General features: G+C 43.3%; 2 protein-coding genes across 2 annotated transcripts; both read right to left on the reverse strand.

Annotated features, from left to right (window-relative positions):
* Window positions 1-4,028: 4,028 nt before the first annotated feature.
* On the reverse strand, window positions 4,029-79,887 carry LOC120913337 (cytochrome P450 2G1-like). Its single transcript, XM_040323207.1, has 9 exons — window positions 79,702-79,887; window positions 73,969-74,131; window positions 44,410-44,559; window positions 28,525-28,685; window positions 21,588-21,764; window positions 15,807-15,948; window positions 5,947-6,134; window positions 5,480-5,621; window positions 4,029-4,650 (listed from the first exon to the last, which is right to left on the reverse strand). The coding sequence occupies exons 1-9, from the start codon at window positions 79,879-79,881 to the stop codon at window positions 4,469-4,471; spliced, it is 1,485 nt and encodes a 494-aa protein (XP_040179141.1). The 5' UTR covers window positions 79,882-79,887; the 3' UTR covers window positions 4,029-4,468.
* Window positions 79,888-101,325: 21,438 nt separating this feature from the next.
* On the reverse strand, window positions 101,326-129,393 carry LOC120913338 (cytochrome P450 2G1-like). The gene is made up of 9 exons (XM_040323208.1): window positions 129,151-129,393; window positions 128,845-129,007; window positions 127,873-128,022; window positions 123,399-123,559; window positions 113,800-113,976; window positions 111,485-111,626; window positions 107,085-107,272; window positions 103,500-103,641; window positions 101,326-101,875 (listed from the first exon to the last, which is right to left on the reverse strand). Exons 1-9 carry the CDS (start codon window positions 129,325-129,327, stop codon window positions 101,694-101,696), a joined length of 1,482 nt encoding a protein of 493 aa, XP_040179142.1. The 5' UTR covers window positions 129,328-129,393; the 3' UTR covers window positions 101,326-101,693.
* Window positions 129,394-144,179: the final 14,786 nt, after the last annotated feature.

A 144,179-nucleotide genomic window follows, 5' to 3' on the forward strand; every position in this document is an offset into this window, starting at 1 on the left:
CGGGCTTAAAACAGGTGGTAAAGAGGCAACACAATGCCTCTTTACCGCCTGTCAAATGCCTCTGAAAAGCGATCTGTGCATGGATTGCTTTTCAGAGGAGCAGCAGTCCTTGCTGCCATCAAACCAGCCCTACAAAGCCATTCTGATGGTACAGGAATGGGGGGGGGTCAGGATTAAAAGTAACATACACACATACATACAGACACATGCTTACACACACATGCACACATGCATGCACACACATACTTGCATACATACATACACATGCACACACACTCACTCACATGTGCACACACAGACACATGTATAAAGCCATTTTAAAATGAATCTAGCTTCTAGCTCAGTAGCTTTCCAGATTTCTCATTCAGCCGGGTAGTGCACTCTAGGGGAAAGCAGATAGCACAGCACACTCCTCTGCACTTTACTTTCACTTTTGAAGCCGACAGAGCTTCTTAGGCCCCATACTCACGAGCAAACATGTCTGCTGAAACTGGCCCGCAGGCCAGTTTCAGCAGACATGTTTGGTCGTGTGTGGGCGCGAGCGGGCCGAATTCCAGCAAACATTTGCCCGCCGGGCCTTTTCCCAGCAGACAAATATTCCTGGACTTGTTTTAAAACAGCCCGCTGGAATTCAGCCCGCTCGGACATGTACGGTCGTCAGTACAGACCTACCGTACATGTCCAGGCGCCCGCCGTCCCTCGCATGCGTCGAATGACTTCGACGCATGCGTGGAAGCATTTTAAAGGCGGGCCGCGCACGTCGCCGCGTCATTGTCGCGGCGACACCGCGTCATCGACGCGGCGACACCGCGGACACGCCCCGCGTATTGTTTACGCGCGGACTTCTGTACGATGGTGTGTACAACCATCGTACAGAAGCCCTCTGGCAGACATGTATGGTGAAAACGGTCCGACGGACCGCTTTCACCATACATGTTTGTCCGTGTGTACCCGGCCTCACAGTTTGGCGGGAGAGCAGACTCATCCGACAGCCTTCTCTCCACTGACCCTGTGGCACACCTGAGAACCTCTGACGGCACACCAGTGTGCCGCGGCACACTGGTTGAGAAAGACTGCAATATAGTACCAAAAAATGTATTAATAAACGTCTACAAGAATCTTTTCCTAACTATCTATCGAGCTTTCAGAGTCAGTCAAATAAATTACAAAGCTTGAAAATCCCTATTATTTTGGCCTAAAGATCTTTTGCAATGCGCCCTAGGCCCCACCTCCTTAAGGGACAGAATGTCTACAGCCAGCTCCTCCTGCATAACGGTCCACAGCACACAGCCTCCTGCCCTGTTCAGGATCCACGTGTGTGTAGATTGCATGCTCAGTTTGGCTCCCATGCCCCAAGGCTCTCTATGTCCCTTCCCACCCAGCTTATATGTTTGTGCTGACTCACTCCTGACATCACTGTGGTAGGACTCTACTTAAAGAGGTTTTAAAGCTTTGTGTTTTTTCACCTTAATGCATCCTATGCATTAAGATGAAAAAACACCTTGAAGTCACCGCCCCTCTGAGCCAATGTTTTACTTACCTGAGCCCTGAATCTCCTGGGCGCGATCCCGCGTTGCTTTCCCCCAGCTTGAGACAGCTCTTCATTGAATGAGTGATAGCAGTGCAGCCATTGGCTCCTGCTGCTGTCAATCAAATGAATGACGTGGCGTACTGGGGGGAGGGGCCGAGTGGACGCCGACTGTATCACATGGGATCGCGCCCGCAAAGTAACCCCCTCTGGAGAGAGCTTCCCAGAGGGGGTTAGCTCCTGCGGGGAGTAGCCGCAAGAGCCGCCATGGGACCCCACAAGAGGACATTCGGGGCCACTCTGTGCAAAACGAACTGCACAGTGGAGATAAGTATGTGATGGGCTGAGTATTACCGTGCTTACCACAAGAGTGGGGGAATAGGGAAAGGGGAGGGGTACAGCTGCTGCACTGGATGGTGTATCAAACCAGGAGCAAATAAAGAATAGGGGGGTAGTGCTGCGCTGTGAATGGGGAGTGAGGTAACGTGCAGAGGAAATATGGCAAATCCTTATATATGGAAAAATATAGTCTGACTAGTAATCACAATAGTAAAGAATGATAATGGTATACCATAACAAGTGAATAACATCAAAATAAACATGCTACAGTGCAGCCAAGGCTAGCTGCCAAATGGTGAAGTAGTACAAAGTGACAGTGCAAGTGTTATAAAGTGAAATTTAATGGTACCAAATATACTGATACACAATTGGGTGTACAACATGCAAAATACAACACACAGCAGTGACTGTAATAACACTAGATTAAATGTCCATGTCCATGCAGCAGATAGCTGTAAACATAACAGCAGGAGAAAATCCAAGATAAAAGTGCTGGTGTAAATGCCAAAATGACGTGAAACAAGGTTGATTTCCGATGTTTTCTTCAGAGTAAGTGAGGATGTCCCCTTACCTTAAAAACCCAGGTACATACGGTATCATCCAAAAGGGCTGTAATTGGAAAGGTAGATCCCTCTCGGTAGTCACGTCCAACCAGTGACAGTGACTCGCACCCAGGGAGATAAAAGTGCCAATAGTGCAGTATCGTTTAAAAAAAGGGTTTATTCAAACAAGATAATACACTGGGTACTCACATTGTTGTGATAAAAAACAGGCATATAAAAACAGGGCGTTCACCTCTGGTACCTCTTAGACCTTGTACACACGACCGAACATGTCTGCTAAAACTGGTCCGCGGACCAGTTTCAGCAGACATGTTCGGTCGTGTGTACGGCCGAGCGGACAGGTTTCAACCATCAGACATAAACCCCCGGGCGGACATGTCCGCTCAAAACGGTCCGGCGGACCGTTTTGAGCGGACAGTCCGTCCGTCTGTACGAGCCCTTAGTGGGCATTTTGTTACACTCATAGGCGCATTCGTCACTTCTCGTGACTTCTTCACCTGATTGTTTCAGCAGTGGTTTCAGCAGGGATGATTAGCTAGGCACCTAAACATACAGGGATATACAGGGCTAGGCACCTAAACAAACAGGGATATACAGGGCTAGGCACCTAAACATACAGGGATATACAGGGCTAGGCACCTAAACATACAGGGATACACAGGGCTAGGCACCTAAACATACAGGGATATACAGGGCTAGGCACCTAAACATATAGGGATATACAGGGCTAGGCACCTAATTATACAGGGATATACAGGGCTAGGCACCTAAACATACAGGGATGTACAGGGCTAGGCACCTAAACATACAGGGATATACAGGGCTAGGCACCTAAACATTCAGGGATATAAAATGTAATATTGACATAAAGGCGCACACACACACAGGTTGGACATGATGGACTTGTGTCTTTTTTCAACCTTACCAACTATGCAACCCGTGTTTCCCCGAAAATAAGACCGGGTCTTATATTAATTTTGGCAACCTAAAACACACTAGGGCTTATTTTCAGGGATGTCTTATTTTTTTACGGTATGTACAATGAACTTAAAGTGGTTGTAACCCTAAAAAAAAAAAAATTGTTTTTTTCCTTTAAAGCATAATAGATTGCATAGTGCTTCTGCTGTGTCATTTATCCATCTCCTGTGTCCCCTGTCTTCTCCCCCCTCCCCCTCCCTGTCAGGTCAGGACGTGAAAAGCATCTTAAAATCCATTCTTATAGAATTATGCAATTACATTTTTAGGAATTGTGCTGATGGGGGGTGCAGTGTGTCTCCCTTTGTGATTGGTGTCGGGTGGGAGGAGAGTGGAGGAGGGGGGAGCCGGTATCTCGCTGGCATCTGTCCGCTCCGTGCGCTGAGGAGGGAGGTGTTGCGAGCATTGGGCGGGAGGAGAGCAGAGGGGGGAGCCGCTGTCTCACTGGCGTTGGCCCGCTCCGTGCACTGGGGAGGGGGGGCCGCGGGCATCGGGCGGGAGGAGAGCGGAGAAGGGGGGAACCGGTGTCCCGCTGGCATCTGTCAGCTCCGTGTGTTGAGGAGGGAGGGGCTGTGGGCATCGGGCGGGAGGAGAGCGGAGGGGGGGAGCCGCTGTCTCACTGGCGTTGGCCCACTTAGTGCACTGGGGAGGAGGGGCGGGCGTCAGCCAGGAGGAGAGTAGAAGACCTCCGGCAATCATTCTGCAAGGTGGATTAAAAAATGTTTTAACAAATTTTACTAGGGCTTATTTTTGGGGTAGGGCTTATATTGCAGCCCACCCTGAGAATCATGCTAGGTTTTATTATCGGGGTAGGTGTTATTTTCGGAGAAACACGGCATGTAATATTTATTGCAATTTTTTTTATCAGCCCTGTTGGTGGGATTTGGTGAGATATCAGGGGTCCCCTTTGAGACAGGGAAAGGGACTAAGGACACAAGTTCCCCATTCCCCTTCTCTGCAGCCTCGGCATTGAAGATGAATGAACAGGAGTTATTTAATACAGATGTTAATACAGATGCTTATGTCAGTGAGCTACTTTATCTGGTGGAAGAGTCAAGTAGATCTAGCGAGGAACAAATGACAGTTCATACTTTATGGGGGTATTTAAGAACCCTTTCAACTTAGGAGCCACATCATCTTCAGAGAATTCCGTCTTAGAAGTCAATGTGAAGTTTTGCAAGATGGTGGTAAGAAAGATAAACATTTCCATCCGGGCCAAACCTTCTCCAGGGCAGCTCCTCTTACCTACAAAGATATTTCATTTCAGTTTCCATCCCATAGTAGAATACTGTACATGACCACACCTGATTATTTCACTGCAAGATTTGTAATCCTAGGTTTTGATATGTGAATGGTGATCAATGATCAGCTATGAGTCAATTTCTGTCCATGAACAGATTGCCTTTCTACAGATTATGGGCATATATATATATATATATATATATATATATATATATATATATATATATATACACACTATATTACCAAAAGTGTTGGGACACTTGCCTTTACACACACATGAACTGTAATGACATCCCAGTCTTAGTCTGTAGGGTTCAATATTGAGTTGGCCCACCCTTTGCAGCTATAACAGCTTCAACTCTTCTGGGAAGGCTTTCCACAAGGTTTAGTAGTGTGTCTATGGGAATGTTTGACCGTTCTTCCAGAAACACACTTGTGAGGTCAGGCACTGATGTGGACAATAAGGTCTGGGTTGCAGTCTCTGCTCTACTTCCTCCCAAAGGTGTTCTATTGGGTTAAGGCAGGTGTCCCAATACTTTTGGTAATATAGTGTATATATTATTTTGAATTTAGTTAGCAAACAGTTCTTTTAGGAAGCACCTTTGGCAGCCGGATCCACCAGCATGTTGCCCAACCAAGTCTCAAAAGAGGCTTGAAAATCTCAAATTAAAATATCTGATGATTGATGGCACTATTGTGAGATATTGGAATCTGATTATTGCAAGTGATCAAATTAGTAGCATATTTGATTAATATCAAATAGTTTTTGAATTGGTTACTCACACCATATGATAAATAATCACAACATCTTATTATTTATAAGTTGACCCACCTACGGAGAAAGCCATGAAGGCATCATTTTTTTTGAATTGCCCGTTTTCATCCAGGAAGTGGTTGGGATTGAACTTGTATGGAGTAGCAAAATGCATGGTTTCACGGTGGACAGTGCAGAGCAAAGTGTAGACATCTGTGCCCTGAAGAAAGTATATTAAAAAAGTCAATCACAGGGTCAATCGAATAAAGGGCCCAGTTTGGGGACTGTATACCCTATTTGTTTGTATATAAATTTGTAAAAGGTTACATAGATCGTGGCCTGGCCCCACCCCCTGCACCCTCCTCAGTGGCTGTGATTGACAGCAGCGAGAGCCAATCTTGTTGCAGTCTCAGAGCCAACGAGGAGGGTGGGAGCCAAGAGAACCTCTGCTCTCGTGCACAGCGCAGGTTTGATATAGGCTCAGGTAAGTATGGGGGGGGGGGCTTGCTTTTAGAAACACTTTAATATATTTTAATGTTTCTTACCTTGGGGATATAATATCCTCTAAACATTGTGTCTTTTGTCACCATATGTGGCACATTGAAAGGAACGATGTCACAAAATCTCTGCACCTCATGGATTACAGCTTGTGTGTATGGCATATCAAACTTGTCGTCCATGTTTACCATTCTGTCTCGTCCAATTACCCGATCAATTTCCTCATAAAGTTTATCTGGTAGAAAAAAATGCACATAGGTAAAAAAACAAGAAAATCATTTTTATAATTTTTATTATTATTATTACTATTATTATTATAGTGGTTGTAAAGCTAGAAGGCTTGTATTCTATGCATTAAGGTAAAAAACTTAGGTGGAGCAAGCCCACGTGAGTGCCCTATTGCAGGCTGCTTGCTATGGGGGCACATTTGCCAGGGAGAGGGACCAGGACCAAAGTTAAAAAAAGCTTTATCTATAGTTCTACTTTAAAATGTTAAAGCATCCAGCACGCAGAGTGGGAACCATTCATAATGGCCACAGCAGATGTGGAGACTCAGGAAGTTAGCACATAGATCCTTATAATACACATCAAACACATAGCCTGCTGACCAAATTCGGCCTTCCGGGCCATTTCATGTGGCCCTCAAACCTCTCCTGCAGCTCTACCTCCAGTTTCTTCCCAGCAGCAGCACAGGGTATGGGGGGTTCACTGTGGTATAAGGGAGGGCGGGTGACCCTTGACATCTGATAAAGGGGGTGTCAGGGCACTAACTCTTACCTGCCTTCCAGAACGGTGCAATCGCGGCTGTTTGCGCCGCGCGTGCGTGGTGTTGGCGCGCGCGTGCGTGGTGTTGGCGCGCGCGGGCGCGTGCAGGTGCGCGCGCACGGGCGCGCAAGATCTGTAGTTCCGTCCAGCCAATCAGAGCCCTGAGTGGGCTATTTAAACCTCTCCCTTTCCTGTGGCTAGTTGCTGGTTTGTCACAGCGCTTGTTTGGAGTGTTTCCTGGATCCTGGAAAAACCTTATCTGATCTTGTTCCTGTTTACCTGACCTTGGCTATACTCTACCGGATTGCTGCCTTCTCCTACCTTGACCTCGGCTTGCCTTTTGGACTATTCTGATCTCACCTGCCCTTGACCTTTTGGCTTGAACTTTGGACTACCCTGTTTATCTGAACTTCCTTGACCGCAGCCTGTTTTCTGGATTTCCCTGTTTCCTACCAATCCTGCTTCCCGGACCTCCTGGAATTCCCTGCCATATCTTCAGCCATTCCCAAGTGGACTACTGCCTGGTTGTTCCTGTTTCACGCACTGAACCTTCACCTTCCCATCGGTACCGGTGCCTCCTGGTGCGTCTGCTCTCCTGTCCCCAATTCAGGGGGCGGACCGCGCCGGGTCGCAAAGGGAGCCACCCTCAGCATCTTGGCCTTGGTAAGTGTACTTTTGTTACTACCTGATAGTACCTGATAGTACAAACCAGCCAGATGTCCGAGGCCGACAGGGTGCGCTCGCCTTTTGAGACGCTATGCCAACAAGTCTCAGCCCTCACCGAAGCGGTACAGAAACTTCAAGAAGGCTATCTGCATATAGACGGTCGCTTACAACAGATGAATGTCACCCCCGGATCCTCGACTGCCTCCGCAGCATTAGCTACAGGCCCTACTTCTTCTCAACCCTCTTCTGCTTCTCCAGTGCTGGTAACTCATCCTGAACCACGTGTGCCTACCCCGGAGCGATTCGCTGGCGACCGAAAGAAGTTTCGGGCATTTAAGAACGCTTGCTCCCTATATCTGACTCTTCAACCTAGGACTTTTTGTTCAGAAGCTGTAAAGGTTGGTTTCGTGATCTCCCTCCTTGCAGATGAACCACAAGCTTTGGCCCATAGTTTGTTGGAACAAGGGAGCCCGATATTAGACACCATGGACACTTTCTTTGAACACTTATCTAAGTTATACGATGATCCTCTCCGTTCAGCTACCGCAGAACTTACTCTTCATCAACTAACCCAGGGGAGGAGACCCGTAGAGGACTACATCGCCGACTTCCGTAAATGGTCTGCTGACACAGGGTGGAATGAAACTGCCCTAAAATACCAGTTTCGCCAAGGATTGTCGGAATCCCTCAAGGACGAGCTAGCCAGAGGTGACCCGCCTGCCACTCTGGAAGCCTTAATCCAATCAGCCACCCAGCTTGATCGACGTCTTCGAGAACACCGGCAGGAACGCTTCCAGACATCCCGTCCTAATTGGGTTCCGCCTAGATTCTCACCGGCTCCTCCACCTGCTCCAGTTCCACCTGTTGCTTCGTCTTCAGATCCAGAACCAATGCAGCTCGGTCTACTCCGGGCACCTCTCACCCCTGAAGAGAGACAACGTAGACGGCAGTCCAACCTCTGCCTGTATTGTGGCGCTGCAGGACATTTTCTTCACACCTGTCCCATAAGACCCAGTAAGTCAAGACTACCGTCTTTTTTCAATTGCATATTTCCAACTTACCACAGACTTACGTTGTACTTTTTCTTTCCCTACAGCTCCCGCAGGGGGCGGTCCGGCTGCCAGCCATCGTTGACTCCGGGGCTTGCAGCTGCTTCCTTGATTCTGCCCTAGCCCAGAAGCTGCATGTCCCATACCGGCCAAAGAACTTTCAGTTACAGATCCATCTGGCAGACGGCTCTCTACCCCGCTCTGGATTAGTTACCATGGAAACTCTGCCCATCCACGCCATCTCTGACACCGGCCATCGAGAGTATCTGTGCCTGGATCTCATTCCTTCCCCTTTATTCCCTATTATTTTGGGCTTACCCTGGCTACAAGTGCATCAACCTTCTATAGACTGGCTCAAAAAAGACATCACATTCCCTTCTGCTTTCTGTTCTCAGCATTGTCTTCCTCCCGTTAAAGCCTCCTGCTCCACCTTGATGTCTGCACCATCGGATCTTCAACACGTTCCTGCTGCATACTCGGACTTTAAGGATGTGTTCGATAAGCAACAGGCTGACCGCCTTCCCCCACATCGGCCATACGATTGCCCCGTTGATTTACTTCCCGGTTCTAAAATCCCTTTTGGTCGAATCTTCCCACTCTCAGAGACTGAATTGGTGGCTCTAAAAGCCTATATCGATGAAAATTTAGGAAAGAAATTCATCCGCCCTTCATCTTCCCCAGCCGGGGCTGGAATCTTTTTTGTTGAGAAAAAAGATGGTTCCCTCAGGCCCTGTATCGATTACAGGGAGCTAAATAAAATCACCGTCAAAAATAGGTATCCTTTGCCCCTCATTCCGGAACTTTTTCAACGCTTCCGATCAGCCCGGATTTTCTCTAAGCTCGATCTCCGTGGGGCCTACAACCTTATCCGGATCAGGCATGGGGACGAATGGAAGACCGCTTTTAGATCAAGGTTCGGGCACTTTGAATACCTGGTAATGCCATTCGGCCTCTGCAACGCCCCTGCCACTTTCCAACATCTGGTAAATGACATTTTTCGTCAATATCTGGATGATTTTCTAGTCGTCTACTTGGACGACATCCTCATTTTTTCGGTATCACTCGAACTACATCGCACCCACGTTAAGAAGGTCCTGACAATCCTCAGAGAACACAAGCTTTATCTTAAAGCGGAAAAATGCGAATTTGAGAAGACTACAATTCAGTTTTTGGGGTTCATCATTTCAACCGACGGTATATCCATGGATCCGCAAAAGGTCAAAGCAGTTCAGGATTGGCCAGCGCCAGTTGACAAAAAAGGGGTACAGCGTTTTATTGGCTTTGCCAACTTTTACCGAAGATTCATTGTTGGTTTTTCATCCATTGTGGCCCCTATCACTCGTCTAACTCACCAAGGTCTTCGCTTTCATTGGTCCCGGGAAGCTCAAGAAGCATTCAAAAAGTTAAAAATCTTGTTTTCTTCAGCCCCTATCCTTAGGCATCCAGATCCAAGCTTGCCCTTTATCCTGGAAGTCGACGCTTCGGAGACAGCCATCGGTGCTATCCTGTCACAAAGGCAAGGACCCAAATCCTTACTGCACCCCATAGCTTACGCTTCACGAAAACTAAATCTCTCGGAAAGAAATTATGATGTTGGGGACCGGGAACTATTGGCCATTAAGTTCGCTCTAGAAGAGTGGAGGTACCTCTTGGAGGGTGCTCTTCACCCCATCTTGATCTTCACAGACCATAAAAATTTGGAATACCTGCGATCTGCCAAACGTCTGAGACCTAGGCAAGCCCGTTGGGCCTTGTTCTTTGCCCGCTTCAACTTTCACATAACCTTCAGACCAGGATCTAAGAATGGAAAAGCTGACGCCCTATCCAGAATGTTCACTGAAACCCCTGATCAGTCAGAACCCAGTACCATCTTGACGTCCCAAAATTTCTTTCTGATTTCTCAGTTGGATCTACTTTCCTCTTTAAAGACGGCTTCCACTCAAATTACCAACATACCCTCACTCTCTCTTGAAAGACGGGACGGTTTACTATGGTCTCGAGGCAAAATTTTTGTACCTGAACAAACGAGACAACTAGTACTGAGCATATTCCATGACCATAAACTAGCAGGCCATTTTGGAGCTCGAAAAACCGCGGAACTAGTTAGCCGCTCCTTCTGGTGGCCAAAGTGGAGGTCGGACTGTAAAGACTATGTAACTTCGTGCTCTCGGTGTCAGCGTTACAAAGGCCCAAACGCCAAATCCTGGGGTTTACTCAGACCTCTTCCTGTTCCTGAACGCCCCTGGGCGGACATCTCTATGGATTTTATTGTAGACTTACCACCTTCTGGAGGCTTTACTACAATCCTAGTAGTGGTCGACCGGCTGTCCAAATTTGCACATTTTGTACCCATGATTGGCACACCCTCTGCAGCAGAAACCACTAAAGTTTTCTTCAAAGAGATCGTGAAGCTCCACGGAACACCCAAAAGCATTGTTTCGGATAGAGGTGTGTGTGTGCAATTTACATCTAAGTTTTGGAAGGAACTTTGTAAATCTCTGGAGATTAAAATCTGCCTTTCATCAGCTTACCACCCGCAGTCCAATGGTCAGACAGAGAGGACCAACCAAACGTTGGAACAGTATCTCCGTTGCTTCTGCTCCTCGTCGCAAGATGACTGGTCGTCTTTGCTACCATCCGCAGAATTTGCGTATAACAATTCTCTACATTCATCCACTAACCAAACTCCATTTTGGGCTAACTATGGTTACCATCCAACTTTTCTTCCAAATTCAATTCCCGAGATTCCTGTACCTGCTGTCCAAGAACATATAGTTGCTTTACAACAAAATTTTCAAAGACTTCAAAAAAACATGCAACAGGCCCAGGAAAATTACAAGAGATCCTATGATAAGGGAAAGAAGGAGTGTCCAGTTTTTAAAGTCGGGGAGAAGGTATGGCTATCAGCCACGAACCTTAGGTTACCCATTCCTTCTCGGAAATTAGGTCCCAGATTCATAGGCCCATTCGAAATTAAAAGAGTGATCAATCCTGTGGCTTTTGAACTAACATTACCAGGGTCATACAAGATCCACCCCGTATTCCACGCATCTCTGCTCAAACCCGTTATTCCAGACTCTTTTCCAGGAAGGGAGGAACTTCCACCTCCTCCAGTGGAGATTGAAGGTGAAAAAGAATTTGAGGTCGAATCTATTTTAGGTTGCCGGAAGAGAGGGAGACAACTCCAGTACCTTGTCAAGTGGAAGGGTTACCCGCCTGAAGACACCTCATGGGAACCTTCCAGAAATTTACATGCTCCTCGCCTGATCCGAATTTTTCACCGGGACCATCCAGAACTGATGGACAGTTTAGGCGTCCGGAGTCCGCCCCTAGGGAGGGGGCACTGTCAGGGCACTAACTCTTACCTGCCTTCCAGAACGGTGCAATCGCGGCTGTTTGTGCCGCGCGTGCGTGGTGTTGGCGCGCGCGTGCGTGGTGTTGGCGCGCGCGGGCGCGTGCAGGTACGGGCGCGCAAGATCTGTAGTTCCGTCCAGCCAATCAGAGCCCTGAGTGGGCTATTTAAACCTCTCCCTTTCCTGTGGCTAGTTGCTGGTTTGTCACAGCGCTTGTTTGGAGTGTTTCCTGGATCCTGGAAAAACCTTATCTGATCTTGTTCCTGTTTACCTGACCTTGGCTATACTCTACCGTATTGCTGCCTTCTCCTACCTTGACCTCGGCTTGCCTTTTGGACTATTCTGATCTCACCTGCCCTTGACCTTTTGGCTTGAACTTTGGACTACCCTGTTTATCTGAACTTCCTTGACCGCAGCCTGTTTTCTGGATTTCCCTGTTTCCTACCAATCCTGCTTCCCGGACCTCCTGGAATTCCCTGCCATATCTTCAGCCATTCCCAAGTGGACTACTGCCCGGTTGTTCCTGTTTCACGCACTGAACCTTCACCTTCCCATCGGTACCGGTGCCTCCTGGTGCGTCTGCTCCCCTGTCCCCAATTCAGGGGGCGGACCGCGCCGGGTCGCAAAGGGAGCCACCCTCAGCATCTTGGCCTTGGTAAGTGTACTTTTGTTACTACCTGATAGTACCTGATAGGGGGGTGGTGGTGTTCTGGACATCTGCTTATTTTTATTATGAGAATAATACTATTCTATGCCAGTTGAAAAGGATGGTTCCACACTGCTGGTATCATCCTCAAGAAACATTATTGGAGACTGCTCAGATAGAACACCATGGCAGAACCATGTTCTGTCTGTGCAGTCTCCAATAAAGTTTCTTGTGGATGATAGCAGTGGTGTGCAACCCTTCTTTTCAGACTTGCATCATCTGTTACAGGTGTGCGAGTGAGCTTCATTATTCAGGGATGACATTCTTCTACTTTAACCCAAAAACGGGTAACTCTCCTTATACTTCATAAAGCCTGGGAGGTGTCTGCATCAATAAAATATTTAGTGAAGATCACCCCCACATTTGAGGCACTATAACATTCCATGTTTATGTAGCCAAGTCCTGGGCCTCTCCAGGCTTGGCACACAATATTGTTCTGCAAACGTCACCTCCACTGGCTGAGTCCCTGGCTTGACATCTGTTGAAGTTTCCCAATTCTTCACCATCCCTGGTTGGTGGGAATACTGCTCTGGTACTTGCTTCAGCTACTCACAGTGGTCCCCGGTTACAAAGTGGATGGACCCTTAGTGGCGACAGCTGCCCCTCTACCTCCGAACATGGCAGAACCGTCCCTTCTGTTGGACTGCAAGCCGCAATCCCAACCCTACACTGCTCTCTTGCTTCTGGATAGGCCCTCAGACAGCCTAGCAGCCAGCCAGATGTCCTATGGATAGGCTTCAGGCTCTGGCCTAGCAGCCCGGGGCAGCACAACACATGTCCGCATAGACAGCTGTCCATGTGGCACAGAACCCTGATCACTTGACCTTGCCCAGCAGGCAAAGTGACCTAAGAAAATCCCTGCCCATTGACTGAGATGCCCTTGTCTTATCTAATGCCACCACTTACCCAGCCATCTAGTGACAGAAGAGAGAAGTGTAGAAATTCCAGAATTAGGGCAAAATCAATTCACCTCCTACCAATTGGCCAAGGAACCTATCACTGGGCAAGTACATTTACTAGCAACCCTGCCTAAACATCAGGGTGCTACATTTGTTTAAATCCATATATACAACCTTTGTTCATTGGACAAATCATCCAATCGCCTTTTTAGGCTGTAACACTTCTATCAAAATAAACATCCTCCCCAAGGTCCTCTACCTTTTTGGAACCTTACCAATATCTATTCCCCCTGCCCATCTTAAGAAATCCCAAACAGACATTTTAGTTTTGTTTGAGATTACAAAAGGCACAGAATTTCAGAACAATGGTGGCCTAGCGCTTCTAAACTTGTTAAAATACTATCAAGCAACTCAACTACAAGCTATTGCTTCTTGGTTTACCTTATTTACTTATAATTGCTGGATGGAAATAGAAAAGCTCTGGCTCACACATGTTCATCCCAATAATTTGTTATGGAATGCTGATGCAACTGTTGACTCCTCCTATCTTCTTCACACTATGTATTTCTCTGTGGTTTGTGGAGGACACTGAAACATAGACATATTCTTATGTCACCAGTTTCTTTAATAACAGCCTTCTTCTTCAACCCCAAAGTGCCAGATAGTCTGACTTCTATACTGGAGCCAGGGGACAGAGCGGCGGCGAGGATATCACCTCTGCAGTGCCAGTTGTGGATGTCACCACGGGCAACCGAGAGTGAGAGGACATCTGTTCGGAGGAAGCTTTGTTGCTTTGTCGCTGGGATTGATGAGAGGCCCTTGTGGTCATTATCTTTGGATGTCACTAATTGCACTAATTGCAGTGTTGGCACTTTGAAAAAAATAAGTTGGTTTTGTTTTGCAGTTTGGGCACTCATGCCACGTACACACGACCGAGTTTCTCAGCGGTGAAAACACCGCCAAGAAACCCGAAGGGAAAACCAAGGACCGGCTTGGTTCCTTTTCCCCGTGTTTTCCCGACAGGTTTTCTCTTGGTCGAGAAAACTGGCCGTGTGTAGGCTCCCTAGCAGTGTTTCCCTATGGGAAAACTGCCGAGCAAAAAAACGCTGCGATGCGCGACGAGAAAAATTTGGAGCACGTTCTAAATTTTCTTGTTGTAATTCTCGTCGGTTTTCTCGTCAGGAAAAATGCTGGAAAGCCTACACATGCCCGGTTTTCTCGTCCAAGAGAAGACATGACAGTTTTCCCGATGAGAAAACTGATTGTGTGTACACGGCATTAGGCTCAAAAAGGTCACTGCCTAGTTGGACTCTAATACTATGTATCAATTTTCTTCTTAGTAGAGGGTTCAGTGGTCAAGAGAGAGGAGAGTGTGGTACTTATCCTTATACACTTTTTTCTTTCTTTTTCATCCTCCTTTGAACTTCTCATTTTTTCTGTTTACTTTGTCACATATGTATGCTCTGCTGTCCTATTTAAAGTAGAATTATAGGCACAACTTTTTTTTTTCATTTTGGATAGCATAAAGGAGGGTTTTAAAAACCTGTGTGATTTATTTTGTTCGCTATCTGTGTCCTATTGTGGAGATTTCCCTTCACTTCCTGTCCCATAGCCAAACAGAAAGTGAGAGGAAATCCCTGTTCCCATTAAAAGATTTCCCCAAAACTAAAAAAGAAACGTTTTGCCTTTAGTTATACTTTAAGCTGTACAACTGGCACAGGTATGACCTATGTTAATTCCCCCACAATTTTACCTTTATTAAGCAGAGGAATGGCTTGTTTAATGGATATATCCTAAAATGTTGTTCTCCACTGATTAATAAGTAATGTTATAAGTACCGTAGCCCTAGACATAATATTTTCTCTTACTTCTGTGCCTTTTGCTTTCTTTATGAGGTATACTGGCTACAAATTGCTTGATGTTGTAGGCTGCTTACAGTTTCTTGAAGTTTCTATATGAAGTAAATATTTTATACTGATCAAATTTTGCATTGCAGACCTGCATTGTGTATCTGACCTGCATTGTGTATCTGAATAAATCAATAAAAATTGTCATTGATTGAAAAAAAAGAAACAAATACGCAATAGATGTAAGAAACTGTTAAATGTTTTACTGGTCCAGCAACATGAGATATCACTGTATTTGAGACATGTTTGCAGCCTTTTTTTTTTTTTTACATTGTTTTTCCAAAAAAGAGGTATTAGAAAATACATTATCACTTCACATTCTATTGGATATATATACATTATTTTTCAACATCGTTACATTCAATCCCATTTGAAGTGAATCACATTCACTCTTTTACCATCACTGTAGTCCTAGGGCTTTAAAGAACTTATCACCAATATCTCCCGTTTCCCCTTCTATCTTCTCTAATCCTCCTCTTTGTTTTATTCTTTACAAAATACCCCCCACCTCCCCTAACAAAAAAAAGAAGTTTGCAGCCTTTCTATCCTTTCACTTACTTACCTCCTACTTCAGGATATTTTAGGAGGATAAGCAATGCATGCCCAAGAGTGGTTTTCAAAGACTCAGTCGCTGCAATAAATAGGTTGTGGATTGTATACAGGAGATTTTTCATATGAAACTCCGTATTGGGGTCATTCTTCTCCTATGGAGACAATAGTGACATCTTAGACCATTGGAGGGCGAATTCAGTCAAGGGCTAATCAATCTCTTTTAAGGAAGAGTCACCAGAGTTTTAAGTAATCAACAATTAATCTATTTACAATACAGAAACAGACAACATAGGAAAGGGCTGGAAATGTGACAGTTAGGCCCCGTACAGACGACCAAACATGTCTGCTGAAACTGGTCTGCGGGCCAGTTTCAGCAGACATGTTCGGTCATGTGTAGGCCCGAGCGTGCAGGATTCCAGCAAACATTTGCCCGCCGGGCCTTTTCCCAGCGGACAAATATTCCTGGACTTGTTTTAAAACAGTCCGCTGGAATCCTGCCCGCTCGGACATGTTCGGTCGTCTGTACAGACCTACCGTACATGTCCGAGCGCCCGCCATCCCTCGCATGCGTCGAATGACTTCGACACATGCGTGGAAGTATTTAACTGGCAGGCCTGCCCACGTCGCCACGTCATTGTCGCGGCGACACCGCATCATCGATGCGGCGACACCGCGGACACGCCCCGCGTATTGTTTACGCGCGGCTTTCTGTACGATGGTTAGTACAGCCATCGTACAGAAAGCCCCGGGCAGACATGTACGGTGAAAACGGTCCGGCGGACCGGTTTCATCGTACATGTTTGCTGGTGTGTACACGGCCTTAGAGTCCTTTCACACAGGCTTGCCGATCAGGTCTGCCTGTCAGTTTTTCAGGCAGACCTGATCGGACTCTCTAGTCTCCTCTATGGAGCGGCGGATGTCAGCGGACACATCCGATCTGATCCTGCCTGCAAAATCCAGACAGATGGTGGTCCTATTTTCCATCCATCTGGCGGATCAAATGAAAAAGGACAGGCACTCTAAACAGCGGAGTGGACATGACCTGTCAGCCGCCTGCTCAGCAGCGGATCAGCAGAGCGATTACCCACTGAGCAAGCGGAATCCGCAAGACGAAGGCACCTGTGTGAAAGGGGCATTAAATGTTTGTTTTTTTGCCACAGACTCTGGGGTTTATCCAGCTGTTCCTGGTCAACCACTACAAAATGTAACCAGTGGGGTTTGTCAGATTATCTAGAGAAAACTGCTGTCAAAAAGTGTTGTTTAAACACAGTTCTGTAAAATTGCAATAAAGACACTAGAAGTTTCCAAAAAAAAAATTCAGCTTCTCAAACAGACGCTATCGTCTTCTGTGTCAAGCCAGAGCCCTATAGACCAAGAGAGAGCAAATTCACTTTTAGAGCAAAGTAACAGTACCTCCTAATAGTCCATCATCCCACAATGTATACATACCCATCCATGCTCAAAACTTCTAATTTTGAAGTTTGTTGGCAAAAAGTCCGACCGTGTGTAATGGATTAGCCGCGTGTTGAAAATGATACTAAAATACGAGATTGCGAATGACCGCGCCGCAATGTATTTACGAAAGTACAAAATTACAAATCCATTCTAAATACGGTGATAGACACGAATCAACAAAAACAAAACAATGTTACGAATCAACGGAAAAGGCAATCTCACATAAGTAACAATTACTAAATTACGAATAGTGTACCGAATAAACGAACATTTTTATCTAACAAAATTACGAATTTCGAATCAGCGAAAATAAATTAGACAGAATTACGAATCATTCAGTATCAACGAAAATAAAACTGTTACGAAAATACGAACGGGTTCGAATAGGAAAACTTGCGTCTTACGGAATTACGAATCTACGGAATGAGACGAAATGAAACCAAAAAAAACGTAATTTTTTGTTGTGCACATGTCTAGTTTACCCTCGAAAAAGGCATGTCAAATGCCAGGCTCAGAGCTTACCCAAGTTGATGTCACTGCTACCCCAATGTGACATTGTTTGGGCCCTGGCATTTGCCGTGGGGGAGGTCAAGACCTAGAAGCCCATTAGAACAACAGGCTCCAATGAAGTGGGGAGGCAGCGAGTACAAACATAAAAAGTGTAGCGCATTCAACAAATAAATTAACACCAAATTAAGTGAATAATAGTGTGCATCAGTGAAAAAAACAATACCAATAATGGATAATAAGAGACACTGAATAATAAAAATCAAAGTCCCTGGTGAATGAGGATAATGATCAAAAAGTTCAATGTGAGTAAAAATGGTGGTAATCCCAATGATCTGGAATGAATAAAGTGCAATAAAGAAATCCACCACCGACCAATGAAGAAAAGGCTTACCAGAAGCAGTGAACCCTAATGAACATAAGTTCAGAGGGTCAACTGAGCAGGATGTAAACCACTGAAAACTGCATCCTCAGCTGCAGTTCTCAGGAAAACGACTCACATACAGATGATTGTTCAAATAGATAAGGTGCTGTACTGGGCAGTGAAAATGGAGATGTGTTTGGGATAGGCATGTGCATTTCGTTTCGTTCCGAATCGAAATTCGGACAAATTTTTCATTATTCGGACATTCGGATGCATACGAATTCCCGAATTGCAATATTAATGAATTTACCGAATCCGAACGAACGTTTTCGATTCCGAATCGAAAACCCGCGGACGAAATTCGATCGGAATTCAAATTTTTTTTTTTTCGAATTCCGATCGAATTTCGTCCGCGGGTTTTCGATTTGGAATTCGAAAAAAAAAAATATTTTTTTTTTTTGGAATTCCGATCGAATTTCGTCCGTGGGTTTTCGATTTGGAATTCGATTTTTTTTTTTTTTTTTTTGGAATTCCGATCGAATTTCGAAATTATATTCGAAAAGAGACTATTTGATTTTCCGAAATTCGGTCGAAAACGAACGAATTCCGAAAACGGTCTAAATATTTTCGAATTCGACCTGATTTTTCGAAATTCGGTCGAAAACGAACGAGTTCCGAAAACGAATTTAACACATGTAACGAACCTAACTTAACGAAATTAATTAAATAACGAATTAAAACGAAACGAAACTAAATTTTCCCTTTTGCACATGCCTAGTTTGGGAGGCAGTGAGTAGACATGTGCAATCTGATTTGGTCCAAATACAAACTTGGCCAAATTTTTGGTTCCTCAGAGCTTCGCATGTATCCAAGGGCCAGATTCACGTAGAATCGTGGCGGCGTAACGTATCGTAGATACGTTACACCGCCGCAAGTTTTCATCGCAAGTGCCTGATTCACCAAGCACTTGCGTGAAAACTTACACCGGCGGCCTCCGGCCTAAGCCTGCGTAATTCAAAGGGGCGTGTGCCATTTAAATTAGGCGCGCTCCCGCGCCGGACCTGCTGCACATGCCCTGTTTTGAAATTCCCACCGTGCTTTGCACGAAGTGACGTAATTTTTTCGAACGGCGACGTGCGTAGCGTACTTTCGTATTCCCGGACGTCTTACGCAAGAAGAAAAAAAATTTAAATTTCGACGCGGGATTGACGGCCATACTTTATACAGCACATACGTGTGCTATGTAAAGTTAGGGCAGGTAAAACGACGACTAAAATTGCGTCGGGAAACTAGACTAGCGACGACGTACCGAACGCGAAAAACTGCCGTGGATCGCCGTAACTGCTAATTTGCATACCCGACGCTGGAATACGACACGAACTCCACCCAGCGGCGGCCGCGGTATTGCATCCTAAGATCCGACAGTGTAAAACAATTACACCTGTCGGATCTAAGGGCTATCTATGCGTAACTGATTCTATGAATCAGTCGCATAGATTCTCTGAGAGATACGACGGAGTATCTGAGATACTCCGTCGTATCTCCGCTGTGAATCTGGCCCCAAATCTCCAAATGAAATAGTAATGAATAGTTACGAATTTCATTCAAATCCTCATTCAAAATTTCAGAGCGATTAGAATTCGGATCGGTCGAAAATGATCGACCAATCTGAATTCTGTATGAAGAAATCACCCAAAGCACCTTGTCCCCATGTTGATGGGGACAAAGGCCTCTTGCTGAAAGCCCTGGGCTGTTGTCGTCGGGGTCTGCAGGAGGGGGGCTTCCAGATCCCCCCATGTGAATGGGTATCGGAAGCGACTTCAGGCTGCGAGCTTGTTGCTTGTTTTTATGTTTTTTTGTTTGTACCCGCTTTTATGTGAGTACCGCAACTTGGCTGAGATTTAAATAAACTATTAGTGTGACCTACTTCACTATAGGAATCCCCCGTTCTTTCTTTGTAAATGATTTGGTGTGCTTATCTGTGGAGGATTTCCATTGCCACCTGATCGATATAAAGAACATACAGTATATCCCAGTGAGGAGCAAATACCAGGACACTACACCGCCATCTATAGGACACATCTAGGGTGACCTGTTACAGTACCCAAGAGTACCACTGGCTAATTTCACGCTGTAACCTTACAGCAGTGAGTTAAAGAGCCATTTCACTCTGAGGTTTGCTCACACCAAAGAAGGAACACCATCTACAGTACCTGTCGCCGAGAATGTGTTTCCAGCACGACAGCATTGCGCTGATTCTCTGCGACAGGGTGCTGACATCTCGTACTCGCTGGAATAGGAAAAGCACATTCCAGCGAGCACGACATAGAAGTGACGGGGATCCGACTTGGATTCCCGCCAACTCTAGCCGCGGCGTTTGGTATGAATCATGAGGGGAAACTCCACGCCAAATTTTAAATAAAAAAACGGCATGGGTTCCCCCCCAGGGGCATACCAGACCCGTATCCAAGCACGCCGCCCAGCTGGTCAGGAAAGGAGTGGGGACGAGCAAGTGCCCCCCTGCTGAGCCGTACCAGGCCGCATGCCCTCAACATGGGGGGTGGGTGCTCTGAGGCAGGGGGGCACCCTGCGGGCCCCCCCACCCCAAAGTACCCTGTCCCCATGTTGATAAGGACAGGGCCTCTTCCCAACAACCCTGACCATTGGTTGTCGGTGGTAGGGGGCTTATCGGAAACTGGGAGCACCCTTTAATAAGGGGGCCCCCAGATACCGTCCCCCACCCTAGGTGAATGAGTATGGGGTACATCGTACCCCTACCCATTCACCTAGTGGAAAAGTGTCAATAAAATAAACACACAACACAGGGTTTTAAAATAATTTATTAGTCAGCTCCGGGGGTCTTCTCCGCTCTCCGGGGGTCTTCTTCTGACTTCAGGGGTCTTCTTCCATCTTCTCCGCTCTCCTGCGTCGTCACAGCGCTCCCCGGTTCTTCTCCCGCTCGCTCTCCGGTGCCTTCTTTGGGGCAGGCCGCCACTATCTTCTTTGAAGCTCTCTTACTAGCGGCGGCCAGCCCGGTCTTCTTTGCCGCCTTCTGCCTTCTTCTTTTCTTCCAATGTTGACTCGACGCTCCCTCCCGCTGTAATGCCGGGTGTGCGGTGCGTGGCGATTTATATAGGCCTCTTATGACGTCACAGTCCCAGCATGCTTCGGGACCCACAGTGCGGTGCCAACTTTCTGGCGGGCTCTGCACGTGTACTGTGCAAGCACGCCGGAGCTCATCCTTAGTCTGGAGTATATAGATCAAGTATACTCTGCAGGGTTTTGCATTGAAACCAAACAGCTTCCATGTTTTTTGTCAAAGATTGATTGAACAAGCTGAAGTTAGAAGCTCATTGGTAAAAGCTGTATTCGATTTTGCACTCTTCAGTTTTAGTAAATCAACTTCATTGTGTCTTTGAAATAATAATCTTATTATTAAATTAGATTAGTGTACAAATTCAATACCTTTTCCATCTTGATCAGGAAGCAATCTACAAAATGTCTTGGCTTGCTGAGATCCAAAGTCTGCTGGCAGGATTTCACTAGTTCAGCAACAAATTCAACCATTTCTATTGAAAGTGAGACTACCTGGTGGTGAGGTCCGGGAACGTAGCTCATTAGTGTTGGGAAAGTGCTCTGAACCTGCATGAACATAAAACAAGTATTAATTAAAGGTTCACAACCTCATTCATGCAGCTAGTTGGTAGTGTGCAGTGCATTTGTTGGTAGCACAATGATCTTACAGGGCAGGGAGCCTGACCTCAATTCTTATCAGAGGCTGTGTTCTTCTTACAGGTGAAACTCCAAAAATTTGAATATCGTGCAAAAGTTCATTTCACTAATGCAACTTAAAAGGTGACACAAATATATGAGATAGTTCAAGCTGTGATTTGTCATAATTGTGATGATTATGGCTTGTAGCTCATGAAAACCCCAAATCCACAATCAGAAAATTAGAATATTACATGCAATCAATAAAACAAGGATTGTACATAGAACAATATCGGACCTCTGAAAAGTAGAAGCATGCATATGTGCTCAGTACTTCTGCATTGTTCGGTCTCATGTCTCTCAACTTGGCAATGCCCCATAGATTCTCTATGGGGTTCAGGTCAGGCAAGTTTGCTGGCCAATCCAGCACAGAAATCCCATGGTCATTGAACCAGGTTTTGCTGCTTTTGGCAGTGTGGGCAGGTGCCAAGTCCTGCTGGAAAATGAAGTCCGCATCCCCATAGAGCTCGTCTGCGGAAGGAAGCATGAAGAGCTCCCAAATCTCCTGGTAAATGGCTGTGGTGACCCCGGACTTACTGAAGCACAGTGGACCAACACCAGCAGATGACATGGCTCCCCCAAATCTGGAAACTTCACACTGGACTTCGAGCATCTTGCAGTGTGTGCCTCTCCATTCTAACATCATACTCTGGGTCCTTGGTTTCCGAATGTGATGCAAAATTTGCTTTAATCAGAAAAGAGGACTTTGGACCACTGAGCAACAGACCAGGTGTGTTTTTCTTTAGCCCAGGTAAGACGCTTCAGACGTTGTTTGTTCAGGAGTGGCTTGACAAGAGGAATACGACATTTGAAGCCCTTGTCCAGGATCCGTCTGTGTGTGGTGGCTCTTGATGCACTGACTCCAGCCTCAGTCCACTTCTTGTGAAAGTACCCAACATTTTTGAATGGCCTTTGCCTGACAATCCTCTCCAGGCTGCGGTCATCCCTGCTGCTTGTGCATCTTTTTTCTTCCACACTTTTCCCTTCCACATAACTTTATTTTAATGTGCTTTGATACAGCACTTTGGGAACATCCAACTACTTTTCAATTACCTTTTGAGGCTTACCCTCCTTATGGAGGGTGTCAACGATAGTTTTCTGCACAACTGTCAGGTCAGCAGTCTTTCCCATGATTGTGATTCCTACTGAACCAAACTGAGTGACCATTTCAAGGCTCAGGAACCCTTTGCAGGTGTTATAGCTTAATGAGCTGATTAAAGTTGGACACTTTGAGCCTAGAATATTTCACCTTTTCACAATATTCTATTTTTCTGAGATTGTGGATTTGGGGTTTTCATGTGCTGTAAGCCATAATCATCATAATTATGACAAATCACAGCTTGAAATATATTGATTTGCATGTAATAAGTCTATCTCATATATTAGTTTCACCTTTTAATTTGCATTAGTGAAAAAAAATGAACTTTTGCACGATATTCAAATTTTTTGAGATTAACCTGTATATTGAATTGATTTTCTTCTGGTCATTGTATTTTCTTTTCAAAATCAAATACATACTGTGAGATGCCCTGTCATTGTGAGAATATAGGAAAATATGACACAGGATTTGCATTTAGAGTAAATGCGACGTTCCAGACTAGTGTTTCTGGGCAGAGAAAGCTATGTATTTGGCTTTCTCTAGATTTTGTCGTTTTGGATCGGAAAATTCAATCCTGTGTCTGGGTTTTGTTAGAAGCCTGCGACCTAGCTGAGTATTCAGCTGTGCAGGGTCTTAATATACTCAGGTCTGAGGATAGCTCAGAGCTAACAGTTTGGAGAGCGCTCCCAGTGGGAGACAGAAGGTCTCACCCAGGGGTCAGGGGGCCCTCACCCCAAGGCCACAAGCTAGAGGGTCTTGCTAAGGGATCAGAGGTGTCCACCCAGAAGCCAAGTCATAAAGGGTCTCCATCTAGGAGTCAGGTTGGCTCCTAATAGGGTTTCAGGAGAACCCCAATCCATAGGCCAGAGGTGGACCATGCAGCAGAGCACTGCAACTTAAGGCTAGAGAGTCAAGGATCCAGGAGAGCTGGAAAACACAGTCAGATAGACTGGTAAGAAGTGTAGGGTGGTACTGCAGTTGAAGCTGAGTGAGCTTATGAGCCAGGTGGCTTGGCATTTTCCAGTTTTTGTATTCTGCTGAAGCTGGAGAAGATCCCCTGCATGGGAAACTTTGTTGGACTGTTTTGCTTTCTGCCATTTTTAATAAAAGTGAGCTAACCATGCCCTTACCTACCACGAGAGCTAACTATCCAATGTCACAATACATCAGTTAATTATCTTTGACCCAGATAAGTCCTAAGGCCCCATTGATCCTTGAGCGATTGGAGTCATGATTTAAAAGTGTTTTATTGCCTAAAAAAGGACCAAAGACACCCAATGCAAGTGTGAATGGGCCTAAAGTGTGCATGTGTATGCCTATAGTAGAATCTACTGTAAGCAATATTTGAGAAGGAAATTATATAAATGGTTTGGTGGCTTCTTCTAAATATTTGTAAATCAGAGGATACAGAAATTATTACAATTATTCATAAAACTAAAAAGGATTTCACCTTCAATGACCCCAGCATTTATTGTTAGTTTTATACATAATTAGAAGGAAGGCATAATCCTTTTTTAAGGGCATCATCTTGAGTCAGGATCAACTTTCTGGAGTGAGGTGCCATTATGTACATCTGTGCAGTTCTTGGTTGTGGTAACAATTTTCTGATACAGATCAGCACCCTTCTGCGGCCTCTTATTTTGTGACTGGCTACAAAGTTATAATTTTTAAAGTCAAAGAAAAATTAATGGTGCCACAACCCCCCCCCCCCTCCCAAGCAAGCCCCTCATATGCTGAAATTAGGGATGAGCTGAACACCCCCCGTTCGGTTAGCACCAGAACCTTCGAACGGACCGACCGTTCGGGCGAACATTTAGAACCCCATTGACGTCTATGGGACTCGAACGTTCGAATTCAAAAGTGCTGATTTTAAAGCCTAATATGCATTTTATTGTCGTAAAACAGGTTTGAGAACCCGGGCCTTTGCCCCAGGGAACATGTATCAATGGAAAACAAGTTTTAAAAACGGTCGTTTTTTCTGGAGCAGCGATTTTAATGATGCTTAAAGTGAACAAAAATATATATGAAAAATTCCTTTAAATATCGTACCTGCTGGGTGTCTATAGTATGCCTGTGAAGTGGCACATGTTTAGAACTGTCCCTGCACAAAATGAGATAACTATAAGAAAAATGTAATTTAAAACTGCTTGCGGCTTTGGGTGTACGTTTATCAAACAGAGAAGAGCTGAGATCCTGATTATCACGGCTAAACTCTCAGGTGTGCCAGTTTATGAAGCCGAGATGAGGAGTGGAGAACATGTTCTTCACTTCTCATCACAAGACACGCCCTTCTATCATTCACTTTTACACAGATGACCAGTTTATGAAAGTGAGATCTGAGGATCTCACTGGCTATCTCTGTAAAATATCTCCTTCCAGATTCTCCAGCCCAGAGGTGGAGAATATGGGTGAGAAGCTGCTGTGATGTGAAGAAGGAGGTTTCTTTCCTCCTAATATCAGCAAAAGCAAGATTAATAGAAATAATAACTATATATGTTTATTATATATTGTGACAGGAAGTCAGGTAAATCTGTGGGTGTTGTCACAGACATGACATACATTTCTGCCTTGTTTAGACAATACACCAATTGTTATTAGGCGTCGGCTGAAATGTAGCCAGAAATGGTCTAAGGGCGTTGGAAGACTTCAGCTGTTCAGAATGAGGCAATTAAGGCCTCTATAAGTAGTCCAGAGGATCACCACTGAGTTGCTGCATGCTGAGGCTTTCTGAGTGAAAGAGCAGTACTAAAAGTCTTCTGAGGAGGTAAGGAGAGGATTGATTTTTCTGTGTGATAAAAATCAAAAGACTATTGTTTTTCTGCTGTATGAACAGCACTGTCTGCCCAGCACTAGGCTGAGCCAGACTCCATAGATAGGTTCCTGTGTGGAAGGTAGACGCCCAAGGTGGCTAGGGTTTATTTTATGTTTGATTTTGTTTATGCTGTTTGGATGCTTGCACGATCGAAGAATAAACCAAAATCTTTGTTTTCAACCGTCTTCGACTGCCAGTCTGTATAAATTCAGTGTGTGGTGAACCCATCCAGGGGGTCACACACCCCGCTACCAGGCAAACCCCTCACAATATATATATATATATATATATATATATATATATATATATATATATATATATATATATATATATATATATTACACACACATATAGTTATGATGTATTTTCTTTTCGGACCCATTCACATCTGAGCAATGCAGAATTATGCAATTATTTCCACGATTCCAAATTGTTCTAAAATTCTGTCAAAATACGCAATGCGTTTTTGGGTGCCATTCATTCTAAATGGCACCCCAACTGCAGTTAGAAAACATGCATTTTGACACACATTTTGTCATTTGACAAATACTCTAGCAACTTGCCAAAATGCGCATTGAAAACATGCACAATGCTCCATGCCCAAAAAAAATAAAATTTGGCTTTTTGGGCCTTTTTTATGTGCATTTTGGTACTGTTTTTTTTATTTCAAATATTTTTTATTGAAATTTCAAAGTACAGTGTTACAAGTACAATAACAAAGTATAAAATACGTTATAGAAATGGCAACGTACCTACAATGAGCAGTAGACGGGTATTGAGCGCGCACCACCCAAGGTACGCCCGGTCTGATTCGGTACAACAATAGTAGCATAGAAAAGAACATAAACCAAACCAGAAGAAGGTCTCGGTATTAACATAGTGTGTGTTGTGTCAAGAGCATAAAAAAGAGGGGGGGGGGCAGGGGAGATAAGGAGTGGGTGAGTACAGGGCAAAAAAGGGTGGGGAGGAGGGGGGGAGAGCACCAGTAAGGATCTCAGCATGGAACAAAGGTGTATCACTTTGTGTATGTGTTCGTGTACCAAAGGGTCCAAGGATTCCAGAGGGCGAGCAGCTTAGAATAATTGGATTTCCCCCGAGCTAAGATAGTTTACATTTTGGTACTGTTTTGATACACTTTTTGCTGCTTTTTTCAACAAACATTTTGACTTGTTTTTTAAAATGCATTTTAGCAAATATTTATGTACATTTTGGTGCTTTTAAAAAAAAAAAATTGGGCTAATTTCTTTACCTGCGTTTTGGAGTGTGTTACAAAAACACATGCAAAATGCATGATATGCTTGCGGTGTCATCAATTGTTAATGGCATCCCAAAAGTGGCTAGCAAATGTGCGGTTTGCCAAAATAAGCATAAAAAGCAAATCAAAATGTACGTTAAAAAGGTGTCAAACTATATGCTAAAAGAAGCGCCAAAGTGTGCATTACAAACCACACCAAAATGCATCTTAAAATAACCTGTGCCAAAATGTGTACTAAAGGTCCAAAATGTGTGCTAAAGGGCCAAAATGTGTGTTTAAAAAAAGCGTCAAAATGCACAATAAAAAACCTACGGCCAGATGTGTGTTAAAAAAATACGGCATGTTAAAAAAAAATCCCCAAATATGCATAAATAATGTCAAAATTAGCAATTAAAAAAGGGCCAAAACACATATTTAAGGAATGTGCCAAAATGTGTGTAAAAAGCGCTTATTATTTTCATGTAATAGCACGGCCTTTTTAACTTTGGTTTCACTTTTAAAACTCAGCTGCTCTGTAATCACACAAGTTTCTCAGGAGATCACAGGCAGCCCCTCCCCCTTCTACTCAGATCTCAGGTGTTCTCAGAGGAAAAACTTCTCCTCTCATCTCCTTCTGAGAACAAATGTTCTCCACTTAAATAAACAGGGTGCCAGAGGAGAAGATTTTTTTCCGAGAACTGCTGAGAACTGAAATTAGATAAATTATCACCGTTTGATAAACGTACACCAGATATAGCCTGTGAGATCCTCAGATCTCACCTTCATAAACTGGTCATCTGTGTAAAAGTGAATGACAGAAGGGTGTGTCTTGTGATGAGAAGTGAAAAACATGTTCTCCACTCCTCATCTCAGCTTCATAAACTGGTACACCTGAGAGATCAGCCGTGATCATCAGGATCTCAGCTCTTCTCTGTTTGATAAACGTACACCTTAGTGCCATACTGTGCGCATACGGTAATATATATATATATATATATATATATATATATATTGTTATGTGTATCCAGCACATTAACTAACATCCATAGGATTAATACAGCATTAGATTCTTGCGCCTTCTTACTTGTATAAGCTGAAGTTTTCTCTCCAGGGCTTAGAAATGCAGCCACTGGTCTTCAGGACTACATGTCCCATGGTACACTAGTCCTGACTGCCCATTGGTCCTTTTCTGCAGCCAATGGAGAGACAAGAGGAAGAATCGATGTGTGGTAAGCAGGGATTATACAGATCCTGCTGTCTGATGTTGTTTCCCGCGCTGGTGATAGAGGAGGGGGGGAGAGGGAGAAGGAAAAGAGCCCACGGCTGCGTCCTTTACTGCAGCACAACCTCTTCTGCCCCCCACTGGAGAGAGTGGGAATACAGTTGTGTCAGGTAGCACTCGCTACATGTTTATTGTGACAAATTAGGTATATATTCATTGGATATGTAGAGTTACTGAAAGGTCCACTTTAATGACTGTGTTTACCTGACCCCAGGAAGAGCTGGTAATTCTAAATACTTCCTCCGTGATAAAAAGAAGTTTTTTGAATCTCTTGTCTGTATAGTCATAACGATCTCCAAACAAGATGGAACAGAGAATATTGGAAGAAGCTCCCATAAATGTCTTTGAAGGGTCCAAAGGGTGTCCTGAAAGAAACAAAATGTTCTTGTTACATTATCAGCCCAAAGAAGCATTGCAGTCTTAAAGGCATTGCAAACCTTCCTACCTGCACCTTGTGTTTTTCACCTGTATAAGATGCCACTCTTAAATTACTGTAAAAAAAGGTGCCACATCCCTAAATGTGTCAATACAGTATATTGAAGACAAATTAGTCTTATGCCGCGTACACACGACCGTTTTTCATGACGTGAAAAATGCAATTTTTTAAAATGGTCATTAAAAACGATCGTGTTTATGCTCCAGAGCATTTTTCTCAACGTGAAAAATGGGCATTAAAAATTAAGAACATGCTCTAATTTTTTGCGTCGTTTTTCACATCTTGAAAAACGGTCGTGTGTAGGCTTTAACGACTTGAAAAAAAAAAACACATGCTCAGAAGCAAGTTATGAGACGGGAGCGCTCGTTCTGGTAAAACTAGCATTTGTAATGGAGATAGCACATTCGTCACGCTGTAACAGACTGAAAAGCACAAAGACTGAAAAGCGCGAATCGTCTCTCGCCAAACTTTTACTAACACGAAATCAGCAAAAGCAGCCCAAAGGGTGGCGCCATTTGAATGGAACTTCCCCTTTATAGTGCCGTCGTACGTGTTGTACGTCACCGCGCTTTGCTCGAGCATTTTTTTTTTCACGATCGTATGCAAAGCAGGCTTGACAAGAATCACATAGAAAAAAACTTCGTTTTTTTCTAGGACATTAAAAATGGTCGTGTGTACGCACCTTGAGATGGGACTTTGGAGACACAACAATTCCAATAAGAACTTTACATTTTATAATCCATAATAGACAAAATACAAAGGGCCAGATTCACATAGAAGAGCGGCGGCGTAACGTATCGTAGATACGTTACACCGCCGCAATTTTTCAGTGCCTGATTCACCAAGCACTTGCGATGAAAACCTACGCCGGCGGCCTATGGCGCAAGGCGGGCCAATTCAAATGGGCGTGTGCCATTTAAATTAGGCGCGCTCCAGCGCCGGACCTACCGCGCATGCTCCGTTTCCGAACTCCCGCCGTGCTTTGCGCGAAGTGACGGAATTTTTTCGACCGGCGACGCGCGTAGCGTAATTCCGTATTCCCGGACGGCACACGCCCATTTGAATTGGCCCGCCTTGCGCCGGAGCCCGCCGGCGTAGGTTTTCATCGCAAGTGCTTGGTGAATCAGGCACTTGCGATGAAAAATTGCGGCGGTGTAACGTATCTACGATACGTTACGCCGCCGCTCTTCTATGTGAATCTGGCCCTTTGTATACGATTGCTGTGTAAAGTTAAGGCACCAAAAAAAACGACTAACTTTGCGACGGGAAACTAGACTAGCGGCGACGTAGCGATGTTGCAGAGAGCATTCCCCATGACTGAGGGCCCTCGTCTGTGTGATAACGACTGGGTTTTTCAACAGGACAACGCTACAGTACACAATGCCTGCAGGACAAGGGACTTCTTCCGGGAGAATAACATCACTCTTTTGGCCCATCCTGCGTGTTCCCCTGATCTGAATCCAATTGAGAACCTTTGGGGATGGATGGCAAGGGAAGTTTACCAAAATGCACAACAGTTCCAGACAGTAGATGGCCTTCGTGTGGCTGTCTTCACCACTTGGAGAAATGTTCCCACTCACCTCATGGAAACGCTTGCATCAAGCATGCCGAAACTAATTTTTGAAGTGATCAACAATAACGGCGGAGATACTCATTACTGAGTTCATGTTTGGAAGTTGGATTTCTGTTTTGGGGGTTTGAGTTTTTTTTTTGGAGATGTGGTCCTAAACTTTTGATCAGCTGAAAAACAGCCTGTTTCAGTTTATTCGTTATTTTCAATTAATTGAATGCTCAAAAAATGTTTTGTCTCACTCTCATTTCTTCTTGTTGCATGTTGAAGCTCTACTTGGAACCTTGTTAAGATCCAACAATGTAAAATATGATTTTTTGGGGGGGCGTGGCTTGGCACGCAGTGAAGATGGCAGCACACTAAAGGAGCTCCGAAGAAGCCGCAGCCTTGAGCCAGTTTTCTGCCTCTTAAACACCTGATAATGAGCAAACAGAGCTACCGGACACCACATACGAGATCCAGGCGTTCTTCTGCGGCACACAAGGGGAGAAATATCTCAGAATTATTCAAGCAGCAGACCCTGACGAGAAGCGGGGGGTCCGGAGGCAAGATGGCGCCGCCACATGTGCCCGGGGACTACAGCGAGGACTCGCAATCGGCTCCGGAAGATTACGGCGGGGAACCCCTAATCCCAACCTCCCTCTAACGTATGCCGGCATGTCGGTCTTTGCTGCGGACATCAAATCAACTTTCTCTGCGGCCATCACGGACCTCAAGTCAAATCTCCTGGTCCTAAATGACAAGATGGCCACCGCTGAAGCAGCGGGGAAACAGAGAGACAGAGCGATCCACAGGCTGGACAGGATAGCGGCGACACATTCGAATCATTTCATTGAAATGAATAGACATATGGAAGATTTGGACAATCGTGGAAGAAGATCCAACATCCGCGTTAGGGGGATCCCAGAATCTGTTGAGGCAGACCAAATCATACCAACCCTGCAAAGGATCTTTAATAATCTACTGGAAAACCCCGAGGACACAGTGATTGACTTTGTGCGGGCCCACAGGGCTCTGAGAGCACGCGGCCCAGACACCCAGCCGCCACGGGATATCATATGCTGCATGCAAAGTTTCGCATTGAAGGAGGAGATTATGCAGAAGGCACGCAGAAATGACAGAATTGTGTTCAACGGCGCAACAATCCTGTTGTTCCAAGATTTGTCGCAAATAACTCTGAAGAACCGCCGAGCTATGCGCCCTTTATTGGACAGGCTTAGGGAAAGAGGTATGCGATACACCTGGCGGTTCCCGTTCTCACTACTAGTGACCCATAACGGCCATCAACACTCCCTGCGCACGCCGGATGAACTAGCTGCATTCTGCGACTCTCTACAAATCGGGCCTATCGCCCTGCCAGAATGGTACCAGGAGTTCCGGCTGCATCCACTGGAAAGGAGCCCGCCGAGCTCCCCTTTTGCGTCCCCGGATGGGAAAAGCCATAAAAAGCTGAAACATGGCAGGACCGGAGGATCCTTGGCCGGCACGCCAGCGAACAAAATGGCACACGCATCAAGAATGCTGGGAGGTGAGGACATCTAACCCCCAGCGAACAAACAGCTTTGAGTTCTGAACTTTCCACCTTCATGGCTACCTTGAAGTCTGTAGCACATCCCCAACCCATTTTAAAAGAGGAGACCCGGACATAACCGTCTTCCCAGCGTGAGAGACCCTTTCTATCCCTGGGAGGACAGCACCGACCGATGGGACTGTTTCTACTTTATTTTTGTGTTTTTGTTTTTCACTTTTCTTTTACACACGTCCTTTGGGCTTTTGCACCGCCCTCCAACACCCGTGTCCTGCTACCTGGCGTGGATCGCGGGATCTCGTCAGCGACGGAGACAGGTCGTGACCAGAAGACGGGCACCGCGACGAATCACCTGCTTTCTTCGCATCGATCACGTAAGCATGAAACAGTACTGTCATCTGCACTCTTTCCCTGCTGCCCGGATTGTCACTACTGATCCATGGGCTATACGGATCCGATGTGGAACCAGATTTGTCCCACTTGGCACCATCTCCGGGATGGACTGCATCCTATGCTCTCAGGAACACTCCTACACATTCGTAGGGTCTGCGGACATTAGACAAGGGCGGGGGAGGGGGGGTCGCTTGGGCGGGCTGGGGAGGAAGGGTAGGTTTTTGGATCAGGACAATACGCTACGGACTTGGGTTCTAGCAGGCTAGGAGTCATGATGCCTGCTCCTAGAGGTAAAATGAGGTTGCTTAAATAGTGGGATATATATATGTGTTTGTTAGCAATCTGAAGCAACGGGTTTTGAACTGTCCCATCTCTACCCTTTCTATCCCTGGGAGGACAGCACCGACCGATGGGACTGTTTCTACTTTATTTTTGTGTTTTTGTTTTTCACTTTTCTTTTACACACGTCCTTTTGGCTTTTGCACCGCCCTCCAACACCCGTGTCCTGCTACCTGGCGTGGATCGCGGGATCTCGTCAGCGACGGAGACGGGTCGTGACCAGAAGACGGGCACCGCGACGAATCACCTGCTTTCTTCGCATCGATCACGTAAGCATGAAACAGTACTGTCATCTGCACTCTTTCCCTGCTGCCCGGATTGTCACTACTGATCCATGGGCTATACGGATCCGATGTGGAACCAGATTTGTCCCACTTGGCACCATCTCCGGGATGGACTGCATCCTATGCTCTCAGGAACACTCCTACACATTCGTAGGGTCTGCGGACATTAGACACGGGCGGGGGAGGGGGGGTCGCTTGGGCGGGCTGGGGAGGAAGGGTAGGTTTTTGGATCAGGACAATACGCTACGGACTTGGGTTCTAGCAGGCTAGGAGTCATGATGCCTGCTCCTAGAGGTAAAATGAGGTTGCTTAAATAGTGGGATATCTATATGTGTTTGTTAGCAATCTGAAGCAACGGGTTTTGAACTGTCCCATCTCTACCCTTCACGTCCTCTGAATAGGTGGGGGGTTGCTCACCCCCCTCCCCCTCTAGGCCCGGCTCCCTCGCTCTCCCCCCCTCGTTTGCAGGACTATACATGACATCTTTATACTGGGGTGCCTGTCTCTCCCCATCCCTTCCGCTCCTCTGCACACAGCGCGCCACACGCAGACACAGGGCTCTTGATCTGTCATTAAAACCTTGCTCCAAGTAACACACATACTGTCCCTCACGCGCGGACAGGTCTCCTCCCACGCTGCCCATGATTACAGGGACCTCCACTACAGCCACGATACTGCCCGACGGGTAGCCATGCAGTGTAATTTCTTGATGCTGATCTGTTCTTGTGCCCTGTCTTGTTTTCCTTACTTAGTTTTTGTTCAGTTAATTCATGTTCTGGTTCATCTGTTCATCCACACCATTAAGGCAGAATTACTTTAATAAGTTTGACATTAGCGAGTCTAGGCTGCGGCCACCCGCTCCTCTCTACGGAGATATCCATATATTTACTACTACCAGTTGACAGATAACTAGTGCTGTCTCTGAGGCTGTCGCCTCCCACTACCCCTTCAAGCGACACCTGTGTGCGGTTGTACACCCCGGGAGTTGCGCAATTTAACCCTGTGGATAGCATACCTATTTACAGGGTTTTTAACACGATTTCTCCCTCTCTATCTACAACTATCTTCTCCCTACTCTCCTACTCCGAGCTCCCTGGCTCACCTCCTTTCAACACTGCCCACCCTCCCTAAATTCTTATCCATACCTGAGAGTTCGCAACCTCACATTTCACTGCTGTGTATTTGTAGAATTCTGTACTAGGACTGTGTTGTGTGATACTAACTGAACTGTATTACAGACAAAAGGCGAAGGTGTTTCCACCTTTCTGATCCATGGCGTACTCAGCTCTGGGCCCAAGCCCCACCGTGATCTCACACAATGTGAGGGGACTAAACATCCCGGAGAAAAGGTCGGCACTATTACGTGAACTGAAAAAAGGTAGGCCGCACTTTGCTTTTCTCCAAGAAACGCATTTCATGACAAACAAAATACCCAGGCTCACTGACTCGTACTTCACCACTGCGTTTCATGCTACTAACGACTTAGCCAAATCCAAGGGGACTTCGATACTGATCAGTAGGGAAGCCCCCTTCGAACTAACAGACAGACTAACTGATCCCGAGGGCAGATACCTCTTTTTGAAGGGCACGTATAGAGGAGAACCCATCACATTGGCCAATGTGTACTTCCTGAACTCTTCTCACTTGCCATTCTGTAAAAAGATTGTAGGGGAACTAGAGAGTTTCAGCTCAGGATGCATAATCCTGGGTGGGGACTTCAACCTGCCTCTGAACCCACTGACCGACACCTCCACGGGAAGGACTTACATCAAATACCAGGTACTAAAAAGTATCAAAACATCCCTGAACTCCCTCCACCTCGTTTACTCATGGAGATACTCGAACCCCGACACGAAAGACTATACCTTCTATTCCATCCCCCACGACAGATACGCCAGACTGGATTATTTGTTTATCTCCCGTAGAGATCTACCACTAATTCAGAATGCGCAGATTGGGATACAGTCTCTGTCAGACCATGCCCCGATCTCCCTAACGCTAAACCTGAATAACTCTAAACGCACATTTCCCACGTGGAGACTTAACTCTTCCTTGATTACAGACCCAGAGTTTCTCCCAAAATTGAGGTCTTCACTCACTGAATATTTTGACACCAATGCCACGACAGACTCTGACCCCTTGATTGTGTGGGAAGCCCACAAATGTTTTATCAGGGGCGAACTTATACGAATGGGGGCTAAGCGCAAGAGGGAGGGCAAAAAGGCTCTGACCGATCTCTCTGACATGATCATGAAATTAGAAACCCAACACAAACAAACCCTTTCAGAAGAAGTTGCTACCAAATTATTAGACGCTAGGAAGAGGATGCACCAAATGATGACAACCACAGCTAAACGCTTTCTATATTTAAAAAAAATATATACTACGAATTTGGTGACAAAACAGGGAAATTTTTAGCCAGAGCATTAAAAAAGCCTAAATTCAACAACACCATCTTAGGGATAAGGAACAAGGGGGGCTCCCTAGATTTAGAAGATGACCTCATAGCTAAACATTTTCAAACTTATTACACGGAACTCTACAACCTCCCCAACCAACATAAACCAGCTGGGGTAAATGGCACCCGTTTGCAAATCATTCGAGAATACTTAGAATCCTCCATGCTCCCTAAGCTGACAGACATAGATGCCTCATCACTTGAACAACCCATTAGCATATCGGAGGTCACGTCAGCAATCCACGATCTTAAAGCTGGGAAGAGTCCAGGCCCGGATGGATTCACATCCATATACTTTAAAACATTTCTGGACACGTTAACAAACCCCTTAACGAAGGCCCTAAACACCCTTTCCTCGCCACGTGATATCCCGACAACCTTTCTCACAGCCCACATTGCAGTGCTGCCCAAACCAGAAAAAGACCCGACACACTGCTCCAGCTATAGGCCAATATCCCTTTTGAACCTAGATATCAAGATCATGGCCAAAATTTAAAACAGCAGCTTATGCAGACGACCTCTTGTTTTTTCTAACTGACCCTAGGACATCCATCCCCCAACTTCTGAAGAGTTTCTCTTTGTTTGGATATGTATCCAACCTGAAGATAAACTTCACAAAATCCGAGGCATTGAACATTTCAGTGCCTAACGAGGTCTTAGGCCCATTGCGAGCAGACTGTCCCTTTAGGTGGGTACCGTCTGCTCTCAAATATCTGGGGGCGTGGCTCACCCCCCAACTGTCTCAAATTTTCGACAAAAATTTTACCCCCCTTCTCAAAACAATTGACACGGACCTATCATCATGGCACCCTAAAAACTTCTCCTGGTTCGGGAGAGCGGCTATCTGTAAGATGTCCATTTTACCCAGACTCCTATATTTGCTGAGGATTTTACCGATTAAAATCCCTAGCAATTTTTTCAAAACACTACAGTCCTTCCAGCTTAAATTTGTTTGGGCACACAAACGCCCTCGTATCAAGTTCAGCTTGCTAACCAGACAGAAAGCCGATGGTGGGATGGGGCTCCCAGATTACAGGCACTATTACTATGCTTCTCACGTGACCCGGATTGTAGACTGGCACTGCCATGCTAGCACAAAAGACTGGGTCCCCCTAGAGGAAGAGCTATGCCTACACCGTTTACGATTCTCTCCCTGGATACCTTGGGAAAAGTGCCCAGCTTCCTTAAAATACCATCCCTTGGCAGGTACTACCCTCTCAATATTCCACTCGCTGACCGGACACTCAAAACCCTTCTCACACATAGGCCCCCTTACGCCTCTGAGAAACAACCCAGACTTTCAAACAGGGATGGGAAACCCACTTTTGCGAATGGGCGACACTAGCAGACCCCTCCTAGCCACCCAATGCTTTAAGAATTCACAATTTAAAGACCACCAAGCCCTGAAAGTAGACATGGACTGTCCACAACTACCACTATGGACTTACTTCCAAATTCGCAGTTATACGACCGACATCAGACGCAAGACTCAGTTTAACCGACAACTAACGGAGATGGAGTCAGTGTGCCTGGAGGAAAAACCAATTCGGAAGGTCACCTCGCTGTCGTACACATGGATACAGAACCTGTCGCAAGACGACAACAACAGATTCAAAGATAAGTGGTCGGGAGACCTTGGGATTTCTCTGACTGACAAACAATGGCACAGAGCGTGCGTATTCGCACATAAATGCTCACTTAGCACCAGAACCCAAGAAACAGCATATAAACTGCTCACGCAGTGGTATGCCACTCCTGCTAAGCTACGCAAATGGTACCCGGAGTCCTCAGACCTGTGCTGGCGGTGCAGTGCGGACGTGGGCACTTTGCTCCATATTTGGTGGCAGTGCCCACGGATACAAAAGTATTGGTCGGCAATCATTAGGTTGATAAAAACCATAACTGAAACAGAACTTTCGCTTGATGCAGTATGCTGTTTGCTCCATGTCAACAACTTCTCGTATAGAAGATATAAAAAATCTCTAACCAGACATTTGCTGAACGCGGCTAAGTCATTGATTCCGTTATACTGGAAGTCCACTTCCGTTCCAACTATTAAGGAATGGTTACAAAAAATTTCAGAGATCCATGACATGGAGGACACGGCGGCACAAGCCACAGATGAAGCCGTGAAATTCCAGGACACTTGGTCCCCTTGGGTGGCCTTTAGATACTCGGAAGAATTTGAGCGGACACTCTGTAATGCTATTGGCGTTATGTTGAGCAAAACGAGCGCAGCCTCACCTGTTACAGAGAGCTGCGCTCATCTCCCTGTCTCTGCAACGTCACTCCCTGTGCGCCGCGGCTTGCGTTCCACGCTGGAACGCGGAAGCGCGCCCCAGCGAGTTTCCTGGTTTCCCGCGTCGCACGGGCTATTTAAACGTGCAGCGATGACGGCAGGGTGTTCCGCTATTTTGTTGGACCCCTGCCGTCACCTGGGACCGTCTGCCTCACGCCACGATCTGCTGCCAAGCACCCCTGATGCCTCTGAAGCTCAGTTTATGAGCCTCATTACCGGATCCTCACCACCTTATAGGAACTGGACTTCCCCCTTGCTACAGCGCTCCCAGTAAATCCTGCAAACTTCAGGAATTCCCTGCAAACAGCATCTCCATTACTCAGAGTCCATACACCTACTCCAGGATTCAATCCAATCTTCTACAACCGCAGATTGCAACAGAACCGCAAGTATTCCTATATGAGCATAACATTACTAAGTTAATTCCTACAGTACTCATCTATAGACTGTGTGCTTATTAACCCTTATGCTGCATACTTGTGACACTAACTCTAACAACAGGATACCTTTAACATTGCTGCTGCTTTTGTGCTATTGCAAAACCATAGACATTGCTGCTGCTTCTCTTGCTATTGCAAACCATAGACATTGCTGCTGTTTCTCTTACTATTGCAGACCATAGACCTTTCTATTGCTTCCACACACACCTATGATAGCTTATGCAGTAATAAGCTTGTTATACATTGTGATTCTCATATAGAGGTTGTGATGAATAAAACCCTAAACTCTTTGATCATATAAAAGAGTGAAGTAGTGGTTATATCTGAGAAACCTCCGCATTTGAGATCCTATTTCAATCAAATTAATCGCAGGAGTGTTACATAATAGCGGAACCTTAAAATGGATCCAGCGGAGATTGCAAACCACTTAGTGGGACTGTCACAACGTGTGGACACACTTACTGTTAATCTGAATGACCTGCGCTTAGAAAATGAGGCCCTTAGGGATCAAAATTTTACTCAAGCCAGGGAACGCCCGGAACCTAAAGTCTGCCCCCCAGAATGCTTTTCTGGTGACAGGAAAAATTTTCGCCAATTTATCAGTTCATGTCGGTTAATGTTTGATTTACGTCCACGGACTTATTACTCTGACAGAGTCAGAATTTTGACTTTAATTTCATACCTAAAAGGGGAACCCAGAGTCTGGGCAGATGCCTATGTTGAAGAGCATGGCGATCTATTAGGCGCCCTCAATACTTTCATAGATGAAATGTCCTTACTTTATGAGGATCCTAACAAACAGCTTACTGCTGAAAATACCATCAGGAACTTGAAACAAGGGAAGAGACAAGTGGAGGACTATATCTCAGAGTTCAAATGCTGGTGTCGTGAAACTTTATGGACAGACATAGCTCTCAGAAATCAGTTTCGCATTGGTCTATCCGAGTCCGTCAAGGATGAGCTTGCACGTGTTGAAATTCCAGCATCCCTGGAAGATCTCATGCATCTCTCCCTATCAATTGATAGACGCATCAGAGAAAGAAAGGCTGAACAAGCTAATTACTACCAACCAGCACCAATCAGGAGGTCCAGGTCACCCCCCAAAGAGGTTCCTATGGAAGTCAGTATAGTTAGAGGTCCACTGACCCCAGCTGAGAGACAGAGACGCAGAAGCAACAATCTATGTCTCTACTGCTCCGCCCCTGACCACATGGTCTCTACCTGCCCCATTCTAAGGAATAAAACGGAAGGTAACAACTTCAATATTAGTAGTTTAAACTTGACTAAACCCAAAACTCGTACAAACATTAACCAATACATCTTTCTCACCCTTACTTTACAGTGGGACCAAGATAGTACCACCATTGACGCGATGATCGACACTGGTGCTTGTGGCAATTTTATTGATTTAAGTTTTGTTAATTTAAATAAAATTCCTTTTGAGTCAAAGCAAAACCCCTCGTCTGTCACCTTCATTGACGGATCCGAATCCTCCTTCGGTCCAGTACTGTCTCAAACTGCCCCATTATTAGTTACTTGTGATAATACACATATGGAGAATTTGGTGTTTGACATCATCCCATCACCCTTATTCCCAGTCGTTCTAGGGTTACCATGGTTACACATCCATCAACCAACCTTTCATTGGTCCAAAACTTCACTTTGTTTAGATTCCCCCTACTGTAAAAACATGTGCTATCCCACACATAACTCTCTTTTAAATAATGTAAACGCTGATGGGGTTCCGTCATATTTAATGGACTTCTCTGATGTCTTCAGCAAAATCAATGCCGAGACACTTCCACCCAATAGAATTTATGATTGTCCTATTGACCTGATTCCAGAAGCTCCTATTCCCACTGCAAGAATTTACCCACTATCACAGCCTGAACTGGGTTATCTTAAGGAATACCTGGATGATAATCTTAGAAAGGGGTTCATTAGACCCTCTACCTCCCCAGCTAGTGCTGCAATATTTTTTGTTAAAAAAAAGGACGGATCTCTTAGACCCGTAATCGACTATCGTTCACTGAATAATATTACGATAAAAAATCATTACCCATTGCCACTAATTCCAGAACTAATAGAAAGACTGCAAACTTCCAAAATTTTCACCAAGCTAGATCTCAGGGGTGCTTACAATTTAATCAGAATACGTCCAGGCGACGAGTGGAAAACTGCCTTTAAAACCCGTTACGGGTTATTCGAGTGCTTAGTGATGCCGTTTGGCTTGTCAAATGCACCTGCAACCTTTCAACGTTTTATTAATGACATTTTCCGAGATTTACTGGACGTTTGTGTTGTAGTCTATCTGGACGATATTTTGATTTATTCTGACACCTTTGAAGAACATACTAAGCATGTCAGATGGGTTTTAGGCAGGCTCAGAACACATTGCCTCTACGTTAAACTCGAAAAATGTGTCTTTAGTCAGACCAGTGTTTCTTTCCTTGGGTACCAAATCACCCCGGAAGGAATACAGATGGATGATTCAAAGGTTGATTGTATTCTCTCCTGGCCAGTTCCCCAATCTAGGAAGGCCTTGCAGCGCTTCCTTGGCTTTTCAAATTATTACCGTAAATTCATCAAAAACTTCTCGCAGATTGTGAAGCCTTTGAATACTTTAACAAGTAAAAATGCACCTTTCAAATGGACAAATGAGGCGCAAGTAGCGTTTGAGACACTCAAACAATCCTATACTACAGCTCCAATCCTCCAGCTACCTAACCCCTCATTCTTCTTCATTTTAGAAGTTGATGCATCACATTTCGCATTAGGCGCGGTACTCTCGCAACAACAAAATGTGTCTGAACCTTTACATCCAGTGGCTTTTTATTCCAGAACCTTAACCAGTGCAGAAAGGAATTACCCAATTGGAGAAAAAGAACTCCTAGCAATTAGAGATGCTCTGGCCAATTGGAGACACCTTCTTGAAGGGTCCACTCACCCAATCACCATTTTGACAGATCATCGAAATTTGCAACACCTAAAGGCCTGCAAGACCTTGTCTGCCCGTCAGGTGAGATGGAGCTTGTTCTTTGATCGATTTGATTTCCAGATCTCCTATAGACCAGGCACGCAAAACTTAAAAGCAGACTCCTTATCCCGCATGAATGAGGATCGCTTTACCGAGTTACCACCTCATTCTATCATTCCGGATAACCGATTCATAGGAATAACTACTTCTTTTAAACAGTTACTCTCTCAATCCATATCCACAGATGCTTCTGAACTTCCTAATGGTGTTACGAAACAACCAGATGGATTATACACCTATAAAGAGAAATTATATGTTCCTCCTAATTTACGGTTATTGTTACTTAAACAATTACATGATTCTCCTTTGGCTGGTCATCCCGGAATCACCAAGACAATACATCTTGTTAAAAGACACTATTGGTGGCCCCATTTAACTAAAATGGTTCAAGAATATGTCTCTTCCTGCGAGATTTGTGCTAGCAACAAACCTTCTAGGCAACCGCCTTTTGGTCTTCTTACCTCCATTCCAATACCCAACAGACCATGGGAGGTTGTATCAATGGACTTTATAGTTGAGCTTCCCCGATCGAATGGGGCTAATACCATCATGGTCACTGTAGACCTATTCACTAAAATGGCACACTTTGTTCCCTTAAAAAATCTTCCAACCTCACTAGAGACAGCAACAGCCTTCATAAACAATGTTCTAAAACTGCATGGGTTACCTGCTCAAATTATTTCTGATCGAGGATCTCAATTCGTCTCCAAGTTTTGGAAGGCTTTATGTAAGACATTAAAAATTGATCATAGGATGTCCACTGCGTATCACCCCCAAACGAATGGACAGACAGAGCGCATTAATCAGATCTTAGAGCAATATTTGCGCTGTTACTGCACTCACCTCCAGGATGACTGGTTTCAACTGCTTCCCCATGCAGAATTTGCATACAATAATTCAACCAGTTCTTCGTCACTATTCTCACCATTTTTTGCCAACTATGGGTTTCACCCAAACAGTTTACCAACTTCATTCCTTTCTAACGAAGTACCTGCAGTTGACGATTATCTCACCACTCTAAAAAACACAATTCCAATCATACGGTCGAACCTAGAAGCTGCGCAAACACGACAAAAACGTAATTATGACCTTCATAGATCAGTACCTCCTTCTTACAACGTTGGTGATCTGGTTTGGCTTTCTACCAGAAATCTACGTCTAAATTTACCATCGAAAAAGTTGGGTCGTCAGTTCATAGGTCCATATCCTATCTCTCAAGTGATTAACCCTAATGCAGTAAAACTACATTTACCCCTTGATTGGAAGATACATCCAGTTTTTCATGTCTCTCTCATTAAACCGTATGTACCCAATCCATTTCCCAATAGGACTGCACGACCTCCTCCACCAGTTGAAATTCTGGGTGAAACAGAATATGAAGTAGAAAAGATTCTGGACTCTAGAAAAAGAGGTTCTGACACCCAATATTTAATACGTTGGAAAGGGTACTCCCAACTTGAAGATTCTTGGGAAAATTCTTCTCACATTCATGCTCCTCGTCTAATAAGACAATTCCATCAGAGATACCCCACTCGTCCTTCACCTATTACTGGAACTGGTGGTGCCCCATTGAGGAGGGGAGTATGTAACGCTATTGGCGTTATGTTGAGCAAAACGAGCGCAGCCTCACCTGTTACAGAGAGCTGCGCTCATCTCCCTGTCTCTGCAACGTCACTCCCTGTGCGCCGCGGCTTGCGTTCCACGCTGGAACGTGGAAGCGCGCCCCAGCGAGTTTCCTGGTTTCCCGCGTCGCACGGGCTATTTAAACGTGCAGCGATGACGGCAGGGTGTTCCGCTATTTTGTTGGACCCCTGCCGTCACCTGGGACCGTCTGCCTCACGCCACGATCTGCTGCCAAGCACCCCTGATGCCTCTGAAGCTCAGTTTATGAGCCTCATTACCGGATCCTCACCACCTTATAGGAACTGGACTTCCCCCTTGCTACAGCGCTCCCAGCAAATCCTGCAAACTTCAGGAATTCCCTGCAAACAGCATCTCCATTACTCAGAGTCCATACACCTACTCCAGGATTCAATCCAATCTTCTACAACCGCAGATTGCAACAGAACCGCAAGTATTCCTATATGAGCATAACATTACTAAGTTAATTCCTACAGTACTCATCTATAGACTGTGTGCTTATTAACCCTTATGCTGCATACTTGTGACACTAACTCTAACAACAGGATACCTTTAACATTGCTGCTGCTTTTGTGCTATTGCAAAACCATAGACATTGCTGCTGCTTCTCTTGCTATTGCAAACCATAGACATTGCTGCTGTTTCTCTTACTATTGCAGACCATAGACCTTTCTATTGCTTCCACACACACCTATGATAGCTTATGCAGTAATAAGCTTGTTATACATTGTGATTCTCATATAGAGGTTGTGATGAATAAAACCCTAAACTCTTTGATCATATAAAAGAGTGAAGTAGTGGTTATATCTGAGAAACCTCCGCATTTGAGATCCTATTTCAATCAAATTAATCGCAGGAGTGTTACACACTCACAGTACCCATTACATGAATAGGCTAACCCGATTCGGATGGCAGTTGGGTTGACACACCCAAAATTTTCTCCTATCTATCACCTCATGTCTACCAGGCACAGCGAGAAGGGAAACATCCTTTGTCTCGCATAGATGATATATCACTTGTATGAGATTCCTATAAACAACACACGGCACTGATGAATACAATTGCAGTACACTCTCACCCCCTCTAGAACCTTTTCCAACTTTTCTTACCTTTACACTTGTCTCTTAGACCTCTATCGGCCCTTGACCGAAAAACAAGCCCACTAACAACAATAAACAAAAGAAGATTTAGCTGAAATGGCATCTGAGGAATACTATTGTCAATCACTTTAGCTCAATGTAACTGGTTAATCTTTCATGTTCTTTGATAACTGTACCTCAATCGGTTACTGATGTTTTAGTTCTCACTGTTATCGGACGAACGCAGTGTATGTATTTTTGTCATCCAAGACTTGTCTTGTCTACAATTGTACACGATTGTAATGCAACGTTTGTTTCAATAAAGCATTTGAAAGTGAAAAAAAAAATATATGATTTTTTGCCATTTTTCAAGTGGTCTTAAACTTTTGATCAGGACTGGAATTTAAGGCCTTACCTGGGTTTTAGCCTAGCCACATTTTTATGTCTCCAATGCCCAGAATTCAGAAAGTGACCCTGACACAACATCTGTGTTACTCACGCCAATCTACCCCTTTCATGTTTAATTTTACATTGGTAAATTAATAGTCTGGTTAGTAACAGCAATGTATGCGCTTTATTGCCAACCTTGACACTTCCTGAATTCTTCCACCATGCATCGGGCCTCTTCCTGAATCTTCCACTCGTTGCTTCTTTTTCCTAAACCAAAATCCCTTAAGGTCTTGAATGCGAAGGTGCGCATTTTTCTCCAGCATTCACCATTAGCGAAACTTAAACCTATGGGGTAAAAAAGACTTTCCAAATATTGGCTAATGCAAACTCTAAACCAGTGAAGAATCTGAGGCTGACCATACAAATGACAATCTGATTGTATAATCTGTATACAATATACTATAGATCAAAACTATGCAATAGGGTGCTTGCCCTAACAATCTATTAAATTAGTCTCCTGACAGATACATAGGGCCAAATCCTCAGCCAGGCGGCGTAACTTAACTTGCAGCAGTTAAGTTACACTGACTTAAAGTTTTTACCTAAGTGCCTGATCCACAAAGCACTTACGTAAAAATTTCAAGCCGTGTAAGTTAAGTGCCGCCGTCGTAAGGCGTTCCTCCTCTCCGGGGGGCGTTTACAATTTAAATGAGGCGCGCTCCCGCGCCGGCCGTACTGCGCATGCGTGTGATGTCATTTTCCCGACGTGCATCGCGCGAACGTAATTGACGCCGGGCGGCTTTGTGGATTGCGACGGGACACTAAAGTTGCGACGGGTGAAAAAAAGACGCGCCGGGAAAACAAATAATTATAAAAAAAAATGACAGCGTCGCTCGGCATGCATTCCTGAGGGAGAACTCCATGCCAATTTTCTATGAAAAAAACGGCATGGGTTCCCCCCCCAGGAGCATACCAGGCCCTTAGGTCTGTTATGGGTTGTAAGGAGACCCCCCTCCGCCGCAAAATCGACGTAGGGGGTCCCCCTACAATCCATACCAGACCCGTATCCAAAGCACGCTACCTGGCCAGCCAGGAAGGGAGTGGGGACGAGCGAGCGCCCCCCCCCTCCTGAGCCGTGCCAGGCCGCATGCCCTCAACATGGGGGGGTTGGGTGCTCTGGGGCAGGGGGGCGCACTGCGGGCCCCCCCACCCCAGAGCACCCTGTCCCCATGTTGATGAGGACAGGACCTCTTCCCGACAACCCTTGCCATTGGTTGTCGGGGTCTGCGGGCGGAGGCTTATCGGAATCTGGGAGTCCCCTTTAATAAGGGGGCCCCCAGATACCGGCCCCCCACCCTAAGTGAATGGATATGGGGTACATCGTACCCCTATCCATTCACCTGTAGGCAAAAACTAAAAGTTAATAAACACACAACACAAGGCTTTTTAAAATAATTTATTATTCTGCTCCGGAGGCCCCCCCTGTCTTCGTTATTAGCTCAATTAGCAGGGGGGGCTTCTTCCGCTCTCCGGGGGTCTTCTTCCACTCTCCGGGGGTCTTCCGCTCTCCGGGGGGGGCTTCTCCGGACTCCGGGGGGCTTCTTCCATCTTCTCCCCTCTTCCGCTCTTGACTCGGCGAACCCCGGTTCTTCTGCAGCTCTCCGGTGCCTTCTTCTTCAGCGCTGGCTGCCTGCTATCTGTGTGTTAGCTCGATTTCAAACAGGCAGCCGGCGCGGTCTTCTGTGGCGTCAGGGTCTTCTCTTCCTTTCTTCCGATGTTGCCTCGTCGCCTGTTGTCGCTGTAATGATGGAAGCGCGCCTTGCATCACATTTATATAGGCATCACCGTCCCATCATGCTCCGGCAGGTACCCACGTGGTGGGTGCCTACCCACGTGCACCCACCACGTGGGTACCTACCGGAGCATGATGGGACGGTGATGCCTATATAAATGTGATGCAAGGCGCGCTTCCATCATTACAGCGACAACAGGCGACGAGGCAACATCGGAAGAAAGGAAGAGAAGACCCTGACGCCACAGAAGACCGCGCCGGCTGCCTGTTTGAAATCGAGCTAACACACAGATAGCAGGCAGCCAGCGCTGAAGAAGAAGGCACCGGAGAGCTGCAGAAGAACCGGGGTTCGCCGAGTCAAGAGCGGAAGAGGGGAGAAGATGGAAGAAGCCCCCCGGAGTCCGGAGAAGCCCCCCCCGGAGAGCGGAAGACCCCCGGAGAGTGGAAGAAGACCCCCGGAGAGCGGAAGAAGAAGCCCCCCCTGCTAATTGAGCTAATAACGAAGACAGGGGGGGCCTCCGGAGCAGAATAATAAATTATTTTAAAAAGCCTTGTGTTGTGTGTTTATTAACTTTTACTTTTTGCCTACAGGTGAATGGATAGGGGTACGATGTACCCCATATCCATTCACTTAGGGTGGGGGGCCGGTATCTGGGGGCCCCCTTATTAAAGGGGACTCCCAGATTCCGATAAGCCTCCGCCCGCAGACCCCGACAACCAATGGCAAGGGTTGTCGGGAAGAGGTCCTGTCCTCATCAACATGGGGACAGGGTGCTCTGGGGTGGGGGGGCCCCCGCAGTGCGCCCCCCTGCCCCAGAGCACCCAACCCCCCCATGTTGAGGGCATGCGGCCTGGCACGGCTCAGGAGGGGGGGGGGCGCTCGCTCGTCCCCACTCCCTTCCTGGCTGGCCGGGTAGCGTGCTTTGGATACGGGTCTGGTATGGATTGTAGGGGGACCCCCTACGTCAATTTTTCGGCGGAGGGGGGGTCTCCTTACAACCCATAACAGACCTACGGGCCTGGTATGCTCCTTGGGGGGAACCCATGCCGGTTTGGAATTTACAAATTGCCGTGGAGTTCTCCCTCGGGAATGCATACCAAATGCCGTCGCTTGAATGGGCCTTTACAAGGTGTGACTAACTTTACACTGTGTAAAAGCAGCCCTAGTTTTACACCAGGCAAACTAACACTTACGGCGAAAAAACTAGGCACAAAAGCTTTGAGGATCGCCCTAAGTGCTAATTTGCATACTAACAGAGGCATTTCGACTCGAAATGCCCCCAGTGGCGGATGCGGTACTGCATCTTAAGATCCGGCAGTGTAAGTCCCTTACAGATGTCGGATCTTCTGCCTAACTTAGGAAAACTGCTTCTGAGGATCAGTTCCAAAGTTAGAACCAGAGATACGACGGCTTACGCCGGAGTATCTCTTTTGTGGATTTGGCCCATAGCTCCCAACTGTCCCTGATTTCGTGGGACTGTCCCTGATTTGGAGCAATGTCCCTCATTCCTCCTCATCTGTCCCTCATTGGTTTGATCTATAGAGTTGAATATAAGATGCACCTTTTATCTATCAAAAAGTGTTTTCCAGCCCGAAATCTTTTATCTGATTTCTAAATTACTGCATTTGTAAATTCCAAAAGTCAATATAAAGGAATAGTAGTGGTACAAATAAGCACTTGGGGGTTTAACCAATCTTTTTTTTTTGTACAATTCTTCCTTAAGGGGGTGAGGCAAGGGGTGTGTCCTATGCCTGCTTACTTTTGCTTATAGGTGTCCCTCATTCCCATCTCAAAAAGTTGGGAGGTATGCAGATACACCCTTGCATTACAGTTGTTGGTAGAGCCCATGTAGATAGTACTACTTGTACAGTATATGGAAACCTTAAAATTCAGATTACATTATCCTGTTGTCATCATTAGTATAATTATTTTAAAAATCCTCATCCTGGTGCAGGAAGAGGTTTGTCTTTGTAACCCACAGAGAACAAATAATTTTTAATACTATCAGTGTCCCTGTTTAAGAGATGTTTTTTTTTTTTGTCAGGGTTGAAATACCAACTGTGTTCCTTTTAAAGAGATTTCTCTCACTTGCTATTCTGCTTTTGCCTTACTTGTCACCTGGACAGGAAGTAGAGTGAACAGAAAGTGAGGAGGAGTCTCCATCCTGAAGACTCAGACATATCCATATAATTGGATATAAGACTTTGCCCTCCAGACAGATGTAGCTCCCTGGGGTTTAGTCAGGGAGCTTCTCACAAATTTACTTGCCAACAGTAGTTATCTTGGTCGATTGATAGAGATCTATTGTTTTCTCCCTAGGTTTGGCCTTGTTGCACTTTTCTCTTCTACCACTAGGTGGCCGTGAACTTGGTGGTACTAGATATGAGGAGAGCAACCCAAGGTCGGTTATGGGTATATGGGGTATTTCAGACAATGGGCAGGGGTTTTCTTTAATCCCTTGGCCTGCTGGGAGAGCCTATATATTCAGGAGAGGTCATGTGACCCTCTAATTTGTGAGAGTATGTATATAGGTTGTTGGCAGAGTAGGTACATTTAGGCAGGCTTGGCTGGCAGCCAGGTCTGTTTATTTTGATCTGAGCTGGGAGTGGCTTAGGGTAGTGCTGGGTGACTCACCGGGACCTCCTACTTCTTACCAGAAGATTCTGGTATTTTCTGGGAAGAGAGGTGGGGAGGGAAGGTGGAGCTGCCTGGGGTATTGAGAGGAGCCCTGACCAATTCCCAATCTGGGTTGGCAGGGGGTAGGCCTCCTTAAATACCCAGGGTCAGCCCAGCTGTGGGAGAAGTTGTTTGAGGGAAAGTTGGATATTGTATGGTAGGCTGTTAGTGGTCTTGGAGGGAGCTCCCCAGTCAGGGGGGGGGTGACCATGGGCCTGGGCTCAGGTGCAGACGGGACCCTCCTACAACACACAGAGAAGTCCTGGCCAAGAGGAGCAAGGAGAGGACAGCGGAAGAGAGGTCTCCAAGGAGGAACAACAGGCCACAGCTAGGGAGGGCTGGTGAGTGAAGCACAGTTAAAAGGGCTGGGGATACATGCCTGAGAGGACTGATAGAGAGCAGTCTGAGATGGGTGTAAAACCAGAGGAGAGGACTGGGGAGGCACGCCTGAGAGGACTGGGAGATTACAGTCTGAGATAGTCTGCAAGCAAGTGTTGTGCTGGAGTGGAGACTGGAGTGTATATACAGAGCATGTATATAGTTGTATCCCATATACATTTTCTTTAATCAACTGGGCATCTTATATACCCTTACCTTATCCAAGTAAATTCCCCTCAATAAAAATACAAAACAAAGTGCATGGACTGTTTTCTGTCTAATGCTGCGTAGACACGATAAGAAATTCCGACAAGAAAAACGTGAATTTTTTTCCGACTGAATTTTGGCTCAAACTTGTGTTGCATACACACGGTCACACAAAATTCCGACCGTCAAGAACGCCGGGATGTACAACACTACAACAAGCCGAGAAAAATTAAGTTCAATGATTCCGAGCATTCGTCAAATTGATTTACAAGCATGTGTGGCTTTTTTTGCACGTCGGAATCGTATACAGACGATCAGAATTTCCGACAATAACTTTTCCCGTCTGAAAATTTGAGAACCAGCTCTTAAATTTTTGCTGTCGGAAATTCCGACAGAAAAAGTCAGATGGGGCCTACACGCGGTCAGAATTTCCAACCAAAAGCTCACATCAAACTTTTCTTGTCGGAAATTCCGACCGTGTGTACGCAGCATTAGAGTGATTGAAAATCATGTGCCTGGCTGGGCAGGGTGACAGTTGGACTATGTTATATTCTAAAATCCCTTCCGGAAGGATTTTATAAAGAATATATATATTCTTGTTAATATGAATGAATGTGAGACTGTTTGAGCTATTAATTTTCTTGTGTAATTCGCTGAAATCGAGATTTGAAACTCCAAAAACGTATAAGTTTGAATATGAAATATATATATATGTTCATTTGAAATGTTTAATGTTTTAAGTAAAGAATTGTATTTGATTGGAATGTGTTCTCCTATTGAGGTAATTCATATGGCTGTTTCTCAGTGATTGATTAGCTAGGCCACATTCTGTTTAGACTGTGATTTTAGCTGTGTCTGCAGACCTTTCACCTTTTCTTACCTAAACAAGCCATTTCCTCTTGAGATCTACAGAATATTTAGACTAGGTTCTCAGGAGACATTTCCTATGTAAAGGTTGAGATAGATGTAAAACAGATGTTGTATCAGGTTTTCATTATAAGTCACACCCTTTTGGGAGGGTATTTTTCTGAGCGCGAAATTCAGACAAAGAAATGTCTTTGATATATAAACTATAGGTCTGATGGCTTCGGTAGCTTTTTTCTATTCAGTCACCAAGAAGAAGGAGCTCACAATTGACAGACATCTTGCAAGCATACAGAAAAGTCTTGAAGCACACATCTCATTCATTTGGAATTCTTATTTTTTTGAACTCTTATTTGAAGCTATTTTTATACATTGAAATTGTTTTTGTACTTATGTTAAGTGTGTACATTAAACACACGTTTTTTATTCACGAATCTGTCTCACGATCGATTTAATAGCAGTAAGTGTGCTATTTAAATACAAGCCAAGTTATCAACTTTATTTCATTGGCTAAGCCAGCCAGGCTTTGGACGATTTTCAAATATTATACCACTTTCTCAAAGTGCTATCGAAGGGCAGAGAAGTAGAGTATTGAGTAATTTTTGAAACGTCTGACGAGAACCTAGAAGTATCAACAATCGTGAAGACCTGGAGGTTCGTACGAACTTGTGGCCGAATATAAAAGGAGGATTTTTCTTATTCGGTGAGTACAATCATGGAATGTGTAGATGTTTTAGCAAATGATAGTAATTTGGAGTTTGAAGGATTAGGGATACAAACCTCTGATACTGTTCTATGGCGTTCGATGTACGCACAGTGTCAGCGAGCTAATTTACAAATAGACAGCTCGAGGTTTGCGTTATCTAAAACTAAGAAAAAATTACGGAATGTTATGAAACTTGTTACAGTTTTTAATTCAATGGTTTATGATGTACCAGAATCACATTTGATATGTGTAGTAAACAAATCAGAAGATGTAGCAGGTTCAGGAAAAATACATACACATAAGAATGTATCTACAGAACCTAGTTGTTCGAATTGCCAAACTTTTTGTACTTATATTGAACATTTAGAAAATTAATTAGAAGAAGCGCAGAATACCAAACATGTTTCAGTGATTTCTAAGGGTATTGGTAAAGGACCGACAGCGTCCGCATCTGCATCATATATACCAGATTCTCCATCTGAGCTGGATAATTCATCAACAGAGGCTGAAATTAGAAGGGCGAAATTCTGGATTATATATTGGTAGACCATGAGTTATTGGAAGAGGTAGTTAAAACTTCGATAGGGGTATCTACAATCTCAGATCACGCTCCTGTAATAGCGGAAATTAGATTCAAAGAAATAGAGCAAAGAAAAGGATCATGGAACTTGAATGAAGAACTTATAGAGGATATAGAGGTAAACAACATAGTGAGAACGGAATTGGATCAATATTTCACCCTTAATAACACACCTGAAGTAAGGGTAGCTACCGTTTGGGAGGCCCATAAGGCATACATCAGAGGGAAATTAATCTCAATAGGAGCAGGGAAAAAAAAGATAAGGAAACTAAACATGAAAAAATTAACAACTGAGTTATTTGAACTGGAGCAAATGCATAAAGAACGAGGAGAAAATGAAATATATCATGAAATTATTGTAAAGAGGACCCAGCTTAGAGATCTGATGAAGGTCGAAACAAGAGACATATTCCAAAATGTTAGAAAGGAGAGGTATAAATGGGGGAACAAACCAGGGAAACATTTAGCCAAAATATCCAGGGAAAAAAAAAAAAAAAACTACATCGAAAAAATAAAGAATCAAGACGGCCTTATGAAATATAAGACGTCTGAAATAGTGGAATCCTTTCGGACTTTTTATAGTTCATTATATTCGATAAGAACCAAGGAAACACAAGAGCAGGAAAAGATGAGAAAAAGGAAAATCAGGGAATACTTAGAAGAAGCGAAATTACCTAAAATTTCTCAAAACGACATTGAATCCCTAGAGGCCCCAATAACTCAAGAAGAGGTACATAGAGCCTTCAGGGAAACCCCGTGCGGGAAAAGTCCAGGCCCCGATGGCTTGCCGATCAAATATTATAAAACATTTAGCGAACTCCTGGTCCCAGAGATGTGTAACTATTTTAACAAAATAGGAGAGGAAGAAGAAATAAGAAAAGAATCTCTTTTGGCAAATATTTCTATTATCCCTAAAACGGGAAAAGATGGAACGTTGTGTTCCTCCTATCGTCCAATAGCACTGTTAAACGCAGATCTGAAAGTATACGCGAAAATACTAGCAACCAGGATAAAAGGTTTAATGCCGCAATTAATAAACTCGGATCAGGCGGGCTTTGTAGCAGGCAGAGAAGGAAGAGACAATAGTATAAGGACCCTGTTACTGTTACAACAAGACCCAAAAAAGAAACCCCCAGTCGTACTCATGTCTTTAGATGCCGAAAAAGCATTTGACAGAGTCGACTGGGGGTTCATGATGGAAACTTTACAAAAAATAGGCCTGGGCCCAAGGTTCATGAAATGGGTAAAGAACCTGTACAGCCACCCGACGGCAAGGGTGAAGGTCAATGGGAGTATGTCATCTGTGTTCAACATGGAAAACGGAACCAGACAGGGGTGCCCGCTCTCACCTCTCCTATATGTAATAGCCTTGGAACCGTTGTTAGCAAAAATCCGGGAAAATCCGGGGATAGGAGGGGTGAGAGTGGGAGATGAAGAACACAAGGTGGCGGCGTATGCGGATGACATACTCCTATATCTGACCAAACCTAGAGTATCTCTCCCTAATCTTATAAAGGAAATAAAAAGATATGGAGAACTTTCAAATTTTAAAATAAACCCGATAAAAACGGTAATCTTGAATCTGGGGATAGGAAAAAAAGAAGCAGAAGAACTACAGAAAGAGTTTCCATTTACATGGGAAAAAGAAGATATAACGTACTTGGGTATAAAAATTACATCTAAAGTGGAAAAACTATACTCGGCCAACTTTGTCCCCTTAATTAATGACATTAACCAAGACCTGAAAAACCTAGCAAAAAAACATATTTCCTGGATAGGCAAGATAAATGCGTTTAAAATGATGATTCTACCAAAGATAACATACAAACTTCAAATGCTCCCAATAAAAATACCGCAAAGCTTCTTTAAAGTAATTAAAACAGTAATCTTGAAATATATATGGGCAGGTAAAAAGGCTAGATTAAGCTATTCATTGTTGAGCATGAAAAAAAAAGGAGGGGGGTTGGGGCTCCCCGATATAAAAAGATACTATTTTGCTGTAAACTTAGCCAGGCTGGTAGAATGGACAAACGCACATACACAAAAAAAATGGGTACGTATGGAAGAAATATTAAGTGGGACACTATTAAAAAGAAACGTATGGATACCACCGAAAATGAGGGAAATGAGCACGAATACACACAACATAACAAGGAACGTATTTAGGATATGGGACACAATATTGAGACGGGAAAAATGGGAGTATAACTCCCCATTAATCCCATTAGCAGGCACAAATTTTTTTCCACCAGGTAACGGAACACGTTTTGGAAAACACTTAGGGGAGAAAAAATTAAAAGATATTGTTACACGGGGAAAAATTAAACTTAGACAAGAGATAAAAATAGGGGAAGGGGAACAAACCATGAGTGAATGGGAGTATATGCAGTTAAAACATTTCGTGAGCACGCTACCACAACCAATTAGGGAAGATAAGACACTATACCCAATAGAAAAAATATGCAGCATGGACAAGCCCCTGATACACGGTATATCAAAGGTATACGGGATACTAACAGAACTCGAGACCCAGGAAGCATTGCCCTTTTTGGGAAAATGGGAGAGCGACATTGGTAAAAAAATTGATAAAACACAAATGATAGGTGCAGTATATAACCATGCTTCGGACATCACCACCATAGAAGCAAACTATAAATGTATGGTGCGATGGCACATGACCCCATCAAGAATGAATAAGATCCACCCTAGAAATTCAGAGCTATGTTGGAGAAACTGTAAACAAAGAGGAACAACGATACATATATGGTGGGACTGCCCGAGAATGCAGGAATTTTGGAAAGAAATCTTGAAATATATCGTAGAAATAACAGGAGAAACAATTCTATGTAGCCCGCTGACCTGTTTGTTTCACGGAACTGAAAAAACAAAAAAACAATATGGATCAACTCTGGTCCCAGTGTTGTTAAACGCAGCTAAGGCTCTGATCCCCAAAAATTGGTTACATCCAAAGAGGCCATCAATTAAAGAGTGGATAGAAAGGGTGGAATATATAGAAGAGATGGAGTATCTTGCCTGTAGAGAGTCAGGAGAAGAGGACAAAAACAGGATGGTTTGGGAAAAGTGGAAAGTGTTCAAATCCACAGAGAAGTTCGTCCAGGGAACGATAGAAGCAGAGAGCTGAGAGACCGTGGAGAGGATTGCATGGCACACAGATCCGGGGGGGGGGGGGGAAAGGAAAAGGGGGGAGAAAAAGGGGGGGGGAAAAAAAAAAAAAAAAAAAAAAAAGGGGGGATTAATTATGATATGCTAATTACGATATGCTATCAAAGAATGTAGTTAGATTCGTCAAGCGGGAAAATACTAACCTAACAGTTTAAAAATGTTAAATCCGTAATGTCAAAAAACAAAAAACAAAAAAAAGAAAAAAAAAAACAAAACAAAAACCCACGAATGATGCAAAGCCGCAAGAGAGATGCTAAGGGCGGGCGAACCGTGAGCTAGCCTCTCGGCTACATGCGAGCAGAGTCTGACGTGTAAAAGTAAAGAAAAAAAAAAAAAAAGAAGGGCGAAATTATTAGAGCGGGCTTCTAGACTTAAGTTGCAAATACACGATCAGCTGATGAAGGTACTGAAGGATATTCCACATTATGATTTAAAGGCTGATGCCTTTCATAATGGGGATGTCTTTGAGACATTTTGTGATCGATTCAATTTGAATGATGAGCAAAGGAATAAAATTTTTTGTTTATGGGTCCCTAATTTCATGGCTAGGCGTTTAGTTAAAACACCATATCTTGATGACGATGGTGAGGAAGTTCACACTAATGCTTCTGACAGATTGCGTCAGTTATTGTTATGTATTACTGGAGACGCAACTCCTACAGCTGAAATATTGGATGCTTTAAAAGTGACAATGCATGACGATCCTTTTTGTTTTCGTGAAAAGTTTGCTAAAGCTTTCAAGATGGTTTATGCATTGGATGATGACACGCCTGCATTAATTTTAGCTTTTGTGCGAAAATTTACATATCTAGATCCAGCTTCCATGGTGTTAGCTAGTCAAAAGACAGATTTAGATGAGGCAACTTTAGTTATTGATACAGTGAGAAGACAGTTAATGCGAAGTAATATAAAAACTAAAATTGCTGTCATTGAAAATGCCAATGTAAACAAAAATTCTCAGATCCAAAAAGACAAAGCAGGGGATACTGCCATCTTGAGGACTGACAAGGTAAGGCAGTTTGATTCTAAAAAGCCAGTGACGTGCTTCTATTGTCAAAAGGTTGGCCATTATAAATCACAGTGCAGGAGATATTTGAGAGACATTGAGATGAAGAACACTGGGAAAGAAAATGGTTTGAGATCTACTCAGCCTTCTGCGCCTTCAGCTGAAGACGGCACAAATTTTTCTCCTTATGCTCCTCTGAGGAAAGAGTTAAGACAGATTAGCATGAATATGGATGCAAATTCAACCAGTGATGTCAAAGGAAGACAGCCATTGCTGGCTTCTCCATGACAGATAGAGGAAAAAGAAATATCATCTCACAGTCTAGATTATGTAGCTCCCATATTTCTAGACAAGAGCGGTCGTCCTTTTTTGAAAGCTAAACTTAACGGACAAAAAGTAAAAACCTTGTTAGATACGGGTGCCCAAATTAGTGTAACTGGTTTGAAGTTACCTGTTTCATCGGATGCAGCAATATGTACAGTTGTTGGGTTTAATGGAACAGGTGATTCTCAGGCTAAAATGTGTAAAAATGTTTCTTTTGAAGTTCCAGGTTGTTTAAACACTGAGATAGACATGTGGTTTTGTCAGGGAGCAGAGAATATAATAGGTTCAGATATCTTGTACAAAAAAGGTTGGATAATTGATTTAGGCAATGCAGTGCTTTGGAAAGGTTCAACTAATCGTAAGCCTGTGGTAATTGATCCAAAGGATTATTGTGAAATAGGCAGCATTTGTTTGACAGAGACAGATGGCTCTGATTATAAGTGGCCTGATGCAGGAGATAATTTAAAGTTAAAACAGGTAATTCGGGCACACAAAAAACTTTGGAGTCAGAAAAAGAATGAGGTTGGTTTGTTTAAAGGGATTGAGGTTTTGGTAGAAGGCAAGGATCACCCATTTATCAAACCATACAAATTACCACCTGAATCTGATGAACCTGTGTCACAAATTATTGAAGAATTTTTGGAACAGGGTATCATCAGAAAAGCAAATTCTGTGACAAATAATCCTTTATGGGTGGTGGCTAAACGAGACGACCCTAGTGCGTACAGACTTTTGATTGACCTAAGAATGCTTAACAAATACATCCCATGTAGTTCTCCTATTGTAGCGGAAACGCCAGACATCATGTCACAATTGAATGCAAATGCAAAAGTTTTTTCTGTACTTGACATTTCTAACGGATTTTTTAGTATACCTTTAGCCAAGAGTTGTCAATACAAATTTTCATTCATTCATAAAAACATTTCATATGTTTTTATGAGACTTCCGCAAGGCTATCATAGTTCACCGACTATTTTCCATCAGGCATTGGCTAATGTTTTGTCGAAATTTTCTAGACCAGATTGTTTAATCCAATATGTGGATGACATACTGACATACTTCTATCGTCGGAATCTGAACATGAACATTTAATTCTTCTGGCAGAATTGCTCACAATTCTGGAAGAGGAAGGTTTAAAGTTGAATACACGGAAAGTCCAGCTTATGAAAAGTGAAGTCAAATTTTTGGGTATTTTGGTCCTGGAAAGAAGCAGCCTTTACAGGAACGTATTGAGGCTATTGCTTCTTTACCTGTACCAACATCTATCACAGCGTTGAGACAATTTTTGGGTCTTGTAAATTTTTCTAGAGATTTTATAGAATCAATGGCGGAGAAAGCAAAACCGCTATATGATTTGTTAAAACACAAAGAGGAGAATGGTTTTGGTCCTTGGACAGAAGTTCAGCAAAGAGCTTTTGAATTGTTGAAAAAAGATTTGCAGTTGGCTCCTGCCCTAGCCACTGTGGATAAGAAGGCACCATTTGCTGTGCAAGTGCATGCTTCAGAAAGTGCCATCTCTGCTGTTCTGCTTCAGAAACAGGGAGAGGATTGGAGGATTCTTGGGTATTTTTCTCGTTTGCTCACTTCTGTTGAGAGGGGGTTTGACGAATGTGTTCGACAGTTAGTGGGTGTACATTATGCAGTGAAAGCAACAGAGCATATTGTAGGTTTTAACAAAATCATGCTACAGACCCCACACAGTACTTTAAAGTTTCTTTTTGAGAAGAATGTTCCTGGAGTTTCCAACCAAAGATTTTCTCAATGGTTGTTGGCTTTGTCACCTAAACAAATACAGGTTGAACACAATGCCAAGTATATCCTTCCTCAGTTGATGGAATACAATGGATTAGAGCATGAATGCTTATGTGACATTCATGAGACTCAGTCTCCTCTTTTTCGGAGAGAGGCAGAGGAAAATGATGAACCTGTATTTGTTGATGGCTCAAGATATTGTGTGTCAGGCAATTATCATTGTGGATATTCAATTTGGTATCCAGAACGTGATTTTGCTATTCAACACAAGTTACCAGGACATTTTTCTGCTCAAAGAGCAGAACTTGAAGCAGTGAAAACAGTACTGACAATTGACAAGGAAGAGAAAAGGAGCCCATTAGTGATCTATAGTGACAGTTCTTATGTGGTTCGTTCTCTTACAGATTACTTGCCTATCTGGAAACGGAGGGGTTTTGTAGATTCATCTAATAAGACCCTTGTACAGAAAGAGACACTTGAGTCGGTTTTTGACCTTGCAGAGGGGAATCCTCTTGCATATGCTATTGTAAAGATTCCTTCCCATCAAAAAGACAATAGTGCATTAACTGTAGGAAATTGTAAGGCAGATACTTTAGCAAAAGAAGCAGCTTTGCATGGTGAAATGGTGATTCAATCTGAATTGGTAACAATTAATGTTGTTGGGAAAACAAATACACAGATACCATCATTTGCTGAGGAACAAAGAAGAGATACGTCACTTCTGCGTTTTTCTACTGGTGATTTAAAACCTCCTTTGGTTCGTGAGAACGAGGTTTTATGTCATGAATCCGATGGGTGTTTGCGTCCTGTTATGCCTCAACATCTTCAGACGGAATTCACTAAATTCAATCATGAGAGTTTAGGTCACATTGGTAAAGAAAAACTGCTTCAGATTCTTAAAGAAAAGTTTTATTGGGACAAAATGGAAGAGACAGCAGACGTTGTAATCAAATCTTGTTTGATTTGTGCACAATTGAATCCTAGACCAAAGGGTCAGAAACCTCCTTTACAAAGAATTCCTCCAGCAGATGGACCCTGGTCTACTATACAAATAGATTATATAGGTCCTTTACCATCAGGGAAAAATGGATTCAGATATGCTTTAGTTTTGGTTGATGTTTTCTCAAAGTGGGTTGAAATTCTACCAGTTCGCAAGGATGATGCTTTGACAACTGCTAGGATGTTAGTAAATCATGTTTTTCCAGTATGGGGAATACCAGCAAATCTCAGTAGTGACAGAGGATCTCACTTTACAGGTAAAATTATGCAGGCAATGTGTAAAATCTTGGGCATAGAACAGAGATTTCATGTACCTTATCATCCACAATCTGCAGGTATTGTAGAAAGGATGAATCGTACGATTAAATCCAGAATTGCAAAAATGTTGTTGGATAAAGGAAATACTTGGGTTGATGCTGTACCATTTGTTTTGATGAGTGTCAGAGGCACAGCATCTTCTGCAACAAAGTATTCTCCTTTTGAATTAATGACAGGAAGGAAAATGCCGCTTGTGTTTCCCAATGAACCTTTCTTGTCTACGCCGCAGAGAGAGGCAATAGAGAAAACAAAGTGGTTACAGATGTTACAGGACAATCTGAACAGTATTTTGCCATATGCAGCTACTTGCATGCAAAAAATGATCCCTCCTCATACTTCTAAGTTTGAGAAAGGAGGTCAACTCATGATAAAATCTTTCAGGAAAACTGGACCGTGGCAAAGTAATTGGGAAGGTCCATTTGACATCTTAGATGTTCAAGGAGTGATGGTGCAAGTTCAAAGACCTCTCAATTCAGTGAAAAATGCGCGTAGACAACAAAAAAGTTGGATGCACACTGATCAGTGCAAATTGTATGATCCAAAATAAAAATTATATTTTGAGATAAATGATACTGCTTTTCTTTTCTTTAGGAAAAATTGTAAAAGATCTAAACAAAGAAGGAAAGATGACTACAAAAGGAATGAAAAATCTTAAAGAAAGAAAGTTGATTATCATCATCGCAGGATGCATTTTTTCATTATTGACATTTCTATCAGAGGTAAAATATATCACAAACCGTTCCAGCCATGTAGAGGTTAACAGGATTGAACATTTTCTCAACAAAGACATTATAGTAATAAGAAACAAAAGAGATGTGGACAATGATGTCACTTTAGATAACGGCGAGCCAGATATTAATACTAATACGGAGGACAAAAGCGATAAAAACCATGATATTAAGATAGATAAAAATTTGGACAAGTTCAGATATACTGATGTTAATACAGCTGACGATTTGTTTGGGTATATAGCTGTGGGACAGGGGTATGAGCATTGTATGGAATTATATTTCATTCATAGTAATGAGGTGGAAATAGAAGTTAAAATAGAGTCGAAAACCAATTTTGTTAAAATGCAAGGATTTTATAGGTCTAATAACATAACCAAGACTTTTGAATGTAATATACTGATTAGAGCTTTTTGGACATTATTTGTAAAAGGTAATGATTCAACAATTTGGTCTGGAGATGTCAATAATGATGTGATAAGCTCTGGGAAAATATTTTATCCAGTAGACCAGTATTATTATCTTTTCAAAGTTTTGTACAAATATTAAATCCAAAACATTTAAAAATAATTGGAGATAAAAAGGGAGACATTGTAAGAAAATGGGATTTTAGAGTGATAAGGAAGTTTGCTCAATTACGAGTCAAAATTAGCATTACTGTGGTAGATATTATTGTTCCAGAGATAAAAGTGTCACCACAGTCTTTAAAAGTCATTGAAGGTGAAGATGGATTGAATTTGATGTGTAGTACTCAGATATATTTACCTCAAAATTCATTGTTAACTTGGAAAAGGAATGGTGAGTTTTTGGGTAGTTTTTTCCACAGTACAACTAATATAATTCACAAAGGAATTTTTGGTAATGTGAATTGGATCAATGATAAATTTATTTATCATCAATCAGGTGTATCTTTAAATGATACTGGTATATATGAGTGCTGCATATTAATAGAAGGCTATCCCTTGAAATGTGCTAATGCAAGTATAATTGTCATGTCCCCAGGGAAAACTCCATGTGTTGGTAAAAACAGTGTTTTTGCTAATCCTTTCCAGATTAACCATTTACAATCCAGAGCTCTATTGAGAGAGGGAACATTCGTCATTATATTGTGGAACTTTAATATTTCAGAATGGAAAATTTCTACAAGGTTTCCACAATGTCAAAGACATTTGGTTAATATGGAATTGGGTATTGAAAGATGGTTTGGAATCAATAGTCATAACAGAAATAGACGTGGTATTGTTGAAGGAGCCCTAGGGGGCATAGGTATAATTGGCAGCATTGCAAATAGTATGGATATTAACACGTTAAAATCTGATCTTGAGTCAGCAGGTTTAGTGGGAAGTAAAGGTTTTAAGATCCAAAGAAACTTAAATCAGATATTAGAAGATATGGTTATTAAAACAGCCAATGTAATGGGTCCATCCATACTACATCTTCAGAATATTACTCTCAATTTAATGACTAGTGAAGAACATTCACATATTGCCAGATTATGTTTAGAAATTCAAACAGAATATTCCACTAATTTTAAAATAATTGCACAAGCTTTTCAGAGTGGAGTTACCCCTCTTGGTATATTGCAGAATTTACCCAGAGAATATGCATATGCAAGAAATCATACTGATTTATGGGTAAATAAATGGATAGGATGTAGTCAGGATATATGTTACAGTTCTTCTATGATTCCTATAGCAGGGAGAGAACAAATTTTGGTTCCAATTACTGTTTTGGGATTACCAATTAGTGATACTCAATTATTATTTTATAAATTGCAGTATACAGATTTTGCGCTTAACAAGGATAATTTGGAATTAGAACAATTAGATTTGTCATCATGTTTACAATTTCAGTCTAAAGTTCTTTGTTTACCTAATCAAGATAAAAGTATATTTCATTCTTGTTATCATAATCATACATTATGTTCTGCAAGAATAGAAACATTTGAAGCTTCTTCTGAATTAACTACTCTTGTAGATAAAAGGAAAGTTTGTTTTCAGATCATGAAAGATACAGAAAGGGTTCAGACTTTCTTTTCCTCTTGCACAAACACAGAAAACCTAAAACGGGGATTGTATTGTGCAGAAGGTGATTTAAGGGCCATAAATGTAAATGGTATAAGAACTAATTTATCTCATCTATCATTGAGAAATGTTAGTGTTAGTCCGACACTATATAATTTGTCTCAAATAGATGAGTTTCCATGGAGAGAATGGGTTAACGTAATTCAAAAGGATCAAGGTTTATTAATGGCTCTAGCTAAAGAACTCAGGAATGCAGAGATATCGTTTAAACATGAGCAAGGGAATTTGCAAGAGGTAGTTCATCAATGGTCCACTTTAACAGGTTCCAGCTGGTGGCATCAATTTAAAAATAGTATATCTATTTGGGGAAAAACTTCAATTACTTCCGCAGCAGGAAATATTTTATCACATCCTATAGTTATTATTTTTATTATTATTATGTTATGCATTATATATCAATTATTTTTAATGTTTAGAATGAAAAAACTGTATAAGCAAATCAGAAATGAAATCAAGAAAGGTGACGATATGTTGCAAAATAAGCTTAAAAGGAGATTAGGTTTTGGAGTTGCAAACTCGATGACAGGTGACAATGCATTTGGAGTTATTAGATCAAAGTCAGAGTGTTTGTGACATAAATGGGTGTATAAATGATTAGGAAATATGGTCATTATTCATATTTCAGAGGGGAATGTTATATTCTAAAATCCCTTCCGGAAGGATTTTATAAAGAATATATATATTCTTGTTAATATGAATGAATGTGAGACTGTTTGAGCTATTAATTTTCTTGTGTAATTCGCTGAAATCGAGATTTGAAACTCCAAAAACGTATAAGTTTGAATATGAAATATATATATATGTTCATTTGAAATGTTTAATGTTTTAAGTAAAGAATTGTATTTGATTGGAATGTGTTCTCCTATTGAGGTAATTCATATGGCTGTTTCTCAGTGATTGATTAGCTAGGCCACATTCTGTTTAGACTGTGATTTTAGCTGTGTCTGCAGACCTTTCACCTTTTCTTACCTAAACAAGCCATTTCCTCTTGAGATCTACAGAATATTTAGACTAGGTTCTCAGGAGACATTTCCTATGTAAAGGTTGAGATAGATGTAAAACAGATGTTGTATCAGGTTTTCATTATAAGTCACACCCTTTTGGGAGGGTATTTTTCTGAGCGCGAAATTCAGACAAAGAAATGTCTTTGATATATAAACTATAGGTCTGATGGCTTCGGTAGCTTTTTTCTATTCAGTCACCAAGAAGAAGGAGCTCACAATTGACAGACATCTTGCAAGCATACAGAAAAGTCTTGAAGCACACATCTCATTCATTTGGAATTCTTATTTTTTTGAACTCTTATTTGAAGCTATTTTTATACATTGAAATTGTTTTTGTACTTATGTTAAGTGTGTACATTAAACACACGTTTTTTATTCACGAATCTGTCTCACGATCGATTTAATAGCAGTAAGTGTGCTATTTAAATACAAGCCAAGTTATCAACTTTATTTCAGACTACTGTACTCAGCAGCCCTCACGAGGGTACCGCTACAACTGCACACAGTGTTAGATTGTTCACATGACCACAGTCTCCACCTGGTGTGCCATGTTGAGAGCAGTCATGGCAAAGGTACCCCCCTAAGCAGGGCGAATAGGTCCACAAGTTGTGCGGCCATTCACTTCTTTAAAATGGTTCTAAACTCATAACATTTTATAACTTAATGCATCCCTGCATTAATATAACAAAAGCCCCACTAATTGTCCCCCTTATTCTTAAACACTGTGTCGACTGCAGCATCGCTCTTCTATAGTTTCACAGGAGATTCTTGCTGCTGTTAGTCAACCTCCTGTGAGGAGAGAGTAGGGGCATGGCGGTCTGGCTTGGGAGCCCATTTAGCATTCGTAAGAGGAAGGAACTGGGGCAGCACTGGGGGGTGGGGGGGAAACTGCCAAAGTAGAGGAGGTAGGAGACCACTATGTGCAATAAAATTGCAAGATGTAGGTAAGAATAACATAGTGACAGACCCAAGCGGGACAGGGACTTTTTGATGAGACTGCAAGCTAGCTTCTTGCCTACTGACTATATGGGCCCTGCCATTTGAGGAAGCTATATTCTTTGATAGGTGTGTGCCTGGGGGACCTTTAGAGTAGTTTTACTTTCGATTCAAGTCCATGTCTCCTCGAAACACGCATACTCTGCAAACTGGAGAATACAGATTTTGGGCCTCTGTGTTTTGTCGGGGTATAAAATCAACAGCCCAAAGCAGCATTGGCTGCTTCAACACTCTCCAAAACCCAGGGACTCAAAACAGAAGATTATAATTGGCTCCAAAACAACCTGATGCTGGGGTCTCCTGCTGTTATGTAAAATCTGTTTATTAAGGTGTTATGTATTTATTGTTATAATGTATAACTGTGTTTGCCTATCCTGTCTACTGTAGGTGTGAAGTGTCTTTCTCCCATTGTGTAATTTCCCCATTGTGTGCCTCCCAGGTGTGAATCCCCATTGTTAATTGAGTAACCTATTGTTCCTGTCTGTTTGCTAAACCTCCTGGAGATTCCTACAGGATGTGATTAGTCTTGTATCAACTTTACCTCACCATTGTGGGATGTTTACCCCAATGTGTAATATTTGTTTTTATTGTTCATGTGGTGACTTCCCCTATTTTTGAAGTGTATAAAATCCTGTATTTCTGTTCAATAAAGTTATTCCTTTGGTTTTACCTCAACATCTTATTTGTGCATGATGCTTGGAGTAAAGAGCTGGTATTAGCTAATAGAAGGGTTTGGAGTGCAGTCGTTTAGCAGAGGCACCCAGTCGGGGTGCCAGGAGGTCCGTTACAAACATCTATTTTATTTTAATAATAATAATAATAATAATAAAAAAATTGAACCTATAAAACCACTTTAATACTGGCGGTCAGGTGTTGGATGGTAATTGTATAGGCTCTTTGATAGCTGCTTGGCTCTGCAGCGTGGACTGGGCTACTTTTGTCGCTGTATTGCTGCTGCTGCTCATCTCCTCTTTCAAACTATCAGGTAGCTGGAGCAACTGTGTGAGAAGAGAGAAAGAGGATACAGTAAGACCCACTCACCACCTGGGACTACAGAGAGGAAGAAAAACTGAACCGCTTTGCATCCTGGGAAGGAGAGAACTTGCTGGAAGGAGCTATGAATTGTAAGGGATATAGTCACCTAGGGAGACTTGGCCTGTGCTGACAGATCTGGGACAGTGCTGACCATGCTCTGGGACTACAGATCCCAGCATAACTGGAGAAAAAGGAAGAACTACTGTATTCCTGGGCTTGGTGATGCAGAGAGGCTGACTCCTGGACATCTCCTGGTGTGTGAGAACGCCACTGTCAAGTGTTGTGTCCCTGCCTGATCATGGAGAAGACCTCACTGCAGTTGACATGGAGAGCAGAAAAAGTCATCACCCTAGGAGTTGGTAAGAGGCTGCTGGCCATACCCTGCTGCACCCTATTTAAAGAAACAGTATTGTCCACTTGGGACATTGTTCCAGGCATCTATACCCAGGTTTGTAGGGACAAAAGAAGCACAATCTATATACAAAACTATTATACAGTGCCTTGAAAACTATTCACCCCCCTTGAAATTTTCCACATTTTGTCATATTACCAAAAACTTAAATGTATTTTATTTTTTTAAATGTATTTTATAAATACAGCTGTTCTCTGAAGCCCTGAGGTTTGTTAGAGGAACACACCAGACAGGTCAGGGATAAAGTTGTAGAGAAGTTTAAAGCGGGGATAGGTTATAAAAAATGTCACAAGCTTTGAACATTTTACTGTTCAATCCATCATCCGAAAATGGAAAGAGTATGGCACAACTGCAAACCTACCAAGACATGGCCGTCCACCTAAACTGACAGGCCAGGCAAGGAGAACATTAATCAGAGTAGCAGCCAAGAGGCCCATGGTAACTCTGGAGGAGCTGCAGAGATCCACAGCTCAGGTGGGAGTGGGACAACTATTAGTTGTGCTCTCCAAAAATCTGGCCTTTATGGAAGAGTGACAAGAAGAAAGCCATTGTTGAAAGAAAGCCATAAGAAGTCCCATTTGCAGTTTGCAATAAGTCATGTGGGGGACACAGCAAACATGTGGAAGAAGGTGCTCTGGTCAGATGAGACCAAAATTGTTCTTTTTGGCCTAAAAACAAAACGTTATGTGTTTGGCGGAAAACTAACACTGCACATCACCCTGAACACACCATCCCCACCGTGAAACATGGTGGTAGAAACATCTTGTTTTGGGGATGCTTTTCTTCAGCAGGGTCAGGGAAGCTGGTCAGAATTGATGGGAAGATGGATGGAGCCAAATACAGGACAATCTTAGAAGAAAACCTGTTATGCCACATACACACGATCGGTTCATCCGATTAAAACGGACCGATGGATGTTTTCATCAGATATCCGATGAAGCTGACTTTCATCAGTCTTGCCTACACACCATTAGTTAAAAATCCAATCGTGTCCAACGCGGTGACGTAAAACACAACGACGTGCAGAGAAAAATTAAGTTCAATGCTTCCAAGCATGCGTCGACTTGATTCTCAGGCGATCGTTTTTTTCTATCGTTTTTTTAATCATCAGAACATTTTAAAACAGGTTCTATTTCTCTTTCACCGGTGGGAAAAAAACTATGGGGCCCACACACGATCGGTTCGGACCTTTTCATCAGACAAACTGATTGTGTGTACAGGGCATTAGAGTCTGCAAAAGACTTTAGACTGGGGTGGAGGTTCACCTTCCAGCAGGACAACAAACCTAAACATACAGCCAGAGCTACAATGGAATAGTTTAGATCAGTGATGGCAAACCTTGGCACCCCAGATGTTTTGGAACTACATTTCCCATGATGCTCCTGCACTCTTCAGTTTGGTTGAGCATCATGGGAAATGTAGTTCCAAAACATCTGGGGTGCCACGGTTCGCCATCACTGGTTTAGATCAAAGCATATTCATGTGTTAGCATGGCCCAGTTAAAGTCCAGACCTAAATCCAATTGAAAATTCACAGAGGCTCTCCATCCAATTTGACAGAGCTTGAGTTACTTTACAAAGAAACATTTGCAAAAATTTCCCTCTCTAGATGTGCAAATCTGGTAGAGACATCCCCAAAAAGACTTGCAGCTGTAATTGCAGTGAAAGGTGGTTCTACAAAGTATTGACTCAGGGGGGCTGAATACAAATGCACACCACACTTTTCACATATTTATAAAAAAAAAAAATATTGAAAACTATTTATCGAGCCAGGAAGCGGGGTCTAGCTGCACAGTCATGCTGCACTAGAGCTCCGCTCTGTGGGGAAAGAAAACCGCAAATAATTGATTTTAATAGAGCTGCAAACGAACAGAAAACGACGGGTCGAGTTCCCAGGAGGTGAGGAGAACCATTTTATTGAAATATGGTGCTGGGGGGTGCCAGAAATAAGGGTAAATCCAACCCTAATAGCACGGCCCAGCAGATGAAGGGCTCTGTAAAAAAGGCGGCATTCTCCTCAGCCACCTCAGCTACCTCAGAGTCTAATACTGAGGGGAAAGGCAAGCAATGCTTGTTAAAGGGAATGAAATCCGCAGCTTCTCTGAGGAACATGGACACGGACAGTGAGGAGGAGGACTTGTCTAATACCCCACAAATAGCTACATTAAGTAAGACAGTCCCCTCAGAGCTCCTAAGTCAATTCGAGAAAATGCTGAATAAAGCGCTAAAGCGCACCTCAGAGCAAATCACCACTAGTCTAACTAAGGAAATAAGAGACTTGGGCTGCCGCACAGAGACTTTAGAGGCAAAAATGGACGAAATTGAAATTTATACTCAAGATTGCCAATCAGAACTAGATGCGCTTAAAGAGGAGAACTTGGTACTTCATAGCAAACTAGAAGATTTTGAGAACCGCGCCAGGAGATCGAATTTGAGATTCAGGGGAATTCCTGAGACGGTTCTGGACCTTTCAGATACCATTCTAGCACTGTGTCAGGAGCTAGTGCCGGGACTGCCTGTAGAACGCCTGGAATTTGATAGAATACATAGGGCATTAGCCCCCAAAAAATCTGAGGGACCCCCCAGGGATATTATTGCAAAATTCCACTACTGCAGAACAAAAGAGCAGGTTCTGGAAGCAGCCAGAGAGAAGAGCAGTTTAACATTCCAGGGAAACAATTTCCAGATACTCGCCGATCTATCGCAACTGACAATTACCAAACGGCGTGCAATGAAACCCCTTTTAGTGGAATTACAACAGCGAAACATAAAGTACCAATGGGGATTTCCCTTCTCCCTCAGATTTACATTCCAGGGCTCAAAGATAGTGTGCAGATCACCTGATCAATTACACCAAGCTTTAATTGATCTGAAGCTCATTGATCACAGTATCACACACAACTCCTCCCGCAGAAGATCAGCATCAACATCTTCCCGCAATGGCATCATTCAACCTGAAAAGAACAATGGAACTCATCACACAAACAAGCGAGGAAGATTTGTGTCTCAACCCAAAGACCAAGAGGATACCATGGACTGACCACCTTCCAGAGGACCTCATGAATTTCTTCTTCCCCTGGTCACAAGAACACTTCACAAGAAAAGATGTACAGATTGCATGGATTGAGAACTTGATGTTTTTTATTTTTATTTTTATTTTTTTTACTCTTATTTTTTATTTCTACTTTTAAATTTTTCTCTTTTGACCCAATTGTATTCTCATTTTCACCGCTTATTGCGATTCTTATTTTTCATTTTTTACCTTGCACTCCAACCTTTATCTCATTCTTACTTCTTTCCATTTTTTTTCCACTTTCCCCCCCACTTTTTATTTCCTCACCTCCTCCTCACCTCAGGGTGGGGAGGAGGGGGGGGGGGGGAACGACAAGGCCTGCCCCTTCATTCGCAGGGTCCCTCAGACTTATGACATCCCACACCATTTAATTACACCCCGGGGACCTAAGAGACACCTCTAAAACCCATTCTCTTATCCTCCTCTAGTTATAATATCCAAAGTTGCTTCACCACATTACACCACCTCGTGCACTAGTAGCCCAGTCAGCGTCCAGGCGCAAGGCGAGTTTTGGTGTGTAGAATCTGCATTGTTTTAATGGTCAATAGGTAGATACCCAATCTGACATATATCTGATCAATAGAAGCCTAATCTTACCCAAACTATTGGACCTACTTGAGGAATTTTTTCCTAAAATTCCAATGGAACACATGATCCAATTAAAACATCTTTGGTATAGGCTAATGAATTCTACAATCTCTTTATTTAATTAATTAAGGATAGTTAACCCCCTCTCATATCTCTCGCCTAAACAACAGAAGGCGAGTAGTTAGTGTTATCCTGTTCGAAATGTTATTAACAGCTTAGTTGAGAAAAAACACCTCAGACGGTGTTTACTTGAACATATTTACAGCGGTTTTCCACCGCACGGAACCAACCTGTGCTCCACCATGATCTCCTCAGTTCCCCGCAAGATTAAGCGGGGGATTGATGGGATCCCCTTTTCCCCTGGCGGGGGTAGTCCATCCCCGCCACGGGTAAACCTAACAAACTTTATTGGTTTATTGTTGACTGTTTATTTGCAAATTTTTTCTGTGTTTACCTTCCTTTTCAAGGTTGAATACCCCATAGACCCCTTTTCCTTTTCTTTCCCCAAGTCTGCAGGGATTGGGCTGGCCAGATGTCCTCCGGTTTATCACGGTAAGATGAACAGAGAAGTAAAGCTACCATGGCACCATTGAATATATTGTCGTTAAATGTACAGGGATTGAATGTGCCACAGAAAAGAACCAAGGCCTTCAGAACATTTCAGGCCAAAAAAGCCCATATTGTTTGCCTACAGGAAACTCACTTTACTACGAACACGACTCCTAGATTTTTTAACCCCTCCTATCCACAAGTCTATTCAGCCTCTGCTTCAGTCAAAAAAAGGGGAACCCTTATCGCTTTTCATCGCACCACACCATTCACTCTAAAAACGGAAATCAAAGATCCAGAGGGCAGATACATACTATTAACAGGCCAAGTGTTAGATACGGAGATCACGATAGTATCTTATTATGCTCCTAATCTAAACCCGTTACCCTTCTTATCGCATCTTTTCCAAATAATTAATTCACATAAAATAGGGACTCTCCTCATCTGCGGAGACTCCAACCAAGTCCTTCTTCCATTCTTAGATAAAACCCCCTATGTCACACCTAAACACCAAGCTAAATGGACCCTTCCCAACTTATTAGCCAAATACAATTTAGTAGACACGTGGAGAGAACACAATCCCACAAAACGTAACTACACATACTTTTCAAACCCACACCAATCCTTCAGCCGAATTGATCATATTTTTGTGACAATCGGTATGGTCCCTGAAATACTATATTCAAATATAATACCCATCCCTTGGTCAGATCACAATGTGGTGTACACCACAATGGCATCAACCATTCCGAAAAACCATGATCCCACTTGGTATCTTCCTGAAATTATACTCAAACACCCTGCCCATTGCCAATTGATTGAACAAGCTCTAAAAGACTATCTAGAACTCAATGCAAGCCCTGAAATATCCCCACTTACATTATGGGAAGCACATAAGCCAGTCCTCAGAGGAGCATTCCAGCGGCAAATAGGGATCTTAAAAAAGGAGCGAGCACTGATGGCAAGAAAATTGGAAACAGAATTCAACTTAGCATTTCTGGCCCTACAAAACTGCCAAACTCAAACTAATAGAACTCGGCTGGACAAAGCACGTCTGGAATACGACTTGTTCTTAACCGATTCGGCTAATAGAACACTTAATAGATCTAGACATGCTTTCTACAAGCAAGCTAATAAACCAGGGACATATTTAGCTAGAGCGCTAAACACACTCAATAAGACTTTTAAACCCATAAAGTTAAAAATTGCCAACAGGGTTCTCTCCAGCAACCCACTTAAAATAGTTCAAAAGTTTAGCTCACATCTAAAACAACTCTACTCAGAAACTACTGTATTTGACGAATCTAAAGCTGACTCCTTTTTTGCACAAATTAATCTTCCACAAATAAGTCAATCACAGAAAGAACAGTTGGAAGAACCAATTACGCAAGAGGATGTAGCTTTAGCCATTCGGGAACTCAAAATTAACAAAAGACCGGGACCTGACGGGTTCTCGGCAAACTACCTCAAAACTTTTACTGAGTTACTTTCACCCAGACTGGCAGAGGCATTTAACAACTTACTAGAGCAAAAAACCTTCAGACCTGAAACGTTGCTAGCAACGGTTTGTATGATTCCCAAACCACATTCGGATGACACACTTTGTAGCAATTATCGTCCCATATCTATGCTTAACATAGATATAAAACTATTAGGTAAAATACTAGCTACCCGCCTTAACAATTTTATCGGTACTCTAATCAATCGAGATCAAGTAGGTTTCATGCCATCCAGACAAGCGGGCGATAATATACGCAGGGCATGCCTCTTGGCCAACATAGCAAAGAAAAGGGGTATACCCACGTGTTTTCTCTCTCTGGACATCAAACAAGCTTTTGATTCTGTTTCCTGGGCGTATTTAAAATATACTCTACAGAAATGGGGCTTTGGCCCTAATTTCACTAATTGGATTATGGAACTTTATAATAACCCTAAAGCTTATGTTAAATACGCAGGATATAAGTCTGACACATTTGATATCAGAAGAGGAACACGTCAGGGCTGCCCGTTATCCCCGTTATTATTTGCCCTCCTTATCGAACCGCTTGCTCAGAAAATCAGATCAGACCCCACTATCCTAGGTATAGAATTAGGAGGTCATAAACATAAATTATGCCTATTTGCGGATGACATTCTTTTATTTCTTTCTTCCCCGCAAGTAACTGGCCCTAATCTCATCCCAATACTTGATAGATTCGCGACGTTCTCAGGTCTAGCCATTAATCCCAAGAAATGTGTAGCACTAAACATATCCCTCTCAAGACTAGAATTAAGTGCAGCCACAGTAGGTCTTCCATTTACATGGTCGGATAAGAGCATCCCGTACTTAGGAACACACGTAACGGCTGATACATCTGATTTATTCTCTTATAATTATCCCCCTCTTCTTAAACAGATAACAAACTTACTCAAATCCTGGTCCCAGCTCCCATTATCCTGGTTAGGTAGGATCAACGCAGTTAAGATGACAATATTACCAAAATTGTTGTATCTTTTTAGAGTGCTCCCGAGTCCAATACCGGCTTACTTTCTGAGGATAATACAAAACAGAATGACGACCTTTATATGGGGCACATCTAGGCCCAGAATAAAGGCGAAAATCTTGCATCTCCCCAAAACTCAAGGAGGGTTAGGATATCCGAATTTTACAAACTACTATAGGGCAGCGCAAATTTCAACCTTGGCCAAATATCATGCAAAAAAGTAAACACCTCTCTGGGTAGCGATTGAGGCAACCGAGTGTGATCCCATCCCTCCAGCTAACTTACTATGGATTCTTCCCAAGCTACGCGGGAAAATCTGCAATCCAATTATTAAACATTCTCTCTCACTATGGGATAGCTATAAATCCAAGTATTCACTGGTGTCCCCTCTCAACCCACTGCTTTCATTTTATAAAAACCCAACATTTTATCCGGCATGGATCTTCCCTAACACATTCAAGGAATGGGTAAGGAAAGACTGTATATATGTCTATACATTTTTGGATTCATCGGGTATCATGCCCTTCCCGACAGTATGTAAAAAATACGGTATACCTCAATCAGAATTGTTTCGATACCTCCAAATAAAAAATTTTGTGGAAACACATCTGACCTCTTCGGCTCTGAAAAACCAGATGTCACCTTTTGAAAGTATATGTAAAGATAATCCACATGTAAGAGGTACAATTTCGGTTCTGTATTTGCAGTCACTATCCCACAATAACACAACAAAGCTTCCTTATGTTCAGAAATGGGAGAGTGACCTGGGTATAGAACTTAATACCTCGGATTGGAATCAAATATGGCAAAACACTAAATCGGCTTCCTCGAATATAATAGCATTGGAAGCGGGCTATAAGGTATTAATGAGATGGTACCTGGTGCCAAGCAGAATAGCTAAATATGCACCAAACTGCACCGGACATTGCTATAGGGGTTGCATCACCGAAGGTACATATTTTCATACTTGGTGGACGTGTCCAATAGTACAGAAATTCTGGGATAAGATTTTCAAGATGGTAAATGCGGTGACTAAATTGAGAATACTTCCAGACCCTAAATTGGCACTACTGAATTTAAAGCCCATCAATCTAACACACACGCACTTCAAGCTACTAACACAACTCTTTACGGCAGCCAAACAAACCATAGCAAAAGCTTGGAAAACTCCAATTTTATCAACGACGGAAACAAAAAATAGAATGAATATTGCTATGACGCACGCCAAAATGGAAGCGTTAGAAATGGACACGATCGCCAACTTTGAAAAAATATGGAACCCTTGGATACAATATGCTATACCAGAAAATTTTAATAAAGGTGTAATGATGCCATGGTAGCTTTCCTATACAAAAATAACCGTTGTACATTTCATGCTTTGACGATGGTTCCTAGCCCATCCCTGCAGACTTCCTTACCTGACCCCCCCCCATTTTCCTTCCTTTTCTTCCCTTCTTCCTTTTCCTGATCTGATACTGCATAAGGTAGTACCCTCGTGTATCTACCGTTAACTTTGAAAAGGTAGCACATTTTAGAAATTTAAAGTTGATAGGTAGTAAGGTTACATTAAATAAGGACGTATTATCTTTGATATATTATCCACTAGCCACTAGGACAAGTTGTAAGGATTACATATTTGGCTATGTTAACTACTTAAACTCTTCCTGCGATAGTACACAGATCATGGCTAAAATATTCCCGTTTATTGTTGTTTAAGAAAGATGATACTGTTAGTCAATCTTATGTTATAATAACCACCTGATTACTGTAACGAATGTATGCTTCATGTACAATTTATTCTTGCATTTAATAAAGATATTCTTGACAAGGAAATCTATTTATCATTTTCCTTCCAATTCACAATTATGTGCCACTTTGTGTTGGTCTATTCCTATAAAATACATTTACATTTTTGGTTGTACCATAGCAAAACATGAAACATTTCATGGGGTATGAATACTTTTTCAAGGCAATGTATATTTAAAAGCTCTTTTGCAATGACATTTTTTTTTCTTACCATAACCTTTGGTGAATTGATCAATCGTTGCCAGTTTTCCTCGACCACCAAAGTCATCATTTTGATCGATGAGTGCTTCTGTTACAGCTTCATAGCCACATATCACAATAATAGGGCTTGAACCAAAATACAAGGTGTACACTGAGCCGTACTGTTCACTTAACTGTAACACAATTGAAATAGATTAATAAATATATACTGTTTGACAAACCCTCATTGGGAAGAATACACTGGGGAACATTGTTCTATCCAACTGGAGACCGGATGGGGGCGTGGTTATGCATTTCGAGGCATTCGCCTCTTCCTCAAGCTGTGTGGTTGAAATGCCGATTACACTTTTTACCCTGATGAACTACACATCATAAACTTTGCTATAACATTTGGTCTTGGGTTGCAGGTTTACACAGCGCTGCCTTTTTTCCTGATTGCTTGTTATGGGTATTGTTAACTTTTACATATTATTTATACTGTTTAATCACTTGACCTCAGGAAGGTTTTCCCTTCTTCATGACCAGACCATTTTGTTTGCAATTCTGCGCTGGGCTATTTTAACTGGCAATTGCGTGGTCATGCAACACTATACATAAATTACATTTTTATAAGCTCTCTTTTGGTGGTATATGATCACCACCATTTTTTTTTATTATTATATAAACAAAAAAAGATGGCAAATTTTGAAAAAAAATTATAAAACAATATCTACTACTTTCTATTATAAAACATATGCAATAAAAAAATGGCCCCGTATTCACAAAGCACTTACGCCGACGTATCTCGAGATACATCGGGTAAGTGTAAGTATGCGCCGTCGTATCTATGCGCCGTGCCCATAAACTGAGATACGCCTGAAAATAGGCTTCATCCAACTTTCCTACGCCGGCATATCGTGGGCGCATAATTACGCTCCCATTGATTTCCTATTCAAATATGGAAATGAGGGAGATACGTCGATTCACGAACTTGCGCCCGGCGCATAATATACGCCATTTGCGTAAGTCGTACGTCCGGCGTAAAGTTATTCCCCAATTATGAGGCGCAACTCATGCTAAGGTATGGACACAAAACTCTGTGCTGTGATTGGACACAGGTGATCATGAGGTTTCAGCCAAAATCATTGGCTGAAACCTGCCAACAAATTGATGCTGTGCCTGTGACCAAAGCCAGAAGAAAGCCAGCAATGTACAGTACATGTACCTGCACCTGCCGCCCGCTCACAGAATATTTACTGTAAATGGTTCGGCCAGTGGTTATAATGAGTAAGCACTGAGTATCAGTGCGAAACGTCAGCTGTGTATCCCGTTTTCACCTTTGCTGTGGATTGTAGTGTATTCCATGTAACCATTAAAGGACAATTCAGGAATCTTTTCCAGGAGTGCGACTGCCCAAATATTTTCTTTTTTGTTTTCTGTTAATATTAATAGGTTTAGTTTCTAAGGCACCTTTCAGACAGGCTGTCTGATCAGGTCCACCTGTCAGTTTTTCAGGCAGACTTGATCGGGTTTTGCAGTCTCAACTATGGAGCAGCGGATGTCAGTGGTGACATGTCCACCACTATCTAATCCGATCCTGTCCGCCAAATCCTATGCTTCAGGCTGGGCCTGCTTGTTTTGATCTGGGGGCAGGGGGTGGTTAGTGTAGCAGTGGGTGTGACCACCTGTGCTTCAGTTCTGGGGTGCCTGCCCTGCTTCCAGGGAGAATGTTCTGGAAGGGGGTAGGGCCTAGGGCTAGAGTGACAGGCAGCTTGTGTGAGGAACCCTGACCAATCCCCACTTGGTATTGGCAGGGGGAGGGCCTCCCATATAAACTGAGGTAACAGCTCACTGGGGAGGAGTTGTTGGCAGGGAGAAGTGGAAAATGGAGTACTAGGCAGTAGGGCAGTAGCAGGAGGCCATCCCCATCTGGGGGGGGGCAATCGCGGAGGAGCCCGGGAGAGCTATGAGGGAACTTCATCCTTACATGGTCATGGATGAAGTCCTCATCTTTACACGGTCATAGATGAGGAGTCCTGGAACAGAGGGGCTGGAGGCTGTTGAAACGTATGTCCAGTTAACGTTCTCCATCATAGACTCAGGGCAGGAAAAGGTCGGTGAGTGGACCACAGTGGAGTCCTGGATGAGGCATGCCAGGAGAGCTGGGAGGGAACTTAATCCTTATACGGTCATGGATGAAGTCCTCATCTTTACACGGTCATAGATGAGGAGTCCCGGATCAGAGGAGAGACTGTGGGGATTGTGTCAAATCGGTGCGGAGGACGCAGGATTTGCAAGTCGGGCTAGCTGGGATCAGTAGTCCACCAACCAGTACAAGCTGTTAAATTACTGGGCCTCTGGGGAGAGGTCCTGCAGGCCTCTGGCCTAGTAACCACACAGCAAATACAGCCAGCATCTGGGTTTATTCAGAGTGATCTCTTTTGTCATAATGAAGATGATGGGACAGAAGCTAATCATTTTAGGGACCTTTCACACATGCAGACAATATGTCCGTATTTCATCCATCCGTTTTCGGATTAAATACGGACAGATGAACATCCGCTGACACCCGATCTCATCGATTCCCGCTATTGTCCGATTCTGCAGACGGAGGAAAACCCTATTTTTCCATCCGTGTTCGGATTGGGTGAACACGGACAGACGGTCCGTGTTCGTACGATCCCCCCATAGAGGAGAGCGAAGATCTGACAGGGCTGTGCAGGGACCGCCCTTGTCATCTGCCGGCTCAGTGGAAATCAACGGAGCGATCCCTGCTGAGCAAGCGGATATTTAATAAATGCATCCTCACGGGATCCGTTAGTGTGAAGGGGCCCTTTCAGTGGAAGTCTTGTGCAGGAGGAGAGAAGTTCTGGGAGCAACAGTCTGCAGGAGTTAGTGCAGAGGAGGAGCAATAGTCTGCATGGTGTTATGCAGGGGAAGAGACTGTAAATGCTAGAAGTACATCAGTTCTTCAAGGCCAAACCAATTTACCAATGTTCACTAAATATGATGGCAAAGCAACATGTTCTATGGGCATCCCATATCCTCCTTACCCCAACCAAGTTATATCCCCCAATAACCCAAAAACAAAACAACGCAAAAGACTGTTCATTTTCTCTAAGGTGATAGATGGAGGTCTAGCAGCAGGGTGATATGGTGGATGTTAGTAACTAGTAGCAACCAACCGCTACATAGATTTTCCTTAAAACTGTTCTGTATCTGTACATTTTGAGCTAGATTCACCAAGGCTTTACGTCGGCGTATCTATTGATACGCTGCGTAAGTTAGAAGATGCGCCGTCGTATCTATGCGTGCTATTCAGGGAGCTAGATACGCCTGAATTTCAGATTCCTCCGACCAAAGTAAGTGTTAGTACGCCGTATATAGGGTGCATATTTACGCTGGCCGCTAGGGGCGCTTTCATAGATTTACACGTAGAATATGTAAATGAGCTGTATACGCCGATTCACGAATGTACTTGCGCCTGCTACGCCATTTACGTAAGGCTTACGTCCGGCGTAACATTACCCCTGCTATATAGTTACATAGTTACATAGTTAGTCAGGTTGAAAAAAGATGCAAGTCCATCCAGTTCAACACAAAAAATAAACAAACAAAATAAAAAACACAGTACAATCCCATGCACCCAACTCCATACCCACAGTTGATCCAGAGGAAGGCAAAAAACCCCAGCAGAGCATGAGATCCAATTTGCTACATACAGTATGAGGCGCTGCCAATGTTAAGGTATGGACGTCGGAACAGCCGTCAAATTTTACGTCGTTTACGTAAGTGGTATGTGAATGGGGGTGTGCGTAGGTTACGTTCACGTCGAAAGCATTGCGCCAACGTTTCTTAGGGAGTATATGCGACGTGATTCTGAGCATGCGCGAGCATACGCCGTACGAACGGCAATTCATTTACATGGGGTCACGGCTAATTTACATGAAGCATGCCCCCTACCTGCCTATTTTGAATTAGGCGGGCTTACGCCGGCCTAATTACACTACGCCGGCGCAACGTTCGGCACGGGATCTTTCAGAATACTGTTCTGGACTCCCTGATTTACGTTGCACATATGAGATGCGCTACGCCGCCCAAAAGGTACGCCGCTGTACCTGAATCTAGCTCTTTCTCTTTTTTGTCAGTAAAAAAAGCTGTGAGGGGTTTTCCAGAGAAATGCTGACGCTCAATGTGGGTTCAGCATGTTGCAATAATATGAAAACCACAATAATGCTTGGCTCTGATATCACGTTGGTGTGGCATTTGGCTATTACACCTACTTGTCATTAGTATATGAAAAGCCAAAGTAGTCATTCATTTTCACTTGCTGCATATAGCAAGCACTATAATTTGTATTTGGACTAACACCAAACGTAGTCTGAGGCGTATTTAGTCATTACTTTTTTTTTAACCTACACCATTCGAAAATAATTAGATGTCAGCTCCTGGTGAACCTATTTTTTAATTATTAACCACTTAAAGACCTCAGGTGTTTTTCAGATTTGGTGTTTGCAAGACTAAAACATTTTTTTCTGCTAGAAAATTACTTAAAACCCCCAAACATTATATATTTTTTTTTTCTAACACCCTAGAGAATAAAATGGCGGTCATTGTAATACTTTTTGTCACACCGTATTTGCGCAGCAGTCTTACAAGCGCACTTTTTTTGGAAAAAATTCACTTTTTTGAATTAAAAAATAAGACAACAATAAATTTGGCCCAATTTTTTTATATATTGTGAAAGATAATGTTACGCCGAGTAAAATGATACCCAACATGTCATGCTTTAAAATTGCGCCCGCTCGTGGCATGGCGTCAAACTTTTACCCTTAAAAATCTAGATAGGCGACGTTTAAAAAATTCTATAAGTTGCATTTTTTGAGCTACAGAGTAGCTCTAGGGCTATAATTATTGCTCTCGCTCTAACGATCGCGGCGATACCTCACTTGTGTGATTTGAACACCGTTTTCGTATGCGGGTGCTACTCGCGTATGCGTTCGCTTCTGCGCGTGAGCTCGTCAGGACGGGGCGCTTTAAAAAAAATTTTTTTTTGTTTTCTTATTTAATTTTATTGATTTTATAATTTTTTACACTAAAATATAAAAAAAAAAAAAAATGATCACTTTTATTCCTATTACAAGGAATGTAAACATCCCTTGTAATAGAAAAAAGCATGACAGGTCCTCTTAAATATGAGATCTGGGGTCAAAAAGACCTCAGATCTCATATTTAGGCTTAAATGCAAAAAAAAAAAAAAAAAAAAGGAAAATTTGTCATTTAAAAAAATGACAGAAAAAAAATTGTCTCTTTAAGAGGCTGGGCGGGACTGACGTTTTGACGTCACTTCCGCCCAGCAGAGCTATGAGGACGGGTGGGGGCCATCTTGCCCTCACTCAAGTCCTCACTCTCCAGGCGGCAGCATCGGATCTCCTCCGCCGCTACCGACGGCTCCGGTAAGCGGCGGAGGGCGCGGAAAAGCGGCGGGAGGGGGGGGGGCCCCTCTCCCGCCACCGATAACGGCGATCTCGCGGCGAATCCGCCGCGGAGACCGCCGTTATCGTTTACACGGCCGCCAGCTGAAAACATGGATATCTCAGTTGTGGCAGCAGCTGCTGCCGTTACTGAGATATCCATGTTTAAAAAGAGGACGTACATATACAGTGGGGGGTCCGTAAGTGGTTAAAAAAAAATTATGGCAAATTTAGCACCACATCTAATATTAGGCTTATAATGGTTTCAAAGAATGTCCAGATTATCTGACCTTTATGAATGAATCGACCATTGATCCCATCTTTATGTTCAGGAGGTTTCCGATCAGGGGCAGGGGGGTCGGACCCGGTGGGAGCCCCTGTTTCCTGTACATCGTCTTCCATGTTGAGAAGATGAAGTAGCAGCAGGAGAGAAGAATCAGCACTGCAGTCAACAGCACTGTCAGTTCCATGGTGGTACGTAGACTGGAACATTTGATACAACAATGGTGTGTTTTGGATTATGTAAAAAGGGTGGAACGATGCTGGATAACGTCCAGAGGATTGCAGTTTATGGCTGTCAGTGTTTTGATGAAGAACTATTAACCCCAGTTAACCTCCCTGGCAGGATGATTCTTTCAGAAAAAAGATGCTGAAAGCGGTACCATTATTTGCAAGGAAATTTGGTGTTTTATACTGTAGGTCTGTAATTTTTAGGAATAACTCACTTAAATCTGACCAAACAAGAGACTAGTAGGCATCCCGGGTATGACATTTTTTAAAAAACAAAATTCTATCGCACAATTCTGCAAGTGATTATAATTTATTATCGCTGTTTTCTAGCTGATCTAAAACCATTTTTTACATAAAGGGACACTTTTGGTTGCTATGGACAATCTACAGTTTGCAGGCAGAAAGAAAGGTTTTTATTATATAAAAGTACATGTAGGACACTGGGCAGACCACTAGGGACAAAGGGGGGTGTGTATTTTTTACATACAGTACTGTAATCTATAAGATTACAGTATACTGTATGTAATGTGTTTGTTTACGTCTTTGAATTTGGCGCCGTTCTCCGCTCCCGTGCGTCGTAACGTCGCAGGGAACGGAGATCGGCGGCACAGGAGGACGCTGTGTGAATCGAGCGAGGTCCCGCTCGCTCACACAGCGCGGTGGCATCGCTGGATCCAGGGACAAGGTAAGTAACTTTGCCTGTGGCTGCTGCAGCGAGGCAAGCCCGAGTCTGACTCGGGGTTACCGCTTTTGGTATGAAAATCTCACCCCGAGTCAGACTCGGGAATACCGCCAGGGGGGTTAAGGCAGATCATTAATCATAAGACCATCCTTGCCCAGATTCTTTTTGCAGATAAAAATATAAATGTATATTCAACACTATAACAAGTGGGTTTCATCATCAATGAACAAACAAACACTCCAACATGAAAGTAACGCAATGCAAACATTACATATTTGGATATGTATACACTATATTATCAAAAGTATTGGGACACCTGCCTTCACACACACACGGCATCCCAGTCTAAAGCCTCGTACACACGACCGAGAATCTCGTCAGGAAAAACCCGTTGTTTTCCCTGACAAGATTCTTGGCAAGAAACTCTTGCCGCCCGAGTGTACAGTCTTTCGTTTCAAAAGAACCACAGTTCTCTTGAAAGGAAAAAATGCAGTGACGTCATCACGTACGACGAGCATGCGCTCGTCACATTTGATGCCGTCACCCCCATCTTGCTTCACCCTACCTATGCCGTGGAAGCTACTGCGCATGCGTCAAAGTCATTTCGAGCTTGCATGGATTTCCACGGCGACAAGTAAGTATACACGCTCTCGGGTTTCTTGTCGGGAAACAGTCCGACAAGAATCTCAACGAGAAAAAGGAGAGCAGGTTCTCTTTTTTTCTTGTCGAGATTCTGGCCAGATTTCCTGACGAGAAAACTGAATGCCTCGTACACATGCACGGTAATCTCGGTAAGAAGCAGTTTTCTGTCTTGTGTACGAGGCTTTAGTCCGTAGGGTTCAATATTAAGTTGGCCCACCCTTTGCAGCTATTGGGGGTAAGGATTTTAACAAAACAAAGAGTTTACTGGGGAATGTTCATTTTATTGGGCTAAATGTGTTAAGCTAAAAATAAATAAAACACTGAGGGTTTATTTCTACAAATTGGTTATTTGTAATCATTCTTTACTTTAATTGCATAGAAAGAATTTCTGTTGAAGATACACTATATTGTCAAAAGTATTGGGGTGCAAGGGCCTTTACACATACATGAACTTTAATGGCATCCCAGTCTTAGTCCATAGGGTTCAATATTGAGTTGGCCCACCCTTTGCAGCTTCAACTCTTTTGGGAAGGCTGTCCACAAGGTTTAGGAGTGTGTCTATGGGAATGTTTGACCATTCTTCCAGAAGCGCATTTGTGAGGTCAGGCACTGATGTTGGACAAGAAGGCCTGGCTCGCAGTCTCCGCTCTAATTCATTTTAAAAGTGTTCTATCGGGTTGAGGTCAAGACTCTGTGCAGGTCAGTCAAGTTCCTCCACCCCAAACGCGCTCATCCATGTCTTTATCAACCTTGCTTTGTGCACTGGTGCGCATTCATGTTGGAAAAGGAAGGGGCAATTCCAAACTGTTCCCACAATGTTGGGAGCATGAAATTGTTCAAAATATCTTGGTATGCTGACGCCTTAAGAGTTCCCTTCACTGGAACTAAGGGACCAAGCCCAGCCCCTGAAAGACAACCCCACACCATAATCCCTCCTCCACCAAATGATTTGGACCATTCCTTTTCCAACATGAATGCACATCAGTGCAAAAAACAAGGTCCATAAAGACATGGATGAGTGAGTTTGGGGTAAAGTAACTTGACTGGTCTGCACAGAGTCCTGACCTCAACCCGATAGAACACCTTTGATAAGAATTAGAGTGGAGACTTGCGAGCCAGGCCTTCTCATCCACATCAGTGACTGACCTCACAAATGCGCTTCTAGAAGAATGGTCAAACATTCCCATAGACAAAATAAAACACACTATAAAAAAACGTATAAAGGTGCAACGCTAAAAAATCATCAGTTATCATTATCAGTAGCTCATTTAGAATTTCAAGGTGATGAGTCCAATAGGTGCAGAGTGTAGACAAAAAATCTTGTGAAAGATCCTCCACTGACAAAAAAGCACACAATGACTCTTACCATCAGGTGTGGATCACTATAGCAGTCAGCTATGCTTGTTACAAAACCCAATCAGAAAGAACACCTGGTTTTAGCAATCTTCACCGCTATAAATGAAGTGTAATGTCCCCGCTGCACCTCCTTGGATACATATGCCATATACTGTATCTAATAGGGACTTAGGCCTCATACACACTATATGTGCGCACACACCATCAGTTAAAAAAATGATCGTGTCAGAACGCAGTGACGTAAAACACAACGACGTGCTGAAAAAAACGAAGTTCAATGCTTCCAAGCATGCGTTGACTTGATTCTGAGCATGCGTGGATTTTTAACCGATGGTTGTGCTTACTAACGATCGGTTTTGACCTATCGGTTACCAATCCATCGGTTAAATGTTAAAGCAAGTTGCCATTTTTTTAACCTAAGTTTAAATAACCTATGGGGCCTACACGCGATCGGTTTGGGCCGATGAAAACGGTCCTTCAGACCGTTGTCCTCTGGTTAACCTATCGTGTGTACGAGGCCTTAGTGTTTCATTAAAACAGGGGGCGGCAAAGGGCCTAGTGGCGCATCATCAGGAGGCCCGCAAGTGGATCCCGGAAGAGCCGGTTCTCTTACATCACACATAAACATGGTGGTGCGGCACCCGAGGGGCAGCAGCTGAGAAAAAGATCTCCGCAGGACAATGCTGGATCCTCTGGGTGGGTAAGTATCCAAACTGTAGAGCACCTACTACAAGGTAAGCAAGGGTAAATTATAGTATTATGGTCTACTGAAAAGCAGCTACAGTGCCTTGAAAAAGTATTCATGCCCCTTGAAATTTTTCACATTTTATCATGTTACAACCAAAAACGTAAATGTATTTTATTGGGATTTTATGTGGTAGATCAACACAAAATGGCACATAATTGTGAAGTAGAAGGAAAATGATAAATGTTTTTTTACAAATAAATATCTGAAAAGTGTGGCGTGCATTTTTGTTCAGCCAAAACAAAACCAAAGAAAATTCCCAGTTCAACTCGCCAGCCAATCTGCTACCAACTGAATTATCCTGTCTAACAGTTTGCGATAAAAACGGGGGTTCACTTTTTGCAAATACATGCAAAAGCTGCAGAGCAGCTCCAAGGCACACCCATATTTCTGCAGTCCTAACTCTTGTAGATTTATGAGAGCCTTCACAGTGGAAGCACATGCATTCTAATGGACAGATAGAAGTCAGGTGAGCCGAAGGGGCACACTGGACACCCAGTACATAGCACAATGGTAGCAAAGGTGTCCAGTTTGTCCCCTCTATGGAGCACATGGAAGGGCAACGCATGCAAAACAAAGTGGCCAGTTGTTTATATTTGTATTCAGCCCCCACTACTCTGATACCCCTACTTAAAATCTAGTGAAACCAATTGCAATTAGTAAATAGAGTTCATCTGTGTGTAATTTAATCTCAGTATAAATACAGCTGTTCTGTGAAGTCCTCAGCAGTTTGTTAGAGAGCCTTAGTGAACAAACAGCATCATGAAGGCTAAGAAACACACCAACAGGCCAGGCATAAAGTTGTAGTGAAGTTTAAGCAGGGTTAGAAAAAATATCCCAAGTTTTGAACATCTCATGGAGCACTGTTCAATCCATCATCCGAAAATGGAAAGATAGAAACGCTTTTAGCACACATAACAGTGATCCCTAAAGAAGGGAAAGATCCCTCCCAGTGCTCTAGTTACCACCTGATCTCCCTGCTTAACATAGATCTAAAAATATACTCAAAGATCCTTGCTATGAGATTTATAGATCATGGGCCAGATTCACAAAGAGATACAGTACGACGGTGTATCTACAGATACACCATCGTATCTCTGACGTAAACTGGTCCTTTCTATGCGCCTGATTCATAGAATCAGTTACGCATAGATTGGGCTAGATCCGACAGTGTTACAATGTGTTACACTGTCGGATCTTTTTTTCAATTTAAAAATGGCGCCGGGGGCGTTCCCGCTGATTTACGATAAATAATATGTAAATCAGCGAGATACGCAAATTCACGAACGTACGCGGACCCGTCGCAGTGTTCTTACGTCGTTTCCGTAGCGGTTTTCCGTCGTATACTTACCCCTTCTTTTATCAGGCGCAGCCAATGTTAAGTATAGCCGGCGTTCCCGCGTCGAATTTAAATTTTTTAACGTCGTTTGCGTAAGTCGTTCTAGAATACGGATGGACGTCGTTTACGTAAGCGTCGCAACCACTGACGTCCTAGCGACGTCAGTGGGAGCAATGCACGCCGGGAAATTCCCCGGACGGCGCATGCGCATTTAAATCGGCGCAGGAACGCGCCTGATTTAAATAGTACACTCCCCTAGCCGCGGAATTTGAATTCCGCCGGGGGATTTAGGATCCGCCGTCGCAAGTTTGGAGGTAAGTGGTTTGTAAATTAGCCACTTGCCTCCTAAACTTGCGGGAGCGGATCTTGCTTCACGTAGAACGAGCGGATCTATAGATCCGCTGCGCTACGTGAATCTGGCCCCATATCCCGGGATTTACCCCTGGGAGGGAGGGAAGACAGAACACACAGCGGGTTGTGAATGCAATTTATTTAGCTCAAAAACAGCAGAGACCGATGGTGGAGGAAAAAGCATTTCATAGGGTAGACTGGCTGTTCTTGAAAGCTATTTTACAACACATAGGCCTGGGAGAGGGGATGATGAGCTGGTTTACGAAGTTATATTCGAACCCCAGAGCCAGGGTAAAGACAGAAGATAGAATCTCGGAGCCATTCTCTATTTATAATGGAACACGGCAGGGATGCCAACTCTCGCCCATTATTTTTATTTTGACAATATAGGGCCTTTTTTTGGAAAATACGGGCAAATCAGAACATAAAGGAGGAAGAACAGAAATTAGCAGTGTATGCCGATGACCTGATCTTTTTCGTGACTTCACCAATTATATCCCTACCATCATTGTTAGCAGAGCTACGTGAATACAGGGAAGTATCCAATTTCAAAGTAAATTATGGGAAATCGGAAGCAATGGGGATAGAAACAAACACGCGCTTATTACAGTTGATCTCTACACAATTTAACTTTAGATGGACGGAGTCCCATATAAGTTACTTAGGAACTAAAATACCTAAGAATCTGACTAAGATATTTGAGCTTAACTATATACCAATGGCAAGACAGATTAAATTGAACTTTCAGAGATGGGACAAAGACATTTTTACTTGGTTTGGAAGGACAAACATTATAAAGATGAATGTGATGCCAAGGCTCTTATATTTTATACAGACGCTGCCAATTAGGATTCCCCCAAGCTTTTTGAGAGACCTTAGATCAAGGTTCCTGAGATTTATCTGGGCGGGGAAACCAGCAAGAGTACGCAGAACCATCTTAAAGGCCTTAAAGACCCCAGATTCAGAGCAATACATCAAATAGGTATTAGTAGGATTGTCCATTTTCTTTTACCTTTACAACCCCTTTAAGGTGTTAACTTGCCTAACAAGTGTATGTGTGCTGATTTTACTCTGGCTGGCTGGCTGGCTTTCTCTCTGATCTCAGCTCTGGACGTTAAGTGGGATCATGGAGAAGAAATAGCCAGATCTGTGTTCTGTGTTTATTAACACACTGGGGTGGATTCAGGTAGCTATTACGGTGGCATATCTCCAGATTCGCCGCCGTAATTTCAAATCTGCGTATCGTTCCTCCGCCGACGTAACTTGAATGCGGTGGCGTATAATTGTGTGCAATATTACGCAATATTACGTTGGCCGCTAGGGGCGCTTCCGTTGTTTTCGGCGTAGAATATGCAAATTACCTAGATACGCCGATTCACAAACGTACGTACGGCCGGCGCAAATTATTTATGTCGTTTACATTAGGCTTGTTCGGCGTAAGGTTGCTCCTGCTATTAGGTGGCGCAGCCAATGTTAAGTATGGACGTCGTTCCCGCTTCGAAATTTAAATTTTTTACGTTGTTTGCGTAAGTCGTTCGCGAATAGGGCTGGACGTAATTTACGTTCACGTCGAAACCAATACGTTGTTGCGGCGTACTCGGGAGCAATGCACACTGGGATATGTACACGGACGGCGCATGCGCCGTTCGTACAAAACGGCAATCACGTCAGGTCATCATCGATTTACATAAAACACGCCCCCCTTCCAAATTTGAATTCCGCGCGCTTACGCCAGCCCCATTTACGCTACGTCGCCGCAACTTACGGAGCAAGTGCTTTGTGAATTCTGCACTTGCTCCTGTAAGTTGCGGCGGCGTAGCGTAAATACGATACGCTGCACTGCCGTAACATCAAGCGCAGCTACCTGAATCTAGCCCACTGATCTCTGTGCAGTGGTTGGCCAAAGCTGCTAGCAGGTTCACAGTCAAAATAATTGGCTGTGAGCCTGCTGACCAGCTTGTGCTGTGTCTAACCACAGAACAATCAGCAGGGGGCACTCATGTGGATGCCTATAAACCTGACAGTTCCCCCACAACGTACGGGTACATTGTGGGGGGACAACAGAGCCCCTGGCCAGCAGTAAAAGTTGGTCGGCAAGAGGTTAAGCTAAGTTTTGGAGAGCTGCCATCAGCACTGTGAATTTGGCTCTTTTAAAATTGTAAGGTAACAACTCTTTAAAATTTGGACTTTAGATCATCAGCCAAGCAGGAAGGTAAGAGCAAACAGTTTTTCTTTTCATTCCAAACAAAACAGGCAAACAGAAAATCAATTTCTCATCAGCAAACAGAAAACACAGAATAGTCCGTACTCTGGTACAGAATTGCAAAACAAGGTAAAGGCGCACCACCATCACACCAGTCCCATTCTGGGGTTGTGGGGTTTCCCATTGGTCTCCTCCCAAAAAGGAGGTTTTTACAGCTCAAGAACAGGACAAAGGGCCATATCCACAAAAGAGATACTCCGGCGTAAGCCGTCGTATCTCTGGTTCTAACTTTGGAACTGATCCTCAGAAGCAGTTTTCCTAAGTTAGGCAGAAGATCCGACATCTGTAAGGGACTTACACTGCCGGATCTTAAGATGCAGTACCGCATCCGCCACTGGGGGCATTTCGAGTCGAAATGCCTCTTCTAGTATGCAAATTAGCACTTAGGGCGATCCTCAAAGCTTTTGTGCCTAGTTTTTTCTCCGTAAGTGTTAGTTTGCCTGGTGTAAAACTAGGGCTGCTTTTACAAAGTGTAAAGTTAGTCACACCTTGTAAAGGCCCATTCAAGCGACGGCATTTGGTATGCATTCCCGAGGGAGAACTCCACGGCAATTTGTAAATTCCAAACCGGCATGGGTTCCCCCCCAGGAGCATACCAGGCCCGTAGGTCTGTTATGGGTTGTAAGGAGACCCCCCCTCCGCCGAAAAATCGACGTAGGGGGTCCCCCTACAATCCATACCAGACCCATATCCAAAGCACGCTACCCGGCCGGTCAGGAATGGGAGTGGGGACGAGCGAGCGTCCCCCCCCCTCCTGAGCCGTGCCAGGCCGCATGCCCTCAACATGGGGGGGTTGGGTGCTCTGGGGCAGGGGGGCGCACTGCGGGCCCCCCCACCCCAGAGCACCCTGTCCCCATGTTGATGAGGACAGGACCTCTTCCCGACAAAACCCTTGCCGTTGGTTGTCCAGGTATGCGGGCGGGGGCTTATCGGAATCTGGGAGTCCCCTTTAATAAGGGGGCCCCCAGATACCGGCCCCCCACCCTAAGTGAATGGATATGGGGTACATCATACCCCTATCCATTCACCTGTAGGCAAAAAGAAAAAGTTAGTAAACACACAACACAAGGCTTTTTAAAATAATTTATTATTCTGCTCCGGATTCCCCCCCTGTCTTCGTTATTAGCTCAATTACCAGGGGGGGCTTCTTCTTCCACTCTCCGGGGGTCTTCTCCGCTCTCCGGGGGGGGTTTCTTCTTCCGCTCTCCGGGGGGGGGCTTCTCCGGACTCCGGGGGGCTTCTTCCATCTTCTCCCCTCTTCCGCTGTTGACTCGGCGAACCCCGGTTCTTCTGCAGATGTACGGTGCCTTCTTCTTCAGCGCTGGCTGCCTGCTATGTTTGTGTGTTAGCTCGATTTCAAACAGGCAGCCGGCGCGGTCTTCTGTGACGTCAGGTTCTTCTCTTCCCTTCTTCCGATGTTGCCTCGTCGCCTGTTGTCGCTGTAATGATGGAAGCGCGCCTTGCATCCCATTTATATAGGCATCACCGTCCCATCATGCTCCGATAGGTACCCACGTGGTGGGTGCCTACCCACGTGCACCCACCACGTGGGTACCTGCCGGAGCATGATGGGACGGTGATGCCTATATAAATGGGATGCAAGGTGCGCTTCCATCATTACAGCGACAACAGGTGACGAGGCAACATCGGAAGAAGGGAAGAGAAGAACCTGACGTCACAGAAGACCGCGCCGGCTGCCTGTTTGAAATCGAGCTAACACACAAACATAGCAGGCAGCCAGCGCTGAAGAAGAAGGCACCGTACATCTGCAGAAGAACTGGGGTTCGCTGAGTCAACAGCGGAAGAGGGGAGAAGATGGAAGAAGCCCCCCGGAGTCCGGAGAAGCCCCCCCCCCGGAGAGCGGAAGAAGAAACCCCCCCCCGGAGAGCGGAGAAGACCCCCGGAGAGTGGAAGAAGAAGCCCCCCCTGGTAATTGAGCTAATAACGAAGACAGGGGGGGCATCCGGAGCAGAATAATAAATTATTTTAAAAAGCCTTGTGTTGTGTGTTTACTAACTTTTACTTTTTGCCTACAGGTGAATGGATAGGGGTACGATGTACCCCATATCCATTCACTTAGGGTGGGGGGCCGGTATCTGGGGGCCCCCTTATTAAAGGGGACTCCCAGATTCCGATAAGCCCCCTCCCGCATACCCCGACAACCAACATCAAGGGTTGTCGGGAAGAGGTCCTGTCCTCATCAACATGGGGACAGGGTGCTCTGGGGTGGGGGGGCCCGCAGTGCGCCCCCCTGCCCCAGAGCACCCAACCCCCCCATGTTGAGGGCATGCGGCCTGGCACGGCTCAGGAGGGGGGGGGACGCTCGCTCGTCCCCACTCCCATTCCTGACCGGCCGGGTAGCGTGCTTTGGATACGGGTCTGGTATGGATTGTAGGGGGACCCCCTACGTCGATTTTTCGGCGGAGGGGGGTCTCCTTACAACCCATAACAGACCTAAGGGCCTGGTATGCTCCTGGGGGGGGGAACCCATGCCGGTTTTTTCTTTGAAAATTGGCATGGAGTTCTCCCTCTCAGGAATGCATGCTGAGCGACGCTGTCATTTTTTTTTAAAATTATTTGTTTTCCCGGCGCGTCTTTGTTTTCACCCGTCGCAACTTTAGTGTCCCGTCGCAATCCACAAAGCCGCCCGGCGTCAATTACGTTCGCGCGATGCACGTCGGGAAAATGACGTCACACGCATGCGCAGTACGGCCGGCGCGGGAGCGCGCCTCATTTAAATTGTAAACGCCCCCCGGAGAGGAGGAACGCCTTACGACGGCGGCACTTAAGTTACACTGCTTGAAATTTTTACGTAAGTGCTTTGTGGATCAGGCACTTAGGTAAAAACTTTAAGTCAGTGTAACTTAACTGCTGAAAGTTAAGTTACGCCGCCTGGCTGAGGATTTGGCCCAAAGTCCCTCTAATTAGTGGTTGGAGGTTCTCCCGACCCAAAAATCATTAAACCTCTGAAATCCCAGGTCCCTAATAAGGATTTAGCAACCCAAAGAGTAATGAAAAACAGTCCTCTCTTCTCCAGCCACACTACCCTGGAACCCCTTACCCTGCATGGGTGAAAAACCCTGAGTACTCAACAATGCCTTCAGGCCATCTTTCTTAAAGGGTCCACAATCCAAAGAGTGGGAATTCTACCTGCCATTCAGGACCCAACCATGGCATCCTGTACAATATCCACTGTGACGGTGACAGTGACTGTGTCGCTGTGAAAATATAGAAAAATGTGACACAAGATTCTCAATTAGGGTAAATAAAATGTCCTACACTAGTGTTTCTGGGCCTCCCCACCGATAAAAGCATTTGAAACAAACATATCAGCGGCAAGCTAAAGTAGTAGGTGTGTGATGCAGAGCCCATCCAAGTGCAGAGCACATGCGTCCATGTGACGTAGTATGCCGATAAAGATATTAGCTTCACCGTGTTGACATCTGACCCGGGTCAGATGTCAACACTGTGACGCAAATATCGTCATCGGCATACTACGTCACATGGACACATGTGCTTTAATCTGTGGGAAGGCAGTCACTGAAGCGGACACTACTCGTTAGCATTACCAAACAGGAAGTCTACTCAGGACTCTAAAGCCTAGTACACATGCTAGGTTTTCTAGGTAAGAACCAGCAAGAAAACTGCCGAGTAAACCGAGCGTGTGTACGAGGCTTTCAGGTTTCTCGTCTGGAAATCTGCCCAGAATCTCGACGAGAAAAATAGAGATCCTGCTCTCTATTTTCTTGTCGAGATTCTTATCGGCCTGTTTCCCGACGAGAAACCCGAGCGTCTGTATACTTTCCTGACGCCGTGGAAACCCATAAATGCTCGAAATGACTTCAACGCATGTGCGGTAGCTTTCACGGTATAGGTAGGGTGAAACAAGATGGCAACGACGGCATCGAATGTGACGAGCGCATGCTCGTCGTATGCGATGACGTCACCGCGGTTCTTTTGAAATGAGTGTCTGTACACTCGGGCGGCAAGAGATTCTTGCCAAGAATCTCGTCAGGAAAAACTATGTTTTTTTCCTGACGAGATTCTTGCCCGTGTGTACGAGGCTTAAGCTCCTCCGAGCCAACAGTACAGCAGGATGGGGGCTAATACTTCCTCCCGGCTCCTGCAGCCGCTTTGAACATATAGCGGTCTGCTGCAAATATTCCCCTTACTTTGGGAGTGGAGGAACTTCCGGAAAAAGCATAATCCCTTTTGAGTCCAGATTTGGTGAGCGGACCGATGGTCCAATAGTCAATCATGTTTTGCTGTTAAAGCATTTTTCCTGCACTCACAGCTGCTTGCCTACGAGGCTTCCCTGTTTATGCTTTGCTGCTATTGATGCTATTTTTGCCTTCCTGCTTTTGCTGTTCTGCCCTTTTGCCTTCTACCATTGGCTCTTTAACAAAGGGGACCCCCAGATCCCGGCCCCCCCATGTGAATTGGTAACGGGGTACATTGTACCCCTACCATTTCACAAAAATGTGTCAAAAATTTTAAAAACACAGGAGACGCCTGTGTTTTTTTAACATTTTTGACACTTAATAATTGTTTTAATATTTTGTAATTCGTAATTTAAAAAAATGGGGCAGGGTTCCCCTTAATATCCATACCAGACCTGAAGGTCATGTAAGTAAAAAACATTATACATGTCTGGAAGGTGCTGTGATGCCGCGTACACACGACCGTTTTTCGGGTTGTAAAAAATTAAGTTTTTAATGGTCTAGAAAAACAAAGGCCCAGATTCACATACAGCGGCACATATATATGCCGCCGTAGTGTATCTCCTTTACGCTACGCCGACGCAGCACAGAGAGGCAAGCACTGGATTCACAAAGCCAGTGCTGCCAAAACTGCGCTGGGTTTCCTAGGCTTAAGCCGGCGTATGTGGAAGTGGGCGTGAGCCATGCAAATGAGGCGTGACCCCATGCAAATGATGGGCCGAGCGCCAGACAGATACTTATAACGAACGGCGCATGCGCCTTCCCGTGGATGCATCCCAGTGTGCATGCCCAGAATCACGTCGGAACTACTCCCTAAGATACGCCGGATCACTGCCTACGGCGTGAACGTAACCTATGCCTAGTCAAATTCACGTCCTACGTAAAATACGTTGGCTTGTGTTCCCTTTGCATGGATGCTGCTGAGTTACACCTCCTTTATGGGGCATAACTTTGCGCCGGACGTATGACTTTACGCGCACTGCGTCGGACGGATGTACGTTCGGGAATCGGCGTATCTCCCTCATTTGCATATGTGAATAGAAAATCAATGGGAGCGCCAAATACGACCAGCGTAAATATGCGCCCACTCTATGCCGGCGCAGGCAAGTTATGTCGGTCGGATGAAGCCTATTTTCAGGTGTATATTAGTTTCTGAGTCAGGCGCACAGATACGACGATGCATATTTGCACTTACGCGGCGGATCTTGAGATACGTTGGCGCAAGTGCTTTGTGAATCTGGGCCAAAGTTTTTTTCAACCCGATCGTTAAAATGGCCTTGCCTACACACAATCGTGAAAAAAAAATGCTCTAGCAAAGCGTGGTGACGTACAACACGTACGACGGCACTATAAAGGGGAAGTTCCATTCGGATGGCGCCACCCTTGGGGCTGCTTTTGCTGATTTTGTGTTAGTAAAAGACGATTCACGCTTTTCAGTCTGTTACAGCGTGAGGAATGTGCTTACTCCATTACGAACGCTAGTTTTACCAGAACGAGCACTCCCGTCTCATAACTTGCTTCTAAGCATGCACGTTTTTTTCACCATTTTTTACGACCTTAAGAACGACAACGTTAAAAACGTCGTGAAAAATTAGAGCATGTTCTAAATTTTTAATGGCCATTTTTTTACATCGTGAAAAATGTTCGGGAGCCCACACACAATCGTTTTTAATGACATTAAAAAAAAAACTTAATTTTTTTACAACCCGAAAAACGATCGTGTGTTCGCGGCATAAGGCTATACAGGAAGCACGGGCCACGTTAGCTACATTTCCCGCTACAGATCAACCAGCATTAGAGCACACACTTACAGAAATGTTTTTGTCTTTGAAAAAAGACTTGCAAGCTGAAATATGTAAGAACATCTCTAATTTACAAGCATGTGTTGATCAGCTAGAGAGGAAAGAGCTGACAGTGTGGAAAATAAACTGGGAGAATGCCTTGCTGCACATAATAACCTAGTGGATAATTATCAGGAGCACAACACTGACATCCCGTGGTTGAAAAATAAAAATACAGATTTGGAAGACAGGTCCAGGAAAAATTATTAAAAATGAATATGAATTGCAGAAACAATTTCTCCTCCAGAGCTTATCCCATGTCTTCTTCAATTACAACCATTGGAAAACTCCCACAAACTTCTTCCAGATTCAGTTCCACGAGATAAAAAAAAGGGTCACACTATAACGTTTGCGCAAACCAACCAATATATGCACTTATTTTGCGAAGAATACATAGAGGCCTAAACTGAGGTATTTATTTTTATTTATTTTTTTATTTGGGATGTTTATTGTTTAAAGCGTAAAACATTTAAACCGCAGAGGTGATCAAATACCACCAAAAGAAAGTTCTATTTGTGTGATTCTTTTTTTTTTAAGCAAAATGTAATTTGGGTACAGTGTTGCATGACCGCGCAATTGTCATATAAAATGTTACAGCACTGAAAGTTGAAAATTGGCCTGGGCAGGAAGGGGGTGAAAGTGCCCTGTATTGAAGTGGTTAATGTCTGACCCCTAACTGACCTGTCTGCCCGACTGAATTATAGTCCCCCCCCCCCAATCCTAGTTTAAATCCTCCTCCAGCCTTCCTATGAACCTCCCCCCAAGCACAACAGACCCCCTTCTATTTAGGTGAAAACCATCTTTAGCATATAGGACCCTAATGAAAAGTCAGCTCTGTGCTCTAGAAACCCAAATCCTTCCTTCTTACACCAGGTTTTTCGCCATGCATTCAGTTCTCTAAGCTTCCCCTGTCTTTCCCGTGTTGCGCATGGCACAGGCAATATTCCAGAGAATATAACCTTGCCGGTCCTTCCCTTCAACTCACAACCTAGTTCTTTAAATGTATTCTTAAGGATTCTCCATCTTCCTTGTATTCTGTTGTTGTTTCCAACATGGAACAAGACAGCTGGGTCATGCCCAGTAATTTATCAACCCATTCTCCCACATGCTGAACCTTGGCACCAGGGAGGGTTTCTGATTCCGCTTTAGACTATACCAGCCCCACAAAGAAGCTCACTGATGATTTATGTATTTTGATAAATGAGGAAGGTCTGGAGAATTGTAAATGGATCAGAAAACCTTTTATTTATCTGTTCTTTACATCTATTCTAGAATTGATATGTTTCTCATGGAGCAATCTGTCCTCTTTCAGACTTCTAAAATTAAAATTGGCATGATCATAAGGTTGGACCATGCCCTGATCTCACTGATGCTTCATCTAGACAAAAATATTATTTTCCAAATGCTACAAGGTTGACAAAACACATTCTGGCATACCAGAGGGGCCCTAAAGACATTAAAGTGGATGTAAACCCACTCTCATCCTTTCTAAACTACTGCCATGGTGCTGATCTATAAGGATATACAGTAGATGCCTCCTGCATGTATCCTTACCTGTCAAATGTCTCCCCTCTGTCTGTTATAAGAACTGAAAAAATGCAGATTCTGTGGGTGGATCTGTTGTCTGGAGCTCGGTGGGTGGAGTCGTGATGTCAGTAGCTTCCCCGCCCTCCTCTACACTCCCCTTGTCAACATGCATTTTTTCCTATGTATTCCTTACACTAAATTATGCTATGATCACTAACATCCAATCAGAATCCAGAAAAGTAACCAAATGACTTCATAAAATGAGTGGGGTGGGAATTAAAAAATAATGCCTGTCTCCAGGCTAGTGCATGAGATAGGTAAATAACCTGTCACTCACAGCAAGAGGGCAGAACAGACTAAGGTTTTTCATTGTAAGTCTGTTTTATTTATTCAGAGGATCGCTCAGAGCTGTATTAACTTTGTGTGGCAAGACTGGGCACAGATGATAGGAAATCTTATACTGTACATTGTGACACCCATTGGCACAGTGAGTTCCCTTTTGGGGTGATGGGGGGTGGGGCTCTGTGGCGGCCCTCCGGTATCGGGTTCGGGCTCCTTAAGGCTAGTGTGAGGATTCCGGCTTTAATGTTTTGGGTCGGATGCGGAGGGGGGTTGGGTGCTACCTTTTCGACTGTACAGGGTTCTTTCAAGTTTTTCATGATTATACTGTTCTGTGTCTAAGATATCCTGTCGGTCTTGTCCAATGTTTAGCCCTTGTCTTATGGTGTGGCACACCCTCTGTTCCTCCCCGTGTGCATTATCCTTCTATTTTGTTTTTTTCTGTGAATGTACAGTTTGTTGCTCTGTACCTTGACGTTTGAAAATAAAATTCTTTGAAAGTAAAAAAAAAAAATTTGAGTTTACATCCACTTTAAAAATATTATAAGGAATGAAATGATGAGGACCATAATGAAAGTATGAGTAGCTTTTCCCTCCTGAGCTGTCATTCTAGAAACACTTTTTCTGCTGCTTTTGGATCACAAAAAGTTTCTTCGCCAGCAGCATTGCGAAATTGCAAACCACGGCCTCCCAAAATATACACAATCACTTAATTTATAGATAAAATGACACCTGAAAATCAGAAGAACTCTTGCAGGAGCAATATATGCTTCTGGATCAGCATTGTCAATAACTGAAAATGCATATTGGTACTGTACAGTAGGTGCCACCGATTTTGTGTCAATCTCGCCTCTGCTAGCGGCGAGATTGACCATCCACAATCCCAGTCGTGGGAGCCAACGCTGAGCTATGTCGCTCCTCCCGCTCGCCGCCCCCAATGGATTCCTATGGATGCGCGGCATCTCGTGGGGGCAGCGAGCGCGAGAAGCACAGCCTCCAGCAGCGATATCCAGCGCGATCCCATCGCGCTGGATATACAAAATCGGAGGCACCTAATTTAGGAAGCTTTTAAAGGGTAACTCCACTTTTATGGAAAAAATAGCAAATGATAGTCATAATATAATGAAATGTTATTAAAATTATCTTTCCTTTTTAATCTGCAGTTCTGTAGTTTTCTGTAAAATGCAATATGGCTACCTGGAGGTGTTCTGTACACAGAATGTCTACAGAACGCTCCCCCCAGAAACATTATTTCCTGCTTGTGTGATTGGCTCACTTATTTTCCCAGAAGTCTGCACAAAGATACAAGTCAGATTTTTGGCATCCCCTGCAACAAAAATGTCATTTTTGGTGAGACACTCCCAATAGGAAATCATGTCTAAAGGGATGCAGACCCTGCAATTTTCCTCATTAGAGTCATGCTGCTGCAGCAGCTGGTTGACAAGTATAAAAGCATTCCCATTAACTCAGAACAGAGGCACAGAGGAACAAACAGGGATTTCTTTAGAATTGCAAAAGGTAGAAATCTGCAACAAAGTTTGTTAAAAATCCTTGCAATGTACATAGATCACCCTTAATAGAATGCTTCTGGATCCTATAAACTCTAATCCTATCTATCACCTTATTGTTATTAATCTTACCTTATTATTATTATTATTGTCGGCACTTCTCTGTTTACCACACCAAGATTCTGCACAGGTAACAGTGTATACAAACATGACACAACACAGATTGATTACACACTGCTCGATTTATTGGTCCTGGTACAGCATATTTATAGTATACATTCAAGATATAGCCCACCAATGGGATATTACCAATCCAAGCCACGGCAAGCACCTCCACCATGTACATACAGTTTATTCATAGCGTTTCTCGCCTGTCAATATTCAGACATTTTTATAACAGCTTTTATAACAATAAACAGGCTATCACATCACCTTGATCCAGGCGTTAGTTTTGTGGTTAGGACAAAACTAAACCAAGACGTCCATCTTCTCTATAGAAACATCTCTCTTACTTCTAACTTCAGAGAAACAGTATATTTAAAGGAGCAATAACCCAAAACAAGAAATATATATTGGGGGGTTCTAATCACCTATTTCTCAATGAATGATTTTTTTCTCAACAGAAGTGGAGTTAGGCTTCGTACACACGATAGGTTAACCAGAGGACAGCGGTTTGATGGACCATTTTCATCGGTCAAAACCGATCGTGTGTGGGCCCCACAGGTTATTTAACCATCGGTTAAAAAAAAAGCCAACTTGCTTTAAATTTAACCGATGGATTCCTAACCGATGGGAAAAACAACGATCGTTAGTAGGCACAACCATCGGTTAAAAATCCACGCATGCTCAGAATCAAGTCGACGCATGCTTGGAAGCATTGAACTTCGTTTTTGTTCAGCACGTCGTTGTGTTTTACGTCACCGCGTTCTGACAAGATCGTTTTTTCGGTCCATCGGTCTGTTCTCATCGGATAGACTGAGGCCTCGTACACACGGCCGAGGAACTCGACGTGCCAAACACATCGAGTTCCTCGGCCAGTTCAGCACTGAAGCCGCCGAGGAGCTCGGCGGGGCGAGAGCTCCCATAGAACAACGAGGAAATAGAGAACATGTTCTCTATTTCCTCGCCGAGCTCCTCGTCGGCTTCCTCGGCCGAAAGTGTACACACGACCAGTTTCCTCGGCAGAATTCAGCCAGAAACTCGGTCGGAAGCTGAATTCTGCCGAGGAAACTGGTCGTGTGTACGGGGCTTCATCGTGTGTACGCGGCATCACAGTATGCTTTTAATTATTATAAGGAAAGGGGGGGGGGTGTGGTTACCTGTATAGTTGAAATGTTCTTAAAAATATACAGTCCTTTTTATTCAATTTGTAATAAAAAAAATTCCATCTTACAAAGCAAGTTTAGTTTAATTTACTGAATAAGCTGTACTTTTATATCAAGCATAATACATACAAATTTAAAGACTCTGGGCCAGATTCACGTAGGTCGCCGCATCTTTAAGGCGGCGTAGCGTATCCTATTTACACTACGCCGCCTTAAGTCAGAGAGGCAAGTGCTGTATTCTCACTTGCCTCTTAAGTTACGGCGGCGTAGCGAAAATGGGGTAGGCGTAAGCATGCGTAATTCAAATGAGGATGAGGGGGCGTGTTTTATTGAAATAAATGGTGACCCGACGTGATTGACGTTTTTTACGAACGGCGCATGCGCCGTCCGTGTACATATCCCAGTGTGCATTGCGGCAAAGTACGCCGCAAGGACGTATTGGTTTCGACGTGAACGTAAATTACGTCCAGCCCCATTCACGGACGACTTACGCAAACAACGTAAAATTTAAAAATGTTGACGCGGGAACGACGGCCATACTTAACATTGGCTACGCCACCTAGTGGGCAGCTTTATCTTTACGCCGGCATACCTCTTCCGGAAACGGCGTATTTTTACTGCGACGGGCATGCGAACGTTCGTGAATCGGCGTATCTACTCATTTGCATATTCTACGCCAAACTCAATGGAAGCGCCACCTATCGGCCAGCAGAAATATTGCACCCTAAGATACGACGGCGCAGGCCGTCGTATCTTAGGTAGGTTTACGTGTATCTCAGTTTGAGCATACACTTAAACATACGACGGCTTAGATTCCGAGTTACGTCGGCGTATATACTGATACGCCGGCGTAACTCTTTGTGAATCTGGCCCATTTTGTTACACTGGGAAGCTGAAATGCATTGTATACAAACACTGCATTTCACCTTCCCAGTGTAACAAAATGACTTTAAATTTGTCAAACTACTCCACACCAATTTTTTTTAATTATTTCAAATTTTCCAGAAAAAAAACACAGGGAATTTTTTTTTTTTTCCCACGGCTTTAAAATTTCAGGACATTTTACATCTCTAGATATGGCATAGAAAGAACACCAACATTGTATTATGGCTGTAGCAGATGTATAGAACTCAAGCACAGTTCTTTGCCCATAGAGAAATGTAGAGAAATGTAAGTAACTTTCAGGTGGTTTATCTCTGCTATTTTTCACCCAGCACTCTGATTCCTTTTTCACAGGTTAAAGTGGACATGTGAGGCCAGAAATATAAGTGCTGCTATTGCTGACTTGTTTGTAAAAGTGCAAGTTTCAAAGCTGACATGCATGTCCTGGCTTTATTATTTAGTAGGTCATTGGTCTTGGGCAGCCATGTATCCATTGTGTTATGAAAAGTCTTAACTGTTTTCCATGTGTTTTCCAGTTCAGTAAAAAGAAGTCATGATAAGGATGTCATCTAGCACTTTAATAAAATTAAGTCAGAGAAGACAATTGTCATACTGTATGTTCATCTTTGCATTTTGATTTTAAAGGGCAGCTTTACATTTAGTGAAGTTGATCTTTAAATATAACCTTATCCCCCCTCAGTGTAGCTCACACGTGTGACAAAGCATGTAGGGCGGAGCGTCGTGCTGACGTCATCCCGGAAGTGCGGGTGCTGTTAATCTGACCAGCGAGGATTTGCTTTAAAGCGCTTTGATTTCAATCAAATGTAAGTGTAATTTTAATTAATAAACTTGCCCATAAATTTTCACTATCAGAGCATTCTTTCTATCTATTCACACAAGATATGTTTATGGGGCAATGCCCGGCCATAACCTAAACCAGCTACAATCATCCACCTGCTGGAGGAGTTGCCCTATGGTGATCCAGGTCTGGGTGCCTGATTGAAAGCTCTGCTTTCTTCTCTTTAATTAGGAGGTCACATTAATGCCTTGTACACACGATCAGGCTTTTGCCTGGCCAAATCACATCGGAATTCCGACAGAATTTCATCGGAGTAAAATAGAACATGTTCTATATCTAAACTCAGACGGAATTCATTGGAATATGCGATAAAAAAACTCACATGGGGCTAAACACGATCGGAATATGAAATGGAAAAAGTCAGTCAGACTTTTTCCATCGGATATTCCGATCGTGTGTACAAGGCATTAGTCAGTAAGCATGCACTCTCCCCATAAAGGTGGTGGCTTTACGATTTAACGTTCCTCTTATTGGTGATGGAGTCTTATCACATGTTTAAGAAAATTTGAACACAGAAAAGGAGGTCACTAGAAACTATTTTTTCTGTTTACATACTGTATGTCTTATATCACTTGTCATCTTTATAGAAGTGTGACTCTTTTTGAATGAATAAAGTGTCACTCACATACTAAAACACCTTCATTACTGTTTTTGACTTCTTCACTGTAGGGTCCTGCCTAAGCGCTGCACAGCCCTTATAAGAAAACACTTCCTGGCCAGTCCATATGTATAGTGCACAATCACCTTTTGTCTTATTCATTCTTATGACTGGTCCATAATCATGGTGCCCCCAGCCATTAAGAAGAGTATGAATCAGCCAGAAGAATGAAGGGCCCAAGTAGGCACATGACCTGGTCAGGATACTTCTCTTACAAAGGCTGTGCAGTGAAGGAGAAGGTTGCACACTGAAGTACTCAGAAGTTGGGCTGAAGATAATTTGTGGGAGATACTGAGGAGACAGAAGATATAGTTAAAGGAAAACTTCAATAAAAGTGAAGATGTCCCTTAAAGCGGGGGTTCACCCTAAAAAGAAATTCTAACATTACATTAAGCTCCATTCTGACATTGACTGTACGCTGATCTTCTTTTTTTTTTTTTGCCGTACATACCGTTATATCTTTATTTTCCCCCTCCGGCTTCCGGGTATGAATCCCGCGGGAGTGGGCATTCCTATGCACAGGCAAATTGATTGACGTATGACATAGGCTTCCCCCCGGCGCATGCGGCCGCGTCACGAGTTGCCGAAAGAAGCGAGCGTCGGTGAGCAGGCGCCGTATAGCCCTGTATAGAGCCCACTCGCAGTCCGGCTTCTTTTGTCAACTCGTGACGCGGCCGTATGCGCCGGGGGGAAGCTTATGCCATACGTCAATCAATTTGCCTGTGAATAGGAACGCCCACTCCCGTGGGATTCATACCCGGAAGCCGCGGGGGGAAATAAATATATAACTGTATGTACGGCAAAAAAAAAAAAAAGATCAGCGTACAGTCAATGTCAGAATGGAGCTTAATGTAATGTTAGAAACATTTTTTAGGGTGAACACCCACTTTAAGTTGTCAACAGAAGAGATATTAGCACATGCCATTTACACAGTCTGAACCCCATCAAGCTGTCAAATTACGTTCTGACTTTGGTACAGTATGTTACTTCCCACCTGGTCTGCCCCATTCAGTTTTATATGATCTATTGGCCAAAAAGTGGTGGAACCCCCAGTCCTTTGCAATTATTTATAGTTGGACGCCTTGGTGAAGGTACTTTATCCCACGTATATGTCACAAGTGGCCCCGATAAATAAGTAACCTTTTTATTATAATATTTCATGAGTAGCTTAAGATAACCTTATAGTCCACATATACTGTATACTGTATAGACTTTATCCGGCATACACTTTAGGACTAGCGTGGAATGAATGACAGTTCATAGTGGAGGGGAGAGTTTAAGAATCCAGCCATCTGTGGAGCAATGTCAGACTCTGTGAATTCAGTCTGGGAAGTCAGTGTGAACTTCTGCAGGATGGTTGTGAGGAAGATAAAAAGTTCCATTTGGACTAAGCTCTCTCCTGGGCAGATGCGTTTACCTGTGAGAAGTATAAGAACTGGATGAATAAATTAATTTTCATACAAAGCAAGCTACATACAAGCTACATACAACTTTATTGTGCTTGTGTATATTTTGCCATCCTAGGTTCCTCCTTTCCATCCTAATCTAATTAAATTTAAGTTTTCATTACATACCATGTCATCCCTGGGTATATGTGCTTCTCTATGCAATACAAGCAGATAATGGCTGATGGGAAGGGTCATAGCATCCCGAGAACATCACAGCCCCTGGCTATAGTGATGCAAGCTGTTGGTTGGCTCTTTGGAGGAAGTATGCAAATACCAAAATGCCTTGATGGTTGGATGTCATTCTGGGGGAGTGGTCATTCTTTGCAGGATGCAATAGCATAATTCAGCCGTGCCAGGTGTGTGCCTGAGCGCATGTGAGGTGGAACGGCGCTCCGGCGCATGTGCGTTTGCGGCCCGATAAATTGGCGCACACGCATTGGCACGCTAGTGTGTGCTCAATTGACGCTCTGGCTGGCCTATATAACGCTGCTCAGGCACTCTAAGGCCTCGTACACACGACCGAGAAACTCGACGGGCGAAACACATCGTTTTGCTCGTCGAGTTCCTTGTTAGGCTGTCGAGGAACTCGACAAGCCAATTTTCTCCATTCCCGTTCAGGAAATAGAGAACATGCTTTATTTTTGGCTCGTCGAGTTTCTCGACAGTTTCCTCGACGAAAATGTACACACGACCAGTTTCCTCGGCAAAACAATATCCCCCAGCAAGTTTCTTGCTGTTTTTTGCTGAGAAACTCGGTCGTGTGTACGAGGCCTGACAGGTTGCTGGTTTATCTTCAGCTTCCTGTTTGAGCTTAGTTCCTGTTTCCTGTATTTGATTTCCTGTTGTGACCCTGACTACTCTGCTCTTCTCCTGGACCTGACCTTCGGCCTGCTTAATGGACTCTGTCTTGCTTCCTGGGTTTGACCCTCTAGCCCTTGACCTTCTGCTTGTGTCCCGGATCTGCTGCTTGTCTCCAGTACTAGACCCTCTGCCTTTCAACCTGGACTTGCCTCCTGCCTCCTGGCCTTGATCCTCTACTTGTGGCCTGAACTTTTGTGTCTCAGCCAGTGATCTGGAAATAACTTCATACTCCAGTGTTTGACCCTCAGCCTGTTCTGGACTTTTGCCAGAGAATCTTCCGGTGGGCCATCCTACCCGCTTGTCACCGCACAGCTGCCCAACTCTACCAAGACCATCTCTCAAGTCTTACCCTACCTGCTGGTAGCCTGTGCCTCTTCGTGCCATCCACTCCCTGCATCACCTCAAGGGGGCGGAGTGCACCTAGTCGCAAGGGCGAACCGCTCTCGGCATCTCGGCAAGTACTTGTCTGACACATAAAGACTGCCCTATGTAATGCACACAGTACTTCCCCTTGGCGATTTCAAGGACCTAAATCCAATGAGTGAAAGGGGTGGGACAAGGACAGTCAGCTAGAAGATGCCGGATGTCCTCCAGCCAGGAATGAGGCAGGCTCTATTTGACTTGCTGCAGCTTCTAATACACTCTGTGAGCAGCTCACAGTGTGCAGGAAAATCATAATAAGCGATGACCTGTAATACATTTTTTAGATGATGCACTTATCAAAAGATATACCTGCAGAGAATGGCATCAAAGCATCGTTCTTTCGGAACTTGCCACTGTCATCCAAGAAGTGGTTGGGATTGAATTTATACGGAGTAGTGAACTGTGTGGGGTCACGATGGACAGTGCAGAGCAGAGGATAAATTTCTGTACCCTGAGAAGACAAAAAAATAAAATTAACATTTCATAGAGAAAATACAAATAAAAACAAGATATTTAAGATAATAAAATCCTTTAAGATCCTTCTCTTTCTACCGGCGGACCGTTTTTAGCGGACTGTCCGGTCGTCTGTACGAGGCCATAGAGAGAAAAGATTCGACATAGAGAGAAAAGATTCGACATTATAGAGATATGAAGATTCGACGAAGTAGCTAAAAACATACGATCGCAGCGAGTGAACATTTATGATAAAATGCTCCGGCCATAGGCTATAGAAGAATTCTAATGTTGGTTAGTAATAATAATAATTAATAAATATAGTTATTATTAGTCATAAAACATTATAATTCTACTATAGCTTGTAGGCGGAACATTCGACCGGAAATGTATGATTGCGGCATCGTATAGTTTCGCTGCTCCGTCGAACCTTCTTTTTTTTTTTTTTTAAGATTCCGTTGAATCTTTTTAGAACATTCGACAGACACCATAAGCCTTTAATGACAGATTCGACCTTAATAAATGTATTTTTCAGACGAAAGTGAAATTCCGAAACAAAATATTTCAGTGTGCACAAGTCTAGAAAGAACTGGTTAAATCAGTGGCTCCTATGAGCGTAGTGCTACATAGTATAAATGTGAAAACACACACATACAACCCAGTGAAGAATTTCCAAGTTACATTATTAGGAGTGCAATGTCTATGCTGTGTGCCAGTGAATGAGCTATTCACCCTCTGATGGATACTCAATATTTACATTGTGGCTCTGTAACCATTAATAAATCTCTGAGGCCCTGTACACACGATCAGTCCAAACTGATGAAAACGGACTGAAGTTCAGTTTCATCGGAGTCCAATGCAGTGACCTAAAACACAACGACGTGCTGAGAAAAATTAAGTTCAATGCTTCCAAGCATGCGTCGACTTTATTCTGAGCATGCCCGGGTTTGGAACCGATGCTTTTGCGTACTAACCATCGGTTTTGACCGATCGGTTAGGTGTCCATCGGTTCAATATTAAAGCAAGTTCTAAATTTTGCGACCGAAGGATAACGGACCGATGGTCCATTTTCATTGGTTTTGTCCGACCAGTGTAGGTACCAAATTTTGACCTGGTATCAGCCTCCTACAGCTTACTGAACAGCAAAGCTTAGATAAGGGTAGGAAAAAAAAGCACAAGCAGCAATTGGGTGTATTGCAGTGCAAGGAGTATTCTGATGGAAGAAGAGAGCAAAGTGACAGAGACATTAGCTTATCAATGTGCTGCTTCTCCTCTTATGCCGCGTACACACGACCATTTTTAACGTCATGGAAAAAAACGATGTTTTTCTCAACGTGATTCTTGTCAAGCCTGCCTTGCATACACACAATCGTGGAAAAAAAATGCTGGAGCAAAGTGCGATGACGTACAACACGTACGACGGCACTATAAAGGGGAAGTTCCATTCGGATGGCGCCACCCTTTGGGCTGCTTTTGCTAATTTCGTTTTAGTAAAAGTTTGGTGAGAGAAGATTCGCGCTTTTCAGTCTTCATGCTTTTCAGTCTGTTATAGCGTGACGAATGTGCTATCTCCATTACAAACGCTAGGTTTACCAGAACGAGTGCTCCCGTCTCTTAACTTGCTTCTGAGCATGCACTTTTTTTTCCCGTCGTTAAAGCCTACACGCGACCATTTTTCACAACGTGAAAAACGACGAGAAAAATTAGAGCATGTTCTAAATTTTTAATGCCCATTTTTCACGCTGAGAATAATGCTCTGGAGCCTACACACAACCGTTTTTAATGACCAATTTAAAAAATTGCATTTTTCTCGTCATGAAAAACAGTCATGTGTATTACAGTCCAATCACATGGTGTAAGCAAGGAGGAGACCTGTAAGTGAAGGTGAAACTGTAGAACATAACATCGGGTATGTTCCCCTCCAGGTAAGACTGTGCTGTGAGGAAAAGCTGTGTAAATCTCTAGACTGGATGGACAGGAGTACCAATCCTTTTGGCAGGTAAAACAGCTCCCAGATCTGTATTTCATCTGTGCATAAAGAATTTTGGATGGCTAGAGATACGCTTTAAAGCATATCTAAACCCAAGAACAAACATTTGATACATTGCAGCTTACCAGTTCTTAGATGCAGCGGTTGAATTGTGTTTTACAGGCTCTTTTTTTCTTTTTTTTCAATGGGGATCCTGCCAGTAGTACACTTCCCATCCAAGGCTGACAGCAGTCAGTCACTGCATTGCATCTATGGCTGAGCAACATTGTCACTCTAGTACCGGAAATGTGATGTGACTATAGAACACATCTACCTCTCCTCATCTCCGTAACATAGGACGAGTGTGTTCTGTCATTTTTTAGCTAGTAATGCTGATAACATTGTTTGAGATTTCAGTTCAATGCACAGTGAGCAAACAGGACACTGGATTTCTATAAAGATCGCTAGGTATGTTTGTGTACTTGCAGGAAATATAACTAGTCTAAAAAAAGAAAACTGATAGTACTGATAGGCTGCAACATACTACATTATTGTTCTTGGGTTTGTTTAACTTTAAAGCAACCCTGAAGTCTAGAGCCCCCCAATAAAAACTGTTGACTGAATCAGAGTATTGATAGTGATACTAGCCTACGGGTTATGCAAATATTGACAAGATCCTTTCCTTCTGGTTCCATGGTCTATTTTTGTCCAAAGTCCTTGACTCACCATTGGCCATGGAGGCCACCTGGCACACATGGCTGCCCATAGAGTGTTGAGAAACCAGGAAGGGACATCCATAGAGTGACCAGAAAGAGATACAGTTGCTGTTTTCTTAATAAAGTGCCACCATTTTTGGGGTAACAGACAGCTGTAAAACACGACCAGGGCCACTTGGAGGTACCTGCACTAGCCTCTCGACACTGATTTTGATAATGATTCCAGCCCATAGGTACCCTTGAATAAAATAATATAGTGCAAACCAGGGGCGGACTGACCATTTGGGCTCTCAGAGACTGCCCGAGGGCCCCATTCTACTAGGGGGCCCCATCAGGGATGCCAGCCTCAGTAAAACCAGGGACAGTATGTAAAAATATGTGTTTTTTTTTAAATCCCAAGATTATAGCTGCCCCGCCTCCAGTACCTTTTCAGTGTGTGTCTGTGTGTATGTATACTGTGTGTGTATATTGTGTGTATGTGTATGTATACTGTGTATGTATACTGTATGTATGTGTGTGTGTATACTGTGTGCCCCCCTAATCTATTGCCTGGGGGCCCCATAATCTCCTATTGACCTGGGGCCCCATGAGTTGTCAGTCCACCCCTGGTGCAAACAATAGTTATGTGCTGTTAACAGCAATAAGTCAGTTCATTTATATGCAGTCCATGGAAGAAGACCAATAAAAAATAATTTATGATTGGTGGTGATGGTGGAGGTCACCCTAGGCAAGTAACAAATGAATAAGGTTTCCTACCTTAGGTATCACATATCCTCTAAATTCTGTGTCTTTGGTCATCATGCGAGGAACATTTAGGGGTATCACATCACAGAATCTCTGCACCTCACTCAACACAGCCTGTGTAAACGGCATGTGTAATCGGTCAACAAATTTTGGGACCCGTTCCCGTCCGATCACTTGGTCAATCTCATCATGGAGTTTGGCTGTACAAATACAATATCCGTGAAATCATATTTCAGACAAATGCAGTTTTAAATGCCAATTGAATAGTATAGAATGGATTAAAGTGTGGAATGTAACATGACCATGCATAATGTAATTCAAGCTCTTCCATGCTGGTTCTGGCAATCCACAAGACTCCTGTGGTTCTCTAGCATGAAGCCCACCGACCTCACCCTTCTGTGACACCCTGCGGTCAACCCTGCCTTTCCTGACCAGAACCTAGCACCCCATCTAGCCTACTTTGCATCCAAGTCCTTTCCATGGGCACAACCCTTGATGAAGAGTAATCCCAGTTGGAAAAGACTAACTAACCTAGTCCATACTAGGTTCTTTCATTGCTACAAACAGGCTTTACTCAAGAAGGTCATATGTACAAACAGTTATACAGGACAATGGCGGCACCACACTTGAATGAGTTACAAAGTCCTTAACGTCCTAATAACACATTGAGAGAGATATTTCAAGACATAAGACCAGCACCCTAGCAACGGGTTACTCTATGTCGCAACTTATCCTTGTCAGCAATACCTCCAATATCAGGAGAAATCCTCAAGCTTCCCCTCTAAAGGGGAAGTCCAGGTAAATTAGTTATTTTTACATCCTGTTTCTGAATGGCTTCAAGCTATTTTTTTTTCAGACCAAAGGCCCAATGACTGACTCCTTATACCCCAGCCCTAGAGAACCTATCGACTAACGGGGTATGGTTACCACACAACCTGGGGCAGGATGCCAACTAAGGCCTTGTACACACGATAGGATAGCCAGAGGACAACGGTCTGAAGGACCGTTGTCTTAGGTTAACCTATGAAGCTGACTGATGGTCCGTCGTGCGTACACACCATCAGTTAAAAAAACGATCGTGTCAGAACGCGTGCTGAAAAAAACGAAGTTCAATGCTTCCAAGCATGCGTCGACTTGATTCTGAGCATGCACGGGTTTTTAACCGATGCTTTTGCATACTAATGATCGGTTTTGACCTATCGGTTACCAGTCCATAGGTTAAATTTTAAAGCAAGTTCTCATTTTTTTAACCTAAGGTTAAATAACCTATTGGGCCTACACACGATCGGTTTGGACTGATGAAAACGGTCCTTCAGACCGTTGTCCTCTGGCTATCCTATCGTGTGTACAAAGCCTTAGAGGGCTTTTCTACAATCACAGCCCAAATAATGTTCTCTGCACCCAAACTTGACCTGGTTTCAACCCCTTGCACTCCACTATACTGCACAACTAAGACTAGGAATGGCAGGAACAGCATAAAGAAGCAGTTAGGTGTGCTGCAGTGCTCATGTACTAAAAAGGGGTATGCTGATAGAAGGTAAAGGTAGTGTGACAAAGAGATGATATTATCAGTCAACTGTTTCTCCTTTTACTGGGAGAAGGACAAGACCCACAAATGTTACTTCAGGGTGAGTTAAAACAAACAGTTAAATCCACAGATAAATTACATACTGTATATGGGAGATGTTTTACTTCAAATGATTGGTATTCTATCAGGCTTTGAGATATACACAGTCCTACCACACAGTACAGCCGATTGTCTGGAAGGGCAGAAGACCTGATTTTTCTCTGTAGCAGTTAAGCAACACGTACAGGTCTTGTACCACACCCAGCCTGTTACTGGACAGTAAAAAAAAGAAATAGCCGACTGATGATCCTATCTTTCTGCCACTCTGCTCTTTTCTCCTATCGGCATTTTCCTGTAACACAACACAATGGAACACCTTGTATTCATTAAAAAATACAAGGTGCTCCTTCAATGGTCACAGTGATGAGTGTGCAACCACCAGTGGTTACTAGGCAGAAGGCAAGCAGCTTGACACAGGACCCAGAATAGTGCTGCTACTACTGTAGGAGAAACAACTTGTAGGCAGTGTCTTGTTATCGTACTGCATTGTGCATGTATTAGTGAGCTTTGTTTACAGGCTGCCCAGGGGGTTAAGAAAGTGTTAAGTCTGCTAACTCATGGGTGTTCATAGCTCTGTCTCCTTGTGTAAGGTTATAAATACAAGGGGAGGCAGGCTCTTACCCTTCCTCATGGGAACTGACAGGGAGCTGTGCTGTAAGATGTAGCTTCTCTGGGAACACGTGGCCACCCTTTTGGAGGCACCCAGTTGGGGTACTTGAACCAGAACATGAACCTTAGACAAGGACTCTCCCTTGCGTAGAGGTATGACATGGGCAGCCTGAATTTGTTAGAATGAACTAGAACTGTGTGAGCAATGAACTGTAAAAGAATGTAATCTTTTGACCCTGCAAGTAACTTTTGTAAAAGTTCTTAAAGAGGGAGTTCACCCTAAAAATAACTTCTAACCTTAGATTACTGCTCATTTTGTCTAGGGGAATCAGCTAGTATTTTTAAAATCAAAGCTGTACTTACCGTTTTAGAGAGCGATCTTCTCCGCCGCTTCCGGGTATGGGTCTTCGGGACTGGGCGTTCCTATTTTGATTGACAGTCTTCCGACAGGCTTCCGACGCTCGCATCCATTGCGTCACGAGTAGCCGAAAGAAGCCGAACGTCGGTGCGGCGCTATACTGCGCCTGTGCACCGACGTTCGGCTACTTTCGGAAAATCGTGACGCGATGGATGCGACCGTCGGAAGCCTGTCGGAAGACTGTCAATCAAAATTGGAACGCGCAGTCCCACAGCCCATACCCGGAAGCGGCGGAGAAGATCGCTCTCTAAAAAGGTAAGTACAGCTTTGATTTAAAAAAAAAAATAGCCGATTCCCCTAGACAAAATGAGCAGGAATCTAAGGGTAAAAAGTTGTATGTCCGGGTGAACCCCAGCTTTAAGCTACTAAAAACACAGTCTGAAGTTCCTTCAAAGGGGTGCTTGTATAGCAGATTTATCAAAAGAACGGGGCTTACACCAGGGCCTGTGTACTACTAAAGGTGTACAAGTGGAGAATGCCACAGGTGGAAGATCTTATTGCCATTACCAGAAGTAACCAGTAGAGTTTTTGGTGTTACAGCCCTTCTTGTGTTTATTAAAAGTCAGCAGCTACTAAAAGTGTAGCTGCTCACTTTTAATAAACACACACTCACCTGTCTCAGGATCCAGCAATGTGGCCACCCGAATCCTCAGCTCTCTCCCTCGTCTGCATTGCCAGTGTGGGCACTGGCTGTGACAGCTTGCGGCTTCACATGCGCAAGTCGTGCTGCGCCTGCTCAATGGCCAGGCAATCTTCTGAAGCCTGTAACATATTGTTAAAACTAGATACCTGCTCTCCCCTAAAAAAAAAATGATATGCCAAATGTGGCATCTCAGGGGGTAAGGAGTGCTTAAAGCTGCCAGCTGGCATGTGTACAGTGTGACTAGCAAAGATGATGTTTGCTCTGGTAGGGAGGGGGTGACTGAATGCAGTGCCCTTATGTATCCAGCACTGGACCATGTCACAAAGCCCCTTTCTATCTAGCACTATGTCATGGGAGAAATAAGTGTGAAGAGGATCCTCGAGAGTTGGCTTAATTCAGGTAGCAGGTCACTGGGAGTGAGGTGACATCAAAGATGAGCTGGAGAGTGGGATACAGGCTCCATGGTATCCCCTCAAAGGTGCTGTACCATAGAAGGAAGTCTGTGTACAGTTAGTCAAGTGTAACGTTGCTGTGAAGTGAATGAGACACGAAGAGGTAATTGTGTCATTACATGCTCACTTTTAAGTTAAAGTTCCATCTCAATGCATATTTCTCATGACTGCAGCCTCCGTCTGCTTAGTTGGGCATTAGCGAACAAAGTTTCCAGAGTTCCCCTTTGTGGTGCCTTAAGCCCATCAACAACCTTAGGTATGAGATGTACTGTTGTTGGATATTCCAGCCTTAAGAACTTTGGGCTGCCTTTAAACCACTGTGGAGTACTGAGCCTGGAGTAAAGGTTATCTCAATCGGGGGTCCCACTTGGATTACACAAGGCCCAGCTGAGTGGAGGCACTGCCAGAGAGATGTGTTTGGGACCCCTACACATGCCTTGCCTTGCTCACTACTAGTGTACTTAGCTGTTTGCTCAGAGTTCTGTATTTCATCTACCAGACATGCCATGTACGTTCATTGATTGATTTCATCATTCATTTCAGTCTGTGTGACAGCAACATGACAATCGTACATTAAAAAAAAATAGCAAAAAGTATCTGTTTCCCCATTGCAACAGATCAAATATTTATACATTCTTCATTTAGTTTACTCCTTGTAGTCACCTTGTATCTCTGGGTACTTCAGCACGATGAGAAGGCTATACCGAAAGGTGGTATTTACAGACTCAATTCCTGCTAGGAATAAGTTATGGGTGGTAACTAGGAGATTTCTTATGGTAAATTCGGTGTTGGGGTTATCCTTTTCCTGCAGAAAGATGGGAAATGTTACAGTTCATATCAATGGCAGAAGCAAAACCCTCCTTCCCCATGCCAACCACATCCAGATGTAAGACATGTTTGATAACCTTGTTCAGTTATGATTTCTTTCCCTGTGATCATAGGTGTGCTCAGTCTATTGCATAAGGGTGTGCACCCCAAAGCTCAAACACACACTACTGATCACTCACCGTGTTCATTCAGATAGGGGAGGGGATGGTCAATTAAATATTTACCGGCCCCTTCCTCCACTCACCCTAAAACATCCTTGCGGCAACAGCTGGAGGAAGAGGAGGGAAGCTGGTAGCACTGCAGAGAAAGAAGGGAGCCAGAGAAGTAGGGGGGAATCTGTGCTGTAAAGGGTGATTAGGGTGTGCCTGGGCACACCTGGCACACCCTGTGCGCACGCCTATGCCTGTGATATACCCTGAATGGGAGGGTGTTTCTGACTTCTTTCTTCTTCCATAACTAAACAAGCTTGAGTTAGTCAAGCATTCATGTTGAAACATCCAGCTACCAGACACATTTGTATGTTTAAATTGGCCTTAAAACTGACAGTTTCACTGGTAGATTTCCCCCTCCAGTGCAATTCTGTGAGAATATGATGCACACAAGGCCATTTTAGGAGTGCATTCCAGTGGAATTTCAAGCACCCAGCTTTCCCAGGAGGCAACAATGAGGAAGGCAACATCAACTGTGACTCCCTAAACTGTTGCAAGCAGGGGCAGAGGTTAGTTTTTTAAAAGTATTGTTAAGAACTTTGTGACATGATTTTTTAAATTTTATATATTAGATATTTGCATTACGGGGGGTGCAGATGTTAGTAAAGCAGATCTTACATTTTCAAGGTCCGCTGTACCTGTAGTGGGGTCAAAATAATTAGACTGTTATGTGTAAAGCAGATAGCTCCATGTGCCTGCTTGCAGTTTCAGTTGTCTTCTACATACCAGGGGCCTAGAAAGTCATCATCACTTGGTTTATTCTTCTCCTGTCTCTGGTTTATCTTGATTGGCCCATCAGTGTGATAGGTGGTATCTTTGTTGCCACAGGTTTGTAAACCAGTATAATTATCACCTTGAGCTACAGGCACAGAATTTCAATACAGGTGGCCTATGTAATCTTCCTGGTCCATGTGGAAAGGTTTTGACATTCCCCCACCCAGGGAAAAAGCTAATCGCCTCTTCAAATCACCATTTCACAATTTTACATGGTACTTACAAACTGCTTGTCACCTGAATTCCAGGCATGTCCGTTGGTCCCTGTTCTTCTCTTGGTTCGACTCTGTGATCATCTTCAAGGCTAGTTCTATCACACACAAAGCTGATGCTATCACACACTCTTTTGATTCCCAAGATACTGCAGCTCCCTTTAAACCAGATTTTTTTTTTTTACCACTTGCACCCTGGTCCTAACCTTGGCCCTGGTGCTTATCTTTATTTGCCTCTGTAACCTCAATGTCCACTGTGACTCCAGAGCACTTGTAGTATCCTGAGACCTCTGTGACTCCAGGCACCCTGAGCATATTGTGTTACCTTTGTATCCCCAGTGACTGCAGAGTACCCTGAGCATTCTGTTTCACTCCTGTGACCCTGGTGACTCTAGAGCATCCAGAACATCTCATGACCTCCGTGACACCAGAGCACCCCAAAAACTCTGTGTCACCCTATTACCCCTGGGACTCCAGAGCCCTGAGCATCCTGTATCACTCGGTGACCCCTGTGACTCCAAATCACCCTGTAGCCCCCTTTGGTCCCTGTGATTTCAGAGCATCCTCTGTCATTTTTAACCCCCATGATTCCAAAGCACCCTGAGTATTCTGTATTGCCCAATGACCCCAGAGCATTCTGTGTCAAGCAGTGAACCCAGAGCATCCCGTGTTGGCCAAGGTTTCTAGAGCACTTTGTGTCATGCAATGACTCCAATGTGCCATGAGCACCTTATGATTCTAGTCTATCCCAAGTATCCTTTATTAACCTGTGACTCCAGTGCACCTTGAGTACCTCTCAGACACCAGTATCCCCATGCAGCCTCAGGTATGCTCCTTTAATATTTTGCGCTGTCTCTCTCTCATTGTCCATGGCTCGCAATTTTGAGTATGGTACATTTTGTCACATTAGGAGGTAGGATTTGTATGAACTAAAATGATTTAATTACATAAATACCTGTTCCATTTTAATAAGGAAGCTGTCAATAAAGTGCCTCGAAATGCTGGGATCCAGAGTCTCTTGGCTGGACTTCACCTTCTCAAATATATTTTCAGCAAGTTGCTCAGATAGCAGCGTTGTCTTGTGGTGAGGTCCAGGAATGTATTGCATAAGGGTAGGAAGAATGCTATGCAGCTAGAAATATGTAAAAAGTTTTCCATCAAAACTCAGTCACTGAAAAGATGATCCAGATAGCTTTCCTATCCTAAATAATATTGGTATACTTTGTACATCAATGAAAGTAAGATTTAAGATCATTCAGATACAAGAATGTATTAAAAGTCACAATAAAATAATAAAACAATAAATCCCTCGCTACTGAAAGACCATGAAATAGTTCACCAACTATCAATACGGCTTTGTACTTATTTTGCAGAAAACCCCACTCCTAATGCCTCTCCTGTCATCCTCGATTCCTCTAGGAAGCACATAAATGTGTGATCCATGGTGAATTTTTATCACTAGCCACGAAAGCTATGAGGGAACACCAGGAGATGATCAAAGCATTTATTAAAAGAATCAAACACATTTGAAATGGAAACACAAACGGTCTCACCCACACAGGGCCACCATCAGGAATTATGGGGCCCCTTACACAGCGTCAGGCATGGGACCCCTGGAGCAGAGAACCGGAGAACTGGGGGGGGGGGGTGCTGCCGCCTGAAATTGAGAAGCGGGGGGGGCTGCCGCGAATTGAGAAGCGGGGGGGCCCTTTAAAAAAAAAGAAGTGATAAAGAAAAATATATATAAAAAAAGGGGGTTAGCCATCCGGGGCCCTGGGGACATCTGGGCCCTTTAATAAAAAGAAAAAAAAAAGAAAAATATATATAAAATATATATATAAAAATATATATATATATATATATATATTTTTTTTTTTTAAAAGGGGGGTTGCCATCTGGGGCCCTGGGGACCTCTGGGCCCTTTAATTAAAAAAAAATAAGTCCTTTCCCTTTTGGACAGATAGACAACCTTGACATTTTTTTATCCCAAGATTGGGGCAAAAATGTGGGCATCACAACTTATGCTGTTTGCATCTTTATGAGCACAGAAACCAATGCAAAAAACACACAGGAGGGCATGAACACCTCATGCATTACCATAAATAAATGTATTGAATCCAAGATCTGGTTGGCTTGGTGTCAGAGAGAGATTATGGATGACGAATGGGATACCATTCATGAATACAGACATAAAGGTTCCATTAATGTAGCTATTCAGGAAAACTATTATATAATTGGTATAGAACCCCATCTCACCTACAGAAATTTTCCCTTTCTATACCGAATACTTTTTGGAGATGTGGAAGGGCAGAAGGCACCATGTTCCACATTTGGTGGTCTTGTGAGATGCTCCATCCATTCTGGAGAGAGGTCCACAATCTCATTGCACAAGTGACCACATTCACTCTGGACTTTACCCCAGCGCAATTTCTCTTACACCACACGACTTTATCCAAAAATGACGAAATGATGAAGTAGCAGTGTTGTCACTGTTACTTGATTACATTGTTGTTCTTGGCTTTAGAGATCCTTTAACCTTTTGGGTTCCAGACGTTTCTGTGTTTTTTGCCCACTTATAAAAAATCTTTTTCGGCCTGGAGATTACACAAATCCCCCAAACATTATGGGCCAGATTCATGTACATCCGCGGCGGCGTAACGTATCGTCTTTACATTACACCGCCGCAAGTTTTCCTCGTAAGTGCTTGATTCACAAAGCACTTGAGTGTAAACTTGCGGTGGAGTAACGTAAAGACGTCCGGCGCAAGCCCTCCTAATTTAAATGGGGCGGGGACCATTTAAATTAGGCGCGCTCCCGCGCTGAACGTTCTGCGCATGCTCCATTTGGAAATTTCCCACTGCGCTTTGCGCAAAATTACGGTGCCCCGACGTGTTTTTTGAACGGCGACGTGCGTAACATATTCCCGGACGTCATAGGAAAAAAAATTATTGAAATTCGACACGGGAACGACGGCCATACTTTAACATGGCTGGTTAAGTTAAGCCATGAAAAAGCAGGCTTAATTTTGCGATGGGAAAAAACGACTTGCGACGGCGTAACGCACGCGAGTACCTTCGTGGATCGCCGTAAAAGCTAATTTGCATACCCGACCCTGGAAAACGAGGCAAACTCCACCCAGCGGCGGCCAAAGTATTGCAGCCTAAGATCCGAAGGCGTACGAAGCCGTAAGCCTGTCGGATCTTAGCCAAATGCCGTTGTATCTTGTTTGTGAATCGCAAATTAAGATACGATGCAGCAAATTTGAAAATACGCCGGAGTATCTACTCTGTGAATCTGTCCCTATATATTTTCTGAAAGCAGACACCCTAGAGCATGGGTGCTCAACCTGTGGCTCTCCAGCTGTTGCAAAACTACAATTCCCATAATGCCTCTGCCTTTGTCAGACATGCTTGTACCTGTCAGTGGCTTGCAATGCCTCATGGGAATTGTAGTTCCGCAACAGCTGGAGAGCCACAGGTTGAGCACCCATGCCCTAGAGCAGTGATGGCGAACCTTGGCACCCCAGATGTTTTGGAACTACATTTCCCATGATGCTCATGCACTCTGCAGTGTAGTTGAGCATCATGGGAAATGTAGTTCCAAAACATCTGGGGTGCCAAGGTTCGCCATCACTGCCCTAGAGACTAAAATAGTGGTAGTTCCAATTTTTTATGTCGCATGTTATTTCAATCTAGGGAACACAACATTTCTGTAAAAAGCACACCAAAGTGAAGCTTAGGGCACACAAATACGCAATAAACTACCCACATTTTTGGTAAAATATAAAAGACACTGAATAAATAGACACCCAAAATGTCCAACATTAAATTTGTGTGCACCCATGAAATGGCAACAAACGTCAGTACCCTATATTTTCTATATGCAAAAATACGAAGGAAACTTGGACAGCCGCACTCCAAAAATGTTCTTTTAATTAAAATCGATCACAAAGTAAACATGCCACAGCTAAAAAATTGGAACAAAAGCTAACGTTTCGCACTGTAGCTTCAGTGCTTAGTCATAGCTAGTACACACATCAAATGAGTGTTGAAAATATATATGCTTCACCTCACTGGTCACATGATCAGCGAGATGATGATTGGAGGCCTAGTGAACAAACAATAAACTGGTAAACTAGTGTCTCCTGTGAACCCAGGTGAATCCAGACATGTGATTGAAAAACCTTTTCCCCTCCACACACCCATGCACTATCTACAAATCTATATGTATTGTTTGTTTGGATGTTGTGATAATACAAGAAAAAAAAAAAAAAGGAAAATTGTGACAATGAATGTAAAATGATATAGTGATGAATGCTAAACATAATGTGTAATGCGGTGAGGTGTGAATGTATGTATTGTGGTATCCATAAACCACTGTTTATAGGTGTTGTTTGTGGATTGGGTGACGAATATCAAAACAAACCAAAACAAGACAAAACAAACAAAAAAATATATAGTGAGAGCCAAGATGTGAACATCATGCATAGGGTGACCAGAAAATGTGTGTTTTCATGTATGGAAAACATATTTTTAAACAAGATCCCTAATCTCCGGATCATATGTATTGTAGTGCTAAAAAATATGTTAAATATTAGTAAATAATAATAAAAATACTAATAATAAATGAGAATGAAGATTAATTAAAATTAATTTACACTTTAATCTTGGTTTCTTGTGTTTTGCTATTATTTGTTATTATTATTTTTCACTTTTTGTTTTTTCATTATTAATTATTGTTATTTATTTTTAGTTCTTATTCTTCTGACTTATTGTAATCTGAGCTTCAGATTTCAAACATTACGCATGAACTTCGAACTTATTGGTTTGTGAAAGGACTAGAATGATCTGTAGCAAATCTGCATGATTATAAACCCACATTAAAACTAAAAATAGAATAAATCTCAACAAAACTGTGGGGCGTCTCGTCATGGATCCAGGTAATCAATCATGACTGATACACCGGGACATATTCAGACAAGAACCACACCACATTCCTGTTAAAATTGCATGTGATTCTTTGCAGTGCAATTTGCGCCCATTCATTTTGTATAGACGCAAATCGCACCACATAGTATCGGTTTCAGTATCGGTAGCATTTGTGTGAGTTTTGATACTCGCGCAAATGCTTGGTATCGGCACTGATACCAGTATCGCTATTGGTGCATCCCTAATGCGGGATATCCAGAGTATTATTATTATACAGGATTTATATAGCACCAACAGTTTACGCAGCTTTTTAGTATATAACAATATACTTTGGAAAAATCAGCAGAACAGAGTGAGCAGACTGCAAAGTTCAGTGACGTAGGGTAGACATTTCAGGGACATTAATCTTCTTCTTCTAATATAGTTGCAGCTCAACTCAAGCTTTAATTTTAGTTTTGGAAAGGCAAATAACCTCTTTTGTGTTTTTGTATCTCCATCTTTTAATTATATTAAAATACCTTCAATAAAACATTTATACAAAGGCTCTGTAATCGTACCACTTTTTTTAAACACATTTTTTTCTTTGCCTTTGAACATCATCACTACCTAAACCAGGACAAACCAGGGGTACCCAAACAAGTCAAGCAAATACAGATAGCTGTTAGGCCTCGTACACACGATAGGTTAAACAGAGGACAACGGTCTGATGGAGCGTTTTCATCAATCAAAACCGATCGTGTGTGGGCCCCATAGATTATTTAACCATCGGTTAAAAAAAAAGCCAACTTGCTTTAAATTTAACCGATAGATTCCTAACCGAAAAAACGACCGTTAGTAGGCACAACCATCGGTTAAAAATCCACGCATGCTCAGAATCAAGTCGACGCATGCTTGGAAGCATTGAACTTTGTTTTTTTTCAGCACGTCGTTGTGTTTTACGTCACCGCGTTCTGACACGATCGTTTTTTTAACCGATGGTGTGTAGGCACGACAGACCATCAGTCAGCTTCATCGGTTAACCAATGAAAACGGTCCATCAGTCCGTTCTCATCGGATGGACTGATCGTGTGTACGCGGCATAAGGGAAAGGCTGTCTCAGGTTCATGTTGGTTATTATAAAAAACTGGGATAAAAAAAACACGCTAAGAAATATTCTGAATGAAAAGTGTAAGCAGCAAACTTTCTGTGAGACATATACACAGTGCGTAAACATAAAATAGATAAAGATCGAGCTATTCAATCATGTAGATACAATTGTAAAAAGTAGATGTGAAAATACATCCTGATGTCAATCTCCACCATCCACCACTGTAGTGATCTTAAATATCCAACCCTGACATTAAGTTACTAGCGAAAGTCTTAGCGACCCACTTAAATAGTGTGATAGGTTTTTTAATAAATATCTTAATCTTTATGTCATCCTCACGTATTCCTGCTCCTAATCTTATAGGTAAACTTGATCACTTTGCCAACATATCTTGTCTAATTAATAACTCTCAAAAATCTATAGACTGAAATATATCTTTACCTCCTCATATTTTACAAAAAGCACAAACATCCCTCTCTTTCTCATGGTCCATTTCATGCCTTCTTTACCTAGGGATTACTCTCACTCCCAATCCTTCTGTCATTTTCACTGCCAATTATCCTCCAATAATGCATCAAATATCCAATCTTCTGACACAATGGTCCTCTCTACTTGGATAGGTAAATTGAATGTAATAAAGATGGCAATACTGCCGAAAATTCTTTATCTTTTTCGAGTTTTACCAGAATACTTTCTCAGAATACTACAGCGTAAGTCATTACTTTTGTTTGGAGTTTCTTGAAACCTCATCTGCCCAAACACACTCTTTACCTTCCAAATCCCAAAGGGGGACTAGGGTTTCCTACTTTTACCACTTATTACCATGCAGCTCAGTTAGCCCATATCCGTAAATATCATGCAAAATGCTTTGGGTTGCGCTGGAATGAATAGTTGGTGACCCACTTTCAATAACCAACCTCGCATGGTCTAATTCCTCCGACCGTAAAAAAAACTCATTAATCCTATAACTAAACATACACTAGCCATTTGGGATACATTTAAATTAGTAAATGGACTACAATCTTCCCATATACTTTTTTTATAATTTCTTAAAATTCCACTTTTCTATCCTATATGGTCTTCCCCTAAATCTTTTAAAGCATGGACCTCCACTAATCTAACTCAACTCTGTGAACTAGCATCCTCTACATCATTGAAAACTTCCCCTGACTTATGTGAAAGTCACAAACTTCCGAATTCAGAGCTCTTTCGATATCTTCAGATTAAAAATAGTTTTATGCCCTATATACAAGGAAAAATGTATTTAGATAAATTAACGCGCTTTGAAAATATATATATATGTAAACGTGACCCACACACTAAGGGACTTATTTTAACTCTTTACACTCATCCTATTACTAAACCCACCATTTTTTGTGGCTTAGGCCTCGTACACACAACCGAGGAACTCGTCGTAAATTAAACATCGTTTTCCTCGACGAGTTCCTTGTTAAGCCCCGTACACACGGTAGGACATCCAACAAAATTTCCCTTGGATTTTTGACTTAATTGATTTGTCCTGCCACACCCATAGCATACACACAGTCAGACTTTTCTGCAAACTTTTCTAAAAGTTTCCTAACATCACATGTTTTTTTTTGCTCTTTTCTGCTCTTTACCGCCACCCTTTGGTTAACTTCTGCTATTGTTTGTTGCTTTTAACATTGGTTTTCAGCATTTGTATTTGCACTTTGTCCAAAAGTTGGTTGGATTGCTGTACACACAGTCACACAAAGCACCATCGGACTTTTGTTGCCGAAAAGTTGGTCCGTTCGCAGACCCAACTTTTTGTTGGATGAAACCAGAAAAAGTTGGTCTGATGGAGCGTACACACGGTCGGACAAATTTGAAAAGTTGCAGATTTTGAAGTTGGTTGGCCAAAAGTCCTACCGTGTGTACAGGGCTTTAGGCTTGTCGAGAATCTTGACAAGCTTTCTTTTGTACACACTGTCAAGACAAAATCTTGTTGTTCTCAAACGCGGTGACGTACAACACATACGACGGCACTATAATGGGGAAGTTTGATTCCACTGGCGCCACCCTTGGGGCTGCTTTTGCTAATCTCATGTTACTGCGTGTTAAGTAAAAGTTTGGTGAGAGACGATTCGCGCTTTTCAGTCTGTTACAGCGTGACGAATGTGCTATCTCCATTACAAACCCTACTTTTACCAAAGGCACACTCCCATCTCATACTTTATTCTGAGCATGCGCGGGTTTCTAAGCATACACACGAACGTGTTTCTCGTCGTAAACCAGCCCGATGAGAAACATGACGAGAAAATTGAAACTCCCAACGAGGAAAAAGAGAACTTGTTCTCTTTTTTTCTCGTCGAGTTCCATGACAGTTTTCTCGACGAAAAACATACACACGGCCGTTTTCCTTGGCAAAAAAGTTCTACCACCAAGTTTCTTGATGGATTCTGTAGAGGAAAACGGTCGTGTGTACGAGGCCTCAGTGGGAGATGGATCTTGGGTTTTCATTGGAAGCAGCCAAGTGATATATGATTTGGATCACAACTTATGCCGCGTACACACGAACGGAAATTCCGACAAAAAAACGTGGATTTTTTTCCGAAGGAATTTTGGTTCAAACTTGTGTTGCATACACACGGTCACACAAAATTCCAAACATTAAGAACGTGGCGACGTACAAAACTAAAACGAGCAGAGAAAAATTAAGTTCAATGATTCCAAGAATGCGTCATCCTCACAAAATATAGCTGCCTTAGAGACAAATTACAAAGTACTCACTCAGTGGTATTTGGTCCCTGTCAGAATTGCGAAATATGCTCCAAATTATTCTCAATTTTGTTTTCGTGGTTGTAGTGATCTAGGATCACATCTCCATACTTGGTGTGATTGCCCGTTAGCAAAAAAAATCTGTAAAGATGTATTTCTTATGATTTACACACATCCCTATCAATCCAGATCCTGCAATAGCACTTTTAAACTTAAAACTGGTCACTCTCTCCTACCGCCAATTCAAACGCCTATTACAGATCACTACAGCCGCAAAACAAATAATTGCCAAAGCTTGGAAATCCCCGTACTTTATAATTGCTGAAACTAAAAGTAGAGTCAATCAAGCAATGATCAATGCCAAAACAGAGGCTTTAACTTAAGATAACATTTCCAACCTTGAGAATACAGTAAAACCTTGGTTTGAGAGTAACTTGGTTTGAGAGCATTTTGCAAGACAAGCAACATGTTTTAATACATTTTGCCTTGATATACAAGCAATGTCTTGATATAAGAGTAGCGTCATGTCACAACTGAGTATAAAAAATAAAAGAGGAGCCTCTAAGTGTAGCAATATGGTTACATTTATTGAAGGTACAACATTTAGCAACTTATTGCTACACTTAGAGGTGCCTCTCTTCTCTTTTATACCCTGTAAAAAAATGCATTGATATACAAGTGCTTTGGATTAAAAGCATATTTCTGGAACTAATTATGCTCGCAAACCAAGGTTTTACTGTATATGGAATCCCTGGGTGACTCACTTTTTTCTTTCCAGTTTGCTTCCCTACTAAGACCTTGGTAATCTCGATTTATACTTCCATTCTTTGCATTCATGGTATGTGCTTATTACCATGTACTACCTCGGGGACCCCTACTACCTCTCATTTCTTTCTTCCCTATCAATTTTTTCTCCTACCTAAGATTTTTTTTTTATCTTCTTTCTCTCTTCTACTATTTCTGCCTATTCCCTCTCTCCTCTTTCAATTTACTCTTTTTTTATATAGTGATTTATTTCCCTGGTTATCATTTTACCAATTGTACATAGTTCCAATATAAGATTTTAGATTCTATAATATTTTTTTTTTTTATAAACTATACTCTTGCTAATAATTAAGACCTTTTTTTTTTTATCTGAGGTCATCTTATATTAACCTGATCTAAGTTGGTTTTAGCCTTTCTTATACAATGTATGACATAATCTTTTGAGTAGTTAGATCCATCCTAAAATTGTTTTAGTTAAACTACTTTTAGTTTTTGTTGGAACTACAACTCAATATTATTATCATATATGTGATCTTTTCTTTTGATTCCACCATATGTACTTATGTATGCTAATTGTTAAGATTTAATAAACAAATTTGACATGGAAATATCAGTGCCTCCACCAACAGCTGAAGAGCTCCCTTACCAGCTCCGATCGATCCCTCATTACTTTAGCCCAGCCAAAGCCTTTCCCCAGGTCCAGATGGTCTCCCAACAAGATCACCTCTTGGCACTGTATAAGATGTGAAGATTTCTCACTCAGGTTCCAGGTGATGCATCTCCTCCGCCCAGAGGAAACACAAAGATACTGATATTTAAGATCACTATGGTGGGGGATGGTGGAGATTGACATTAGGATTTATTTTCACATCACTTGTGGACTGTTCTAATCATCACATTTTTACATTTGTATATACGTGATTGAATAGCGCGACCTTTATCTATCTCTTGTTGGTTATTGTCGATCATCTTAAAGTGGTAGTAAATTCTTCCATAAAAAAAAAAATTCCCTGCAAGTTACAAACATAATTTTACCTGTCCCCATGTAGAACTCGCAACACTGAACGACTCTCTGACAATGTCCAGGAGTTTAGAAAACTTCTCATCTTCATAATCAAAGCGATCTCCAAATATGATAGAACAGAGAACATTGGAGAAGGAAATCATAAGCAGATCATCTGGAGCTAATTGAACATCTGGAACAGAAAAAATTATCAAGTGACTTTTATCTCAACCGTGCTTTACCCTAAGAGCTTACATTTACATTTTAAATTATTCCAAAAAACGATTTTTCTTAGTTGATTGGAAACCTCTAAGGAATAGAAGAATAAGGCTGGCCATTGACTGATCAAAAGTTTGATTGGGTGTGCATCGGCGTCTGCACAACTTTTTTTTAGGTGGGGCATCATTTTAAGGTCACCCATTTTGACAATGTCATAAAGGGGAGGGGCCTATTCATTATCACATAAAGCATGATAATCCTCCCCCTTTCCACTGCCACATTTGGCACTTTTTGGGGGGGAGGGTGTACCTGGTTTTGCCGTGGCGATCTGAGCCACATACAAAACCATGCAAAATATGCTGCAACCACAGCAAGTGAAGGTATAAATAAACATAGTTAGGCAATCGATCAATTACAAAAAAAAAAAAAAAAAACACCTGCATGGTGCAGCATTGGCTTAAGCCAGTGGAGATTTTAAATTCTTTATGGGCACAATAGCATCTTTATGCTGTTGTGCCCATATATCTGCCGTTGTGCCCATATAGCTGCTATTGTGCCCTTATAGATGTTGTTGTGCCCATATAGCTGATATTGTGCCCTTATAGATGCTGTTGTGCCCATATAGCTGCTATTTTGTATCTATATGGGCACAGCAGTTATATGGGCACAACATACATCAGCTATATGGGCACAATAACATCTTTATGCTATAGTGCCCATATAGCTTCTGCTGTGCTCATATAGATGCTTTTGTGCCCATATTATATATAGCTGCTGTTGTTTCCATATAGATGCTGTTGTAGTGCATCTATATGGGCACAACAGCATCTATATGGGCACAATATCAGCTATATGGGCGCAATAGCATAAAGATGCTATTGCACCCATATAACTGCTAATGTGGCCATACAGATGCTACTGTCTCCTATTGTGTCAACTGACCATCATGTTGTGGGGATGCTTTTCTTCAGCAGGGACAGGGAAGCTGGTCAGAGTTGATGGGAAGATGGATGGAGCCAAATCGGGGGCAATCTTAGAAGAAAACCTGTTAGAGTCTGCAAAAGACTTGAGACTGGGACGGAACCTAAACATACAGCCAGAGCTACAATATAATGGTTTCGATCAAAGCATATGCATGTGTTAGAATAGCCCAGTCAAAGTCCAGACCTAAATCCAATTGAGAATCTGTGACAAGACTTGAAAATTGCTGTTCCCAGACGCTCCCCATCCAATCTGACATAGCTTGAGCTATTTTTCAAATAAAAATGGGCAAAAACGTATTCTCTGGATGTGCAAAGCTGGAAGAGACATACCCAAAAAGACTTGCAGCTGTAATTGCAGCAAAAGGAGGTTCTACAAAGTATTGGCTCAGGGGGGCGGAATACAAATGCACCCCACACTTGTCAGATATTTATTTGTAAAAAAAAAAAAAATTGAAAGCCATTTATCATTTTCCTTCTACTTAACAATTATGTGCCACTTTGTGTTGGTCTATCACCTAAAATCCCAATAAAATACCTTTACGTTTTCGGTTGTAACATGACAAAATGTGGGAAATTTCAAGGGGTATGAATACTTTTTCAAGGCACTGTAACTCTAGTATTCTCCATGCACTCATCAAATTCATCCATTTCCTATGGGCCTTTAAAGTGATTGTAAAGGACACATTTTTATAAAAAAATAAAACATAACAAACATGTTATACTTACCTGCTCTATGCAGTGGTTTTGCAAATGCATTATTTTGAATATACTTTAGTGAGTTTTAATGAACAAAAACACTAAATAATACACAATTGTTTGGTAAAATATAAGAGTTGTATGTTATACCGAGTAAATAGGTACCTAACTTTAAAATTGCGCACGCTCGTGGAAAGGCATCAAACTATGGTAATTAAAAATCTCCATAGGCGATACTTTATAAGACTTTACAGGTTACTGGAGCAAAAATGATTGCTCTCGCTATAACGTTCGCAGCAATACCTGTGGTGTGAACACCGTTTACATATGCATGTGCAACCTATGTATGCGTTTGTCTTTTTGTGCAAGCGCATTGGGGGGGCACTTTGTAAAAAAAAAATATTTATTATTTATTTTTGTTCCAAGAACTTTATTACATTTTCAAGGAAATACATGGGCGTTAACTGTACAATCTTAACAGTACAATTATGAAGACATCAAATGGGGTTCATACCCATGCAGAAAAGGTAATACAAGGGTGGATAATCAATATGTATTGAAACATAGTAACCAAATAGATAATAACACCCCCCCCCCCCATATATCTTTATTATAATTGAAAAAGTTCCTGTTACTATAGATATATACTTTTTTAGCCAGTTGGATGAAATATCTACAGGCTATCAGAACTAGTAAAATGCATACTCTAAACATATAGCTCTAATCAAACTGAAGAATTGAGAAGGGGAATATTGTACCCTTTAGAGAATTTGGAGGAGCTTAAGTTGCAACTGAGTGATGGTATGGAAGCCTACTATATCTGATGTTAAAATGAAGAAGAGGGGCAGAGGAGTATGTTAATCTTGGTCTGCTTGCCCAAAACCTTCAGAATAGGCTTTTCACCAGGGTGGTAGTGAGACTGTATATTCTCAAACGGTTTTGAAAGTTAAAAACAAAGAAAAATGAAATTATAAGAAAAGAGAAGAGGTGCGGGCAGAGCGGGGGTGGGGGTTGGCGTACAGATAGAGGGGTTGGAGGGGTAGAAGGAAGGAGCCGAAAAAGGGGAGGACTACCTTGCCCTCTGTTGTTCATCTGGCACCTGACTAAGAAGAGCACAAACAAGCTATGTTTTGTGCATAGTCTAGGCATAGTGGTGCCAACAAGCCAAGATGGATCTATACTTCGTCGGCGTCTTTTATTATTTATTTTATTCAACATTTTTTAAACCATCTCTTTAAAATGTTTGGGCCAAATCCACAGCCCCGCAGCGCAACGTAACTTAAGTGATTTAAGTTACACTGCCGCAAATTTCCTAAGTTAGGTATCGATCCACAACACACTTACCTGGAAATTTGCGGCGGTGTAACTCAAATCTGTCCGGCGCAAGGCGTGCCGAATCTAATGGGGCGAGTCCCATTTAAATTAGGCGCGCTCCCGCGCTGGATGTACTGTGCATGCTCCGTCGGGTAACTTACCCGACGTGCATTGCGCTAACTGACGTCGCTCCAACGTCATTTGCTTAGACGGTAACGTAAATGGCGTCCAGCGCCATTCACGGACGTCTTACGCAAATGACATAGAGTTTGAATTTTCGACGCGGGAACGACGGCCATACTTATTAGGGATTAGTCAAATAGGACTCAGCCCTATTTTTACACGGCGTAACTCGACGTAAACAACGTAGCATTAGAGCGACGGGCCCATCGGAGCGTTCGTGGATCGCCGTAAGTGTTCATTTGCATATTCTAGGCCGGCCGCAAAGGCCTCGCCACCTAGCGGCCGGCCTAGAATTGCATCCTTAAGATCCGACAGTGTAATTCAATTACACATGTCGGATCTTCTGTCTATCTCTTGGAAACTGATTCTGTGGATCAGTTCCAAAGATAGAAACAGGGATACGACGGCGTATCAGTAGATACGCCGTCGTATCTCTTTTGAGGATTACCCCCTTTGTGATCAATTTTATTGACAGCAGAGCCCCCCGCCCCAAAGCACCCCCCCCCCCTCTCGTGTTGAGGGCATGTGGCTTGGTATGGTTCAAGAGGGAGCCAAGCAAGCGCTCCTCTCCTGACCTGCAAGGCTGCATGCTCAGATAAGGGTCAGGTATGGGTTTTTTTTTTTACATCCAGCTGCCAGTGGGGAAACTCACTGACAGCTGATGATCCATCGGTGGTTAAGGACAAGGCGGCCTGTTTACCAGCTATTCTTCACACAGAATTCAAATTGGTTAATCAATTTTCGACTAATTCAAATTCCAAATGTTCTGAAAATGTGGAATTTGTTTGAAAATAATGAAACCTAACACAATTTTAATTTCTGCACAAGTTGCATCAACGTCCCGTCAAGTCGCATGGAGAATTGCACCAATTTTTAAGTAGCACAAGTGTGAATGGAGCCTTACCATGATCTGTAATCATCTGTGTCCGAAGGGCAGATGAGCACCCCAGGGGGCTCGTGGGGGGTGGGGCTCTGGGAGGACACCCATGGAACCCTCCCAGAACTGGACGACCAAGCTGTAGCCATCTTTTGGCTATAGCGCTGTCGGGAAGTACTGTAGTTAATACATTTTTACTTTTTTTTTTCTTTTAATTACATTCTTTGTACTAACCTTGAAACTTTTGGAATTCTTCCACCAAATACAATGCTTCCTCTTGTATCTTCCCTTCAATATTCTTATTTCCAAACCCAAAACTCTTCAGTGTTCTTAACGTGAAGGTCCGTATGATTCTCCACCTTTCCCCGTTGCTGAGACTCAGCCCTGAATTAAAAGATGGTTTTGATTTAAGGTATGCATCAGTCAAATGTGAACATTTGCCATTTAAACTAACTCATGGGACACAATCTTTCTGTTGAATGGATTTGTTTGGATCACATTTTTATTCTGCATTGTAGATTAACCCCTATAGATGCACACTGTCTGAAAGAGGCTGAATCCCAGATCATCGTGTTTTTTATAGCACAGATGTGTTTAATGCCGAGGCCCCCACTTGAACCACTTTAATCCAAAAGCAAACCACCCGTCGTTTAAGAATATACCGGGGTTATGGCAGCTATCTGCTGCCATAACAACGGTATTCAACGTCAAAGTACTGACGTATAACAACGGCGGGCAGTCCGGAAGTGGTTAAGGTGATTCCTTGGGGACCCGTAGCTCACCAGAACTAGTGTCCCTATTAGAAGAAGTGTCCCCATTTATTGTTGTTTGTGCCCCCAATAGGGAGATTAATCCCGTCTATTTGTCCTGTTTACCATTATAATGGAAAGTTAAAGTAAAAGAAAATCCCACATTTTGAGTTGTCCTCAGAAAAGTAATAGAGGGAAACTCTTCCAATGGGGACACTAGTTCTGGTGATCTGGGGGTCCCCAAGAGATTACCTTCTTAATTTTCAGGGATTTCCTCTCACTTAGTGTTTGGCTATGGGACAGGAAGTGAAGGGAAATCTCTGCAATGGGACACAGATGGCGGAAAAAGTTTTGCCTATAGTCTAATTTAAGTGTAAATATTAAATAATAGGCTCAATATATACAGTAAATCATTTGGAGTAGACTGGACAAGAGATAATAGCCATGAGCTTTTTACCATAGCCTTGGGTGAATTTCTCAATGTGGTGTACAGGACCACGAGCGCCAAACTCTTCTGCTTTTTCTACCAGAGCTTCCTTCACCGCTTCATATCCACATATGACAACCACGGGACGAGAACCAAAGTACAAAGTGTAGACTGGACCATATTGCTTCCACAGCTTCAATATAAGAAAGAAAAATCATTTATAATCAAAAAATCTAATCTTTTTTTTCCTTGATTCCTAGTAGAGCAAATATATGATCTAAAAAAAAAAACTTTTTTCAACTGAGGATCTGTACATAGAATCTAAAAGACACCAACCTTCATTAATGAGCCCACTAGCCCACCGTATTTAATGTGCAGTAAAGTTCCAATAAGCGGCAGAGGTGTAGGACCTGGAGGGAGGTTACGTCTCCTGTGCATTGTGTTCCATGTTGAATAAACGAAGAAGCAACAGATCAGTATGAAGATCCCTGTTAATACCTCTGTTATGTCCATCGTGGAAGAGAAAACCGAGACACACGGAGCTGCAGAGTTTATATAGAGATCTCATTTTGTTTGATTGGGTGGAGCAACCCTGGAAGACCTCCAGCCCGAGGCAGTTCATAAATTCTCATTCAGGAATAAGCTTTTAATACTATTATATGATAATAAATCAATTAAAGAACAAGAAAATAAAATCCTAATAAATCTCTGTTTATGCTCAAAGTTTGCTATTGCGGCCTTTTTTTTTTTTTTTGCAGACTTGTGTGGTAATGTAATATTAAATCCTCTTTTTTTAAGCTGATTTAATCATTTATGCATCTTTTTTATCTTATAGGCTGGGTTCACACTGTTATGCAGAGCAGACCACAGCAGGCATAGCCCCCAACTGTCCCTAATTTGGAGCAATGTCCCTCTGTCCTTCATTCCTCCTCATTTGTCCCTCATATTGGTCTGGTCTATATAGATGTATTTAACCACTTAAGGACCGGACCAATATGCTGCCTAAAGACCCAAGGGGTTTTTACAGTTCGGGACTGCGTCGCTTTAACAGACAATTGCGCGGTCGTGCGACGTGGCTCTCAAACAAAATTGGCGTACTTTTTCCCCACAAATAGAGCTTTCTTTTGGTGGTATTTGATCACCTCTGCGGTTTTTATTTTTTGCGCTATAAACAAAAATAGAGCGACAATTTTGAAAAAAATTCTATATTTTTTACTTTTTGCTATAATAAATATCCCCCAAAAACATATATAAAAAAAAAAATTTCCTCAGTTTAGGCCGATACGTATTCTTCTACCTATTTTTGGTAAAAAAAAATCGCAATAATCGTTTATCGGTTGGTTTGCGCAAAATTTATAGCGTTTACAAAATAGGGGATAGTTTTATTGCATTTTTATTTTTTTTATTTTTTTTACTACTAATGGCGGCGATCAGCGATTTTTTCGTGACTGCGACATTATGGCGGACACTTCGGACAATTTTTGGGACCATTGTCATTTTCACAGCAAAAAATGCATTTAAATTGCATTCTTTATTGTGAAAATGACAGTTGCAGTTTGGGAGTTAAACACAGGGGGCGCTGTAACATTTAGGGTTCACTTTGTGTGTGTTTACAACTGTAGGGGGGTGTGGCTGTAGGACTGACATCATCGATCGAGTCTCCCTAATAAAAGGGATCACTCGATCGATGTGCCGCCATAGTGAAGCACGGGGAAGCCGTGTTTATGGCTCTCCCCTTTCTTCAGCTCCGGGGGGGGGCGATCGCGACCGGGCGGCTATAAACGAATAGCCGCGCCGTCATCCCGGATCGCTCCCCGAGGCTTACCGACCGCCGCATGTACCGGGGGGGTCCCGATCGGACCCCCGACCCACGTCAAGCAGAGGACATACCGGTACGTACATGTGCCTGTCCGTGCCATTCTGCTGACGTAAATGTACATGAGGAGGTCGGAAAGTGGTTAAAATGCACTTTTTATCTATCAAAAAGTGTTTTCCAGTGCTAAACCTTTCATCTGATTTCTAAATTGCTGCATTTGTAAATTCCAAAAGCCAATATAAAGGATTTTTTTTGTACAATTCTCCATTAAGGGGGCGTGGCAAGGGGTGTGTCCTATACCTGGATACTTTTGCTGATAGGTGTCCCTCGTTCCCATCTCAAAAAGGTGGGAGGTATGCAGCAGGGGTCTGGTGTGACCCTATTCTCTGTTTCTGGGATGAATCAGGTCCAAATTTTTGCCTGAATTCAATCCTGAAATGGAGCCAAAGACACACAGGACCCTTCTGCTGTATGCCTCGCAGCCGCCCCCAGAGATGTGTGAACCGGCTCCATTGAGAGCCAGTCACAGTCTCCTGGCATGTGAATTGATTGTGGGGAGAACCGCATCCAATTCGCAATAGTGTAAACCCAGCCTGAATACTCGTTCCAGTTTAAGATGGTGCCATGATTTCTACCCTGGGTTTCCTGTTTCAGGGCTACTCTCTCTTTTCTTGCATTGTCTAATGGAGAGGTCTCCAAACTTTCAAAAGAAAGGGCCAGTTTACAGTCTTTCAGGCCTCGTACACACGACAGAGAAACTCGACGTGCTTGGCACGTCGAGTTCCTCGTCTCGTTTTGGGATGAAGCCGCCGAAGAGCTCGGCGGGCCGCCTTCTCCTATAGAACAACGCGGCCAACGAGAAAATAGAGAACATGTTCTCTATTTTCTCGTCGAGCTCCTCGGCGGCTCCATCGAGCCAAAACTGTACAGACGACAGAGATTCTCGGCAGAATCCGGGTTTTGACCGAGTTTCTCGGCGAATTCTGCCGAGAATCTCTGTCGTGTGTACGAGGCCTCAGACTTTAGGGAGGCCCAGTTTGTGGCCATTGGGAGTAGAAAATGTCCCCACATCAGGTGGAGTAAACAATGCCCCATTAGTGAGAGGAACTGTGCCCCATTATTTATGTCATTGTGAGAAACTGTGCCCATCCCACTGTTGGTGTCATTGGGAGGAATGGTCTTACATCATTGGTATCATTGGGGTCCATTGTTGTTTTCATTGGGAGGAACTATGCCCCTTCATTGAGGTCAGTGAATAAAATACTATACTATAATTGCATGAAATAATTTGTCTGTTAAAGATACACTATATTGTCAAAAGTTTTGGGACACCTGCCTTTACACGCACATGAACTTTAATGGCATGCCAGTCTTAGTCCGTAGAGTTCAATAGTGAGTTGGCCCACCCTTTGCAGCTATAACAGCTTCAACTCTTCTGGGAAGCCTGCCCACAAGGTTTAGGAGTGTGTTTTTACAGGAAAGTTTGACCTTTCTTCCAGAAGCGCATTTGTGAGGTCAGGCATTGATGTTTGATGGGAAGGCCTGGCTCGCAGTCTCCTATATAATTCATCACAAAGTGTTGGTATGGGAATGAGGTCAATAAAGTTCCTTTACCCCAAACTCGCTCCTCCATGTCTTTATGGACTATAATTTGTGCGCTGGTCCAAATCATTTGGTGGAGGGGAATTATGGTGTGGAGTTATTTTTCAGAAGTTGGACTTGGACCCTTAGTTCCAGAGAAGGAAACTCTTAAGGCGTCAGCATACCAAGACATTTTGGACAATTTCATGCTCTCAATTTTGTGGGAAAAGTTTGGGGATGGCCACTTCCTGTTCCAACATGACTGCGCACCAGTGCACAAAGCAAGGTCCATAAAGACTTTGGGATGAATTAGAGTGTAGACTGCCAGCCAGGCCTTCTCGTCCGACATCAGTTCCTGCCCTCCAAATTGCACTTCTGGAATAATGGTCAAACATTCCTATAGAAACACTCCTAAACCTTGTGGACAGCCTTCCCAGAAGAGTTAAAGCTGATCTAGCTGCAAAGGGTGGGCTAACTCAATATTGAACCCTACGGACTAAGACTGGGATGTCATTAAAGTTCATGTGCGTGTAAAGGCAGGTGTCCCAATACTTTTGAAAATAGTGTATGTTTTAATGACATGTAGAAAAATAATCCATACAATCTACAGATAATCATCTGGACATATTTCACAACCAAACCCTGTCAATGAGAGCTAAAGGCTTATATGGGACATATTATAAGGAAGATGTTCAGTATAATCTGAAATTAATTAAAGAGTGAAAATGTTTTCTGCTAGGGAAAAAACATGAGCAGACATCTGCCTTAGGCTGGATTCACACATCTTCATATATTTGTATGTGTCTTATCTATGCGTGATGACGTGTCAGCAGGGCTGCCACTGGAAAACATTGGGAGCCTTGTGTAGCCTACCTGACAGCCCTCCACCTAGTCTCTTCCAGTGTTCAGTTTCCGTCTGAATGTTGGTTCAAACCAAACACTAGACTCATCCTTAATCCTGAAATGTAAACAATTCTTTTTTGCAGTTAAAGTGCCACATGTAAATGTTCAATAAAGCCAGTGGTCTGGACTATTCTGAGGCCTCGTACAGACGACCGGATCTATCCGCTGGGATTGATCCGCGGATCAGTTCCAGCAGATAGATCCGGTCGTGTGTACGTCTGAGCGGACATTTCCCGGCGGATAAAAATCCAGCCGACGGATTCCCAGCGGATAAAAATTTCTTAGCATGCTAAGAAATCTATCCGCTGGAATCCAGTCCAGCGGACTGATCCGGTCGTCTGTACAGACTCACCGGATCTGTCCGTCCGCTCCCCTCCCTCGCATGCGTCGTAATGATTCGACGCATGCGTGGAAGTATTTACCCTATAGCGTCGCGCACGTCGCCGCGCCATCGTCGCCGCGACGGCGCGACACGTCACTGCGGATCTATTCCGTGCGGATTTCGATCTGATGATGTGTACAGCCATCAGATCCAAATCTGCCAGAGGATTTATCTGCTGGAAACGGTCCGGCGGACCGTTTCCAGCAGATATCCTCTCGTGTGTACGGGGCCTAAAAGAGATAGTGGAAAACAGACTGGCACCTTTATACCGCTTTAGCTAAGGGACCAAGATGACTGGGCTCTGGAGGACAAGATAGACACTGGTAAACTTTAATTACCTAAGATTTTCCACTCCCAATGAGTATTTTTGGGACCCAATGGTGTTGTGGAATAATAAATTTAACTGTATTTGTGTGCTACTGTAATAAAGGGTTAGACCAGTGGCGGCTGGTGCTCAATATTTTGGGGGGGGGGGGGGGCGGCAAACAAACCTGCCCCCCTAACTCGCAGATACGCCAGGCCCCCCCCCCTTCCCGCGCACGCAGGAGACGGATGGAAAGGCAGCAATTGCGTTGCATCTCCTCCCGGGCCGAACAGGAAGTGGGTCCTGAGATGCGATTGGCCAGGGAGTCCTAAGGCTCAAATTCATATACAAATAAATATCTGAAAAGTGTGGCATGCATTTGTATTCAGACCCCCTTTACTCTGATACCCCTAACTAAAATAGAATGGAACCAATTGCCTTCAGAAGTCACCTAATTAGTAAATATTGTCCACCTGTGTGTAATTTAATCACAGTATAAATACAGTTGTTCTGTGAAGCCCTCAGAGATTTGTTGGAGAACATTAGTGAAAAAAAGAGCATCATGAAAGCCAAGGAACACACCAGACAGGTCAGGGATTAAGTTGTGGAGAAGTTTAAAGCAGGGTTAGGTTATAAAAAAATATCCCAAGTTTTGAACATCTCATGGAGCACTGTTCAATCCATCATCCGAAAATGGAAAGAGTATGGCACAACTGCAAACCTACCAAGACATAGCCGTCCACCTAAACTGACAGGTTGGGCAAGGAGAGTATTAATCAGAGAAGCAGCCAAGAGGCCCATGAAAACTCTGGAGGTGCACGACTATTAGTTTTTTATCGGGACTGCGACATTATGGCGGACATAGCGGAAACTTTTCACACTTTTTTGGGACCATTGGCATTTATACAGTGATCGGTGCAATACAAATTCACTTATTATGTAAATGTCACTGGCAGGGAACAGGTTAACACTAGGGGGGGCGATCAAGGTGTTAACTGTGTTCCCTATGTGTGTGTTCTAACTGTAGGGAGAGGGGACTGACTATAGTAGATGACAAATCATGGTTCCCAGCTCATAGGAACTCACAATATCTCTCTTCTCTCCTCACAGAACTTGGATGTGTGTGTTCACACACACACGTCCCTGTTCTGCCTCTCGTGCCCACGATCGTGCGTGACCACCGGCCACGAGCATTGGCACCCCCACTGTGCAGCGCGTGTGCGCCTGCTATCCTGCTTAAAGGACCTGGCATACAGCTATGATGGCTTGCGGGATCGTACTGACCTGCCGCGGTATAATGACGGCGGCTGGTCGGAAAGTGGTTAAAGCAATCTACTGAGCTAGCCAGAAAACAACAAAAACCTGGGGAATGCCCAGGGAAAAACCAAGCCTACTTACCGACCAGCTTGCAGAAAACCAATTAACCTGTCTACAGTATGTGTTAAAAACAGGGGTTCAGTCCGCACGCATTTGCAAACGCATGCGTGAGCCACAGAGCCGCGCCAAGGCACCCTGTAATATCTGTGGTCCTAACACTAAACAATGAACGTCCCCACAGTGGAGGCACATGCATTTTAATGGATAGACAGGGGCAGGTGAACTGAAGGGAAGCCACCCCTCCTTTAAAGGTACAAGAGCACACCAAGCACCCAGCATATAGCACAATGGCTGCAAAGGTGTTGGTGCACTGATGGACCAATATAAACACCACAGGTGAAGCATAAACATGTCCACTGCCCCCGTCTATAGCTGGCCATAACAGTAAGTAGCATTGGAAGGCTAAAGCAGATAACAACAAAAACCTGGGGAATGCCCAGGGAAAAACCAAGCCTACTTACCGACCAGCTTGCAGAAAACCAATTAACCTGTCTACAGTACAGTATGTGTTTTTTTTGTCCGGACCGCCGGACAAAAAAAGAGAACCTGCTCTTTTTTCTCGCCGTTATTCCCGGCGGACTTTTTCCCAGCAGTTTTTGTCCCTGATGGGAAAACCTCTCATGTGTACGGGGGAAAGGTTACAGAGCAGGTTCTTGGTTTTCCCCCCAGGATTTCCGACGGATCTTTTCCCATCAGGAATCTCGATCATGTGTACGAGGCATAAATTGACAGGTAAGAGGGTAAATTTGTCTGAAAAAATTGTTAATATTTTTTAAATGATTCCTATTAACCACTTAAGGACCTGCTAACGACTATATACTTCCTGTCTTTAAAGATGGATATCTCGGTAACGGCAGCAGCTGCTGCCACAACCAAGATATCCATCTCTTCTGCGAGCGGTCCTGTAAACGATAACGGTGGTCTCTGCGGCAGATTCGCCACAAGATCACCGTTATCGGCGGCGGGAGAGGGACCCCCCCTCCCGCCGCTCTCCCGCGCCCTCCGTCTCTTACCGTAGCCGTTGGGAGCAGTGGAGGCAATCGGGTGCTGTCTCCTGCTTGGCTGGGATACGAGTGAGGGCAAGATTGCCCCACCCGTCCCCATAGCATAGCAGGGCGGAAGTGACGTCAAAACGTTAGCTGCCATAACCCAGGTATCCATCTCTTCAGCCGGCGGTCTGGTTTACAATAATGGTGGTCTCTGTGGCAGATTCACAGCGCGATCACCGCTATCTGTGGCGGGAGAGGGGCCTCCCTCCCGCCGCTCTCCCATTCGCTTTGCTGCTTACCGGAGCCGTCGATAACGGCGGAGGCTTTCTGTGGCTGGGTATGGAGACGAGTGAGGGTAAGATGGCCCCAACCCGTCTCCATACCATAGCAGGGCGGAAGCGACGTCAAAACATCACTTCCCATAGCACTTTTTCAAATGACAACATTTTTATTTTATATATTTTATTGCGATTTAGTTTAAATATGAGATCTGAGGTCTTTTTGACCCCAGATCTCATATATAAGAGGACCCGTCATGCATTTTTCTATTACAAGGGATGTTTACATTCCTTGCAATAGGAATAAAAGTGACCCAAATACATACATAGGGCCAGATTCCGGTACATCTGCGTATCTTTGTGCCGGCGTAGCGCATCTCATATGCGCTACGCCAACGTAACATTGAGAGGCAAGATGAGTATTCACAAAGCACTCGCTCCCATATTTGCGCCGGCGTAATGTAAATGGGCCGGTGTAAACCCGCCTAATTCAAAGTAGGCAGGGTGTGGGCGTGATGTATTGAAATTAACCGTGACCCCATGTAAATGAATGGCCGATCGCACGGCGCATGCGCGCGCATGCTCAGAATCATGTCGCATATTCTCCCTAAGATACGCCGGCTCAATGCCTACGACGTGAACATAACCTACGTCCAGCCCCATTCACGTACGACTTACGTAAACGTCCTAAAATACGACGGCTGTTCCGACGTTTCAACAGATACGTTGGCGTAAGTTCTCTCTGAATCTGGCCCATAATATATATTATATGTATATATATATATATATATATATATATATATATATATATATACATATATATATACTGTTTATATTAATTAAACAGTGTAAAAATAAATAGAATAAAGTAAATAAAATAAGAAAAATATATATATATTTTTTAAAGCGCCCCATCCCGACGAGCTTGCGTGCAGAAGAGAACGCATACATGAGCAGCGCCCACATATGAAATCGGTGTTCAAACCACACATGTGATGTATCGCCACGATTGTTTGAGCGAGAGCAATAATTCTAGCCCTAGACCTCCTCTGTAGCTCAAAACATGCAACCTGTAGAGTTTTCTAAACGTCGCCTATGGAGATTTTTAAGGGTAAAAGTTTGTTACCATTCCACGAGCGGGTGCAATTTTGAAGCGTGACATGTTGGGTATCAATTTACTCGGCGTAACATTATCTTTCACAATATAAAAAAAATTGGGCTAACTTTACTGTTGTCTTATTTTTTAATTAAAAAAAGTGTATTTTTTTCCAAAAAAAGGTGCGCTTCTGAGGCCTCGTACAGACGAGAGGATATCCGCTGGAAACGGTCCGCCGGACTGTTTCCAGCGGATAAATCCTCTGGCGGATTTGGATCTGATGGCTGTACACACCATCAGATCGAAATCCCCGCGGAATACATCCGCAGTGACGTGGCCGCGCCGTCGCCGCGACGATGACGCGGCGACGTGCGCGACCCTGGAAGGTAAATACTTCCACGCATGCGTCGAATCATTACGACGCATGCGAGGGATGGGAGCGGACGGACTGATCCGTTGAGTCTGTACAGACGACTGGATCAGTCCGCTGGACTGGATTCCAGCGGATAGATTTCTTAGCATGCTAAGAAATTTTTATCCGCTGGGAATCCGTCGACTGGATTTTTATCCGCTGGGAAATGTCCGCTAGGCCGTACACACGACCGGATCTATCTGCTGGAACTGATCCGCGGATCAATCCCAGCGGATAGATCCGGTCGTGTGTACGGGGCCTGAGACCGCTGCGCAAATAAGTTGTGACAAAAATGTTTGCAACGACCGCCATTTTATTCTCTATGGTGTTAGAAAAAATATATGTATAATGTTTGGGGTTCTAGCAAAGTAAATTTCTAGCAAAAAAAATGTTTTTAACTTGTAAACAACACATCTGAAAAAGAGGCTCGGTCCTTTAGTGGTTAATTAGGAAACCACTCTTGAGCCACTTGTTCTAAATGCTCAGGCACTCTTTCAATCACCACAGCCGTTTTTTCTACATGTCACATACTACATTACATTACAGTGACAGACAGTAGTTCCGTCACAAGTTCCACACACTCAATTTCCCCTGCCATGGAGATACAAACTTTTATGCCTAGTGAAGTATCTAAGAACAAAGTTCAAGCAGGTGTAAGGCCGCGTACATACGATCAGTCCATCCGATGAGAACGGACTGATGGACCGTTTTCATCGGTTAACCGATGAAGCTGACTGATGGTCCGTCGCGCCTACACACCATTGGTTAAAAAAACGATCGTGTCAGAGCGCGGTGACGTAAAACACAACGACGTGCTGAAAAAAACGAAGTTCAATGCTTCCAAGCATGCGTCGACTTGATTCTGAGCATGCATGGATTTTTCACCGATGGACGTGCCTACAAACGATCGTTTTTTTTCTCGGTTAAATCTTAATGTAAAACAAGTTGGCTTTTTTTAACTGATGGATAAATAACCGATGGCGCCCACACACGTTCTCATCGGTCTAACCAATCGTGTGTACGCGGCTTAACAGTTTGGCCAGTAGGTTGGATGAAATATATGTAGTCATCTGCTGGCATAAATCTTCAAGATCTGGACCACATGTGCAAAAGGCATTGGGGGGTCCTCCATGGGTGGGGAACAGTGTTAAAGCCAATTCTCATAATGTTTCACTACTTTAGCGTTACAATTTGCTGATCCTGTGTGTGGCTGGGAGCCATTTTCTTGCAATATGGGCCAGATGGTTTGACTCATCTTTAATTTATATTGTAATTTTTTTTTAGATCCACTTTAAAACTCATTATGGTAATCATGTATGTAATATAAAAATCATCCTTTGCCTAAAGAACTGATGACAGACAGACAATTCATTAGATATGGGGTAATATAGGAATTTATTGGAGCTTATAATTCCACAGCTCTTATAAAAAAAGCCTTAGAAGGTTGAACAAGTGTTTTCAAGTTTTGAGTTACTTCATAGGAACAATCTGATATGAAACTGCACAGTCATTGCCAGTCAACGTGAACAGAAAAACAAACAATGATATACAGTAGCCAGAGCCACTTTTAAAGCGGAGCTCCGCTGAAAGAAAAATATTAAAAGCCAGCAGCTACAAATACTGCAGCTGCTGACTTTTCATATTAGGACACTTACCTGTCCTGGAGTCCAGCGTCGATCGCAGCAGAGGATGAGCGATCGCTCGTCACTCTGCTGACCCCCCCCCCGCCATCCTCGGTGAGGGAACCAGGAAGTGAAGTGCTCCGGCTTCCCTACGGCGCAGAACACAACGGGGGGGGGGGTGACGTCAAGCCTGCAGTCTGCCCTTTAGACAGGTATCTGCACCCCCCTCCCCCCTAAAAGGTGTCAAATGTGACACCGGAGGGGGTGAGGGTTCCGATCAGCGGGACTTCCACATTAGGGTGGAGCTCCGCTTTAAGGAAACCTGTTATAAGGAAAATAAGTAGAGGTCATTGCGGCCCTCTTCTTCTGAGAAAGCTTGTTACCTGGCTACCATGCTGATCCTTTGGCCTCAGTACTGAGTCAGACAAGATTATGGTGTTGAGATACACAATTCAGAATTTTCTTTTTTTTTGCTGCATGTTTGTTTTAGTGAAGTAATTGTCTAATTTTTCACTCTAAAATCAGCCATAGAAGGTTCGCATCTCAGCTGGTTCAGATGGGACTGGCCGAGATTGGAACCATGTATGGAGAAAAAAAACGGGTCACCCAAAGAGGATTGGGACTTTTAAGGCAACCAATTGTAAATACAACAAAAATATGTAGCAAATTAGTTTATTAAATAAAGTTTAAGAAGTCCATGATGTAGACAACATTCAATTGACTGATAGAATAAAATCAATATCACGATAACAAACACAGTTACAATGATTGTAATTTGACATAGATGATGTCTCCAAGATGAAGATAGGACCCGGCGTGTTTCAGGATATAATCCTTATCTCAGGGGCATTCCTTAAAGGGGTTGTAAAGGTACAATTTTATTTTTTCCTAAATAGCTTCCTTTACCTTAGTGCAGTCCTCCTTCACTTACCTCATCCTTCCATTTTGATTTTAACCACTTCAATACCGGGCTTTTATACACACCTCCATACCGGGCCTATTCTGGCACTTCTGTCCTACATGTACAAATCATCATTTTTTTGCTAGAAAATTACGCAGAACCCCCAAACATTATATATGTTTTTTTTAGCAGACACCCTAGGGAATAAAACGACGGTCATTGCAATGTTTTATCTTGCACGGTATTTGCGCAATAATTTTTTCAAACGCCTTTTTTCACCGATCTCATGATTACTGTTGCTTAGTAACCGCAATTGTGGCTTTGTTTACTTATGGGGACCCGGGCGTGACGTCATCACATCTTGCCTGGGTCCTCCGACGGTCATAGAGATGACTGGTGACCATCTGGTCACCAGTCATCTCTATGCTTCCTGCCAGCACCGGACGATTCTTTCTCCGGGCCCCCGATGGCACGGGAGAGCCCGGGGAAGCACCGGATGGCGGCAGGAGGGGGGGATGTCCCCTCCCGCCGCCTATAAGAACAATCAAGCGGCGGAACCGCCGCTATGATCATTCTTATGTTGCACAGAATCGCTGGCATCATTCAGATATCCCCCCGCAAAGCCCAGGTTGTCATATGACGTCCACCCGGGATGGGAGATCCCCTCTGTGGACGTCATATGTCTATGGGCCGGTATTGAAGTGGTTAAATGTCCTTATTTCTTGTAAGAAATCCTTACCTCATGTTCTTATGCCTGTAACTCCACACAGTAATGCAAGGCTTTCTCCCTGGTGTGGAGTGTCATGCTCGCCCCCTCCCTTGGACTACAGGAGAGTCAGGACACCCACTAACACACAGATCCTTTCTTTATCTGCAACATAGATAGCGTCCTGACTCTCCTGTAGTCCAAGGGAGGGGGCGAGCACGACACTCCACACTAGGGAGAAAGCCTTGCATTACTGAGTGGAGTTACAGACAGAAGAACAGGAAGTGAGGATTTCTCAGAAGAAATAAGGACATTTAAAAGCAAAATGGAAGGATGAGGTAAGTGAAGGAGGACTGCACTGAGGTAAAGGAAGATATTTAGGAAAAAAATTGTACCTTTACAACCCCTTTAAGAGAGAGCAAAATATATCTATAACAAAAGGTACAAAAGGAGGTTGGTAAAATAGAGACAAGGAACAGTGAGTATCATTAAAAACAAAAAGGCAGTCTTGCGACCAGTGACACAAAAGACATGCAGTCAAATGCCATCATTATAAGCAGTAAAAATGCATGCGCCGTTCAGAGCTTGATCTAACTGGTCTGATGTCTCTGACGGAGCTTACTCATCACACTGACGCCGCTCACTACTACACGCTAATGGCACACAGCTGTGACTCCAGCCTCAATGTGCAGATGAGACGCTGTCCTGCACCATTATAAAAACCATTTGGCTTTGGGCACAGCGTTATTGCTGGTGCTCTATACATGAACCGCCATACTAATCTGTTTCACGTACCAGGTATCATTAAGCTTGTCTTTTTAACCCTGTACAGTCCCAGTGCCTGTCTGCTTTAATGATTTTTTAATTTTTAACAATTGTTTGGTTTATTAACATTTGATCCCTTTTGATCTACTGACACATGTATAGTAATGGTCTGGTTATTCCTTATATTTTTGGGTGAGAATTATGTGATATTGTCTGTCCCTTTATTAGCTATTTGCCTCCTGACCGACAAATAACATTTATCAGTGTAGGGACCCAACATAGAAAGGATAGTATATTTACCAATATTTTTGTTGTGTACCTTTTTTAATAAAGTATATAGTATACATATATATATCTTTTTTAAATCAATTTTGAATATACATATATATATATATATATATATATATATATATATATATATATATATATTCCTTTTCTTTTGTAGATAATCTTGCAGAATCTTTATCAGCAAGCCTTTACAGTTTCTGGTCATATGGGGTTTGATGATCAACCTTCTGAGTACGGTGACTGATTGACAGGTGGTTCCGAGTTTTCATTTTTTAGCTGTGTGGTTCCTGGGTAATGTTTTCTCTACCTCTACATGAGAGTTTTTTCAGCATCACTCATCTGACCATGAGGCTTCTGTTATTCATTTCTAACGTTTGAGCTACAGACAGCATGAATATTATCATCTTGACATCAGGTTATATACATTTTTACTGCTAATAATGATGGCATTTGACTGCATGTCTTTTGTGTCACTGGTCGCAAGACTGCCATTTTGTTTTCAATGATGCTTACCGTTGGGACTTTAATGAGAATAGGACCAATCCAAAAATCCTCTAATTGTCATATGTGTATATTTTTCTTATATATATATTCCAATTTTTTTTGGTTATCACAATGGTTGTTTGTTTCTGTGGTAGTGATTCTTTGAATTTGACATATGGGAATGCATGCTTCATAAGAGCACTATTTAATAAGTGTACAGCACAAATATATATGTTTTTTTACTGAGAAGAATAGCTGTATATAAGTATTTTTGGCACACATTTGTACACATTTATACATATTCGGTGTATTGTCAACGGAGGTGATATGTACTGGGGTAAATAATTAAAAATATAGCCCAGAAATAGGTGGCGATAGACTAACCACCAGGGGAGCGCAATTTACATATTACATTTATTTTTTAAGGACAAGACACAATTGGGTGCATTGCCCCTTTCTTACTGATTGCAGCACACCCACTATTATATAATAATTTCGGTTTCACTTGCGCCAGCAACACTCGTATCGCATATAAGAAAGGCTAACGTCTATATGGTGGCCATCTTCATGGAAAGAATTAATTAATTACAAATACATTAAATATTGTATATTATGGCTCCAGAAAAATCTTCAGGCTGAGTTCAGTATTTAAGCCCTTGGGTTGAAGTGTCTGGAGCCCAAATATCCATGATTTTTCTTTCTTTATCAGTACTGAATCAAAGTCACCACGTCCTTCCGAAAGATCAAGGGCGAAAAAGCCTTTTACCATGAGTCCCGTGGTTTTTCCCTGATGGTACTGAAGAAAATGTTGTGCAATCGGGGTATATTCTTTTAACCAAATGCTCTTCAGATGTTCAGAAAATCTAATTCTAAGTTGGCGTTTTGTTTTGCCTACATAAAGGAGACGACAGGGACATTCCAGAATATATAGAACTCTTGAAGTACTGCAGTTAATGAATGATTTTAATTCAAAAACTTCCTTAGAGCCTGAGTCTTGGAATGTCTTTGTTTTCTCCACAAAACCACATGTGCCACAGTGGCCACAGGCAAACATGCCAGTTGTCTGTGGCATATCAGTTAGCTAATTTCGATCTACTGGGCGTTTGAATTCACTGCGCACTAGCTTGTCCCTGAGATTTTTAGCTCTTTAAGCTGTAATCAGGGGTCTATCCCCGACTATCCCCTTAAGCATTTGGCATCCTGTTAGAATATGCCGATGCTCAGTTAGCGCTGTTCTCACCTGATGCCATTGCGTCTCAAAAGGGGTAATAAATCTAACCGGGCTCTCCTGTTCTACCTCCTTCTTTTTAGTCTGTAGAAGTTCAGAGCGTGAGTGAATACTAGCAATGCATTTTGCTCTACGTAATGTCCTATGTCCATAACCCCGTTCTCTGAATCACTGATATACTATAGGGATTCTGATTCCTTGATTCCCAAATTACAGATATCCTTGAGTTTTTAC

The sequence above is a fragment of the Rana temporaria genome, chromosome 9, assembly GCF_905171775.1.
Source record: "Rana temporaria chromosome 9, aRanTem1.1, whole genome shotgun sequence".
In the NCBI taxonomy this organism is placed as follows: Eukaryota; Metazoa; Chordata; class Amphibia; order Anura; family Ranidae; genus Rana; species Rana temporaria.

Excerpts from the sequence above, each read along its gene's own strand:
- LOC120913337 (XM_040323207.1), bottom strand. The coding sequence starts at position 79,881 with ATGGAACTGACAGTGCTGTTGACTGCAGTGCTGATTCTTCTCTCCTGC. Across the intron at positions 21,765-28,524 it reads CCAGCTCTTCCTGGGGTCAG|GTTCAGAGCACTTTCCCAAC; the intron begins GTAAACACAGTC and ends ATGTTCATGCAG. Across the intron at positions 15,949-21,587 it reads TCCTGATCAAGATGGAAAAG|GAGAAGAATGACCCCAATAC; the intron begins GTATTGAATTTG and ends TTGTCTCCATAG.
- LOC120913338 (XM_040323208.1), bottom strand. The coding sequence starts at position 129,327 with ATGGACATAACAGAGGTATTAACAGGGATCTTCATACTGATCTGTTGC. Across the intron at positions 123,560-127,872 it reads AGAATTCCAAAAGTTTCAAG|ATGTTCAATTAGCTCCAGAT; the intron begins GTTAGTACAAAG and ends TTTCTGTTCCAG. Across the intron at positions 113,977-123,398 it reads CGAGTTCTACATGGGGACAG|CTGCATAGCATTCTTCCTAC; the intron begins GTAAAATTATGT and ends ACATATTTCTAG.